Raw genomic sequence first — 144,179 nt, 5'->3', positions numbered from 1 at the left:
ATTTCGTCAGGGCCCATAAAGTTTTGGCTTTGAGGTTTATAAGCATATTGGTAATACAGCACAAGAAATAAAACTGGCATCAAATGCACGTTTATCGGAAAACCGAGTAATAACATTTGATAGTGAAAGGGCGCTTTGGAAATTATAAAGGGGTGCTCTATGCCTTGGTCATCAGTCATCGGCGGGCCATCCGCTGTTAATTGCGAAATCGGGTTCTTTTTCTCCTTCAAATGCTTCTGGAATTTAACAGGCAAGCACAAATACTGCTCCCGGAATAGAGGAAAAATGAGTAGCCTGTATTTACATTTTACGTCACCATCTGTATTTACCGATTTTAAGCGATAGCTTATAAAGCTAGTTCGGTCCAAAAACCATCGGCGTCGTAGCAGAAATGTCGGCATCTCATGTAGTAGATAAACGGGGGCTGCGTAAAAACACTGAATAATAATGATTTGTGGTTCTACTGGTTGATGGTTGACTCGTGTGCTTGGGCTATTACGAGCTAAGGTCATTTTAACTGAGTATTGAATAATTGAAATGACAATGAAAAAATTGAAAACGAGGTTCAAGTATCTAAAAATGATCACAATGAAAAACCATTGCCCGATAATGGTAATTCAAACGTAGGGAGAACAACTATTTACCTGTGAAGATAGTTAGAAATTGGTAAAAGAGGTTCGAAGGTGTTAAAATACTCAAAATTGAAACCCTATGCTTGATGATGCTAATTCAGAAGATTTAGAGTGGGTATATGATAAATAATTACTTGAAACATTAGAAAAATTAAACTTGGACAAAAAGGGATGTCAAAATGATCAGAATTCAAAGCCAATGCTTCTTGATGGAACTTAGAGTGTGCAATTGACTAATGTTTTGGAGCAATATAAATATCAAACATTGCAAAAAGAAGGGTGCATAGCTGTACAAATGCTAAGAATGGATATCCAATCTTTGCTGAAGCTATGTATTGGTATATATAAAAAGAATAAAAAAATAAAAATAAACTTTATACGGCAAAAATCATCGTCCATGTATATTAAACGCTATGTCGTTTATTCGAACGCGGACACCACGTTCAGCTGAACGTATACTGACACGCATCAGGTTTCAACCACCGATTTCCGAGCTTAGCGTTGACATAAGATAAAATATGTCAAAACTTAAGCACTGAAAAAGTGAAAAAACATCCGTGTTTATGTTTAACCCTATCGCGTCAAGCGCTTAACGTGGCACTATTGTGTCCCATCATTTTTTAAATGAACTGCCTACTCCTGTCATATTCTAAAGTCCTCATCATCCGTCGCCCTATCATAACCACGGCGGTGGAAAATTCATCTGTATAACCAGCCACAATTCCGCTCTAAAGCCAACATAGTAAAACCTTTTTACATGACATCAGCGTGGATAACCTTAACGGAAAGCTTATTGCTTGAATTACTGCCGAAGCAAATTCATCTAATCGTCAGTACTCAGGAGTGGTGCAGAAATAACAATATCTGATGCACGCAACAGAGCAAGCAAATAAAATGAAATAATATAAAGAATGAGTAGTATTCCGTACACACTTAACTCATGAAAACATTAAAAGTTCAAAATGGCTACAAGTAAGACACGATGCACTCGCCACACTATCGAAAAACAACAAGGCGAAATTATGCACCCTAAATAAACAGCTCAAACACGCCCAAAACATGTGGGTGAAGGTTCATAAACTGGCCGAAAAGTACTCCAACTTCGCAATTCCGTGTTGACAGCACCTGGTACCAACCGAGTATAGGGGAAGAATCGGACATATTTATTTAATCAAACACCCTGAAGGCCCTCCTAGGAGGGTATTACATAGGGGGGGACAACGAAGCACTGTAATGATACTTGGTTCAAAATCACAGGTGCACGAAAGAAAATAACAGAAATACAAACACCATTTTTCAGGTCTGTAAGAACAAAACAGAAGAAAAGGAACAACAACGCTAGACAGCAAATAGAAAAGCATAAAAATTCAAACAACTGAGATTAAGAATACAAAAACATTGAAGGTAGTGGTATTTGAGGGAACACAAACTGATCATCATCATCATTATTATCTTGACTATACCCACTGGAGGGCGAAGGTGTCTCCCATATTCCTTCAATTAAACAGGTTCTGTACTAGCTGCATCCACTTGACCCCTGAGGACTTTTTAACCTCATCAGCCCACCTAACTTTCTGCCGGCCCCTGCTACGCTTTCCTTCCCTCGGAATACAGTTTGTTACCCTAAGCGACCATCGCTTATCCTTCGTTCGCGCAGCATGTCCTGCCCATGCCCATTTCTTCTTCTTGATTTCCACTATAATGTAACTGATTTGAGCGATTTATCTGACCCACTCTGCATGTTTCCTATGTCTTAATGATACCCCTATCATTTTTTCCATAGCTCTCTGCGTAGTCCTCAACTGAAGTAGAACCATCATTATTAATCTCCTCGTTTCTGCCCCATTTATGTAAGAACCATAAGATGCAACTTGTAAACTTTCCTCTTGAGCGATACAGGTAAGCTATTAGTCATAATCGGCGAGTGCTTGCCAAAGCGCTCCATTTCAATCTTATTCTCCTTGTTATTTCCTTTTCCTGGTCTGGATCTGCGGTTACTACCTGTCCTAAGTAGACATATTCCCCTACCAATTCTAGTGCTTCGCTACCTACCGTAAACTGCTGTTGCTTCCCTAAGCTGTTGAACATCACTTTAGTCTTCTGTATTTTAATTTTCAAGCCATTCTTTCTACTTTTCCTGTCTAGGTCATCAATAATTCTTTGCTGTTCATCCTCTGAGTTACTTAAGGCAATGTCTTCAGCAAATTGCAGATTACTGAGGAATTCTCTATCTATCCTTATCCCTAACTGCTCTGATTCCAAGTCTGTATAATTCTTCTAAGCATGCTGTGAATAGTTCCGGGGAGATTGTGTCTCCTTGCCGAACAGTTTCTTTATAGGAATTTTGTTACTTTGTTTATGAAGAGCTATGGTTGCTGTGCAGCCCCTAAAAATGTCTATTAAGTCTTATAAAATACAGTGGTGTACAGGGACGTCACATTCTCATGTAAGTATTCAGCATTTTGTGAAATTTGTCTAGGATAATCTTGGTAGCAATATCTGAGGGTAGTTTATTCCAGTCACTTATGGCTCTAGGTGCGATAGACTTTGTAGGGATGATCACGGCGAGGAAACATGAGGCAAGGTGGATGAAAGAATTCGTCATGCAAAACGTCGTTTTGATAGAGCTTGTGAAACAGAGTTACGCGAGTGTGTTTTCGTCGTAGTGATAGTGGATCTAACTCGGTACAATTTTTAAAGATGCAACACTGGTGTACTGGTATAAAAATGAAGCGAATGGCATGGCTTTGCAGGGATTCTATGTTATGTATGATGTAATCCTTGCTCGAGTCTCCGATTGCACATGCATACTCAACTTTAGGTCTGATTAGTGTGGTGTACGCGAGCTTTATTTAAGAGTGAGAGTGCTTACCTTAGCCTGTGTTTCATGATTCCGAGTGAGCAATTAGCAGTTGTAAGAGTAATGTTGATGTGATGATGCTATGTTAGATCAGCTTGAACATTTACTCCTAGGTATTTGTATGAGGTAGTAAGCTCGACAATATTGTTATCTATAAAGATTTGAGGTTGAAATGCGGGAAGAAGAATGCATAAATTACAAGTAGTTAGTTTTGGTATATTTTAGGGTCATTTGCCAGTCAAAACACCACATAATAATCGCGTTTAGGTATGATTGCAACGCCTGTTGGTCAGCTTCAGTAGTAATTTTACAGTAAATAACACAGTAATCGGCAAACTGCCCGACATGGGATGAGATGCAGTTAGGCAAATCATTGATATATACTATAAAAAGCAATGTACCAAGCACACATATTTGTGGGACGTCGGGCGTTACTAAAATAAAAGAGTAATTACAGTGGTTTATAGTTGTGAATTGGGTTCGAAAGGACAAACAATTCTTTTACATAAAATAAGATGTAGTTTCGCTAGTAGCCTGAGGTGAGGAACGCGATAAAAAGCTTTAGAAAAATCCAGGAATATGGAATTCACCTGGTTGCCGACTTCAATACAGATAGCAAGTCATTAGTCAATCCTGTTAACTGCCCATCGCAAGATATCCCTTCAGAAAGACGCGCTTGCATTTCAGGATTATATTAGGTTCTTCCAGGTATAATATGAATTGCGATTGTATGATGTGCTCCAGTAGTTTGCAGACGGTACTAGTTAATTAAATGGGTCGATAGTTCAGAGGAGATGTGTGATCGTCAGGTTTAAAAATTGGTAACCTTGGCTGTGCGCCAATTATTAGAAATCCGACTGGATGACAATGGCTATGAAAAAAGTGCGCGTAAGATTCCATCAATGCTTTCTGATGTACTTTATTATAACTTGTTGTTGAAGCCAACGTCGTCAGATGCAGACATTTTGGGATTTTTAAGTAGTAACATTATACCGAGCTTGCTGATGTGATCTGTTGCATAATCATTTCTGAAAGCCTACCTATGTTTGGGCATGAAGAGACGTCCTCGCTGGTGAATACAGACGAACAAGATTTTTTTAGTATCTGTGCGCACTCTGACTTGGAAACAGTGTCTTTTGTGTGGTCTTTAAACGCAACTTTAGGATTACTGTTGGGGTTTATTACTTGACAAAATTTTCGAGGGTTGTTAGTCGGCACTGATGTAGGTCATGGTTAAAATGGTTCGACGAGACGATTTAAGTTTTGCCTGGTATTCTTTATCGCACTGCTTGCATTTAAGCCACTATGATGTGTGATTTCTCTGGACGGCTTGCCTGTATAATTGCTTTTTTGTTGTTTAAGCGAAAAGTTGATTGTTAAATCATCGTGCAGAACTGCTACTTCTAATTATTACGGTAGGTATATACTTATCAACAAGGGCGGAGAGCACACTTTTGAACGCAGTCCAGTTTGCTCAACTATGCGGGACGAGAAGCTAGTGAGAAACACGTCAGCAAAGTTATAGTTTAGTACTGTTTCCGTCAAAGTCAGTTTTGATATAGAATTTAATTTTCTTATTAATCACCTTTGTACCTCTCTCTGAAAAAACAATGTTTCCAATAATGATGTTAGGATCGGAGAATCCATCAAGATAGCTGATGTTGGTGCAAATGTCACGAATATTAGTAAGTATTAGATCGAGTATGCTGGAGCATGTGGCAGTGCGTCGCGTGGGTTGCATGATGAGTGGAGATAATGAAAAATCCAAACTTGACTGAAGAAATGCGTTAGATTCTCTTTCACGTGCCGGAGGAAACAGTGTTGCCCAACGAATATGGAGAACAATTAGGTGAACATTTCACTCAAGTTTCAAGTTACGTACATATACGTACAAGTTTTGTACACATACCTTTTTAAAGTACAAAAGAACAACTAAAAACCAAGCCTACCGACAGCTGGTAGTGCCAAAGAACATTTTAATTGTTCGATTAAGCTTGAAGCAAACAAACAGAGTACTTTTAACCGTGAAACGCACCGCATACCTGCCTCATGACATCCAGTACACAATGTTGGCACATTTGTCTGAATGTTCTGTGAAAGCACCATTGAAACTCATTATTAAATATATATATCAGGTAAAAGGTTAAGAAGGTTAAGAAATTCGCAGGGGTCAAGTGGATGCAGCTAGCACACAACCGGGTTAAGTGGAGAAATATGAGAGGCCTTCGCCCTACAGTGGGTATAGTAAGGCTGGTGATGATGACGATGATCAGGTAAAATTCCAGAAGCCAGGAAAAAAGGCTGTTATTGTGCCGTATTAAAGACTGGCAAGTCGCCAAACTCATTAGAGGGGCCCGAAACAGCCTTAGCGATACAGTTTCCCTATGTCTAGTATGTGAAAGAATGTCGATGTAAGATAACCTTCCCGCAAAAATTTTTTAAATTCGGCATTTGGAAGCAGAGTTATTTGCAATCAAATTTTGAATATCTGCGCCTTTGCGGCTTCCCTCCTCTTTTCAACTTTTTAGCGCGCTCAAAGTCTGGCCCTCCTCCAAGGCCTCGCCCACTGACACGTCACAACTGACGCATCTGCGCTTTTACTTTTTTTGCTTAGCGTCGCACGCCGCAACTTCCGTTTTGTCGTGCTTGCTTGCCGACGCGCCGCCGGGGGCCTCTTGTCGTCTGCTTCACCGTCATCGCCCTTCGGCCCAACTCGCAAGTTTTGTTGCCACGCTATACATCCCTGGCGTTGACCTCACCTTTGATTTTGTGATACGTCGTGTGCGCGACGGGTGCAGAACAGTTCTGGGCTAGACTGGTCACTCTCTTGAGTTCGCGAAGGCAGTTACCGAAGCACTGAATTGTTGTTGACGGGACATGAGCGGGACGCTGTTACAGTGTGCAGTCCCTGGCTGCGAAGGTATTGCTAATGACGGCAGGAAAAACATTCTGCATCAAGTGCTTCAAAATGCCAACCTCCGGAAACAGTGGCTACAGATCATCGGATAGCCATCATCGGTGAAGACAGCGTTTATCTACGTTTGCTTTACCCGGATATGTGGTTCGCGATTTGGGGATCCCAACAAAACTGAGTCTGCGTGAAGGAGCGATACCAACGCTGTTTCTTCCAACCCTGTCGGTAAGTGTAAAATGACAAGATTGTGATAATATTAGCTTTAGACGCGTTATCACAGTACAGAGTGGATGTTTTTTTTAACTCAGGCGATCTTGCTCGGCGCTGTGGCATGCATATAGCAATATTTTTCATGATCACTGTGAACTACATTGCTCAAAATTAACCAGTGGCGAGTTTACGATGGGATTTTATTATTTTTTAATGTTATGCTAGTCGACCCCACGCACCAATGCACCCATATAAGCCGTATACTATCATCGTCGGGGTTCAGCAGCGGATTCTTCAACGACGTGTACTTGTGGGGGTCGAGTCCCATCTCGGTACTCATTCGCCGAAGTCGCTTTTCGAGCTCGGGGTTCACAATATCCGTACCGCAGCAAGGGCATGAGATGTTAGCGAAAGACTAGAAATTCACAATCGAGATCGCAGAGAGCGGTCTTCCGGGCATTGCGGAGGGAAACTCTCTCGTGCACCTTGCCCATACCTTGAAACCTCCGTGTTTAGGCTCCTCTTGCTTTTGACTATATGATGCACCTTCGTGGAAGTTAACGATCAATTGTAAAGAAAAAAAAAGGAAGGGGATTAGGAGAAGGGGACTTCGTAGTTGTGCGCTGTGGTGTAGTTTGTCAGCCGCGGTTTGGCGTCAGCTGACTGCAACGGCGAACGCGCGCGCCGACAGGAAGTAAACAAACACTGTTCGGTGCCCAATTATTATCGCAGCATGACTCCCGCCCTGTAGCCTTTTTTTTTCTTTTTTTTAAGCTGTTTGTACAGAGCGCACCCTGAAATGTCGCGCGGATGGAGCGGCGTCCAAGGTCACCAACCGAGGCGGCCAGGAATTAGAAACACGTGAAAACCGAGATGGGCGTTGATAAGAAGAAAAAGAAGAAAGTCGGGAATGAAGAGATGGAAACAGAAAAAAAAAACGTGCCAAGAGGCTTTACCCTTCAGCAGGAAGGGGGGGGGGGGGTCGCGAATGAAACGTTAGTTATCGCGTGAACTGACTTAGTCGCTCAAAGTTGTGCCTTTTTATTCCTAAGCGATCAGCTGCCGATCGGAAGTGTAAGAGTTGGTTTTGACAGGAGCATAGACAGGAGTTATACACAACTAGATTTTTCCCGCGGAAAGGGGGGGGGAGATAAACCGCAACAAGGGAAGAGGACGTCTCCAAATGGCTCACCGACAGCAATAAGAGCAGGAGCCTTCTCCGGTTCCTAACGGAAAATAATTTGCACGGTTTCTTATAATATGCCTTATGGCAAGCTTGCGTAATAAAAAGGAAAAAACAGCGCGCGCATGCAGTAGTGCAACAATCGAGTGACACAGTTCGGCACAATGTTACAAGTGGCTCACAAATGCACATTTATTTTTGTCCCAGCTTTTCCAGGAACAGCGGGTGCAGATCATCAGTCAGCTGGATGGAATGGAAGTGAACCCCGCAGGAGATAGGCGTTGCGACTCCCCGGGCTACAGCGCCAAGTACTGCACGTACAAAGTTGTTATCATTCAGACTGACCATATTCTACTACGGGAACAGGTAAGAATAGGAGAGGTAAGGCAATGCTGTGATATGAAAATTGGCAAGCTGTAATTCATATTAACTTTGTGAAGTCAGCTGCAGTGCCCAATAGTGCGAGCATGGGGCCTGGCCTCAACTTAACGAGTCTCAGTGCAGTCTTTAACAAAAGGCGACAATTTCTGCATATTATTAGGAGAAATTATTTTCAGCCTCACCAAGAGTGCCCTTGGCAAGTGCTGCTTGCATGTCTATACATACAAAGAATCAAATTAATCATTATATAATACAAACAATTGAATTACAAATTGTTTTATCGTTGCAAACCATTGGGAAGAGGTACATTTGCATACATATATTATTATGTAATGAGTTTTTAATTTCATCTATCTACAGACCGCCACCCAGCTATCTGGACATATTGCAAGAGCAGCAAATCGCCCATACAGCACTACTTTGATGCTTGGCGCATTACTAAAGATGCATGCAGTTGCTTGCTTTAATAATTAGGGCGAATACATGGCAATAACATTATTCTATACTGCATTTCAGAAGTTGGAAGCTGTGAGCAGGTCAAAAGGCTGTGAAGCAATAGAACCATGGATCCAGACAATCACAAGTCTATGTTGCTGCCCTGGGCCAGGTTAATGGTGACCTGATCATCAGCATGTGATGCAGCGTGTTGTACCACATATGCGATAAGCGTGATGACCATGATAGACCATACAGCAAATGCCTGCATTAGCTGCTTGCAAACAGGCAATGAATGAGCAGAGGTAATCTGTTTTGTATAGGTTGTTTTTCTAAAGTTTTCACTTTGATGTTGTTTGGAAGGTGCACGGCTCACACTTGTGGCATTTGTCAACCAATGATAAATTTAAGAGATAGGTAATGCAAATAGAACTTCAGGGAAAAGCTTTGTGCACATCCGCACATAACAGCAAGTTCACATATGACATAGCCGAGAAAGAAACCCCTAATGAAGTGAAGAAACAAAATATTGTAAATGTGAGTGCTGAGACTGCAAAATATTTTAATACTGAGGAAGCTTGGTTATACATGCCAGTATGAAACACAAATACAATGGTATTTTCCCCACTGTCCTGTACTGACAATTTTAAAGAAGACAAAGTGTAACATGTTTGCTCGACAACATCTCTTAAATTTCTTTTCACCGTAATATAGTAGTACAAGACCTGGGGTCTTTTTAGGAATACGATGGTAAAACAGTTTTCAGCTCCAATGCACCAGCTGTAAGCAGATTCAGCATCTACGATTGACTAGGACACACACCAATACTGCAACTCATCAGCCAAATATTTATATATATATATATTTTATGTATATATTTTTAACAGATTTATGTGCTTTCAAGAAGCTGAATTCCATTCTGAAGAACTCCTGGTTTTTGATTGACACTCGACAACTGTCTCCCAAACCCAAACATCTTCCCTTGAATCTTTTCACAACTTTGTCATCAAGTTTGCTCCCAAATTAATTGCATACTCGCATGGTGGTATGCAAGTAACGTTTGTTGAATGAAAGAGAAGACTAAGACATTATTTTTCACTCCAGTGTGACTATGCAGTCCAACTTTTCTGCATGGCATGTGCAAACAATAAGTCCTTGCATGAAGCTTTTAGTATATGTACATAATATTCTCATTATAAAAAGAACAGAGACCATAGGAAATAGAACACAGTGCGAAAAAGGAAAACAGAAGTTCATATCATTTGCTCCATTTCCTTTTGCTTCTTTTGATTCTTCAACTTGCTAAGCAGCCCATTGGAACTTGAAACTTAGCAGATCGATTTTAGTTCATGCTATGGAATAGCCCTAGAGGGCCGCAAAATTGCTTTGTGACCAATTTCAAGCACCTCAAAACAGTCTTTCTCATGGTCTAGTGGTGAGGTTTCGAGAAAAAGAGTTCAAAGGTTTTTTTTTTTTAATGTGAGAAGGGGGAAGCTGCTGTGTTACTGGACGCATTTGGCGAGTTCTTTTATGGAAGGTGGGCTTGACTTCAGTCTCCTTAGTGCAGTGCTTGATCTAGAGCTCTCATGTTATCAGGCCAGGTAAAATGAGACCCTACAATTGCGATTCAGAGGAGTCGACCCTGACATCTGCCAAAAAAAAGTGCCCACCATGTAACTCAATCCCAACTTCTGCATAAAGTAGGCACTCAGTGCACCTTATGAGCCAGCTGCCACATTCCTTCCATCCTGATAGTAAATACACTGCTGTAAAATTAGCTGAACTTATCTTGTGTCTTTCTTTTCGAAACTTGAAACACTTCCATGTCAAAGGTAGTTATCATACATTTGGAGGAGACTGCAGTGCACACTTCTGACATTCAAGGATGCTTCATACAATACGGTAAAAATATATTTGGTACAATGGTAGCACTAGCCATTCTGTAATCCCCTTCCATGGAAAAAGTGAGACAGGCGGCTATAGACGTACTGCACAGGCCACCAATGGTCCTAATTGAAAGTCATTGCTGTTATATTAGAATAGGCAGATGGGATGAGATAAAGAACAGTGCACCAGGAATACATACAGACAGAAATGACATGAGCTGAGACACTGCGATGACACAAAGTTGAGGGCAAGCATGGAGGGCTGGCTGGAAAAACACTTGTTTCTCTTTTGTGCTCCTCATCTTAGTGCAGTCCCAAGACAAAGGTAGTTTTTAAAGAACTGGAAGTTATCAGCGCAAGTTTCCGACCAATCTAGAACCATCTCGAATGTCCCGAAGCTAATCTATTGAAACTGAAAGAATGCTCAAGGTTCACTTGATCACTTGGACTAATGATGATCGCTAAAATACAACAGCAGGGAGAACACGGGTGATACATTCATTTTGCTGCCTGAAGATCATTGCATCACATTCCTAATTTGATATAAAGGCGCTGGATATGAAGCTAAAACAAAAGCAATCTCTGCTGCAGTGATGTGAATATAATGCATAATGGTTTCTTATAGTAGCCTCTACATGGCATAATTTTGCTAGTAGCCAACAAGAAACACATTTTTTTCCAAAGTGTAAGGAATTCATTCATATTTACTTTCTTTTTAGGTCACATCTGGCTGTTATTCACTTCAATGAAAATTCTTCTAAGCTCCAGGCACAGAAAAAGAAAAGAGAGGATGGCTGGAAAGTGAAAATGGCAAAATCAAGAAAAGGACATTTCAGTGCCGCTTCAGTGAAAATGGAGCATACTTTTTGTAAGTTAAAACTTTGTTTTACTTATATTATTACACAATAAAAATGAGTGAACTGTTGTAATCACGATGACTATTTCGCGCAGCGTACGTCCAGAGGCTCCTCCAGGATACGGAGAAACGGTCTCAGCGATCTTCACACAGAGACACAGCTGCAAGCATAGCTTCAGAGCGCCACCTTATGACTGATGCCTATGAAAGACCTTCAAAAGAAGAACTAATTGCTGCACACAGGCACAGATTTGTGCTTCATTATGACTATTCAATTGCACAGCGCAACTGTCAGTATACTTAATCCAAATACTCAACAGACTAGCATCAGCGAGCCACAGCATTGGCCGCTGGAGCCAAAAGAATTGTTTCAATATGTTTGCTGCGACTAACAATAGCTGGAGCGCAGTTTCATATGACCTTTTTTGTCGTAGGGAGTGTAGTCTTGTACCCTTGTCTCTGTGTTTCTTCGCTTCTGGCTGCGGCCAAGCAAACGTGCACACAAAACATGTTGCTGTTTGCTTATCGCGGCAACTCCACATGGTGTGCGACCGCTCGCAGGCCCTTCAAGTATTGCATCAAAGCTGCCGCTTGAAACAAAAAGTAAGAAAGACAAAGCAACTGTGGGTTGAGGGTGTGTGTAAAGCTAGATAGCGAATAATTATGCTGATCAGAGTTGTTCAGTTTCTTGAGGTCAAGCTGGAAGTAAATGGAAGTAATTAAAGTAAGCCGACTTCACAAGTGACCATGTCACATCTTTCTTTTCACAGACTCGCTGTTCCGCATCGGTCCACAGTTTACAAGACAACAGTGTAACTGCGCTTAATATTATTATGTGCGAGATATAATACTCTTTTCTTAGCGATAATTTATACTGCTGAGCGACTAAGAAAGCACAACGCTTCGCTGCGGAGAGTTTTTTTTTTTTAATAGCGTCAATTGTTTACCCTCAGGACATAATGGAATATGCTCTAGGACTTATCTAGAGAAATGCTGTAGGCCTTCTCTCGAAATAAAGTTGTTTTCTTTGTTTCTTCGGTGCCTCCTCATCACTGCACGTCATGTGAAACCTTGCAAGGGGCAGATACAGCAGGCTAATGCTAATACGTGTTTACCGGGGCGTCTTGTATCTCTCCGGCCTAACCGCTCAGTAGTATGTGGTGAAACTGCCCCAGGTACCACAAAGTGGGCTATGAAGGGTGGGCCCCGGTGGGCTCGATGTAGGTAATGCAGGACAGCCCTGGTAGGCTCAATATGGGTGCTGCAAGAGGGGCCGACGTAGGCCCGAAGCGGGCTGACGACAAAGCCCCAATGGGGATTGGGGCCCACATTTTTCCGGCATTGTTAAAAGGGCACATCCCGCCAACGCCCTGCGATGGTCCTACTTTGGACCGATTTGGGCAGCCGCTTTGGAGGAACATTTTTTTTTTTTATTTCAGTTAGCCCCTCAGAAAATGACATAGGACCAATGCGGGTTCTATAGCGCTAGCCGCACTTGGGCTTGCCCACATTATTCTCATAGGGGTCCGACGCAGGAAATTGATGGAAAGCCCGAGTCCAAGTTTTCCCAATCAATATTTATGCACACAATTAAGTAATTATGTATACATGTCTGCACTTTCTAAACAGCCGAAATATTAAATTTTACAGTAATTCAGAACATTCATCTAGCCGAAATGACTTCATGTATATCTTGTTCAGGCTACGGAGATGTGTGTTCTGAACAGCAATATTGTGCTGGGAGTTGCAGGCTGACCAAAGCAACCACATAAGAGGCAACAGTTAGCAATCAGTTTGTTTTAGTATTTGTAGCGCAATTTGCATGAGCGCGAGAACTAAAGCCATGTAAATTTCTAATCGACTAAACATGGCAACAACTGTTATACAAATAATCTATAATAGTAATTTAGGGCAACACCTAATGCAAATAAAGGTTGGAAACAATGATTACGCAATGACACGCACACCTTCTAGCCCCATTACGGCCAATGTGGGACCTACAGCGGTTTTGAGTGGGCAGCCCCAATTGGGCTAGGTGTTGGTTTTGAACCTAAAGCCCACTTGCTGTTGCACATGCCAATTCAAATTCTCCACAAGGGACCAATTTTAGTATCATGCGGGCCCTCCCGCATTCCAGCCCCATTACGGCCCATGTAGGATATAAAGCAGTTTTATGTGGGCAGCATCAATTGGGCTGGACGTTGTTTTTAAACCTAGAGCCCACCTGCTGTTGCACGGGCCATCAAAGTCCCCAAAAAGGACCGATTTTGGTACCATGCGGGCACACCCGCCTTCCAGCCCCATTACAGCCTATGTGGGACCTAAAGCGGTTTAGCTAAGGCTGCCTCATTTGGGACTCACGAGGGCTTGCCCAAATTGAGCCCTTATTCATATTTAACCTGCCCTCAAGTAACCTACAAGGGGCCGATTGGGGCAGCATGTGGGTATGTCCGTTTTCTTGCCCCACTACGGCCGATGTTGGTCCCACGAAGATTTAATGGGGGCGGCCTCAATTCGGATCTATGAGGGCTTTCCCATAAAAAGCCCGCATTTAGGTTGGAGTGCCCTCAAATATCCGGCAAGGGACCCTTGTGGTCTGGATGCAGGAATGTGCTCTGCATTAGCCCAAGAAACATCGCTATGGGGCCCATGCAGGAGGAGCAGGGGCAAGCCCGAATGGGGTTGCCTACTTTTGCCCCATTGGGGACCGATGCAGGTTTTATGATGGTTGCCCCAGCCCCACTTGCCTACATCGGAGCTACTGGGGCCCCACATTCTGTGCAACCAGGGGCACACGGAGCTTTGATATTGAGGTAACTTTTGTTTGCTCGCAGTAAGTTAGGTAAGGGGGCTCAATTCGTTGCTGCTGCGTACAATGCGAACCCGCAATCTGCGCCAGCATCGGGGGCCGAAAGCTGCCAACGCCGGCACATGATACCACGGGTTCGCGCATCGCGCACGGCCGAGCCAGGTAGGTACAGTTCTCATAGCTAATTTACTCTAAGACAAAAGTTCATACGCTACAAACTTACTACGTGACAAAAAAGTTTCATGCAATCAAGGCAGCAGTTGAAGCGGTAGGATTTTAAAAGCCGCCATAGTATGGATACATCACAACAATGACTAACTCATTGCACCCGTGAAACCGTCGTTTATCTGTGCGCTATATTCAGGATAGTAAACAGATTACTTACCAGCGTATGTTGCCGCCTTGACTCAATGCGAGGTGCTTATTTTGGTTTGGTGGACACGGGAACGGAGCGATTGCCTCCGAAATTTTGCTGCACTACGTACGGCGCGGTGCACTGGGGCACGGCATTTGAGGCACCGACCTAATGCTGGAGACCGGTAAGCCGATTTCGAAGTCCATTTCGCATGGAGGACACAAGAAACGAGAGCATACACAGGCAGAAAGCGCCCCGCAGGGAACTGAAACGAGGTCAGTCGCCGCGCGCGACCGCGCCGTGGTTACCGTGGTTACCGCGGTGTCCGCGTGACACCGGAAGTGCAAGGAAAAAAGCTTTCAAAAAATGTTTCTGTCTACAAAACATTCTAATTTTCCTTCCTGATAAGTAAAAGTTAAGCAGATTCCAATTATTTTGGCATGAGTGGTAGTTTTATGAATGCGTGACGTCGCAAAGAAGCAGACCAATAGTCATTCGAAAACACGTGTACGTAGACGCATTGCACGGAGGAGGCGAGGGACCGCAAAAGTGGAAGGAAAGAGAGCGCCAACTTTCGAATAGGATTACGGGACCTGTGCTGCGCGTAGACGTGTTTTATTACGTTCAGATGTGTATCGCAGCATAACCTAGCGACAGAGATAGTTTGCGAGCAATGCTCGGGAGGTGTTTGTGGGCCCCTTTAAGCAATTAGAGAAAATTAGCCCTGACGGGCCAACTTGCAACGCTTATCTAAGCATTCTGGATACTAGATTTATGTTTGTTCTCCAGTCCCGCAAAACCTCTTGACGTCCACTAGTGTGGGCTTTATCAAACATATTCAGCAATTGATCATATTTTCCGCTTGGAAAATATGAATAGATATACCATCATACACAAAACACTGTCCCTTCGACTGTTTTGATCTCGAAAAAGCTTATGATAATAAATGCAGGTTTGGGATCTTGCATGACTCGGAAGGACTTGACATTCGTGGCAGGATGCTAAAATAGCCTGCTGAATTTCTATCAAACCGATCGGTTTAAGTACGCCTTGGTTCCAGTTTTTCTAAAAACGTTGACTGGTGGTTTAGCTCTTGATAACGATAGTTGAATTGCGGTAGCAAAGGCTGCAAGACTACACTTGTGGTTGTAGGTTGTGGTTAGGCGTTCGGTTTAGCTCTATTGTATAGATAAGACAAACTTTTCAGGTAATGACTGGGGTTTTATTCTTTATGCCAATGATGATGCTGCTGAATGAAGAGTCGGATGCATAAGTTCACTCGCCGGTGTTAGATCATTTTATGGAACAGCCGGTTGCACGCAGAACACAAACGTGCTAAAATGTTGTTCGTGAAGCGGCGGTGAAATTCGCGTGGCCGACTCGTGCTCACTCACTCTGTGTAAAATCGGCTCGTCGACCACCTTCGACGTCTCCAGGCTCAATGACAAAACCGGCCAAAGCCCTCTTGCTTCTTTTCTCAACGTGCAGCGCGCTCTTCATCCGTTTATTATGCGCGCCGTCTCCTGAGGGTTTCGTTGCTCCTCGCAAGTTTGGCTTCTCGTAAAGATGCTGCTTCTTCTGTTGCCGCAGAGTGTAAGCGAGCTCGTTTAGCTCAATCGGCAAGCCGCCTTGTCTTGAGTCTTCTGCACGTCTTCTTCTGGTTTCCTCGGCACGTCGTGCATGCAGCATCTCCTTCTGACGCTCTCGAGTTTCTTCTGCAGTTCTTGTCGTCGCATCTTTGTTACAACGCTTCTCGAGTCGTGCGGCGCGTCCTTGTGCTGCCTCGTGAGCGCGTTGTCCCTTCCCCGCTTTCTTCTGTTCTTGCCGCCTTTCCTTTGCGATTTCCATAAGGGTTAGATTCCACCGAGCCGAAAGGCGTATATATTACGCACCTCCACCAGTGTCACGTAGCTGTTTGGACTTGTAACTAGATGGTTGGTTTTAATGGGAAGTTGACCCAGAAGCATCAGAGACAGCACGTCCAGAGCACCGAGAGACGGTCGGCGTCCAACTTCAGATTCTTCGCACCGAATGACATAAGAAAACTTCCGCTTTTCCACGTCGGTACACGAGACTCGCGCTGTCGGAACCAATCTTTTAACCAAGCCGTATTAACGTGCCTTAGTCGCCGATGGGGATAACTTGAATACAAGGGTCCCGGCAGGCTATTTCTTACATAACCTTCACATGTGAAACGAGAGACCCAATTTTGCAGTTCCTGTCGTTCGCGCCTACGGCATACGAGCATACTCGACGAGCCGAGCTGGCCGGCGTAGTGTTGCTTTCGCAACAACAGTTGAAGGCCCCGCTTTCAACAAAAAGGGCCCGCGATTCATGGTCTCGGCCGACGAGTGACAAAGTCATTCTCCTTTAGGAGCACGGGTTTATTCCAGATAAACGAAAGAGCATTTAGAAAATGGGACACTAAGGATAAAACTGAACGAGTGTTAGAGCTTTATTCAGTTCAGTTCAGTCGTGTCCGACTCTTCGTGACCCTATAGACCATGTCACGCCACGCTTTCCGGTCTTTCGCTATATTCCCAACATCACATAACCTCGTCTGCAGTGCCTCGAGGATGCCATCTAACCATGGCGTTCGCTGCCTACCCCTTCTCCGGCGACCCTCAACCTCTCCCAACATCAAATCTTTCTCCAGCGACTCCTCTCTTCTCATCAGATGACCAAAGTAACTGAGCTTTAACTTTAGAATTTGACCCTCAAATGAGCAGTCAGGGTTTATGGTCGACAATATCGACTATTTGACCTTCTGGCAGTCCAAGGACCTCTCAAGAGTCTTCGCCAGCACCACAATTCAAGCGCGTCAATTTTTCGACGGTCAGCATTTTTCACAGTCCAACTCTCGCATCCATACATCACAACTGGAAAAACCATAGCACGAGTTATACGGATCTTGGTTGGCAGACTAATGTCTCTGATCTTTACTAGGCGGTCAAGGCTAACCATTGCTCTCTTTCCCAGAAGCAGGCGTCTCCTAATTTCATGGCTGCAGTCTCCTTCCGAGGTAATCTTGGAGCCCAAGAAAAGAAAATCTGTCACAGCTTCCACTTCTTGTCCATTGATGCTCCAGGACTTGATAGGGCAAGACGCCATGATCTTTGTCTTTTTAATGTTCAATTTAAGCCCAAACTTCTCACTCTCTTCTCGTACGCGCATCAGAAGTCTCTTGAGTTCCACTTCACTTTCTGCCATTAAAGTGGTATCATCCGCATATCTAAGGTTGTTGATACGTTTTCCAGCAATCTCCACTCCAGCTGAAGACTCGTCCAGACCGGCCTTCCTCATGATGCACTGTGCATATAGGTTAAATAGGCAGGGCGACAGTATGCAGCCTTGCCTCACTCCTTTGTCGATCGGAAACCAATCAGTAAGACCATGCCCAGTTCTGACTGTGGCCTTTTGCCCTTCATACAGGTTCCTGAGGAGACAGATGAGGTGAATTGGAACTCCAATCTCTTGGAGAGCTTGCCACAATCTGCTGTGGTCTACGCAGTCCAACGCTTTCGCATTATCGATAAAGCAGAAGTAGATGGGCTTTATTACGGCAAGTCAAAACACACTGCAAAGCGAATAGCGCGAGCGATAGAGCTAAAGCATTAACAGCTAAGAACATTCCTTCTCTCGTAGCAGCAAATGATACAAATACGCCTAAGCCAACCCTGCAGGCACCACTTCTATCTTTTTCCAGGCAGGTCTCCAATCCCCTGTCCGTGCACCTCCCGCTGGCCCGTGACGCTCGCCGTCCGCGCAACTGTCTCTCGCCGGCGCCGGGCAAGAGCCACGAGCCGTCCTTCTAACGCCATTATCTACCCTCGTTTCCGCGCCGTTAACATGCTGCCCCAATGATTGGAAGCTCGCTCATGCGCACTCGCGCTGCTCGGACAAACACCAATACAAATAAGAAAAAGCGAGCGCGGTTTGAAACGCTGAAATGGGCCACAGGACCCCACAAGTTTGCGCAAGAAAATGGGTTCGTTTTCTGTACTACTCTTGCAATAATAAAAATGAACTCCACAGCAAAAATAATCCTGAAGCCCAATAGGTATTCCGTTCACGTAGACGACCTGCGGATTGCATGCACATTATTTAGTGGATCAACGTGTAAAAGCAGACAGCAAACAGTAAATAAGCTCGCAACATAGACAGATATAAATAGCTTCAGATTATCTACATACAATTGGCGGCTGTCCTCTTCTATCTTAAACCAGGACTGGACAATGATCATCCTCAATATCTACCTGAATTAAATCACACCACCAGTAAAACACGAACACACATTTCTAGGTTTAAATTTTGGCATGACGCTCTCATTCGTTCCCGATGCATCCACAAAAAGAAGCCCAAATCTCTCAATATACAATGTACTCAGTATCATTTTACGTAAATACTGCTGGTCTGATGGGACATATCGTTTCATACCTATCGATGTGTCGTGCGCTCTTCTATAGATCATGGCTGCATAGTGGATGGGTCAGTACGACGTTCATATATGAAACGTTATATCTATGCCATCAACCAGGTGATAGAAAAATGCTCGGAATATACCCAGCCCTTATACATAGCGTTCATTGATTTTGAAAAAGCATTTGACTCAGTAGAAACCTCGGCGGTGATGCAGGCACTGCAAAATCAGTGGGTAGACGAGCCGTACTTCGATGTGCTGGAAGATATATATAGTGGCTGCCCAGCAACCATACTTCTGCATAAAGAAAGCAACAAAATTTCCATAAATAACAGCAGTTTACGTTAGGTAGCAAAGCACTGGAATTAGTAAGCGAATATGTCTACTTAGGACAGGTAGTAACCGCAAATCCGGACCATGAAAATGAAATAACAGAAAGAATAAGATTGAGATTTAGCGCATTTGACAAACACTCGCAGATTATGACTAGCAGATTACCGGTATCGCTCAAGAGGAAAGTATACAACAGTTTCATCTTACCTCTACTCACCTATGGGGCTGAAACATGGAGGCTAACCAAGAGGGTTCTACCTTAGTTGAGGACAATGCAGAGGGCTATGGAACGAAAAATGGTAGGGGTAACATTAAGAGAGAGGAAGAGTGCAGAGTGGGTGAGAGAAATACCTCCTTACTGACATTCTAGTGGAAATCAAGAAGAAATGGGTATGGGCAGTACATTTATTGCAAAGAGAGGATACCCGATGGTCGCTTAGGTTAACAAACTGGATTCCAAGGGAAGGAAAGCGTAGCAGGGGACGGCAGAAAGTTAGGTGGGCGGATGAGGTTAAGAAGTTTGCAGGGTCAAGTGGATGCAGCTAGCACAGAACCAAGTTAATTGGTGAAATGAGGGAGAGTTCTTCGCCCTGCAGTAGGTATATTTAGGTTGTTGTTGTTGTTGATGATGATGATGATCTGAAACATTTGGAAGCGTTACATAATTCAGGATTGCATGTTCCAACCGATGCATACAGAAGGACTGTGTTCTCAAATTTCTTCCTTCAAAGTATCGTTCGCTGACAAATCATCTCTGCCGGCGCATAGTTACATTTGCACATTTAGAACACTAATAACTAACCGCAAGTGTACAGAACATTCCTCCTCCATTATGAAGAGAAATGACAAGAAAATAAGCATACTGGAAGCATTTCCTGAACATGCTCCCTCCCCCTTATTTTTAGTGATTATTTTTAGAAACTATCAGTAAGAAACTCCAAGGCATTCACACTACTTATTTACACCTATTTACAGCCTATGTGCACAATGTCAGTCCCAGCTAATAGGTCTGATAGTCTTGGAGCCAGGCCGGTAGCCGGCGCTCTCGCGTCGGCAGCTTTAAACGCCGCACTGTCGACGATGGCAACGGGCTTATAGGCTGCTACTGGGGCAGTATGCCAGGAGGCCGAGCCTGCGTCCTGGGAGAAGACGACTGCAGCACGGCAGGAGACCGAGGCTGCGGCACATCAGCAGACCAAGGTTGTGGCGTGGCAGGCTACAGCACATCAGTAACCATCAGTAGCACATCAGTTCTCATTTGCTGCAGCACATCAGAAGACCAAGGCTGCGGCGTGGCAGACTGCAGCACATCAGGAGACCGAGTCTGTGGCGTCAAAGGCTGCAGCACCTCAGGCGACAAAGGCGGTGGTTGCCACTAAATTGGCATGGTTCACTGATGCCCCTCTCTGAAACCCTGCAAAGCTTGGAGGTATTCCACGTACAGCCGTCTCTAAGTCAGAAAGAGGCTGCTCCCCTCCTCTCGATCACTTTAGTTGGTAAAGAAAAGGCGCAGCCTCCCTTGAAATGAACGGGCGGTTTCTTGATATGGACAAAATCGCCTGCGGCTATCTTCGTCTTCTTTGCAGCTCTCCTTTTGTACTTGCAGTGCTTGCTGTTCTGCTGTTGACGCCGGACCCTTCGACGGAGTCGCGCTGGTACTGAGAAATCCACGACATCCGGCCTGGCCCGGGGCATTCTACCTTGCAGCATAACTGCTGGGGCACCCCCAGGGGTGTTCTGCGGAGTACATCGGCAAATGACAAGGTATTCTGTGACTGCTTGCCGGACTGGACGTCTTCCGAGGAGTGTGACTTGAGTGAAGTATTTTAATGTGCGATTGACCAGCTCTATTTGCCCATTCACTTGGGGATAGTACATCGATGAATGGCAGTGCCGGGTCTCTGCTTTGCAGTAAGGTGATGCATTCGCGCGAAGTGAACTGTGGTCGATTGTCACATACGATCTCTTCTGGATAGCCTTCACGGGCAAAAACACTTGTTAAGTTTTTTGTGGTGCTCGTGGACATTTCGCGGCAAAAATGTACCTCCGGCCATTTATAATTGTAGTCTAAAAGCGATACATTAAATCTGCTGTTGTAAGCTGCATGCGCCAAAGGACCAACAGCGTCTCGGCTAAGCTTCTGCACAGGTCGCTCAGGCCATTCAACAGGTTGCAACGGTTATGTTCATGCGTTAGTCGACGCACCTTCATCCAGGCAGATGTGGCAGTTTTTATTGCTATTTGCAATTGCTTACCCATTCGTGGCCCCCAGAACCACTCTCGCAGTCGCCTTCGATCGCGCGTTATACTCTGATGTGGCTCTTGCACGGTGCCGATGATCTTAGCCGTGAGGGAATACGGAACAATGAGCCGCTCTGTACGCAGTAGTTGAAGTTGAAGTTGAAAGTTTATTTTTGAATAAAAAAACAACGTACAAGAATATACAGCGAGAAGTCTCATGGTACAAGATCATAGGTGGGACCTCCCATGGTAATAGATTTCGATAGGAAACATAAAGAATAATATTACTGTAAGAAAATTTATGAAGCAACACTGAAAATAAATAACGAAATGCATAGTAATGAGTGCATTGCCGAAAGATTTAGAGACAAAAACAGAATACAGAAAGACGTACAAAACACTTACGAATTCCGTGACACAAAAGATAAATAAAGAAATCACAAATTTAAAAAGAAATTTTTAATTTTCAACCTAAACAAAGAAAGTGTATTAGTTTGCTTAAGGCCGAAATTCAAAGAATTGCAAGATGGTATGGACGAAAATTGAAGGCCTTGTTTCCCATAGTTGATACTGACCTCAGGTAGTAGAAAATTATTACGTAGAGCGAACCGTGTAACGCTGTTGTTTTTGATCATGCCGGGAAGAAAAATGCTAAATGGCAGCTGATGATGAAGTACCCTAAAGAATAGAATACCGACGTTATAAAGATAAAGAGCAGAGAGGAGTAGATCCATTAAATTCATGAACAAATTGTGCGACGGTGACATTCAAAGGGAGGAGGTTATGATGTGCATGGCTAGCGTTCGCAGTTTTATTATTGGCCAAAGATGAACATAATAGGCGCTACCGCAGGATGAAATGCCGTAGTTTAAGTGGTTGTGGACCAAAGCGTAGTAAAGCGATAGTAACGTGTGGATTGGGAGAAAGGATCGGGCATTGATTAGTGCGCGTAACCGAAATGAAAGTTTCTTTCAAGGTTTCCGCTATATGATAATAGAATTTTAGGTGAGGGTCAATAACAACACCTAGAAACGAAATTCGGTCTTGCGATGTGATAGCAGTGGAATTGAAGTATAGCAGCGGTGAGACGGGCAAATGGGTATGGAAAATCTGAGGGGTATGGAAAATCTGAAAGCAAGTCTTAGTAACGTTCACAGTAAGGCAGTTAATATGGCACCAATGCCCAAGAGAATTAATGTCATTTTGAAGGTTAGCTATGAGCTGGTAAATGTCATGATGCGATGTTATTATAGTAGAGTCATCTGCGTATACTATACTATTACAATGCCTAAAACCGAATGGTAAATAGTTAATTTAGAGTAGAAGCAATACAGGGCCGAGAATAGAACCCTGTGGGACCCCAATATTAGGAAGAGCTTTATTAGATGTATGGCTATAATATAGACTATGTGCTCTCGGTCACGAAGAAAGCTCTTCAAAAGCATTAGTGGAGGTCCTGATATTCCGTACGACTCAAGTTTCTGAAACAAGATGGAGTGATCGATAGAATCAAATTCTTTTGCTGAAATCAATAAAAACTGCACCTGAAAACTTTCCTTTGTCGATAGCAAGCCTGATATAATCTATGAAAGAAGCTATAGCAGTATCTGTAGATAGTGCGCGTCGAAAACCGTGTTGAGTATCAGTCAATATGTTGTATTTTTCAATATATCCTGACAGCCTTATTTCAAATAATTCAAAGCAGGTTATCAACAACACAATTCATCCCGAATAGAGTAGAATGGTATCTCTTCTTCTGGTATGGGCTTCTTTGGCGGTCTGGAACTCAGCACGAATGAGTTGAGGGTTTCCAGGCAACCGTCGTAGAGGGTGGCCTGCCTGAACTTCTTTATCACGTAGGCTGGCTCAATGAACGGGACAATTTATTCCTCCTTAGCAGTCTCTGCCTCCGAAGTGAGTGCTGGCAGCAGAGAACCTGCATCTGCTACAGTGTTTGTGAACCCCTTCCGGTATTCAACAGTGACATTGTAGCAAAGCAGTAGTGCTCTCTAGCGTGCTGTTCAGTGCAGGCGTCTTCCATGTCCTTGTGATAACAGCAAGGACACCAGTGCTAGGTGGTCGGTCCAAATTGTTAAATGGCAACCCCAAAAATACGTGTGCCATCGCTCACATGCGCAAATACATGCAAATGATTCCCATTTACCGACTGAATATTTCCTCTCCGAAGCCGACAGTGTACGGGATGCGAAAGCGACTGTGCGGAGCTGGTTGCCGCTTTGTTGCTGCAGGACTGCTCCTAATCCACACTCGGACGCGTCGGTTAGCACAATGACTGGAAGTGACGAAACGAACATCTGGAGGCCTGCACTGGACGATAGCATTTTCGTAGCCCTCCTCACACTGCTGTCCGCTTCAGCTGGTCAGATAAATGGCTCATTGTCGCAAAGAAAAACTCTAATAGGCTCGACCACTTGTGCCAAGTGTGAAACAAGCTTGGAGTAGTGTTCTACGAAAACCAAGAACGAACGGAGGGTAGCAACATCAGTTGGCACTGATGTGTTACCTATGGAATCTACTTTTTCTGGAAATGGCGAGATACCACTCCCTAGAACAGCGAGTTCTGGAACGTCGAAGGGGCACTTGTCCAGTGTCAGGCCTGTGTTCTTGATTGTTTGCAGCACAGTCTTCAAGTTTGAAATCTACTCTTCTGGATCTTGCCGAATTGATCATATTGTTATGGCGGTACACTTAATGTAACGAGCGCTGCGATGGGCTGAACTCGACGCGAAGACTTCAATAGCCGTGCAGCATCCACTCTGTCAACGTCGTCGTCTTTATGAACGCGTCATCGTGCACGCGTTCCTCAGTCGTCCTCTGTCTGTGAGCACATCACTTTGGTCACGCGTTTACTGGTAACACTATCCCCCCGGCAAAAGGCAACGTCCAGGTGCGAATTTTGCATGCGGTGTGGAGGGCGAGTAATATGGCTTGAGGCGGGCGACGTGTACGGTTTTGGAAGTGGGTGTAGCAGTCGATGACTTTGGGCGGAGCGGTGCAATCTCATAGGTCACGTCGGTCACTGGGCATAGTACACGGTTAGGACCTGTGTAGTGGGGAAGACGTTTTTCATACAACCCCACACGACGGCACGGAAGCCAGAGCAACACCAGAGATCTGGGAGGATAGTGACCATCGCGGTGGTGAGGTTCGTAGCGGCGTTTTTGAGCTTCTTGAGAGATGATGAGATTGTGACGAGCAATCTGGCGAGCAGCGTCGGCTCGGGCGAGGGTATCACGGGCATAGGTTGGGATGGGGCGAGCTGTCGGAAGCAAAGTGTCGAAGGGCAGTAAGGGGTCTCTTCCAAGAAAAGATAGAATGGAGAGTACCCAGAAGTGTCATGACGCGAAGAGTTATATGCAAAGGTGACAAATGGCAAACTAATGTTCTAGTCGCGATTACTGTCGGATACATACATCAAACCGATACATAAATACAACTCGAGAAAGGAAACAGCGGCCACGGTCGGTAAGTAATCGACGGGGAGCACCAAGGTGAAGTATGACGTCGTACAAAAGGAAGTCAGCAACGTCTGTGACACAGCTAGTTGGAATGGAGCGAAATATCACGTACCGCGTGGCATAATTGGTGGCCACAACGATCCATTTGTTTCTGACACGGACTCGGGAAAAAGCCCTAGGAGGTCAATGCCAAGGATCACATTGTGAGGGCATTGGTTGAGGACGGTGATCAAAACAGGGATGTGATGACCGGCAAGCTTGACTCGGACAATGCACAGGTCAGTGACGGCAGCAGTACTGTCATCGGCAACACGAACGGTGGGCGAAGCGGCGGGAAGAGAGCGACTGGACAAAGGAGGAGAAGGAGTGGTATCGGCGCGGCGCTGCTCATAACGAGGCGAGAAACAGCGGTGACCATAATCGGAGTAGCGGTCAATGTAAGTGAAACGTCGAGGTGGTGAAGACCAGCAGCTGCGGCAGTGGCGAGAGATAGGGCCAATACGCTAGCACGCGAAACAGATCGGCCTATCGTCAGGGGTGCGCCACTCATCAGGATCGCGGTATCGGTAGCGTGGCGTGTGGGCGTTGCGGGGCGTAGCAGGGGCGACCATGGGAGGGACGGGGCTCGAAATCTTGTGTTCCACGGTGTGGCTACAGGGGACGCCCAAGTTGGCAACCTCTTAACGAACGACGGCTTGAATTATAGATATCGTCGCTAGGTTGCTGTCCGAGGAGGGCGGGTTGAATGCAGCAGGAGTCTGCGCTTCTAGTTCACGATGCGCGATGCGGGTCACGTTTTCTGTATCGGAAGATCCTCGCACGTGGAGCTAGGGGCGCTGTTGGGGAGGCGGTCAAAGCGATGTACTATGCGTCTGTGTTTCACCTGCTCGAAACGTCGACAAACCTGCAGAACGAAAACAACCGTAGAACAGTCCCGACAGAGTAGAAGATTAAAGGCATCGTCGGCTATGCCTTTGAGGATGTGCTCCACCTTATCAGGTTCTGTCATGTCGTTATCAACTTTTCGAACCTACTTTATCAACTTTTGCAGCCTGTAGCTTCCAAGCTTCACCGTCTGCCGTATTCTCTCCGGTCGCAAGTATAAAATGAGCTTCAGAGGTTACTAAGCTTTGGCATCATCAAGCGCACCGATGCTTCTGGAAGAGTGTCCCCCATTGCTGTTGTTGAGAAGAGGTGGTAGCATCAGGATATGTGTAGACCTTCTAGAGCCGACCAAAGTTATTGTTCCAGACAGTTTCTCATTGCCCTATACAGAGGAGCTGTTTCACGCTTTGGTAGGCGCTGCACACTTCACAACGCTTGATCTAGCTTTCGCTTACCATCAGGACTTCAAGCACCTTGACAGCAGCGATGTAACAGCTTTCATCACTCATGATGGGCTTTTCCGTTTTTAGAAGAGCTTACTTTGGGTTGGTTTCTACCCCAGCGGCATTTCAGAAGATGATGACGAAAATCCTCGACTGTTGGGCTGGCCTGTTGTTCTACATTGATCATAATGTTACCGGGAAACCCGTGATCAAAGTGATGTGCTCACAGACAAAGAAGACGACCGAGGAACACTTCGTCGTGCACGCGTATTTCGAACGACCACTGGTTATTCTATATTTGCATTATATGTGCTGATAGTCTCCATTTAGTCTCCATGATTTTAATAGAGCATCACTAACACGCATTTATTTCGCTGATTAAATAAGTTCTCTCCTGTCTCTTAGCAGCGCCCCCATGAGAAATTGCGTAGCTCCCTACGTTACAGTGAGTTAAAGCCTAACTTTTATATTAGCATTTTTTTTCGGCGACATAAGTTAATGCCGGTCTGATGCAGCTTTAATCTTTCCTCTTGAGCGGCGCCGAAACATTTCTTCATAATTTGAGATTGCCAACGTAATGCAAACCACCATTTTGTATTATTCTGGTTATTTCAGATCTCTGGTGCTGATCTAGGGCCCCTACAGGGTTTATTTCACTGTGTGTTCTTGGAAGGCACACTGCTTTTCTGCTTACCAAAATAATTTCCACTATCGAGACAGTTGAATAATAACTTATTGTGAGATTGTTCTTTTGACGTCCCATTGACTGTCCTCTCCCCAAATTATGGAGCCTACTTTTAACTTCATCTCTTGAGATACTAGCAAGGCAATGTAGAATGCATTTCAAGGTTTCCTGAACGCCTCTCTAGCGATCTTCATTAAATATTTTTCTGAATAACTACTGTAAATATCAGTGCGTAAGACAGGACGAATAGTGTCTGTGTATATAAAAGTATTCCCTATCGGGACTTGTTCAGTAGAGGCATATAGAAGCCCTTGCGTCAGTAGATAATTACTTTACTTTTGTGCAAGCCTCGGCTACACCCAGGTGTAGCAATACGTTCATGACTTTCAAAGTATGGCTTGAGTAAAATGCGTTTTCATCATATAATTAGCGCTATCTATATATATATATATATATAACATTAGATATATTATCCGTATTTCTAGTCATGAGTCTGACAGTGTTAATATGGTCTGTTGACGAATATAATTTACAAAGGTTAGTCTTTGGCTGATTACAGCATTAGGTGACCAAGGCTGCATTGGTGATTTTCCTTATTAGTTATCCTGCGGGTAACTATAGTCAGCTGATAGGTTTAGAATTTATGTAGTCTTTCACTCCCTTTTTCTTACGAACTATAATATTCCTAATATTGTTAACACTTGGTGAATTTTGCTCTGCAATCGAGGTGTTAAGACACCGTGTACACACAATTCACAGAGTTTCTAGAAATGCCTCTCGACCACCTCTCGACAAATATCTAATAATTTGATCTACAGAAACTTCATTCCCTTCTGCTTTCTTTTAATTCTTTCTTAATTTCCTCTCTCTATGCCGGCAGGGTATCTGATCTCTGCTAACGGCTCACTGCGTTATGTTTTGAAACATTTGGCTGCAACAAGGCCCTCAGCTATTTAGCTATGTTTTTGATATGTGCGATTACGCTGCCGTGTCTGCCGCATATTAAGCATTTATAATTTTCGCCTGGGCCTGCTTTCCTATTAGTTGGGCTGAGGCCGCCGCCGTTATTTGAAGCATGGTGGAGTTTCTGGATAATATATTTGACCATGTCGGTCACCTTATACCCAGTGACAGAATTAAAACGTTCTCCAAGCTTTTCTGTGTGTGCAGTTGTAGGCTTGAACTTTGTTGCGAGTCCTGATCGAAAAAAAAAACATAAAAGGATCCTACTTAGCAACCCGTCTTCTTACCTATTTTCTGTGCGCAGTACTTGTTATTGAGAACTATGAGACATCATTTTTAGCTTTAAACTAAGCTAATCTGACTTGGTTAAAGCAGAATACCTGTAATGCACCGCCATCTTTCTACGTTCGCTATAAAGAATGAGTAGTGGCTGCCGCAAAGTAGTAAAGAATTACTATTTGGCTCCGATTCTTGACTAACATTAGGCTAATTCTAGGCTTGTTGATTTTATGGTCAATATGCCTTACCCCTTCCGGGCACCGCCACATGCTACACGATGAAAGGGTAAGCGTCCATTGTTAAGTATAGTTGATATTCAATGTTGCCATCTCGCCTGCACGACGTCCTATTCCAGTGCTGGCGTTTGCGGGAAGCATAGCGTACATATGAGTATGTGAACTGTTTTCAATTTGGAGTTATTAATAACAAAAACGTCATCTGAAATCAGCAAGTGGGTGGTAACGGCCGGTCCGCAACCTAGACCAAGAGGAGGACTGAACAAAGAATTACTTCCAGTCGTGAGTTCCTGGCCCTCTGCTTAGTTAGGCGCTAGATATAGGAACGAAAGTTTATAGCAAATACAGTAGGCTCCCATGGACATAACTAAAACATTGAATATAAAATCTTGTGCTCTATCAAAGGCACAGTCTACCGAAATGAAAATAATAATAATAATGCGCCGTTCTCACCAGCGCACAAACGGAATTCGGGCTCCCTTAGTCGCTTCGTTCAGTGGTTCCTACCAATAACTGTGTTCCGAAACTCTCCCTCCTCGCCTATAACGCATGCACCTTCCATAAATCCAGCATTCAGGCCTAGGGGTCAATAAGAATGTTTAATTGGGTGTAAAATGATGAATCTCCTTATTCTTCAGCTCTAAAGTTAAACATTGTCTAATGTATATGAATGCTAATGATTTGCCTTACTCCTCTGTGAGTACTGTTTATTTATTTGCCGAACTCTCATCCTGTGGATGGCCGGGACTTCACCAGGAGTATCACCAATCAAGAATGAGTTGCGCGTGCTTGCGACAAAAATATGTACACATCATCCAACAAAATAAGAAAGCATGATAAAATCTAGCGTCCCGAGCAGCAGGTCATGAAGCAAGCTAATTGCATTTAAAAGATTCGCAGACACACCGCCCGTTACCGGCATATAGCCTCGAATGACCCTAGGTCCTTGAAATAAAAAGAACGCTATCAAGAACGTCTATTTGTTTCAATGTCTTCTCGGAAAAATATTTTTCTACACTTATCGCTAGGCCACAGCGCTATGGATTTCATGTCTTTTATTTTAGTTTTCCGGTAGGTGTCTTTTTGTTTTGTACTTCATAAAAGCTCGCGTGCGCTCTCACGCAATTATACGTTGGTTTCGGCGGATGAGGGCGTCACCCGAAACCAGCCTCAAGCGCAGATAGCGTGGGTGACCTTCAAGGCGCACGTACAACTCGAGGACTTCGGGTACACGTTGTGACGATCTCAACACTCGCTTCATAGTCTCTGCTGCAGCTGGACCACTGTGCACGCGTCTCGCTGAGCAAAGCAATATGTCCATCAAGGGGTCCATCGGCTTCAGGATGGCTGCGTTCACCGCTGCAGTGATGCTGAGCTTCTGTGCCGCCAGCGCTTTTCAAGAAGAAGAAGGTAAGTACTTTCAAGGAACCGGGGTATGAGAGAGCTACGCACTGCACTTATATTCATGACAAAATGTAGCAATGCAACGACATAAAACACTGATGGGACCAGGAGACTTGCGTCATCAAGAATAGACAAAACATTCTAACGATGGCAACACAAACTTTGAAAAGGACAGTAGAACGTCAAAACAGATTCTGCAATTTATTATGTCATTCACGTGCTACAAACTGCCTATATACACGCAAAGACAGGCAAATGAACAAACACGCCTTAAACGCGCTCATATCTAGTTACATCACGAAGCTATTTAGCTTAGAAGCATTGTCCAAAAGATAAACGTTGATGTTCCGCTGATCTCCGAAACAAAATTTGCTTGAATATTTATAGTTGCCGTATTATGTTGGACAATATAAGGATGGTGATTCCCAAAACGGACGCGTAACACGTTTTGTGTTGAGCAAGCAGTCATTAATAGAATCTAGCCCACGAGTACACTGACGGCAATGGTATGACTTGATGTCTTTTACGCCATTCAGCCTAACGGGAAAAGAAATTTGTCAACCCTGCCTGAGAAACACTTCCCATTTTAGCCCTGGGGAACTCCACAGAGAAATTGGAGACTTGTAAAATGTGAAGAAAAGTAAGAACAGAATCCACCAAAGTGGGCCTGCCCTATATGCTGACTTTTTATTTAATTTTCTAAACCACTATTTCAGTACGATAAAGTTCGCGAACTAATCTCGAGCCCTGGCAAAAACAACAGTGAGTTTAGCAACTCTTTACTGCAAATAAGAAAGTAGAATAAGTGTGCTAATATGTGTGTAACGTTTATGTTTTATGATATATCAACTGACCCGTGTATGCGTTACTGCAAAAAAGAGCTGGTGAGCGTCCAGACGATTATCCTTCAAGCAGTCTAAGAAAGCGGGGATACGAACGGTGTCCAAGTTTGAAAACCCCGCACCGTTTTTCTCACCTCGTATTGCATAGCATTCTGTATAATTAAAAAATTACATCAGTGGCTGCAGAAGCTCTTCTATAAAGCAAACCTTTTTCAACCTTGAGAACACATCGCGAATCTCAACAAATGTAATCTCTGAAGTAGACTTTAACAGTGTGAATGTGCCGCTGTTGCTCACAATATTTATTGGCCAATGATTAAATAATTAGGCCTGATCGGCTGATAAAGTATACATAGTTTCTCCACGTGACTTCGCACTACAACTAAATTGCTGCTGGGAAAGGAATCTAGTAAATATTCTGAAACTCTTACAATAAGCTTGTTTAAATTGCATTGAAACTTTTAAAGCATTGCAATACCTTTTAAAAAGTAATGAATGCATATTTTATTATTGCAGATAGGATAGTTAAATTTGGTTCGTTTATTGAATGCGAAAGGCAGCCGCACAATAATGGCCGCTTAAATCAGAACTATCATTTCGAATGTTACTGCGAATCTACTATACGGTGGTGTCAGCCGAGCAGTAAAATAGGAACTTGTGTCGCAATTAGCGTGAAGAATACGTCCTTATGCTCAGCGATGCCGTGGCAGCAGTGGTGATACCATATTGCCATCGCAACAGTGCCTACGCTATCGTGCTTTAGTATGTAAGCTTCGGGTTTAAGCTTGTATGACCTAGGCTAGGTATTTTTCGACTTGGCGAATGAAGAAACACAAGGAACGTTGACGATTTTTTCTATACAAAGTGTTGAAAAATATAAATTGACAGCTGATTTTGCTCTTGAATGGCGCTGGATGGATGAGAAAGCGCGCTCTAAAAGACAACTTTGTCTTTTCTCTCAAAACGGTGTTAGGTATTGAAGTGTATTATTTCTTAGGTACTGCGTATTGGATGAAAAATTCAAAGTTAATAAATAAGCCGCACACTATCTGTGTTATGAACGATTGCGAATCTGTTTTACGTGGCGAAAAATCTAGGATCGCCACGGCATTACTTGCTCTGCTTTATAAAGAAAAAGTTTCTTCGTAAGACTCTGTTAGATATTTTCAGTCGGGTGAGCAGTTACCTCTCGTTGCGCATCATTAAGATGAGCCCACTCCTGAAAGCACCAAACATATATCTTTTCTTTCTATTCACACACACTAATGTCCATTTACGGGCAATACATAGGGGTCACAAGCTTCACAAAATCTTTGGCGGAAGAATTGCCACTTTATAGTTCCTTGCTGCTTCCCGAAGCCGAGCTGGTTCCCATTTTCACCAATTCTCGTAACAGCATAAGGCGTGCTTCGCGCAATTGAAATCTAACCAGTAAGCACCACCGCAGGACCCGATGGCATCAACGCGAAACTTTTAAAAATAACCTGCCATCACTCGGTTTTACGTCTCTGATTTTACAGCAATCCCTCGTTAAGATATGTGTGCCAGAAGATCGGCGACATGCCTACGTAATCATGCCTTTTTTTTTTAATCTGGAGACCGATCCGTTCCAAATAACTACAGGCCTATTTCACTGACTTCGAACACACTATCTAGACTCACAATATGGCTCATCTTTACCAAAACAACTTGCTTCATATCAACGAGCATGGTTTTCGGAAACAATTATCGTGTCAGAGACAATTATTTGGGTTGGTAACAGACCTTCATCAGACATTCGATTCGTCCCTGTGTATTGACTTCGTATTTATCGATTTCGCGAACGGTTTTGATCGTGTCGCCCATAATCAATAAATGATAAAAATACGTAATCTGCAACTTGACCAAAATGCTACACAGCGAAGTGACGCGTTTCTAGCCGGTTTCGACCGGTGAAACTGCAAAATTGCTTTTTAAATCGCTCAAGAGCAGCTTCCTGTGTACCTCAGTGTTCTGTGCTGGGCCCGCTGCTCTTTTTAATTTTTATTAATGGCATTATGTCTGACAAATATCTACAATACGAATATTTGCAGATCACCGAGTAATATACAGAGAAATATATAACGCTGCTGACACCATTGGTCTACAGATTGACCTTGATGAGCTGGTCTTTTGGTGCGGCAGGTGCCAAATGGCAATTAACATGAATAAAACAAAATATTTTTAATTTACTTCCGCTGCTTGCTCCAATGCTTAGACAATAACCCCCTCAATAAAACTGCGACATCGGTGAAATACCTAGGCGTGCACTTTAAAACGAATTTATGCTGGAACACACATAAATTTCATCACTTTCAAATGTTTTTAAAAACTTGGTCTTCTTAAGCGCCAACGGCATCTTGCCGACAAGAACGCACGACTAAGGCTTTCAACTCGCTAGTCGGAACCACATTAGAACACGCGTCAATCATTTGGAATCCTTGCCAATCCTATCTAATTAGCATGCTAGAATAAGTCCAAACAAAGAAGTGCGATTCATTCTTTCACAGTACTCTCGGCATCAAAGCGTTAAAGCGAAGAAAATATCACTCAAGAACTCTTGGCCCTAGTCATGCTACGAAAAATTTATCGCTTATCTCTTTTTCATGCCATGTAAAACTGCGGCAACCCATTTGCAGGCCCACACATCTTTTCTGCGCCACACATCTCGGCTCATGTAGATCATAACAACAAAATTAAACCTATTTAAGCGCGGACAGAAAGATTCAAGTACTCACCTTTGGTCCCATCTATTAATGAGTGGAACCCCCTTCTAGTATCGCCGTTTTTCCTGAAGAATCATCTTCTCAAGCACCTATTTTATCACACTTGAATTCACGAACCTAATCTGATGTGCAATTTATCTTTTTTTTTATCTTTTCAATTTATTGTCTGTGTGCTTGTGCTCACCATTACGTGCTCTGAAACGTTGCCCTGTACCATGTTCAATAATGTTCGACTGCAGAATATTCATCTTTCTTGAAGTACTGTATTTCCCAGTTTTGTTGGATGTGCCTTTTTCTTAATCTCCAAAAACCTGCTTCTGTCGCATGTATCAATGTATAGCTTTATTGATTGTATTTTAAATAATTTGTGCTTATTTGATGAATCCTATTTAATGCGCGCAGGGCCATTAGGGCGTTCGAAATAAATAAGTCAATAAAGAAATAATTAAATAAATGCGCATGAAGTAAGCGCTTCAGTTTGGCAAGAAATGCTTCGTAATTTTTTTCACAAACAATTTCGGCTGGTAGTTTTTTCCAGTTGTAAATTTCCAAGAGCATAGGTGAATGCCACATACATTTGGCGTGGGCAAACATGCGTGTCTAATTGATGCGTAGATCAATAAAGACTGTTTTTTGCTATTTCCCCAGGCGGCACTACGGAGCTGACCGAATGCACGCAACAAGAAATTGCCCGCTGCTACACACAGTACGTCCGTAATTTTTACAGCTACTCGCCCCCTTACGGCAGCGATACCGCACTTAGCGAGGACACTTACAACCAGATCTGCAGGTGAGATTTCTCTTCTTTTTGGCCTCCAGCGCTGACATGTAGCAAAAACTGTTTTACAAAGAGAACTTGTCGTCAGTGCTTCGTAACAATGGCCTAATGAAGTAATCAAAACATATACACAAAACTCACTAAGTGTGGGGAATTTCATATAATCTGGTAGGTGTCTCAGCGAAGGTTTTATAGTCAGCAAAATGTAAAGTGAAAAAGTATGTTTAACGAAAACCAATGTTTTTGTTTATTTTTTAACGTTACCTGTAGTAGACATGAGAAAGCAGGCGAGGATTTTATGCTTCAAAAGCCCTTAATAATTCCACCCCCCCCCCCCCCCTGAATTTTAACATCTGTAAAATTTGCAACTGTTAAATCATCCAGCAAAGTGAAAGAGCATATGAGTGATATTTCTAAGAAGTGAAATATGTTCTTAAAGTTCTCATCAGCGGCGATACATTATTTTGTGCGTTTCGCCACCAAGGAAAGATGGCTGCTCTCTACAAATCAAAGCCTGCTTTCATTTCTTCACTCTTCACCATCTGCTATTATATCAACCCTTGGCCTTGATACCACCAAATACTTTTAAGTAAAGCAAAGATTAACTGAAGTATTTTGTATATGCCAACCTCAAAAAAGCCACTTCAGTTTCCAAGCCCTAAACACGAACGGTATATTTTATCGAGACATGGGCAACAGGGAAGCGAATTTTTGTGAAGACATGCATTTTTCAAAACTTTCGTAAAACATGACATCAGGAAAGGGAAAATGAACCTTCCTACGTAAAAGGATGGAGAACTTACTAAAAAGCGCATTGTTCTTGCAGTTATTATGCCCAATATTGTTGTTATTCCTCACCTGTTATATATATATGCAAAGCCTGGCAGTACCAGTTACTAATATTTTATGTCCCTAACATTAACACCGCAACTTTTCTCATAATGATTAAACAAAACAGATTCAACCAAGTATTTTATATTAGCATTCTTGCAATCATTGCTCGTTCTGGTATTATCTTGCGCAGTCAGCACGCGAATGGAAGATTTTGCTACCGCGAATTACCGCTCAGTTGGCATTTGAAACATTTATTGTGCTCGCTGAAAAGGCAGTTCGTTCTTATGTACATTGTTGACTTTTTCTTTTTGCGTGGATATTTTTTCTCCTGTTGTTTTAACTTGTGAACAACTCCTGTATAACCCCTTCGAGCTTGGCAGTATTTGAAATATATAAAGTGAATAATTACTCGTGTTTTGGTTGATGGCGATATATTACCTTCAACATGAAAAAACTCTTTAGATGCCATCTGCGCCGTTGCATAAATAGCGAGCTTGCTCTTGCTGCAGAGAATGTCCACCCTATTGTGCGACATGAAGGATGCTATATTGCTTGTAAAAACGTCTTAGCTGATTGTAGTACACTATGCGTAAACATTTAGTTCGCTATGCGCTAACATGAGCATTATGAGAAGGAACAAAGTCATCGCAAGTATTCCTTGATCGCAGCAAAATCACTTTCCCGTATCGCGTATACTATTATGATGTTGTTCTCACATTTCTCATAGAAATGAGAATTTCAGTTTTGTGCTTAGATTGATCGTTGTCATATTGCTTTTGACTTCACACAAGGTCTTTCATGGGTTTGAAAAACATCTTCAGATCACCAGGTCTACCCCTTGCGTCCGCTATGAGACGATGGTTGCTATAATAACTGGTGCGAAGACTTCTCACCATTCAACAAATTTCAGCTGCGGTGGTAGAGGGGCCGCAACGTCTTCCCTACAACACATAAAAAGCACACCATGATGCCTTCGAAAATTTGACCACAACTTTACAAGGTATCAAGGCCCGCACTGTCAGTTTGCGTCGTTTTTAGCCGTGTTGTCTTCACAATAACTTGAACCACACGATTGGTGCACACACAGAAAGCGAATGTGAACTTGGCTACCGCCACTAACAGTTCCGATGTTTTCATCAATCTGATGACTCCAGCTGAGACCGGAAATCACACTTCTGTGCAACATGTGCACCAAGTAGAACTTAAAGGGGCCCCTGAAATGCCACTTGCAGCAATAGTATAATAGAATAAATCCATAGAGGGGATCAGCATGAGCATTCTGGTCAAATTTGAAAGCTTTAAGAGGAGCATAAAAATTAACAATAAATTTTTAAAAAGTTTTCCTGGCGACTGTTCGCGAGCGAATGGGGTGACACAACCCTGCGAGCACCTCTCGCGAACCTCCCATGTGATGTCATTCGGGCTTATTGGACGCGCCCGCTCATTGGACGTCCCCAAGTTACGCGGGCGGGACGATCGCCCATATCTTCGGGACTGATAAAGCTAGCTTAAAACTTGTTGCGTTGCGGTGACGCTCGATGGGCTGCCTATTGCTTGTGCCTATTTTAAAATCTCAGTAAATAGCTCTATATGGGCCCTTTATTATGACACGAAGAGCATTTCGTCTCTTCGCAGAGGATACATAATCGCAATTGTACCATCAGTTCAGTCGTTCAGTCGTATCCGACTCTTCGTGACCCTATGGACCATGTCACGCCACGCTTTCCGGTCTCTCACTATCTTCCTAACATCACATAACTTCATCTGCAGTGCCTTGAGGATGCCATCTAACCATCGCGTTCGCTGCCTACCCCTTCTCCGGCGACCCTCAACCTTTCCCAACATCAAATCTTTCTCCAGCCACTCCTCTCTTCTCATCAGATGACCAAAGTAGCTGAGCTTTAACTTTAGAATTTGACCCTCCAGTGAGCAGTCAGGGTTTATGGTCGACAATATCGACTGATTTGATCTTCTGGCAGTCCAAGGAACTCTCAATAGTCTTCGCCAGCACCACAATTCAAACACCATTCTTAGGCGGTCAGCCTTTTTCACAGTCCAACTCTCGCATCCACACATCACAACTGGAAAGACCGTAGCACGAGTTATACGGATCTTGGTTGGCAGGCTAATGTCTGTGCTCTTTACTGGGCGGTCGAGGCTAACCACAGCTCTCTTTCCCAGAAGCAGGCGTCTCCTAATTTCATGGCTGCAGTCTCCTTCCAAGGTAATCTTGGAGCCCAAGAAGGGAAAATCTGTCACAGCTTCCACTTCTTGTCCATTGATGCTCCAGGACTTGATAGGGCAAGACGCCATGATCTTTGTCTTTGTAATGTTCTGTTTAAGCCCGAACTTCTCACTCTCTTCTTGTACGCGCATCAGAAGTCTCTTGAGTTCCACTTCACTTTCTGCCGTTAAAGTGGTATCATCCGCATATCTAAGGTTGTTGATACGTTTTTCCAGCAATCTTCACTCCAGCTGAAGACTCTTCCAGACCGGCCTTCCTCATGATGCACTCTGCATATAGGTTAAATAGGCAGGGCGACAGTATTCAGCCTTGCCTCCCTCCTTTCTCAATCGGAAACCAATCAGTAAGACCATGCCTAGTTCTGGCTGGGGCCTCTTGCCCTTCATACATGTTCCTGAGGAGACAGATGAGGTGAATTGGACTCCCATCTCTTGGAGAGCTTGCCACAATCTGCTGTGATCTACGCAGTCAAACGCTTTCCCATAATCAATAAAGCAGAAGTAGATGGGTTTCTGGAACTCTCTTGCTTTTTTTGCTTTGAAGGCATTCTTACTTGAAGGCATTCTTGCTTTGAAGGCATTCTGATCTATTGTACCATATCGAGGCTCAAATATAGACTAGGTAAAAACTACAGGAATGATTCCCCTCCAGTGCTACATGTTATAGGCACGACGGTGTAGGCCTTCGTGCATTGCCGCTTTCCACCACCTTGTCAGGATGATTGTTCGTATTCTCCCCACCCCACCCCTTCCCTTAAGCTTTGTTTTCGCAAATCGAAATATTCAGCCATATCGCTGGTGTCGTTCTACGCCTGTCGGCTTCTTGGAAGCAAGGGCGAACACCTGCTGCGCAATTCCTAAATCTCTGAGAGCATGGATGGAGACGCTTAGGTTTCACGTGTTCAATAAAGTGGCATTCCTGAAGTGCAATGTGCACAGGCTCGGCTCGTGCTATCACCCAGAAGCAGCGTGCCACGTCCATGAAGAAGTAGCTTAAATAATCACTGAACTTGTCAGCGCTTTTGACATAGGTGATGAATAGTTTGTTCAAAGTTCAGGAATTTTACAGTTAAAGACAATAACTTGTCAGCGCTTTTGACATATGTAATGAATAGTTTGTTCAGAGTTCAGGAAATCTACACTTAAAGAGAATAAAAAACAGTGTCATGACTGTCGGATAATGTGAGCGTCCAGAGGCGACACGAGGTTTAGAAAGAAATTCCAGAGAAATTGAAACGGAGGTGTATGCACTCTTCATGTAGCATTCGGCAGCAGGCATCCCCGTTTATTTATAAGAAGGTTTCCGAGGGATTCTTATTTCTATATGAATTAGTAGATCAGAGATAACTCTACAAGATAACTCTTATCGCTGATATGAGATAGAAGATGACGGCAGTGATTTTGGTAACTTCGAGGTGCTCTATTAGTTCGTGGACGTTAAGCAATGATTTGTATTTTTTGCAGAGGCTTTAACGAAACATCGTCATGCTACGCGGGATTCGACCGCTGTCCCGACCCTATGAAAGCCAACTTCACTCGAAGAGAGGAGGGCTACCGAGCACTTCGCGCTTTGGCCTGTGATAGAGAAGCATACCAAGGTAAGACTTAAGACGCACTTGGAAAGTTTCTTAACCAAGGTAGAAGCTCGGGAACGCTTATTATTCACTGCTGATGGAACAGCACCAAATATCGATAGAACAATTCACCACGTTTGACTTTTTTCCTGTATTTTTGCGCCGTCTGCTACAAAAGATTTCTCAGCTCGTTTTGTATAAGCACCATCAGTGTGCTCAGTGGACAACGGCCATATTCAGTGACTTTGCTTATCGCTTGAATGGAAATGTTCGTGTATTTCAGCATTTTTCATGGCGTGTTCCGATGAGCGCAGTAAATATAGTTTGGTCTGGTTTGTGAGGTTTAACGTCCCAAAGCGACTCAGGCTATGAGAGACGCCGTAGTGGAGTACTCGAGAAATTTGTACCACTCGGAGTTTTTGAATGTGCACTGACATCGCATAGCACAGTGGCGCCTTGATTTTCGCCTCCATCGAAAAGCGGCAGACAAGGCCGGGATTCGACAGTAAATATAACTAGAGACATTGTGCGTTGTATAAACAGAAATAAACAGGAATACACAATATGCCACACAAAGGTGCACTGAAATGCTCTTTTTAAAACATCGTTTTCGCTTTTAATTGGTTTATTGAGCTCTCTTGAAAAAATACATGCTTTATTCCCAGATATTATAGCAGCAAATTACGCCCACACAGAGAAAAATACACAAGGGCTGTTTGCTTACTCTGCGAATACCTGCGAAGACACCAAAAGTAATATATGTGAATGTATGTAGACACGGCGTAAATAAGAACATTATAGAAGGATACATATATGTGGTTCATTGAATCTACCACTCTAAAAAGAAGCTCAAAAGAGGCGCACTAAGTATTATGCTCGCTTGCTACCATAGTAGGTGGTGCGCCCGATACATTGCGGTAAGGATCTTTACCGGCAGCCTGGTCTTCATGCAGGAATTCTACCAGGTTTGCAACTTCATCCCTTCATCTAACCTGGGTTTCTGTTTGCTCGATGTGAACGGCATTGTGAAGAGTGCTGGACCCGGGTGGGGCGGACGCGATTGTTTCCGCGGTGCTCCAATTCGCATTGGTTACTTACCGGAGACAAATGTGCCTCTTAACGTCTACGATTCGTTCAGAATCAGTTGTCCGTGTTTTGATGTTTCCACAGGAACATTCACGTTGCTTTTTTTCTTGCAGATTGCTTTCCTGCTCCGCTGACCTAGCGGAGCAGGAAAGCGTCTGCCGGTATCGCATGCTCACGGCATAAAAGTGCATTCTGCCTGGAACGCCGGCGAAGTTTGATGCCTTCAACGGAAGTATAGTGTTCTAGAATTGACACAAGGTTGGTTGTGTTCGATGCAAGGCTCGATAACCTGCAAGCAAAGCTTTCGCTCCCCATTCGGTTGAGCAGCGTTGAACCCCTCTAATTGTTTAGCTTTCACAGACTGGCGTCGGCACGGCGGCCTGCACTCCAGTTTTAGTAATTTTGCTTAACTTAACTGCCGCAAGCAGCATGCGTAAAGAGGTTTGCATCATACTGTGTACAATAAACGCATTGACAAAAAAGTTTTTCTTTGGAATCAAATAGGATAGGTTACATAAAAACAAACTGCGCCGGTGTCCATATCTCCTCTTCTGGTCCATTCATGCAGATCCAAACGAACCAACAATCCTGGAAAACCTTGTTCAGTGAGAAGACTAGAACCGGTAGTGTTATAATTTGAATGAAGGCACGCGGTCGTTGAGGGAGGCTGTTGCAGATAAACTTTTATTAATCGTGTCTGGTTCCTGGTAGTGCAGGGTGCTTAGGTGCGCCCGCTACAATGTATCCGAGTCCAAACAAAGCTTATGAAGGTCCTGCGGCCCAGACTTGACTGTTACTTCTTCACGGTGACCGGGTATTTTCGGTAGCAAATCAGCTCATCGGCGGTTGGAATCGCAGCGCAGTCGCCGCACCAGCACGTTCCAGATGATTTATGTAGGCGGTACACTTTCTGTACTCATGTTGAATGTGGCACAACATGTTGCGTAAGCATTTTAGCCTCATTGCAAAACTGGTCGCATCTCTCTCGGTGGCATGGGCAAGCACAGAATTCACAATTGGAGCAATTGGTTCAGTTAAGGTCATGGAATTTTTTATACAAAAATACTGTGACTGTGACTTGTTCAATTTGTAATTCAAGTCCCATAATATGCCTTGTACTAGCATGAAACTTACTGTACCCGATATATTTTACCTTCACGTGGTGCCTGCAAAGGTCGTCGCAGTCGAAACCTCATAGACAGGCGCAACGTAGCAAGCGTGTGTACAAGCATCGTATTGGCGCAGAATCGCTGATGTCCGCGTCTTCGTTTCAGCGCAACAAAAAAAGGAATTAGCCAATCCACCCAGCAATCAATCAAGCTGAAGCTACAGGGAGAGGTCGTTTCTTACTAACCGTTACTGGCACTGGCGAGGAATTCTGATTTGGCCATGAGAAGCACCCTCAACCAGTTACATAGAAGTGTGCGACGGACGTTTTGATCCTCCTTATTGTGATTTATACGCACACGCTCATTAAGGGGCTATCATCCGATCCGCAGCTCTGCCCTCGACGCCTTCACCGTTTCGCGCCAATTCGGGCCTGAATTTATTGGCACGCCACAAGCTACAAATAATATCTGCTACACGTTACGTGGTATGGGGATTAAGGCTGGTTACAACGGCTCCTTACACGAGTGGCTCAATGTGGCGTGCCTAAATAGGAGGGCAGGAACATTAAATTTTAGAAAGTCTGGAGAAGGTGGCTCTGGCCGCATGTCTCGACTACGGGCTGAGTTGTCGTTGTATGCTGTCAAGGCATAAGTGGAAGACGGTTCTCAAAGTGCATGGTGGCTTAAAAAAACCGAGAGGGATAAAGATACAGCACTAATTCCAAGCGAGAAATCCCAAAGGAAAGCTACAACTACCGCTTTATTGACAGGGTTGATTTCGAGACAGTATTTTAGGGTAAATGCAGCTGAAGATAAACTTGCATAAAAACATTTCTCACGTGGTAACCCCTGCCAAGTCATTTTCGAAAAGATCTGGCAGACGCGTCGGTGCATATTAGTGCGACCTACAAATTTTCACTCGCTATTGTACTTTGTGCTCCTAGCCTAGTCATACCGACCAGCAGCAGCGGGTATTTCCACGTGAAGAAATCTTGCAAGTGAATGATGATATAATATTGCGCATTTAACCTCGCCGCGGTGGTGCAGTGGTTGGGGTGCTCGACATCGGGGCCCATAGATCGGGATTGAATCTGTGATGCGGTGGCCGAAAAGAGAAGCGCCCGTGTGCTTTGCCATGTCAGTGTACGTTAGAGGACCGCAAGAAGGCGAAATGTTTGGATCCCTTCACTACAGCTACTCCATATTCTGAGTCGCTTTGAGACGTTAAACAAACACAAAGTAAAGCAAATACAGCGTCTTTAAAAATAATTGCTTCACCTGCACTTTTCGAGCATATTTGCCTGCGAAACAAAGTCGGCACACATGCTTCGCGAGCAACAGATCGCATTAAAATAAATGTGCAAATTCAGGATGGGCATTTCTTACTATTGAGTAGGTTTCTGATTTTATGACTTCTTCAGAAAGGCTAACAATTTGTGTTTTACAGCGTTGCGACATAAACCGAGGATGTTTATCACTGTAATCTACTACGGCGGCAAAAATGGAGGAAGAAATCCATACGCGTGGTATTCCTTTTTTCCTGAAACAAAATAAATTGTTCATACGCAGCCAAAAATAGTCCCACGCTCAAAAAGCTTTTCATTGAAGTTGCAACGTAATGAAACCATATACTTTGCAAGAGTTCAAACAGGAAAGGAAATTGACGCGCAGGGTGTCTTGATCAAAATATCAAAATGAAGCAATATGCGCGGTTTTATAACAGGGGTGATTGTCTTCTAGAATCCAGCAATATGCATGAGAAGGTTCACGTCATTACATGTCTCGCATTTATTTCAAAAGAGTGCTCCTGGATAAGTGACTTGAGCTTTCAACATGTCTTGCACGTTGTACTGCACGTTGTACCACCTACTACGGCACGTGCATTATGGATATTTGTTTAGCGTAATAGATGACTACATAACTTGTGACATGTTTCTCGGCCATACCCTAATATACGCAGTACGTGTTAATAATTACCTTGTGCTCATGTGCGTGATCATTCTGCGTGCACTTTGTGCGTATCTGCATATTGTGCCGAAAATGCAAAGCATGTGTGCCACACGCGCCGCAATCGCCATAGCGAAACGGTGTAACCTCTTTGACGATGCATGATCGGCGCCTGTACGCACATTTTGCTGTATTATCATTACAGAATAAGTACTTCTCACACGTCCTTGGATAGCGCATGTATGTAAGCAAGCAAAGACTGATTTTCGCATTCCTTGAAGAAGGCCGGGCCCCGGCTAAACCGTCCGAAATAAACCATTGTTTTCGTTCGTGTGCACCTACCTCTTCTGTAACATATATATAGAAACATAGCGCAAATGAACTGGTTCAAATGAGAAGCTCAAACAATCTTTATAAACAAGTTATCAACAAACGTCAGGAGCACAATTACAAATCCAAAGCAAGGGTGATACATTGAATTACAAGAATAACAAGACGGCAGACAAAAACCAAAGAATCAGAATTCATATGTGCCTCAAAATTTGACAAATGCAAACACAAGGTAGCTATGTAGTAAGGAAATATATTCTGACGTCGATTGGGCTCAAATTAGATTGACATTTGTATTTGGTTTGAGCTAATGGCCAGTTGCTTTTAAGTGCTTGTAGTTTGCATTTAGTTCTAAAATGTAAATAAAACAAAAATACGCGCTTCGGGTGCAGATTGAGCCCTCATCCTACAGGGTGGTCTTTTGAAAAATCAACAGATTCACAATGTTGGTCCATCGTGCGATATTTTGAAGCAGACCCCTTTACGTACTAAACAGCAAGCTTTTTATGCTGTGCTTGTATTGCCATGGTCTTCATATTCTTCATTTTCAGTGACATTTCCATTAAGAAAATTAAATAGACAGTCTACTTCAGGAGCCGAGTATAAAATAATTGGCATATTCTGGCAAATCTGTCCACTCATTGGGAGTATTGATAGAAGAACGCGCAGTTTAACCAATAATTTTTATTTAATATGGATCAAGAAAGTCAGGTTTTAGTAGATGGTAGCGCGATAGTAAGCGTTTCAGCTGCTACTAACACGTCATCTCTTTGCAATGTGTCAGAAGACAAGTATTTGTGTTTATATTAACTAAAGGCAGTTTATGTTTACAATTTCAATAAATTAGAGCTATTGTTATCATTTAATCATTCTAGATTGTCTCTTAAAATGTATTCAAAAACAGAAAACTGCTCAACCAAAGACTCCGCAATACTTATAGCGGCACTGCCATCAGCAGCCCTCCTATAAGCACTATCAGTGTTTGGTATCTGCGGTAGATCTCCCCAGGTTTATTTATTCATTTCATTCTATTTCAATCTATTTTGGTAGTCTCAGTGAGAGTTAAAAAAATTACATTTTAGTTAATGACATGTTCTGCACGCGACGTAAAGTTGTGTAGAGCTGCATAGAGTTACTACACTGTGTGTAGTCTCCACAAAGTCAGTGCTTGCAGACGCGGTTTACAGCTGAGAAACCGAGACAAACATGTGGAAATTTACGTTTTAAAATTTTCTGCAGTGTTTTTGAGCTCTAAAGACGCGTATTCTTTAATTTGGCGATGGAGCTTTCGAATGAAGAAAGAAAACGAGCGCTGAAAAAGACTGCCCTTTTAATTAGGCCCCCTTCGTACATATTAAAACCCTAAACTACACTTTAAATACATGGCTAAGCATGGCAACACATCCCAAAGAAAAGCGTAAAAAAAGTAAACGGTACTAAACAAGCGTCATATTTCGCTTGTGCATAGATATATATTGCTTTCCCCTTATGTTGGCTCCCCTTGTGTAATGCTCTCGGGCTTTTAAGGGAGAAATGAATGAAATTAAACACCTGTTTAGGTTAGGTAAACCACCACCTATTTGTTATAGCCCTATACCCTAATGTTATGCCAAGTACGCCCCTTAGGTTTAAGCAAACAACGATGATAGGTAATGCTTTGAAGTTACTAAATGACATTATTAACTGTAAGCGCCTCTGTTACGTAAAAGGCAGAAGGCTCACAGAAATGATTTTAGGTGGAAAAAACTTATGCTAAACTGCGGAACTCCAACTGTAATACATTACGTACAAAATGCTCACTAATGCACTATTGCATTGGAACCGATGGTACAAACGCGCTAAGAATAGCTTAACAAAGCACATTTTTGATGTGGAAAATTACCAGCCAATGTGCAGCGCTGCCATCGATGGCTATGGTGGACACTTGCACCACCCCGTTTCAAAGGGGACGTCCTTAAGGTCTACCTATCTTCTAATCAAGACTTCTCGAGTTGCCCTGATTAAAAGAATCCGCCTGCTGGTACAAACCATGCGCTGGGTTTTAAACAAAGACACGAGGATAAGTTGTAATCGCGACCTTGCCGCAGTTAGCTTGCCTTTGTAGCCTCGCTCTAGTCGATACGCCTGCAGCGTTCATGCGCTTCTCTTTTCACCCAGGTCTTTGTGAAGCATTTTTTTTCCTCTCTGGAAAGGGCGCCACATCTCATGAGAAACGCATACCATGCGCATACTCATTGCATAGCAGGCCCATATGTAAAACATTTCAAGAGAAAACTTGTATGCAAATATGCGCAGCGAAATTTAAAGTTAAATGTTATAATGCAAGCGTCAGCGTGAGTAATTCTACTGCTTTATCCTCTGCTACTCTCAGATAACGAAGCCTAGTACACTGGGATGATGCAGAGTACTTTTAAACGACGGGCTTTAACTTTATCCAGTACTCTCCCTGAGCTCATATATGGTACCCATCTTTTAAATAAGCAAAGAATGGCGTTTTTTTATATTCTTGTTTTCAGATGCTCTCAAATTGAGATATTGCGTGGACCCTCGTAAAATGAGCGAATGCATAGAGGAAGAACACGGTGAATATGAGTATGACAGGAACTTCGAGAAATTCTTCTGTGCGTAAGTACCGTTCCAGTTTTCGTAAATGCTGTTTTAAAATACGCAGTTTCCTGATTTAATTAATTTTGATCCCAGCTTAGCAGTTTGCAAACTAGTCTTAAGAGCAACTGGATGCCGTTGATACAATAAGCTCGTCTCCAACCGCAAACAAAGGGAGCCCATGTTGTTTACGTAGATATCTGCGGTAATTGTGATAGGTCCGTGATGTCACGTGGGCGGCACTCAGCTACTGGTAGCATCATCGTCCACAAAGTTTCACAAACTCAAACACAAGCGACGACTTTAGCGCTTGCTGCATGGGCATATGCATCTCATAAGCGAGCATTAAGCATTCAGAGGGCTGGCTCAAAAGCAAGCTACTTAAGCTTATTTCATAAAACTAAACATCGTAACCTCATAATACAGAAAATGACATAGAGAGGGGTGCGGATAAGCAGTGGTATTGATGGGTTGAAAAACCCCGCAGACTATGATAACGGTTGTAATGGTTTCAGTTTATCAGTTTTTGTAGCGCTGCTGGGACTATTGTTGTGTTAATGTTTTCTTTGCTCTGCAAGCCGCTGGGTGATCAGGTTCTTATTGCGTCTGTTATAAAGGTAACGCATACTAAGTATTTTAACAAGTTGGAATAACACGGCCAGCACTAGCTAGTTCAAGGTTGAGAGGCCCGAAATCGGTTCTTTTATGTTTTTGCCGCACCAGAAGTGGTGGAATAGTAGTGGCATTCGGGAGCATACGGTTGGTGCGGTATTATGGTAGTCCTTTGTAACAACTTATCTATTTTATTTATTTTATTCATTTTCCATACCCTCAATCACCGAAGTATTATAGAGGGGAATGACCTGATATACATAACAATATGTAAACTGTAGCGACTAAACAAAATGCTAACAAAGTGTGGTTCTATGTTTCCGTGCAGTGTAATATAAACATTAACGAAAGGAAAATCATATCATCGCTGCAGCAAACTACCCGCGAGTGAATGTTTCGGTCGAAACAAGTAGAGAATTTGCTTTAGATGTTCCGCTGGGCTTGTTCACGAAGCATTCATGAGCCCCAAAAGTCTCGTTATCACAAAATTGACCTGAATTGCTCCTTTACAAATTAAGAGCGGAAGAGCGGTACACTAACTTGCACTCTCTTTCGGGCAACGCAGTGCTCTAAATAAAGCTCATCATGCACTAAGTGCAACGCTGCAGAGCTCATAACCCCAGTAAATTGAAGCAAAGACTACAAGCTTAAAACGCTGGGCTAGTTGGTTTCGAATACAATTGTGATTTGTGATTCCAGCGCACAAAAACACACGGGGACGAAGATACAGAAGAAACCACGAACCGTGGATTTCAGTTGAGGTTTATTTCAAAAGATGTTTATGTGCAAAGGGGACGCAAGGGCATAACAATATTCCACGATGTCAAACATCAACCCCTTATAGTGGGCACGAGTACCACATCACACACTTTTATCACATCGACGCACCTTCTCATCTCCTACCTGGCTGATCGAACGCGTTTCCCTTATTGTATTACTTTTTGCTTTCCTCGGTAGCGCCGCAGACGGGCCGCTAATATAGTTCGTTTTCATCAAAAGAACTGAATTTTTTTTTACTCTTAAATTTTCGTAGCACCTGGGACATTTACAAAAACGCCGTACATGCTGGCTTGTGCGAGCAACGGCAAATCTGGTCGACTATAGGTGACCACTGCCAGTTACAGAATGAGCGTCCAGCTATGCTCGAACAAACGTTCAGCGTCCCGTCTGTCCGATGTACCGTTTGCCACATGCGAGAGGGATGTTGTACACCACGCCAACCTCACATTTAACGAGGGGTTGCAACAATATTGGTGCGTCAGATTCGATGTATATATTATTGCGGCGCCCAGATTTCGACGACGACGAGAAAGGGACCATCGTGAAAAAGGGAAGAGGACGAACGGTCGGGTCATGCTGGGGGTTCTAGCAAGCGGACTCAAGCTACCGACGCTTCTCGTACGGGCAATAAAACCTCGCTCCTAACACTTTGGTGAGAGATGCGGCGTACACGTTCCCCAGATACCCCGAAGGCAGAAGAAAGTTTATGTGATAGTTGATGGTGTGCCAGTTATGGCTTTGGCTGATACTGGCGCCACCGCATCTGTTAAGAGTGCTGATTGTATCACCTTGGACGGAAAGTTTTCTCAGTGGGACAAAAGAGTGCAGTTTTATGGTGTTAGTGGCGAGTCGTTGCCTGCTATTGGAGTTCGCAGCATTGACGTCTCTTTGGGTCATGAAGTGTCCAGTGCGGAAATGGCGGTGCTTGCACAATCAACGCAATACGTTACCCTTGGGCTCGACTTTTTGAAGATGTGTTGTGCCAACGTCGACTGTCATACTGATGAGATTAGCTTCGACCAATGTCTTAACTCAGCTCTTTTGGAAGGCTAGTGTAGCGGTGTCACTGTGTTTTATGTTTCCGAAGATATTATTGGGTCTCCTTCGTCGGCTGTGTGCGTACCGGTTTCCTGCCGCGACACCACAGACGACAGGTTCGATGCAAGTGTAAAACCAATGCACGACACTTGCCTAAAGAAAAATGTATTGATTTCACAGGCTTTGTGCGAAAGGTGGCACTTCGCGGTGGATTCTGAATTCCGACACCGAGCCTGTTGTTCTGCCCAAAGACTTGAATCTTGATGGCATCACTGCACCAGTGATTTCTGTCCGGAAGAAGGACGACACACGGCGCTTTGCATTAATTATCATCGTCTGAATGAAGTCACTATGAAAAACGTATATCCTCTGCCTCGTATAGACGATGCCATCGACTGTCTTTGTTCAGCGTCCTACATTTCTGCCGTACATATGATCTGGTTATTGGAAAATTCCCGACCCAACATACCCGGCAACCCAACATAAGACGGTTGCGATTACTGATCTCGAACAGGGCATCCTGAATAGTGTAGTTGAACGGGCCTTAGCCAGCCTTGCTAAGAACAAAGCTAGCGAAATTGATGGCATTTCAGCTGAGTTGCTTCAAAACCTCAACCATGGCGCTGTTAACATTCTGTATACATTATGTCAGCAAATTTCGACAATCCTGCAGTGGCCGCAGGTTTGGAGGAGGTCAGTTTTCATCCCCATCTCAAAGAAAGGCAGTGCCAAAGATTGTTCCAACTACCGCACGACCGCGCTTATTTCGCATGCTAGCAAGGTGATGTTGAAAATCCTCCAAGGTAGGCTGCAGCAGTATGTGGATCGGGAGCTTCCGGACGTGCAAGCGGGGTTTCGCAAGGGCAGAGGAACTAGAGACCAGATTTCCAACCTTCGCTGGATCATGGAAAAAGCAAGAGAGTTCCAGAAACCCATCCATTTCTGCTTTATTGATTATTCCAAAGCGTTTGACTGCGTAGATCACAGCAGATTGTGGCAAGCTCTCCAAGAGATGGGAGTTCCAATTCACCTCATCTGTCTCCTCACGAACCTGTATGAAGGGCAAGGGGCCAAAGTCAGAACTGGACACGGTCTTACTGATTGGTTTCCGATTGAGAAAGGAGTGAGGCAAGGCTGCATACTATCGCCCTGCCTATTTACCCTTATGCGGAGTCCATCATGAGGAAGGCCGGTCTGGACGAGTCTTCAGCTGGAGTGAAGATTGTTGGAAAACGTATCAACAACCTTAGATGTGCAGATGATACCACTTTAATGGCAGAACGTGAAGAGGAACTGAAGACACCTATGATGAGCATACAAGAAGAGAGTGAGAAGTTTGGGCCTAAACTGAACATTAAAAAAACAAGGCCATGGCGTCTTGCCCTATGAAGTCCTGCAGCATCAAGGGACAAGAAGTAGAAGCTGTGACAAATTTTTTTCTTCTTGGGCTCCAAGATTACCCCGGAAGGAGACTGCAGCCATGAAATTAGGAGACGCCTGCTTCTGGGAAAGAGAGCCATGGCTAGCCTTGTCAGTCAGTCAGTCAGTTCAGTCGTTCAGTCGTGATCCTATGGAGAATATCACGCCACTCTTTCCGCCTAGTAAAGAGCAGAGACATTGCACTGGCAACCAAGATCCGTATCACTCATGCTATGGTATTTCCAGTTGTGATGTATGGATGCGAGAGTTGGACTGCAGAAGGCTGGTCGCCGAAGAATTGACGCGTTTGAGTTTTGGTGCGGGCGGATACTCTTGAGAGTTCCTTGGACGGCCAGAAGATCAAATCAGTCGATATTGTCGACCATAAACCCTGACTGCTCATTGGAGGGTCAAATTCTAAAGTTAAAGCTCAGCTACTTTGGTCATCTGATGAAAAGAGATATGTCGCTGGAGAAAGATTTGATGTTGGGAAAGGTTGAGGGTCACCAGAGAAGGGGTAGGCAGCAAACGCGATGGTTAGATGGCATCCTCGAGGCGCTGCAGATGAAGTTATGTGATGTTGGGAAGATAGTGAGAGGCCGGAAAGCGTGGCGTGATATGGTCCATAGGGTCACAAAGAGTCGGACACGACTGAACGACTGAACTGAACTGATTGGCAAATTCCAGTGCATTCATCCGCCATAGAGAAAACTGCATTTATTATGCCCGATGGCCTTTACGAATTTAAGGAGATGCCACTCGGCCAGTGTAATGTGGCAGCCACCTTCGAGAGATTCGTGAATTATATACTTCACGGATTAAAATGGAAGGTCTGCATGTGCTACCTGGACGATGCGGTAATTTTCGGCAAGACGATCAGCGAACAGAACTACCGATTAGATCTTGTGCTGGACAATGCGTAAAGCAGACCTTGTGATGAAATTGAAGAAATGCCATTTTGGTGCTCCCCAAGCGCTTATTTTCAGGCACCTCGTGAATCAAGATGGTGCAAGACCTGATCCCGCCAAGACTGAAGCGGTCGGGACCTGCTAGCCCCCCGAGTCACTCAATCAGCTGCGTAGCTTTCTGGGCTTATGCTCAAACGTTCACCGTTTTATTCATCGCTTTACGGACATCGCACACCCCCGGACAAACCTCCTTCACAAAGATGGGCCTTTCATGTGGACATCTGAGTGCAACTGTGTCGTCCGCCAACTAAAGTTCCTTGTCACGTCTCATCCCGTGCTCCGACACTTTGATTCAAAAGCGACCAGAGAGGTTCAGATATGAGTGGTGTTGGAATTGGTGCAACTCTTATGCAGCTCTGCGAAGGCAAGGAGCTCATTGTTGCCTACGCCAGTCGATCACTTAGTAGGCCGGAACGGAATTACACCGTCACAGAGCACGAATGCTTAGCCGTTGTGTTTTGCTACACAGCGTTTTCGATCCTGTCTTTATGGACACCAATTCAATGTCTTCACCGCCAACCATGCGCTCTGTTGGTTAATTAACCTCTGGGACCCGTGCGGCCGCATTGCGCGGTGCGCCCTGCGGCTACAAGAGTATGATTTCACAATCGTGTACAAAATAGGTCGTTGGCACGCTGACGCAGATTGTCTTTCGCGCCTTGCTCGACGGACGAAGCCTGATGCCGATAATTTCGACAGTTGCGTCGCGTCGGTGTCACCAGCTATTCTCAACATGACGACTTTCAAAAACGTCCAACGCAAAGATCTAACCCTACAGTCTGCTTTGGCAGAAGCTCAAGACCCACCAGTTGGACATAACTTGCGTCCGTGATGGCCTGCTTTAGAAGAAAAACTATTCTTCTACGGGGCTCCGCTTCCTCCTAGTTGTTTCAAAGAGCCATGTATACTTCTGTTTTGCAGGCCATGCACGATGACTCTAGCTCGATCCATCTTGAAACTGTGCGCCTAAAAACGGTTCTATTGGCTGAAAATGCGACCGATGAACGAGAGGTACGTCACCAGCTGAACTCAATGTCAGCGCTATATATAAACGTCCCACAAGCGATGCAGCGGGGCACCTTCACCCCATGACTCCACCTGGTGTACCATTTCATCAAGTGGGCGTCGATCTCCTAGGTCCCCTTTCGCTATCAGATAATGTAAGCCGTTAGATTGTTTATGTTGTCTACCTCACTCGGTATTGCACCAATGTGTCCTGATTTCGGCTTCGGCCAAAAGTCCTCCGACACGAACATTCGCGAGTTATTTATTAGCGACCATTGTTGCTAGCTCACCGCCGACGTCGTGGAGCAAAGCAGTTGCTGTGTTCGTGTGCCTGGCATTTTCACCATTTATCGCCTTGCCACCCTCAGACGACGAACGGCCTGACTGAACGTACAAACCTTGCAATCATGAACATGCTGTCCATGTACATTGATGTCAAGCACAGGAACTTAGACAGCAACCTACCATTTATCTCTTGCGCTTTTAATACCTCCCGCCATCAGACTACTGGCTTCAGCCTATTTTTTTTTGCTTTACACTCGTTACCCACGATACGCCCTGCGCACCATCCTCCCTCTTCCTGCCGGTCCTGATGAAGATTCCTCTGTCTTGGAGACACTCTGCCTCGCCGAGGAAGCTCGCCGCCTTGCTCGCCTTCGTATTCTTGCATCTCAGTATCGCTCAAAAGCATGCTACGACGCTCACCACCGTCACGTCACTTATCAACCTGGGGAGTTGGTCTTGCTGTGGTGGCCTGTCAGGAAGCGGGGCTTGTCCCAAAAGCTGCTGTGCGACTATGATGGACCCTTTGTCGCCCTTGCCCAACTCATCGAGCACAATTACCGCATCGCCCACCTCACGACCAGCGGCCGTTGTTCCGCGAAAAGCGAAGACGTACACGTTGCTCGCCTGAAGCCTTTCTCATCACGCGACGTCGTTTTACTCGCCCTGCGGGCTTCAGCTGCGTAGTGGGAAGTGTGACGTCCAGATCGAGACGATGAGGAGAAAGGGACGATCGTGAAAAAAGCAAAAGGCCGAACGGTCGACTTGTGCTGGAGGCTCTAGGAAGCGGTCTCAAGCTTCGGACGCTTCTCTTACGGACTATAAACCTCGCTCGTAACAATATTTTCAGCACATTGTCGTTGTCTTGTGACACGACTGATTATATAAACACAGGTAAACGGCAAAGAAAATAAGCGGTTACTTCCTTACTTTCCTCATCCAAATAACAATTTCAAAGAAATTCGTCCTCACACACAAAAAAAGAAACAATGAGTAAGAGAACGCAGAACTTCTTTATGACCTTCTTTGGACAAGGCTAGCGTCTGTCGTTTTCATATGTGTTATTTCCGTCCATTATGTCTTAATAGGCGCATGAAAATATGATTTTGGGGATAATTTTGGCGAAATGTAACACTTTTGGATAGGCGCTTGCTTAGGCTCTTTAAATATAACGTTTCGAGCACTCTGTTTAACTGTCGGTTGATTATTTCTTCTTTTTGTTTAGTTTCATACCTTACTCTATCTAGAAGCAAGCGCAAAAACTAGCACGAGCTCATCTTACGAGCTAGAATGCTGCGCTCCTTGCTTTTCAGGTAACAAACGCTCCGCAAAATTTTGCATATTACCATCCTTTCGCAATGTTTAAGAAGTACATACACCTCGAATGGGTCTTTGCCAAATAGTAGGCTCAAGTTCGCCACAGCGCATCAAATTTGCTAGTAAGGTTGGCAACACAACGCAAGGACAATTAATCAAGAATATTAGAGATTACCATACCAAGAGCTCTGTTTGCAGCTTCAAGTGAAGCTATCATGCTTGATATCTTTTCAGGTACAGTCCGACCCAGAAGGCCTGCTACGACAGGGCATGGAATGCTTCTTGTACACTCCCTCTGGAGACGAGAAAAACAGCAGTTACCCGAATTATGACCACTGGAGAGTTGATACACGACTGCGAAAGGTACTCACTGACCCATGGTTGTCCAGGAAGTGAAGGGGCCCATCTTCTTATGTCTGGCAAGATTAGCATATATATTTCGGCACATATTAGCGATATATTTTACCTATAGTGTCGCTGATTGTTTTATTAAGGAAACAAATTCTAGCAGCCCGATTTAGGTAGTTCACTGCATTAAGTATTCCTTAAGCCTGTATTTTTATACAACCCTGAGAGCTAGATGCCCACTGTTTATGAGGCTCGCTTCGTGGCAAGAATAAGTAATTTATAGGGAAAGTCAGCGTTGCAGTGAAACCAAGAGGTTGTTAAGATTTAAGCGCGGTTGTTAGGTTTGAGCATTACTCGGTGACCTCGCACACACGTTGGGGCTGACTGCGAAGTTCAAACTATTTGCGAAGGGTCATATGGAATTGCGGCACCGAATGTAATCAGGATGTCATGTCACCGCTCTGAACTCTTACATAACTACGTATGTTATAACGCGACTGCTTTTTGGGCTCCGTTCCGCGGAAAACGCGATGTCGGCATTTGGTTGGAACGCGAAAATCAGAAGTAATCAAACAGTTAAAATTTTTCGGGAGCTTCCAGAGTCGAAAGCGGCTCGTAAGCAGTTCGAGGCGAACACACAATCACTCCGCCAGAGTACGGAATTGGTTCTTTGCGAATAAAGGTGGGCCCAATCTTTGCATTGCCTTATGAATTTCAGCTAATGTTTAGGTGCGTCATTAGAAATAAAATAATTACGGAAGTAATAATTAAGCTAGTAGCAAACAACATTTCCGCTTTGTTCACCTCTTTGTTTGCCTCTGTAACGGCACACTGAAAAATTGTTTCGATTACACGGCACTGCTGCCAAAGATGGCGCGAGCCGCAATCTGATTCAAAGCATTATAAATCAGTCCATCTTCTTCAAGGTGTGGGGTGTAAACGCTATTGCGTTTAACTTTTAAAAGCGAAGCTTACGGGTCCTCAGATTTTGTTCTACAGCATTTAGGTGTCCAGTGAACGCAACCGTATTTCAATAAAATGCCCACACGATACCGCGTAGAAGTATATCAAAACGTCGTGATTTCGGGCAGTTCATATGATTGTTTCATTCAATATCCGGATTCGTGGCTTCTTGTGGTCAATCCAGAATATTTTTTGCATGATGCTGTCGCTTATTCCGTAGTTCCTCGCGAGTTTTAGGCAGGGAAAAGCCTGTTGGGAGGAATAACCGGTTTGCCATGGCATATAAACAAATATGAGATAATTTGGATCTCTACTTCGCACTTTACCTCACGGGTAGTGCTCTCCACAGCCTTTTTAGATTGATTAACGGCAAGAGAACATCCACGTGCAACTATCTGGAATGGTAAGCCTGGCGAGGGTTGCGTGTTCGTGTCTTTTGGTTCCTTCGTGTCCTTGGGGTCGTTCTCTAATCTTGTCTCTGGTCGCTTCGTCTGTGCTCCTTGTCTTGAGATCCGGGCTAGGGGCGGGGCGGCGGTAGTCGCGGCTGGCCGGATATGGCCAGGAAGGGCTGGGGCGAAGCTGCGTGATTAAATTCCAGGGATTTTGGTAAACGGTCCCGGCGTGCCAATGGCGCCGATGATCCAATGGAAAGATAGGGATGACGTACTTGCACCTCCAACCAAAATGTTACCTGGTGACAAGCAAGCAGACGGCACAACATGGCGATAGGGTGAACGATAATTTTAACAGCGCACGAGGGCTCCTATCGCGCCAGTGCCGATTTTATTAGCAACAATACAGCACAATTTAAATTCTCTACTTCGATGATTTCTCCGTTCCGCATGAAAGAAATTGCAGGATGATTAGAAAAATCGTCAACAAGTTGCACGCTTGTTTGGATGGAATTTCGACTAGAAGGTAACAAAACGGGTGACCGTTTGGTACCCAGCTTCTGCCTATTGCATTTAGGTTCATGATTTAAAGCCAAAGGTCAAGAACATGAGTACGTTTTAGCACTAATACTGAACTTTGCCTGTTTTTGCGCAGATGTCTGTGTTTCTGGAGGCTGAATAGTGAATCTTACACAAGCAGTCCAGGCAGAAGAATATCGGCATTTCTGAGAGTTAATAAGTCAAACTGTGTCTTTACATCCTCGAAAAGGAATACTCCTTATTTAGGCTTAATCAAGAGGTGTCAAAAAACTATTATTTTGCCTAAATGTAGCCTGTTCACCTAGTTTTAAATATTGTTTCTAATGAATTAGCAACCTGCTTGGAAATTAAGTGTTTTAAAAAAGAATAACAATTCTAAGAAATTAAGTGTCTTCAAAACATGTTCTGGTTTGGAATACCTAATTGAAGATACCGTCTTTCGGCAAATATTTTCGTTGTCATGTGCCTCGATGTATTATGCAAGCCCTTGACAGGTTGCAGAGGAGAGTCGTTTTTAAGCGCCTAATTAATATCTGAATTAATCTGATTATCTAAACTTCCAGTCGCATCGTCTTCCCTGTCCTCTACAAATAAGGGTGCAATGTTCAAATAGAAAGGTATCTAAACTTAAGAGCAACATAAAACTGTAATGAGGGTTTTTAACTTCCATGCGTCTTTTTCCAGGATGTATCAACGAGCACCCAAGCCTCGTAGTACCAACACCACCGCAAACGATCCTGAGGCGCCTGGTAACTGTTCGGCTGAGATATCCGAGTTAAAAAATCTCCAGGCGAAGGCGTTGCAGACCCTCTACTCACTCCTCGAGAAGGTCGAAGCGATGGAAGAGGCTGACAAAAAAGAGCGCATAGAAAACGCCAAGATCGCCCATCAGCAGACGAAGTCAATCGAAGCTCTTGAATTAGTTGTGCAGGGGCTACAGAGAGACATCGCTCAGCGGCGGCTGTCTGAATCGCAAACTCCCAGTGAGAGGAGCCGCCGTGGTCTCTTCTGAAACGTCATTCTAAAAATAACTGGCAGATGCACACTGGTCGGGCATCTGTAACTTCTGTGCTAGCTCTATAGTGCAAGTATTCTTTAAAATGGAGTTATTATCAAGCTTCACCTTGAGAAATAAACCGCACAGCAACAACGCCTACCACGTGAAGTAAAGGCACTGTACCTGTCACACTTCTGGGTGGGCGCCTGAACGGCGCTGTAAAGGAACGAAGAAGGCAGGAGGTTAAGGAGAGAAACAGGCGCCGCAAGGGAGGCTTATGGAGCGATTACGACCACCTGGAAAATTTTAACGTCCCAAACGGGATGGCTGGTAATGAAGTCCAGCTACTGAACCCAGGTACCGGGGTTCGAGCCCGACCACCGGCGTCCTCATTTTAATAGAGGCAGAACGAAGAGGCCTCTGGGTGGTGATGGTGATAAATATTAATGTTCCGAAAGAGAGGTTGCGATTGTGAAGACCCCGCTACACGGTTACTATTCTTAATCCGCGACATCGCACAACGAGGCCCCGTCTCGTGCCCGCTTTAGTAGAGCCTTGGGCCTCCATGTGGGGAGCTGCTGAGGATGACAGTCTCTCATGCCTCTCGGTAGGGGCAGAGGAAGGGGGAAGGGGAGGATTCTGAGCACATTCCCACACCATGCGATAGATACTGCACATCTCTGGACAGTGCGGGCAGCGCCCAACGATGTTGTGATCAAAGTTTAATTCGGGCAGGGCAGAGAAAAGTTCCTGTCTGCAGGCGTCGCGGAGTTCACTCCTTCGCCTTATTCAGCCCCTTGGGCAGGGCCTGCTGGAAGCAATGGCTGCCTCAGTAATTTTCTACGATTTCTATGAGCCGCAGAAACTGTTGATGAGCCTCTGAGCCAGGAGAGAAAGGATGAGAAGCCCGGTTCCTAAGCGCTCGAGAGCCTCTGAGTTGCCTCAGGAGCCTAGTAGGCAGGAATTGAGGTGATGCCTAAGCGGTGCGTTGTCAATGCCCGTTGCAGATCCCTAGGTAGTCGAAATGACTCCTGAGCCCTCCAGAATGGCACATCTTTTCAGTTCCAGCTCCGCCTTTCTCCATTACCTTACGGAGCGGTCAGGTATCCACAGAGAACTCTAGATATACTTCGTTTTTCCTTTCCTCTAAAGCAATTTCAAATTTAAATAACTTAACGTGGACTGGCATCGCGCTGCACAAGGAAAGGTTTGAGCTTCATATCGGGATGTGGAATCAGCGGTCGGGTTCTAGGGTGGGTGCTGATGGTGTCATAACAACACACTGTAATATCAGTATGGGTTAAATATCATCAGGTTGTTGAAAATATTCCGTACCCATCCACTATGGCCCTTTTTCCACTCCCTCTTTCCTCCCTTTCCTTACGGCGTGGTGAAGTGTCCGCCTTGAAGTGGGACATATACTGCGTCTTTCCTTTTGCCTACCCCAAATCACAATTTTATCAATAAACACAGAACCCGGGCCTGTTTCGTACACAAGTCTGTGTTCCTATTTGTTACAGCAAGAAATGAAGCATTGCAATAAACATGGAAACTCTCATTGTGTTCTATATCAATAGGGCTATTGCCCGACACAAGGTTCAGCAGCACTGAACCACATTTCACTTTTTTAGTGCATATTTTACGCCAACAGCATACAGCTTGTTCGCCAAAGGAGCCATATTCGTCGCAAACTGAGGAAAGCGTCTAAAAAAATACGCACTTGATTCCGGATTAAAAGCTTAATGAAACCGTACTTTCTGAAGCGTTGAGCTTCCCATGCAACATTCATCATCTTGTTGGAATCTTTTTGTAGCGGTAAAAACACGGACACAAAGAATACGAAACACAAGGGACACCCGCTAGCGGGTGTCCCTTGTGTTTCGTGTTCTTTGTGTTCGTGTTTTTACCGCTACAAAATGATTCCAACAAGAAATTACCAACTAGCCCAACTTGACGTTTTAACGAAGATTCATCATCTGTTTAAGATGGAGGCTAGTTCATGACAGGCAGTCAAACAGATGACATATTCGCCTCTGACAAGTGTAAATATCTGCATAAAAGTGCCAGCAGAGAAGTATGATACATCGCCTTCTTTACCCCCAAAACGAACTGAAAGAAACAAAAAGCACATTTGTATTTAGATGAAAGTTATATAGGCGCTTCAAGCCTCATCTCAAGGCGAAGCAGGAGCAGCGTGGCTTTTTGGGCTTGTTGGTACATAGTTATAATACACTATAGCGCAGCAAAAGGCGAGGACACAAGAGATGAGAGACGAACACCACGAGCGCTCGTGGTGTTCGTCTCTCATCTCTTGTGTCCTCGCCTTTTGCTGCGCTATAATGTAATTGAAGCATGAGCTTCGCCCAGACGTTTTGAGTAACAAAATGTGCGTTGTATAAATCTGGTTTCTGTACCCACAGTTTTCTAATAAGCGATTTATTGTCGTGAAGAGGATAATCAGCGTAATAGCAGGAAGAAGTAAGAGTCCTTAGCAGTCATAGAGGGCAAAGTCGGTTGTCCTTGTATGAGAGGCGTTTTTTACTTCGGGCTCAGTATGCAGGAGGTGGGCGGTAAACTCAAGGCAAGAATGGGACATTATATTATCTGGCTTCTTTTTTCCAGGGTGTAACAATATTGTCACGTGCTTCTGGGCGTCAGGAAAGGAAGAAGAGGCTAGAGAGAAGACGAAGAAACGGAAGACACAGTGGTGTGTGCTGGTGTTCCTTGCGTGACTCGCAGTGTTTTAGACTACCAATAAACACCCCCGTTACGTACTGAGTACGTAACAGTTGTGGTGGAGGTGCGGGGTGGATCAACACGGATCCCCGTTGTCTTCGACGAAGCCGCCGGCTCGCTGGTTTGCCACCCCTACCACCTAACATGGCTCAAGACGGCGAAGCTGACCGAACAACACCTGCGGTGAGCAACTGGCAGCACTACCGCGAGCCGCGCACATTTGGTGGAAAACCTGACGAGGACGTCGACCAGTCCAACTACGAGCGGGTGAGCCGGTACAATCGTTGGGACGCGACCGTTAAACTAGCGAACGTAGTGTTCTTCTTGGAAGGCACTGCCCTAGTTTGGTTTGATAACCATGAAGACTAACTTACCAGCTGGGATTGTTTCACAGAAGAGATAAAGGACTGCTTTGGCGACGGATCCGCGAAGAAGAAACGCGCAGAACAAACTTTGATGCAGCGGGCCCAGGTACCTGGCGAGACATACACCGCATATATCGAGGATATTGTGAAATTGTGCAAGGTGGTAAACTCTCGGATATCCGAGAAAGATAAAGTGGGGCACTTGCTTAAAGGTATCGCTGTAGATGTCTATAATTTTCTTATCAGCAAAGAAAATTTGAACTCTACAGCTGACTTCATCAGGCACTGCCGCATATCCACTTCCACGTATTGACGATGCAATCGACTGTCTTCATTCGGCGTCATACTTCTCCTCGGTAGACTTGAGATCGGGGTACTGGCAGATACCGATGAACCCAAGTGACAAAGAAAAGACGGCATTTGTGACCCCCAATGGTCTCTATGAGTTCAACGTAATGCCCTTTGGATTGTGCAATCCGCCTGCCACGTTCGAACGATTCATGGACACCATTCTGCGTGGACTCAAGTGGAAAATTTGTTTGTGCTATTTGGACGACATTGTGATCTTCGGCAAGACCTTTCAGGAACACAATAGCCGCCTCGCCATCGTTCTCGATTGCATTGAGAGAGCAGGCCTCGTCCTCAACTCTAAGAAGTGCCACTTTGGCGAACGCCAAACAATTGTTCTTGGTTACTTGGTCGATAAGGATGGTGTTCGGCCGGATCCTCAGAAGATTGCGGCTGTAACCAGCTTTACAGCACCGAAATCAGTGAAGCAGCTTCGGAGCGTTTTAGGACTATGCTCCTATTTTCGTCGTTTTGTGCCCAGATTCGCTGACATCGCAAACCCGCTCACGTGCCTTGTGCACAAAGATGCACCGTTCAATTGGACTACTGACTGCGACTCTACCTTCCGCCACCTCAAATTCCTTCTGACATCAGGACCTATCCTACGTCACTTCTGTCCTTCTGCCCCCATCGAGGTTCACACCGACGCTAGTGGCGTAGGCGTTGGTGCTGTGCTCATCCAGCGTCATGGCACCGATCAGCACGTGATAGCTTATGCTAGTCGTTCGCTGAGCAAGGCGGAGCGCAACTACATCGTTACTGAACAAGAGTGCCTCGCAGTGGTTTTTGCGGTGCAACGATTCCGTTCCTACCTATTGGAAATGTTTTTACCATCGTCACTGACCACCATTCGCTCTGTTGGCTCGTAAATCTTCGTGACCCTTGCTGCCGGCTCGCTCGATGGGCATTGCGGTTGCAAGAATTTAACTTCACTGTGGCATACAAAAGCGGCCGCCAACATGCTGACGCTGACTGTCTGTCACGCTTGCCGCTTTCATCAACTGGTAGTGATGATGACAACTTTGATGACTACCTGGCGCCTATCTCGGCAACGTTTCCTGACCCTCAACTGTTCCAGACAGAACAACGCAACGATCAGACTTTGGCGCCGCTCTTCTCTGCCGCTCATGATTCAAGAGATGCGCGTTTCTGCGTTCGTGCCGGCCTACTTTACAAGAAGAATTTCCACCCTGGAGGTGCACGTTTTCTCCTCGTCGTGCCGGAAAACCTCCGCATTCCCGTTCTTGAAATGATGCACGACGATACCACGTCGGGCCACTTGGGTGTCGCCCGGACCCTTCATCGCACACAGGAACGCTTTTACTGGCCGAAAATGCGTCAAGTCCTTCAGCGCTATGTAGCCAGTTGTGTCAAGTGCCAGCAGTACAAGCTCCCTACTTCCCGTCCACCTGGACCGCTGCACCCTATTGCGCCTCCGACCACACCCTTTGAGCAGGTGGGCATCGACCTCTTGGGTCCTTTTCCGCGATCTTCTAACGGTAACCGGTAAATAGTGGTTTGTGTTGACCATCTCACTCGATATTCAGAAGCAGCCGCAATACCCTCAGCCACTGCTTACGAAGTATCCCTATTTCTTCTGCGATTTCTCGTCCTGCGCCATGGCCCTCCTCGAGTTCTGATCAGTGACCGTGGGCGCCAATTTACTGCTGAAGTTATTGAAGAACTGCTTCGTCTATGCACCTGCGATTACCGTCATACAACACCGTATCACCCGCAATCGAATGGACTTGTTGAACGGACCAACCGGACTCTGACCACTATGTTGGCGATGTACGTGGACTCTGATCACAAGAACTGGGATGAAATCCTCCCTTTTATTACATTCGCTTATAACACTGCACAGCATGAGACGACTGGCTACAGTCCGTTTTACCTCCTGTATGCTCGAGTTCCCCGCAGCAGTCTTGATACCATCCTTCCTTTCTCCCTCCACAACGAGCCTTCTATTGCCACTACTTTATGTCGAGCCGAAGAAGCTCGCCGCATTGCCCGCCTCCGCATCCTAGACTCACAGGAACGTTCGAAGGAGCGTTATGACAACCGACGCCCACATGTCTCTTATGTGCCCGGTGATTTAGTGTTGCTGTGGACGCCGCTGCGCAAGCGTGGTTTAGCCCAAAAGCTGCTGTTTCGTTATAGCGGCCCTTTTGTTATTTTGGAGCGCCTGAGTGACGTGAACTACGTAATTTCACGCCGCACCGAAAGTGGCCGATGCTCACGCCGGACCCAGGTGGTGCATGTCGATCGACTAAAAAGGTTCCATCCCCGGCACCTTTCTTAAACTGCTTGTCCTGGGGCTTCGTCTGCGAGGGGGGAAGTGTCACGTGCTTCTGGGCGTCAGGAAAGGAAGAAGAGGCTAGAGAGAAGACGAAGAAACGGAAGACACAGTGGTGTGTGTTGGTGTTCCTTGCGTGACTCGCAGCGTTTTAGACTACCAATAAACACCCCCGTTACGTACTGAGTACGTAACAATATATTAGCAGAAGCTCAACATTCTATTTTGAATATGGTGCCCAATCATTATGATTAGTGGATATTGAATATTATCAAATGGCAAAATACTGCAACATTTTTTTATGATGTTTACATAAAACACAGGAGAGATAAGAGTCGTACAGAAAGAACCAGGCGTTTGTGCACTAGCGGAACATGCAGTATTGTGACCTATGTTTTTGTGTCTCACGTTTCTTTGGGCAATGGCCAGTACTATTCGGCACATAATTTTTAAGAATCCATAAGGCAGGCCATTCAACACAAATTGACAAAAATTGTCGACAGGCGTAGAAATGAGAAATGCTCAATACGATATAGCTGAAGGAAGGTTGAGCTAATGTTTGGCAAAAATGAAAGCGAAGCGTAAAAGCCAAACATCAGGGAACTGCTTTGCAAGCATGGGTACAAACTAGGACGATTGCAAGCATCTGTGAAGTTCTGTCCGTATACCCCGTTTTATGTACCTTTAAGCAACATGTTTCGAATAAATTCTTCTTCATCTTCTCTAAGATAACATATATAGCAAAACATCGACAGAGATAGCTGTAGTTCACAGAAAGCCGCCAGTACAATAAGTAGAGAACATAGTACTATTAGCAGTATAAATTGCCCCATATCAAATAGCTTTTTCCGTGCACAATGGCGGTGTGACTCCTGGTGGAGTAAGCAGCAGCGGCAGTATTCGTGTTATATTTCTGTAGCTAACAATCCCATGATTAGCTGGACTCAGCACACAACGACGAAGCACAAGAACAAGAAGGGCGACAGGAAGAAGTTCTGATGGGATCAAACCAAGCGTGGAATATAACCAACTAACGCAATAAAAGATATTGTACAATCGCGGCAACTTTTGACATTTGAGCTCTAAAGCAGGGATGCTACTTTTACAAAGAGGTCAAATATTTAAATACCAAAATTAAATGTTTAAAGAAGCACAGCCTGTTTGGCTGCAGCGGAGGTAATATAAAGTCTCGTTTTTCATTTTCTCATTAGCCTGTATTTTTACCCTATGCGAATAAACTATATTATTGCACTGCAATGCCGTGTCAAGAAAAACAGGAATAAATGATTAGTGCCGGTCTATTAGAAAGTTATCTCGGCTGCCAAGAGGCACAACATAAGTAGGCTTCCCATCACGGAAATCGGAGCTTCTTCCTTTAATGTTGATTTCTTTTAATAAATTGCCGGCCCGCTATGTTATTCGCTTCAGAAGAACGATTAGCCTCTAAATCCTTATTCACACTTGGCTAACAGTTAGACTACGTAATTACGCTGCAGACAAATGTTTTGCCCGGATATTTTGCGACAAAAGATAGCCTACATTGTAGTGCGAAGGAACCGGCGTGTAAAGTGTACGCTATAATATTGATCCATTTCCGAATTATTAACGGCGCCCGCGCAAACTGAACAGGCGATTTTCAGGATGCCTTAAGCACGGCCTGCAACCAAGTTTTTTTTGGGATTTTCGACGTCGTCGACGATGGTAGAGCATTTTTTTCCTCCGCCAGAGAGGGCGTTTTCGGGAAAACCCCGTGTTCTTGTGGAGCAGAAAAAAAAAAGCCGACGCTGCGCAGGTGCTGGAAAATGGCAGAGACGGAAGACCAATGAGAACCGGAGCGGTCGTCAACTGTTTTTGGGCGGACCCACGCCGTTCGAGGGAGTCGCGCCAGCCGTTCGCTTCCCCTTGTGATACATTAAACATTTAAACATTGTCTACCATCGCGCGCCTCGTGCATGGCGAGGGAAAGCAACCCGCTTGGAGCTACTGACCACTACACCGGCACTGAAGTAGTCGCGCTCCCACCGTGTATCATCGGCGAGGGCTCCTCTACCCTGTTTTCTTGCTAAATGCCTCTCGAATGCAGCTGATGAATACTATAGTAAATTAGCTCTAGAATAAAAAGCACTAAATGGTAATTGCAGATAGGAGCACCCCTATGAAAGGCACCCGCCCCGAAGAACAGTGCATGTCAGTTGCGAGCTCTGATCGCTGTCGACGGGGACAACTTATTGCATTTTCAAATCACAGTCGTACCAAGCTTGTGGCAGCAGAAAGAACTTGCTTATGGAGGGCATGGACATCCAGGAAAAAGGAAAATACTGATGCTTCACGTCGGGCCACAGGAGTAATTATAACTCACCTAAACAATCAGAGTTTCCGCGGAAGATGTACGCACAAAAAGTATATATTTTAAAAGCAGATCTTCAGGAACTATAAGGTTTGTTGTGCTGGCAAGGTTTAGGTTAAAAATTGTTCTGCGGCGAGACCCTTGTACTTTCTCAGCTATCGCTAATTTTAAGCGTTTTTTTTTCTTCGCTACTTGATTCCGTTTCTTCTTTATGATTCGGCTAATACCGGGCCGGAGAATTCTATATTCACAATACCTCACATCTCCGAGCACTTCGACATGTTGCACGGTGCCACCATAATTGTCCAGCATGAAGTCCAGCTCGCAATCAGTCTTGCCATCTGAGCTCTACCACATGCTCTAGCATGCATGCAGTGCTGCGCTATCCTTTATGGATGAATATATCGTATGTATGTGGTATTTGGACCGTTGTTTTCTATACGCCAGCCGATAATGTCATTACAATAATCTGAAATTAACGTGTGGATGACAACGGCCGGTCAGGAACTGAGGCTAAAACAGGACGACTGAAAAGAATTACATCTGGTCGTGCGCTCCTGGAGCCATCCGTAGCTGGGCCATAAATATAACACCGAACTCTAATCGCCAATGCAATACTTCAGCATGAATATATTCTCCTAAAGTGGACTAAAACTTTGTTGCACCTAATGGAGGACCACATTCTGCCTAAATGAAGAAAAAAAACTTCAGGCGATTGTGTAACCCTGCTAAACCTGAGTAACCAAAATGAAAGCGGCGGCACGTTTCGCTCGACCCGCTTTTCTTCTTTTCTTTGCGGAGGCCTCTCTGCCAGCTCAGTGGATGATCGGATTTGGCCTGTCATCTTCTCAACCCCTGAGACGCAGGCTGTTTACGTGCTGTGTCACCGGTATCATGCATGTCGACTGCTGCCGTTAAATGGTTGAGAGCTGTGGCGATCCTTTGGCACCGGCTAAGAGGCAGCATTGACTATCAGACAGAGCGAGCGCCACGGATCTAGTGTAGCTGCAATTAAGAGACGTCACGGTACGTTACTAGGCAGAGCCTAGCGAACGGCTATTATGGATTTGGCAGCGGCGCGCGGCGGCTGAGTGACAACATAGCTCACACCTGGTTTCTCCTAATTTGAAGTTGAAACACAGCCCCAAGGCGCCCACGCGGAAGGAGCCACGGAGGGGAGTAATAAATTAATAGAATTAGAATTCTGTACTTACCTACAAACACATTGAATTCGAAGTTTTTTTAATTACTTCGCTTACTGATGTCTACGAATAGGCGTACTTTGAAACTCTCCGCGCTTATCTCGGAGGACCTATGCATCTGTGACATATCGAAGACCCGGGTCAAAGAGGCAAGAAGGACGTTTGAGTGGGTGTAGGATGATAAATGACCTTTTTCTGCACCTCTGCTGTTAGAAATTGTTTCATGTGTAGTATATGCTCAGGGTTTGCTTTACTGGTCTTTGACTGTCGTTGCATAGCTCCTACTTGCTTGTCTCTCATCTTGATGATAATCCTGAAAGCATCAAGAGTATTGGAAATCCCTTAATTTAAGAGCTATGCTTTTGTGTGACTGTTACAGAAGGTTGATTTGACGGCTCACTAGATGGAGCGATAATGCCAAATAAATTTTGTCCTTGCCGTAAAGTACTAGGTAATATTAATTCATAGAAAGCATTCGAATGCATTACGCAATTCCAGTAAAGGTTGGTGTATGCATGGTTGTGGCAAAAGTATCTACACAGGAGCCCGGAAATTAGGAGACTGACACAAAATTTAGCATGCCTGATGCGGAGCCATAACGCGAGCTAATTGCATTTTAAAGGTTTGTTTTCATATGTCCTTTAACTACATAAAGTTGTGAAGGACCCTTACGCATGCTGAAAGTGGAATTGTGATTTGTAAATTTTACGTTTTGAAGCTATGCCCATGCTTTCGTAGATATTAAGAATGTTAATTTGTTGCAATGCCTTACCGGGAACGTATTTCTCTATCCATATCACCAAGTCACAGCGCAGTGGAGTCTGTTTTTGCACTATAGTTTCCCAGATGGTCTGTTATGTTTTGTGCTTTATAAAACCGCTCGTGGGCTGATATCTCAGGTGGTCTAGGCGGATGAGGGCGGTATCCGAAACAAGTCTGGAGCACTGATAACGGCGGTACAATTCGTGTGTCACGAACTGCTATAGGACTGCGTGTACAATTTTTGGCAATCCCAAAGCTCGCTTCATAGTTTTTGCTGCTGAGGGGCGACCGAACAGGCATTCTGACGTAGCAAGGAAACATGTCCATCAAAGGATTTGTCGGCTTTAATCGGACGGCGTTGGTCGCTGCAATGGTGCTGAGTATTTATGCCGTCAGCGCATTTCAAGAAGGTGAGTGCTTGCAAGAGACAGCTGAAAGATGGCTATTTATTGCAGTTGTGTTCATGATAGAGCTTAGGGCTTGAACGGCACAAAACATTCGCAAGGGTTTGAGAATTGGGTCGTCAAAAACAGCGAAAAATACTGACGATGGCAACACTAAGCAAAAGAGAATATCGCATCAAAAGCATATTCAGAAAGTTGATTTCGTCTTGGCATGTTCCGAACAGCCTATATACACGCAAACACAGGAAGCCAGAAACACAAACACATGCCTAAACATGCACACACGGCTAGATAAAACACGAAAATGAGTACCAAGATACTTCGTTGGTCGAGTTGGTAAACATCCACTGGTAATAAAAACAGCGCCAACAGGAAGAACGAAAATGTAGTGCTTCAAGCTATTGTCCAAAAGGCAAACGTTAATACTTCTGTTCCCAATCAAAGTTTTCTTTATTATGTCTAGTTGTAGTTTCATGTTGGACAATAAGGATGAAGGCTTTCCGTGGCGGAGGAATAATACATTTGTGTGTGTGTGTGTGTGTGTGTGTGTGTGTGTGTGTGTGTGTGTGTGTGTGTGTGTGTGTGTGTGTGTGTGTGTGTGTGTGTGTGTGTGTGTGTGTGTGTGTGTGTGTGTGTGTGTGTGTGTGTGTGTGTGTGTGTGTGTGTGTGTGTGTGTGTGTGTGTGTGTGTGTGTGTGTGTGTGTGTGTGTGTGTGTGTGTGTGTGTGTGTGTGTGTGTGTGTGTGTCCAGTAATATGTGACTATATATAGTCTAGTCCATAACCCCACTTAGCGGAATGGCATGATTGGACCTCTTGACACTTTCTTCGGGGTAGAAGAAAAAAATCTTAATCAGCACTGCCTGAGAACCGCTTCTCAGCTTATCTTCAAGAATTCAAAAAAGAAATTGGACATCTGCGAAATATGAAGAGATAAAGAGCCACGCGATCTCTCTGGTGCTTAATGCGCGAATTTGTGTCCGTGATGAGAAACCAGTTGGCGGCAACGTTAGCAAGAGATGTTTATGCCAACGGGAAAAGAGCGCCCGCCGTTCTTGGCTGCGCTGAGAAAAGCCGTATAAAAGAAATACTCACAAGCATCTCGGAATTCCAGACTCTTCCGCGCAAGGTGCACTGATAATGATGTCCTCAATGCGTCTCGGGAAAGAGCCAAGGGATGGCTTAGTCCTATCGGCTTTCAACTAAAAGACGTCAGAACATTTTGCCTCAGCAATATGTGTTAGGTAGTTATGAGGTAATTTGTCAGTGGTGTCTCTTCCTGGATGGGCAGATTTGTGACCTTGAAGGGAGCTAATCTTTTGTTTCTTGGTGTATATTACAGAAAACGCTCCATAAGGAAGGGAAAATTATCAAGAAGGATTCGCGCAGCGCAAGGCGTGTGCAGTTATGTCCAGAATATAAAAAATAGGCGCAGAAGAAAGACATATACAAAAAAGAACGGTAAACAGTTATTTGTGACATATTATGAAAGCGCAGATAACGTTTGCCAGGATACCTGACCGTGCACAGACTAATCGTCGGATTGTGTGTTATCGCGAGACCTTACGGCATAGCGGCGTTGGTAGGAATTGCCAACTCGGGCTACAGCTTTCAGGTTGAATAGTTTCATTGTAATCCACCCTCTCAAGTCCCTAGATACCGAGTTAAACAAACGCAAAATAGGCCGTTTCTGCGGCTTCGCTTAAGAGGGTATTTATTTCTACTTCTGACTGTCACTGAAAAACTGAATTATAGCACTACTGTATGCTCATGAGTACGCCTATTTGGGGGATAATATTCCTAACATTATTACTCATTACGCGAATAGCAGCGAGAATAAACGCAAACGAATATCCGCACGGCAGCTGGAAACGGGAGCCATTAACGCTGTCTTTAAATTCGGGGATTGGGTCAGCCCACTTGATTTCGTCACGTTTATAAGCTTCCCGAATAATGTTTATCATTCACTTAATTGGCCGTACTATGTGCGTTGATTATTTAAAATTGTCAAAGCGATTTCTTCAATTATAATGAAGTTCCGAAGATAGCTTCGGATCCTGTCAAAAGCAGCAAACGTTAAGCAGCTGTCTTAAATTGATAATCATTTATATCAACAATTTTAGAAAATAGGACCGGTATACTAATATTATTTTATATGTTTATTTTTTAACACATCATGTCACTTGTTTTAGCAGTGCTCCACAGATGATGCACTGAGTGTCCAAACACTTTTTTCTGTAAAGGGAGATTTCAATTATTGCGCTTATATAGGAGCGGGGTATAAGTTAAAAGAAGCCCCATTCTTTGTATAAAATCGTATCGGGTAGCGTTCTGGATGAATTAAACGTTCAAATCATTGACTGCTCATGTGTGTCTATAAAATAATTCTTTATTCGTCCTGGAAAATACATCGAGGATCACCAGAAGTGTATTCACTGGAGGAGACTCTAACCGTGCGAACGTGCCGTTGCTCTAGCTCACAACGGTGAGCGACTTATGACGAATTAATCATGGCGGTTGCAAAGATGGTGTATATATACTGCTTACTCGTGACTTCGAAAAAAAGAAACTAAATTGCTATAGAGAAAAAATCAATTAAATATTGTGAAGCTTCAATAAAACGGAAGGGAATAACAGAGTGCCAGTGTTGGCTTCCTTTTTTGTCCCTCGTTTTTGCGCTGTTATTCTTTTCATTTTGAAGCATGTTTAAATTCCTTGAAAAATTTGTAAGCGTTATAATGGCTTTTAAATGAAAGTGATTAAGTATTTCGTCAAAACAGAGATGCCTATGTTTGGACTGCTCAAAGAAATTTGAACCGTTATCTCGATTGATCGTGGGAAGGTATTCATAGGTAGTCTGAGCTGAGCAGTACGATTGGATTTTGTATCGCCTAGATCCCACAGTAACCGCGTCGCTATGACAGCCGTCGTGTGCCATATTGCCATGGCATCAGTGCTGACATAATAATACTTTCGAATATATGCATGGACTTGAGAATTTATAATCACGGCTTAGTTTACACGGCTTCGTGAAAGAGGAAGCTTAAGAAATGTTGCCGCTTATTCACCTGCAACGACTCTTAAATGAATGTGTATGGACAGCTGGTTGTGTTGTTTAGTGCCGCTGACCCAAAGAGGGAACGTGCCCTCAAACATCGCTTTCCCTTTTGTCGGCAAAAAGTGGTAGGCATTGACGAATAGCATCGCTTATGTATTACTTTGTTAGTTCATACCAAAAAAAATCACATATTTCTAGCAAGCAGCGGCGCTATTAAAGGTACGAAAAAATCGGAAGCTACGTTACCTGACGAAAACCCTTTCACCTTGCCTGCGTAAATCCCCTCCAAACGAAAATTTGTTTTGGTAAGCCGCTGTTAGACATTCTTATCGGGAAAATCAAATACCTTCCTCTGCGTACCTTTCGCATGCTCTTAATCCTTAAAAACAGCAATCATGTTTGGAAACATTCAGAGCTTATTGACGCGTAGATCACAAAGTATTGCTTCTTGCTTTTACCGAAGGCACTACCGAGCTGACCGAATGCACGCCACAAGAAATTGCCCGCTGCTACTCACAGTACGTCACTAATTTCTACAGCTACTCGCCCCCTTACGACAGCAGTGATAAAACATTCAGCGAAGACACCTACAACCAGGTCTGCAGGTAAGTTTCCTTTCACTTTGGCCTCAGGCACAGCCTTGGCACAAAAACTGTTTGGAAAAGAAACACTTTCGCCTCTTTCCTGTAAAACCGCGTAGCTCAAAGAATAGGAACGATGACGCAAAGCGTATTGCATATTGCGTCTATTCACCTAATCTTTCACAATGAGTAATAAAAAATTATAACACAAACCCCAAACTTTTTTTTGCTTTAAAGGTCACCAATGATAGGCTTCAGAAAGCAGGTAAGGGTTTTATTACATGAAGGCTGTTAGAAATCTTTTGCCTGAATTATGCCTTGTATAGAAGGCGAATCAGCTAAATAATTTATTAAAACCAAAGTGCTCGCGGGTGATTAATTACAGAAGTAAAATTTGTTCCAGATGTTCCCGCCAGCAGCGATGCATTATTATTCCGCATCGTTACAGAGCATTGACGGCAGTTTTGGACGAAACAAAGCCCGCTTTCATTTCTTAGATCTTTACCCCTTGCTCTTATATGAGCGCTTTATCTTGGTATCACTAAGTATTTTAATTAAAACAAAGAAAGCCACTTTAATATTTTTCAGACTGAACCGAATGGCTTGTTGTGTGGAGCCATAGGGGACCGCAGAACGAAATTCTCCTTCGAAGATGCACATTATTCCAGGAGTTGATAATAACTGACATTGCGAGTGGGGACTATTAAGATTCCGGCATGAAATAGATGATGGTGTACTAAAATGTACATAGTTTTTACAATTATTACCGCCAGGCTGCCTAATATTATTATTTATATTACATGTTATGTGGTTACTTACTTCCTTGCTATACCAATCAGTGATCTTCAGTGAAATAAACATTAACGCGCGGACTGGCCTCATGATAACCAACATCTTATCCTAAAGGGATAGATTGCTTTTTCACAGTGAAGGAACTCCTCAGACGCCATCTGCACTGTTGTATAAATAGCGAACTGGCTCCTGCTGAAGAAGAGATACACTTTATTCAGCAATATGAAAGATGCTAATTTCACCTGAAAAAAACAATACAAAACAAAATGTCCCAACCTGCGATAAATATGGGAGTTCTCTACGGGCTACCATGAGCACTATATGAGACGGAACAAAGCCGTGGTATTCATGTATTGATTGCGCCATTATATTTCCCTACCAGGATATAATATCCAAGCATGATTCTCAAATTTATGTTAGAAATGAGCACAACGTTCTCAATTTTGTGCTAAATATTGTTCCCTATATGACAGCACATAATCGATTACAGGGCTGGTGAAACATGTTCAGACCCCAGAGTCTGCTTTCGACTGTTGTGACCTCGCATTTGTGGCGCCTCTCAGGGAATGGTAGGTATAATAAACAGTGGGGAGCCTTTTCACCATCTAGAGACATTGACCGTCGGTGCGAGGGGGGCAACAGCTTCTGCACTGCCATACTTAAAAGCCGACCATGCAGGCAGAGCATTCTGAACACTCTTGAACAAGACCTGAGAATTGATATTCATTAATTTTTTTTAAACGCTATTAGTGTCCGAAGGCATTAAAGGGGGGCGTGGGAAGAAATTCATTGCATAACACAGCCGAGCAAGAGAAAACGAAAAAAAGTAACATGTATTTAGAGAGAGATGTATAGCAGCCTTAGGAATTGAAGTCTGTAAAAACCACATAGAGCATTTCATCACTTCCCGTAATATCCATAACTTTAATACTTCCAAATCGAGGTTGAAATGTGCGTGATGTCAAAGTGACTCTCCTCCCGTACGACAGGTTATAAGCCCGGTGAGCGAGGCCCACATGCGTTAGCGCTTTCCATAGTATTATGGAGATCACTGTTCGTGTTCCCCCAAAATGGGGCTCCCCTAGGGAAAATTTAACGCGCCATATCGGGTGAGCATCCACGACATTGGCTACTGGAAGGCTAAAATGAACGCGTGCACAATTCATGAAACAGAGAGAAAGGGGGAACAGGCGCTTGCGCGTTATTTGTTCGATTATGTGGCGCTCCGAAAGGGCGTTGTACCACGAGCGCTCAATGAAAATCCACTTGCCCTATTGAGTAGCCGTCGGTGCCCAGAAGCCCCACTTAAGCTCTCGCCCAGCTCTATTATGTCACAGCCATCTAAAGGTAGGCTCAAAAAACCAGGAGCTTGCTAGACTCTCTCACTCTGTGATGAATAGTTTGTTTGGAGTTCAGGACATTTAACTTAAATATAAGCCGCATGAATGTCGTAATATTCGAGCATGCAGGGACAACACAAGTTTTTTGCGAAGAACATGAAACAGAATCATGCACTCTCCGGGTTTAGCTTAATAAGGAGGTTTGCGGTAGATTGTTGTTTGCCCCAAACTGGGACTATCAGAGTTAAATCTAGGTCAGGGTGAATGCTCAAATGATTTGGTTTATCATGATGGAAATGCAGCGCTTTGAAGACGAGAACAAAACAACGGGCGGACAACACGGTCGTTAAATTTCAACCAATTTTATCCACTGCAAGTGCAGGTTTTTATGGATCATAGATGAATATACTTCCAGCATGCTATCGGTTAGCATGTCACCACATATCGCAAAACATAGCCTCTGATGTTATTAAGTCCATCTCCTTCTTTGTAAGAAATATCAATGCCTCGCTTACGTATTGATATTTAAGTCTTTTATTTTGCCATCTTCTACGATATAGCGTGTTAACTCTTCTTTATTTGTGCTGGTTATTTTGCAGTCACTGCAAATGCGATGACATCCATATGGGTTGCATTTAGACAGTGCTCCGCAATATTGCCCTTCTTGTTCTCAACGTTTTTTATGTGTTATTAGATTCTTTCATTTAGCACCTTCCAGTCTGTCTTGTGTACACCTTACCACAATGCTTAGAATACACAGCGATTTCCGCACATTGAAAAGGTTTCTTCTTGTGGTAATTTTATGCATACCTGTTTCTTCAGACCAAACGGATTAGTCAGGCGCTGAAAACACTACTTATGTCTCAGTTCGCTGTCCCATTTTTTCAGATTATGTGAAAGCCTGTGAAGGTAGAGTGGTGCTGCTACCTTTTTGTACTTGTCTGCCAGGCTTTGAAGTGGAGACTACCTTTTGCCGAGCAGAGTTTCTGGCACTGAGACTGAGAAGTTCATTGAGTAGAAGGCTTTCCGAAGTCGCTACACTTGAGTCCAGAAACTACTATTTGCTTTATGCTCAAAAACCCTGTTTGATAAATTTTTAACCATATTTTAACGATGGTTCGCTGAAATATGCGAAATCAGCGGTTTGTTTTCTCGAGGGGCATATAGCCTCATCATGGGCTTCCTTCTTAATATAATATCAAGGAAGCGAATTTTTATGTTTGTTTGTATTTCATATATCACCTGCAGCGCATATAGACATTCTTCAAAACTGGCTGTTTTACCAAACTATGCTTGCTTCATGTTGTTTTCGGGGGTACCGACAATGATCAGACAACCAACCACGTGTCTAAAAACTTCTTCTAGATATGAACATAGTAGGCACCCTTTGAGCTTCTGATCATTTTGGAAGAGGTACACACTGATTTGTACAGGTGTCACCCGTTAATATTTAGGGGTATTATTAACGATGGGCCCTTAACGGTGCGCACATTCCCAGACACCCTTAGAGTGAGTGGGGGTAGCTGTTCCGGTCGCAAAGGAGATGCCCTCGACCTGCGTGGCAAGCTCAGCCGGAATTCAGCTACCTTGTAGTGACAGAAGGGGGTGGCCGTTTGGTGCCCAGCTGTCGCCGGCTCAAGCCAGAGTTAGGTTCGGGGTCAAAAGTAACAAACAAAACACACTTTATACACAGCAAGAGACGATACAGAGGAATACACAAACACTTGAAATGCACAGACGAGAGGTTCACAGAGTACAAACACTAAACATGCAACTACAGAGGTGTTCTGTAACACAGAGGCTATACAACACAGATGTAACACGAGAGAGTCACAAAAACAGACACCAAATTGTTCACCGGGCAATGTTGCAGTCCGACGCCTCGAGAGTCACGATGTGGCCGCCATGCAAGACGAGCGCCGCTTCCTCGCAGGTCCGTGGGCCTGCCAGCAGCGGGTGATCCCCGGGAGTCCAGTCGAAGCACTTGCGAGCACGTTGCACTGACTGACTGACTGACTGACTGACTGACTGACTGACTGACTGACTGACTGACTGACTGACTGACTGACTGACTGACTGACGGACCGACCGACCGACCGACCGACCGACTGACTGACTGACTGACTGACTGACTGACTGACTGACTGACTGACTGACTGACTGACTGACTGACTGACTGACTGACTGACGGACCGACCGACCGACCGACCGACCGACCGACCGACAGAATGACTGACTGACTGACTGACTGACTGACTGACTGACTGACTGACTGACTGACTGACTGACTGACTGACTGACTGACGGACCGACCGACCGACCGACCGACCGACCGACCGACCGACCGACCGACCGACCGACCGACAGACTGACTGACTGACTGACTGACTGACTGACTGACTGACTGACTGACTGACTGACTGACTGACTGACTGACTGACTGACTGACGGACCGACCGACCGACCGACCGACCGACCGACCGACCGACCGACCGACCGACCGACCGACCGACCGACAGACTGACTGACTGACTGACTGACAGACTGACTGACTGACTGACTGACTGACTGACTGACTGACTGACTGACTGACTGACTGACTGACTGACTGACTGACTGACTGACTGCATAAGCTGCGCGGCCTCAATAAATAGTGCGCGCCGCGTCAGTCTATTAACGTGCGCTAACGCTAGCGCGCACGCACACTTAGCCTCGCTGGTTAGAGTGCTCCCTTCTCCTCCCGTCGAGCCGCGCGTCGTCATTGGCTAGGTCCCATAGAATGTTCTGGAGTTTTCTGGCATATTCCAGACTGATGAGGCCGCGTCATCGCCGGGTGATGAAAAAGAGGGCGACGGCGACGCGTACAAAGCTACGCGCTCTCTCGCGCGTGGAAGGAGGATTTTCTCTAATTTTCCATGGCCCCGCGTGGGCCTCGCGCGGCGCCGGCTTAATAAAAATTGCGCCGATTTTGTGACAACAGGTGCCTCAAAAACTTTAGAGTGCAATGTTTTGTCAGTCGCATCACGAGGAACGTGATGGTAGTGATGGCGATCTTGGGGTACCATGTATACCGGTACATCAAATACGAAAAACGAGTAGTGTACCGTATTCCGCTAGCTTGTGGGCGGACTTATATCGATCTAACTGGCCGCTGCCTGAATGTTCGGTTACAGGAGCACGACATGTCTTTGGGAAAACCGGCTTCTTCGAATTTTGCCAAGCTCTGCATGGAATGCACGGAATGTAAGCCTCTGCTTGATAAAAATACTAGTTTGCATAGGCTTAGTGAGGTGTCAGAGGACTACCATATCTGTAAAAATCAGGCTACATGTGTCAGTGACCCATCTGTTGTCCTGCATGAACGGGAGTTTTCATATCTACACGTGCCTATGTGATTCTATTGGTTTTTTATGTACATTTGTTTGCTTTTGAGTATATATGTTCAGCCTTTCGTGATTAAAAACTTAATGGTGAGTAAGAGCTTTTTGTGTATCTTTTTTTGTTCCTTTGTTGTGTCCGCTGTTAATTTCCCAAGATGCTTTACCAACTAGCCCGAGTGTCAGTTTTCCTACGATCTTGCAAAAAAAAGGCAAGCAGGCTGTGCTATGAATTTCCTTTTTGCAGTGCCTTTAATGAGACGTCTTCATGCTATGCGGGATTCGAACGCTGTCCCCACTCCATGAAAGTCAACTTCACTCGAAGAGAGGAGGGTTACAGAGCGTTTCGTGCTTTGGCCTGCGATAGAGGAGCGTACCAAGGTAAGGCTCCATACGCAATAGACAAATTTCTAAAAGATGCTTGAAGCTTAGGAGTGTAGGTTATTCACTTGTCACCAAACAGTGCGGAAGTATTGGACAGAACAAGAGACAGCGAATATATACATTTTGCTCTGTCCAGCAGTTTTACACTCTTCCGTAAGAAAAACAAAAAAAAATTTCGTAACATGTACTGTCCAAGCACCGTCATTGCGCCGGGATGACAATACAGACGGTGATTATACTTGGTACCTAATCTTTTATGTACTCTAGGGTTCTTCTGGTGTTCCAATTAGAAGATCACTAATAGAAATGTGCGAATATCACGCTTTAGAGACCGAAACAAATAGAAATGTGCTTGATTTTCTATCAAACTAAGCACAGAACATTGACAATTAAGCAAGAACGTAACGGGTATGAAGCGAGCATTTGCAGCGGTATATGGTACTGGGTTTAAAACAGGTAAAATTCAAGTATTCATGGCAGGGCTAAAGTCATGGAGGCGAAACTGTTACTGACGAAATGCGCAAAGCAATGGTGAGGTCAGGGAACAAATAGAACCTCATTTCTGCTTCTGAAAGGGAATGGTGGTTTAGCAATAACCTTGAATATCGGCCATGCACTCGGTTTTGCCAAGCCTACATTAAATATGCCCCGTCGTCTAATCCTGAAAACAATATATACCTATAATCAGCATCAATTCTGCCACTCGAATGAATTAGGTCATGTTGCTGAACCCTCCTTTGCGCATTTAATGATCACAGCAGCATGTTGTGCTATTTCGCGGTGGGCCTTGTTTATGGAATGGTCGTCGGAAAATGCTTTTAGTGTGGCGATTCAAGTTTTGTGCGAAATTCCTAGAAACTTGAAAATGATTATATTCCCTGTCAATAATGCTAATATAGACTAGCAACCACAGTAGGACAATACGATTCATTCTCAAAAATTTTCATTAAGTGCACTTCTCTAAATATTACCGAAATTAGCTTAAACAAAACGTGCGTATAAAATTTTTCAGAATTCCGAGTTTTCTTGTTATCTTTCTCTAATGCCCAGCCAACGCCAGTCCACTTTTGAGAAACAAGCTTTTTCCGCGTTGTTAATGCATTGTTGTTTATTGCCATATCAGGAGTCGCCAGTTGTGTGCACTCGCTCAGAGAGTCGTTTTGCAATTATCAGCTCTGCCCTCATTTCCTTGAAGGTTCGCGCCAATTCTCCTCCGAAGTTAATGGCACGCCACTCACTACCAATAATATTTTCGGCATGTTGCATGTTACGGCGGTTCAGGCAAGTGCCAGGGGCACCTTATGGTTCGGTTTCACGGTTTGACTCATCGGTTTATTGGCCGAAATCGACTCGGGCTGTAACAGACGCCGCAGCGAGGGCGCTGTAAAATTTAACCCCCTCGGGTTCTTTGGCATGGCCTGAGATGACATAAAACACATACGCCTTTTTTTCGCCTCCAACGAAAAGCGGCCACCATGGTCGGAATTTGATCCCACGTTCTCGGGGTCAGTAGTGGAGTGCTCTAACCACTGAGCGAAGGGGCGGGGCATACCTTATGCCTGTTCACCTATTCAGCTTTCCAAAAATAGGAAAGCAGGACCATTGATCCCTGTGCGGAAGTGTGCAGAAGGGAGCTCTAAATCGTGTGTCTGAAATACGCAGCTAGCTGTTGCTGCATGCTGTCGAGACTCGAGTGCAAACGATCCTCAGATTGGCGGCTTAAAACTGCAAGCAAGTGATCACAACGAATACTCAGTAGCTATCGTTTTGATGGCGGTATGGATCCATTCCAAGACAGTTTTTAGGGATAATGTTCTTGAATATGCACATGGGTAAAGAATGGTGTCCCCTGGTATGCCCCGCCAGGCCAGTTTCGAAAGGGGTATCTGTCGGGTGCGCTAGCGCGCATTCGTGCACCTTAGAGTATTGCTCGTGACTGCACACTGTGCTCGTAGACCAGCCTTTCTACTATCTACAATAAGCGGTAATTTGCGCTCGTAGTAACGCAACTGCTGAAAAGTTATACAATATATCTTCTTTAAGAAGCATTTTTTTCCCCTTCTCTTTGAGAGCATGCTTGCCAGCGCAACGAAATCTGCAGTTATGCTTCTCAACCCGAAGGTTGCATTGGCATAAGCGTGCACAAAATTCAATACGGCCACTTTGTACGGTACGGTAAAGGTGCAATACATTTGTGTTTCATTAGGTACTGCCAAATGCAGGTGTTTTTCACCATAACCTGCTTATATGGCGCAAATTCCGGGTGTGGTTTGTTTTATATGTACTTTACTACGGTTGCGTTTTAATCCTGTTTATCTTCAAAATAAATTCGTACCTTTTATGCTGCAGCAAAGTATTCTGCTCAAAAGAACCTATTTTCTTCGATGTTCCAGGAACTTCCAAAAGTTATTTTCAGCAATGTGTGTAGCAACCGTCCATTTGGAGGCAGACAACCATCCTTCATGCAAAAGCTGTAAGCGCAGTAAATCATATTAGTCAAATGTGATGCTTGGGTCTCTACAGCGAGCCCTTAAGGAGCAGACATGTGCCATACAGCGAGTATCTCCAGTGCGATCAGCAGGAAGACCCATTATATGAGCCACAGCGAGTCGTAATGGCTCTATAAAACCCACCGCAGTGGCTCAGTGGCTTAGTGACTTTGGGTTCTTGGCTGCCAATGTCACAGTCAGGGCATTTAAACCCGCCTAGGGCGACCACAACTCAATAAACATGAACTGTAAAAAAAAACGTGTCCTGTGCGAAAAGCACTAGGCTTAATACCAGGTGCTCGACTACAGTGCTGACCATAGTTCACGCATCCTTTCGGACGTTAAACCATACAGGCTGGCATGCTCGCATAACTTATTTTTCATTTTACGTTTAATGTGAAGATTGTGCTTGCATAACTTATGCGGTCAGGAGGCTTCGGGCCGCTGGTGTACAAGCCAAAATGACATTTCTGCGAAGAGCTGACGTTGAACCAGCGCGCGCTTCCTACGGTTTCCTCCCCTGAGCTGAAAAGGATAGCGGTTTTTCGGGCATGCAAAACGCACACATTAGGAGAAATGTTCAGGAGGATTATGGACTCTCTCAGGAAGTCGGTCTAGAGTAATGGGTTGGCCGCTAGACGGGGGGCATGCAAATATGGTGGTTCGAGTTCTGACGTGGACGCGATTCACTTATTATAATTTTATATCTCACTTTTTAAGGACACATCCTCTGCATAGCTCGTGTTGACACATCCTGTGCACGCCACTAGTAAAACAAGTAGGTAATGCTAAGTATTGGAAAGCAGGCCTGGGCGAAACGATCTGCTTTGGTAACAGCTGCATTAAATAATTGCGCCATATATTCAGCTTTGTATTTATTACACTTAAGAAATACTTTACTCCATGAAATATGCGCAAAAATATTAGGAAACAGCCTTACAATAACACTATGCGCAATAAGGCACATTCTAAAGAATGCAAGACAGGACTCAGATGGGAGCGTGATGGTCACTAAGGGTTGCTTGCACTCATGTTAGAACTTGGCCTGCGCATGCAATTCTTTTAAATAAACAATCATCTTACAGAAGTGGCGTTTTTCAGCAAAAATAGGTTCGCAGTGCAGGTCCATCATACGCTATCTCTATGGTCGGTTTCTTTATGTGCTTAATCTGACAGTCTTTTGTGCTATGCTTTCGGAAGTCATGGTCTTCATTTCAATTTCCGGTGAAAAACTTAAGCTAAAAATACTAACCATGCCTCTTTAGCCTACATAAAAAGAAGCCTAAAGCGGCCGTTAAATTCGAAGTTCAGCATAGCAAAACGTGCTGGAGCAAGCTCAAAATTGCGGCACGTTTCTAAACGAGAGTTACATGTCGCAACTGCATGTATATGCTTGCTTAGGCAAGTTAAATCGCCGATTAACATTTCTAGCTTTGTGCCCTAAATAGATCAATATTAGGGCACGTACGTGTAAGTAAAGTAAACAACAGCAGGTGTTTGCGCTATCAGGTTTCTAAGTGCCATAAGAAGGTTTGGTTTTAAGCGCCCCTGTTCATTAACAAACCGCAGAAAGGTCCCAGAAAATCATTTTATGTTAAAACAAAATCATGCTTGATTGCTGATCTCACAACGTAGTCCACCGCGTAAGACATGTGTTATAATTCTATATTTTTATGGATCCGATGTTGGAACGCAGGGGCGAATATGTTAACCAAATCACTGTGCTGTTATGGCGTTGACCACCCACTGGGTGTCGTTATCGTTGGCTATTCCAGTTGCCTTTCGCAGTATACCTACTGAGCAGCCTTTATTTAAAACCTACCGGCATGAAAAACTAATCTTCAGTTTGTTTTAGAGAAAGATAAAGGCCGATGCTATGATCAGAGAGTACCACTACCAACTTGTATAGTCGGAACCTCTCCACATTGTTCATACGAATGTGTTTTTTCTGGAAAGGACGCCGCGTTTCTGAGAAATGTCTACAGTGATCAATAATCAATATTACAGTACAACGTTAGCTAGTTGGTATATTTAGCTGCGTGTTTCATCCTGAGCAATTATCATTTTGCATTCTGACCTACCAAGCGCATTACGTGAAAACCTTTACGGAAGTCTGTGAATAAACATTTAAACTGAAATTTTATAATGCAATGCATTGAAGGAATCATGCATAGTGCTTTTTCATCTGCTGCGTTCGCATTGCCAAGGCTGGTGCAGTGGCCTCTTTGGCTTAAAGAGTCTAAGAAGGTTTTCTCTAACATTACCAAGTAGGCTTCGTTCGCCAATATATGATGCACGTCATTAGAAATGGCTCAGCTGGGCTGTGTTCTTATATTCTCGCTTTCAGCTGTGCTTACAATGAGACAATGCGTGGACCCACAAAGAATGGCCAAATGCATAGACGATGAACACGGAGGGTACAAGTTCGACGGAAACTACAAGAAATTCTTCTGCACGTAAGTACGATACAGTTTTCATAAACGCTTTTTTTTTTTCATAATACAGTATGGCTTAAAAACGCTTTATTTATTTATTCCTACCTTTACAGTCTACAAACTAGTCCTGAATGGGACCATATGCAGCTTACATAACTCGATGATCAACCGTAAAAAGAAAGCAAATTGTGTTGTTTACTAAGATATTTGCGATAATAAGCATACGTCTATGCTATCGGGCGTTACTAGACTGCTGGTACATCCATCGTGAAGATAAAAAAAAAACATTTTACAAAGTATCACGCAAGCGACGTCTTTAGCGCTTCCTGCAGGAGTATACATCTCTGAACGGAACATTAAACCTTCTGAGGGCTGCCTGCAGGACAACGTACTTTACGCAGTCTAATAATTGTAACACGTTGAGGTACATTGTCACCAGTAACGCCCTAGAAAGGGTGGCGTATAACAAGTAGTATTAATGGATCTAAAGTGGAATCAAAGAATTCGAAAACATTCGAGAAGTCTAAGAACAACCGTCAAGTATTTGAACGCTTGTAATCTTTTCAGATTACCAGTGTTTGTAGTGACGGTGGGACCTTTATGGTTTTAATCTTTTCATTGCTCACTCATATAGCTTGAAACTGACGCGCCCATTGTGTCTGTTATAAGCTTTACATATATTACTTTTAATCAGCAGCTGTAACAACATGGCCAGTACTATCTATGTCTTGTTTGAAAGACCTAAAATTGGTTCTATCAAGCATTTGGTGCACAGCAATCGTGTAAATGGCAGTGACATGCGGCAAAATGATTAGTCCAGTAATAAGGTAGCTATCTGTATGAACTGATTGTTTTTCTATATATCCTCGAGTGTCAAAGCATCGAGAGGAGAATGGGTTCAAATTATTCGTAACAAAAACAGAAATCCTACCAAATAAGCGAAATGCAATAAAGAAAGTAATAATGCGAACATCAGTGCATTAAATTCGTCCCGTTGTCCCTGCACGATACCAGGCACGGGTGCGTGGCTTTTCTGTAGACCATAAGTGAAACGTTTACACTGAAGAGTCAGTTGGCCAGGTGCACGAACCACCCTTCAGCCCCAAGAGCTGCCCTGACAGAACCGCGAGCAGGATCACTCTTTTACTGCGGGCTAAAACCATTTAAGAACGCAACAGTAAACGACGACTGAAACAAATCAAGGGCGAACGCGAAAACGCTACATTCTAAGAAAAAAAGGACTAACAGGGGTGGCGAGGTTAGTATATTTGGGGACCATCTGGGTTGCCACAACCATTAATCTTTTTGGGGACAAAGTTCAAGGGGATAAATACCTAATGTCCAAAGGAATAACTGCAAAACGAGCCACAGTTACTTAATGTTTACTCTTTATTATGACAACATGCTTCTTGATAAAGGAAGAGGGGGGGGGGGGGAGAGAACAGTCTCCTGAGCATGCGCCTAAAGCGAGTGTATAAATTTTGTTACGTGTGCATTAAACGCCAGTTCAAGTCTAGCATGCTGTCCCGTCGGTACCTTCTGTCGCTGTCCTTTGTGTTTTTCCACGCTAGTTGCCATGTCGCAGTCATTAACGATTTAAAGATCAAAGTGGAAGTTACTACCCCCTTCAGCCGTTATTTTTTCTTAGAGTGTATCTGTATCATGCGCTTACGTAAGTGCAATGCCATGCTCTCATTACACCAGTTATGCAAAAATTTCAGCGCTAAATCCGGCATTGTCGAAGTAAACTGAAGATTCCTCTGCTAAGTTAGGATCGAAGTGTCATAAATGAGAGCATTCTGTATTAAGGAGCGGGTCGCGTAAGGTACCGCGTTGTCCTTGAAGTTAGCCCTCGTTGGTCTTTCGCCGGACATTCGACAAGGAATAGATATATTGGATACTTGAGACGACTTTCGATTCGTCTATTTATAGATGGCTCCACTGGAGCTATCAATGCCTCCCTTGGCCGCCCATATCTAATAATTAAAATTTTAATAAAATTATGCATTGAGCCGTTGTCACCCGTTAATAATTAGGGGGTATTATTACGAGGCGCCCTTAACGGTGCGCACACTCCCAGACACCCTTTCAGTGAGTGGGGGTAGCTGTTCCGGTCGCAAAGGAGATGCCCTCGACCCGCGTGGCAAGCTCAGCCGGAACTCAACTACCTTGTAGTGACAGAAGGGGGTGGTCGTTTGGTGCCCAGCTGTCGCCGGCTCAAACCAGAGTAAGGATCGGAGTCAGAAGTAACAAACAAAACACAATTTATGTACAGCAAGAGACGATACAAAGGAATACACAAGAGCACTTGAAATACACAGACGAGAGGTTCACAGAATACAAACGCTAAGCATGCAACTACAGAATGATTCAATAACACAGAGGCTTTCCAACAGATCAAACACGAGAGAGTTACATAAACAAACACCAAATTGTTCACCGGGCACTGTTGCAGTCCGACGCCTCAAGAGTCACGATGTGGCCGCCATACAAGACGAGCGCCGCTCCCTTGCAGGTCCGTGGGCTTGCCAGCAGCGGGTGATCCCCGGGATTCCAGCCGAAGCACAGGCGAGCACGTCGCAAAATACTGACTGACTGACTTACTGACTGACTAACAAGCGGCGCGGTCTCTTTAAATAGGGCGCGCCGTGTCTGTGTGTTAAAACGCGCCAAAGCTAGCGCGCACATACACTTAGCTTCGCTGGTTGTAGCGCTCCCTTCTCCTCCCGTCGAGCCGGGCGTCGTCATTGGCTAGATCCCATAGAAGATTCTGGAATTTTCTGGCGTATTCCAGGCCGACGAACCACCATCCTCCCCGGGCAATGGGAAAGAAGGTGACGGCAACGCGTACAAAGCTACGCGCTCTCTCGCGCGGGGAAGGAGGCTTTTCTCTCCATGCTTTCTACGCAACGCCGCGCGGGCCTCGCGCCGTATCGGCTTGATGAAAATGTGCGCCGATTTCGTGACAGCCGTATACTTATATTTGTCTGTGGGGTGCTGTTGGTCTCTCCGTGCACAATATGACGCTTTCACATATGGTATCCGGGACATTCTCTAAATATTACGTAACAATTAAGCCCCTGAAATTGTACTTGAGGGATATATTCTATTGCAATAATTCGAAAGATGTGGTCATTGTAAGCATTCCCGTGAAATTTAAAGTTTTTCTTGGAGCCTATAATTTACAAATATTATTTAAATCCTGTTTTCGACGACTGCTCGCAATCTATTTGGCCGACACAGTCTTCGCCACCAATCTCCCCAGATTACATCTGGGCTTGCTAGCCTCGCCAATTTATTGGACGCTCCCAAGTGACGCGGGTGGGGCGGGGCGGGGTAGAGCGCTGTCGCGAATTGTTCTCTTCATTCTGTGAGCCGGCGTAAACTGAGTTGAGGGGACAGTGAAGGAGAGAAGGCGCATCATTTTTGATTATCGATATTATCGCTGCTAATCAAGTTAACTTAAACTTTTTGTTATTTCCATTAAGTAGTGATGGAACACCTATTCATTGTGCGCGGTTTCAAACTTGTGGGCGATTTCTCTGCCCGAGGGATGCGCACGACAAACACACAGTGGGCCGTATGACAAACATATTTAATCTCACAGGGATCGTCGATGTCGGTGCTAGGTCGTCGTCCTGGCGGCTGCAGGTCGTTTCCGTGGAGAGCGCCAGGAGCGAAGCAGGAACGAGGAGGCAGGGACCAAGAGAGGGCGAGACGGCGGCGCGTGCCTTCTTTTATAGCCCCCTCGCGCGGGACCGGTTATCCCCGAACGAGCGGGGAGAGGGAAACAGGCCGCGCGCCGGAAGCATTGGGTTAGTGGCGCGGCTTTCGAATGCGCGGCGCGCACGGGCCTTACGGATACGTGGTGCAGGGCCCCACAAACTTCAATAAGTAATTTTTCTTGGCACTTTTAAAAAGAGGCTGACATTTTTGCTTCTGAACATATTTTATCAGAAAATTCAACAAAATGCACGACTAAATTTCGCCATAATATGACTGCTATTAGAGTTTATCTGCTAAATAGAGGCTGTTACATCAGAATTTCTGACTGCCTTCTAAAGTAGAAGTGTCGTACTTGTTATCATTTCAGGTACAGTCTGACCCACAAGATGTGCTTCAAGAGGGCATGGAACTCTTCTTGCGGACTGTCTTTAGAGTCAAGACAAATAACTATTACCAGAGTTATGGACGCTGAAGAGTTGATACACGACTGCGAGAGGTATGCAGTGTTTTTCTGTTTTTCTAGTGACTGAAAATACTTTTTTGCCACATCGTTGATCATGGGGAACAAAAACCAATGCGAAAACGAAACGAAGGGATTTATGTACTAGAGTACAATTCTTCAGTGCAGAGTCTCTTGTGTAGGAGAGGGCAAATCTTCAGTCAGAGTCACTTAGTGGCAAGAAAAACTACCAAATTTTGAAAGCCAGGCTTACCGTTTAACCATAACACGAATATTATTGAAGCAGCTTGTGGATTTAGTAGCATTACTCTCCGACCTCAGACACATGGTGGGATGGGGTCGAATGTGAAGTTCTATTTCATCGCCAAGCGTCATCTGATATTGTAGAACATGGGGCTACCAGGATCTCGTATTCCGCCGCAGGTATGAACGCGTGACTAGCAGTCGTGGATCGAGTGATTGAAATCAACTCCATGTATATTTGGCCCCGTCGCAGCGGCAGGCCGATGTGTTTGCGACGGTTTCTTCGCTCGCGTCCGCCAGCCGGCGTACGTGACGGTGCAAGTAGCACCGAGCTCGGCACCGATCATCAGCAACATGTCAGCCTGCCGCTGCAACGGGACTGTCGAGTTAGAGCAGCAGCTGATCTCGCTGGCACAAATCACGACTGGGAGCAACACAATCGTGATGCGCAAGATGCGCTAGTCACGTGATTTCATTTGTATTTCTCAGGCTTTCTTTCGGGCCTGAAGAAAAAGGTACACGGGAGACTTTCTTCATCTCAATAAATGAAACAGGGGTTTCGCGAAGGTTCCCTCTAACTTCCAACTTTCTAGTTAGAATGCATGGTGTAAAATTAATGTTTAGCAAATAAGAATGACTAAAATATTTAGCTAATAATATATATATATATATATATATATATATATATATATATATATATATATATATATATATATATATATATATATATATATATATATATATATATATATACATGCAGCCACCATATAGAAAACTCTGTCAAGCGTCAAGCAGATGTCAACGCGCAAACGTGTAAAAGCTTCGCAAGCTGACTCTTCGTTCAAGACTTCGGAGCAATTCTTTGATGTAGTAATCTAAACTGATGCCCGCGTTTATGCTTGTGGCTTCTGACAGACTTGTTGTATCCAGAAATGTCTCTTTAGCAATCGCTCGCTAATTTCATAGTTACTTGCGCGAGTCACGCAGTGAGAAGCGTGTCCCTAGGAAGATCCATATGTAGCCCCGCGGACAAAAGTGGTATATTCTACGCGCTGCGAGAAAACTCCCCGCCAGTTGTTTTTCCGACAGAGAACCAGTTATTGCTGAGGTATGCCGAACGTACCCTCCTTGATATACTTTTTTTACGCAAGCTTGCCATAAGCCATATTATAGAAACTCATGTAAATGGTTTTCTGTGAGGAACCGGAGCAGGCTCCCGCTCTTAGCGTTGTCGGTGAGCCACTTAGAAAAAAGTCCTGTTCCTTTGTTGCGGTTAGTCCCACTTCGGGCAGAATCTGTGTCCTTGATTCCCTTTGTCCCTGCACAAGTCCATAGCAGGTGGCGAACATCCACTTCTGCAGCTGGTGTGGAACACTTCGGGCATGTGGTTGGTCCGATGTCTGCTTGAGATTCCCATCGGCATGTTACCGACGGGGTAAGGGCCACCCCAGCTCTTATGCTTCTAAGGGAAACCTCCTCCAATCTTGTTAAGGCACGAGGGAGGGGGAATGTACACGGGGGAATGAGGGCACGTGTATCTTTCCTTAAATAGGATGCTAAGATGGGAACAGCAGAGCGGGCATCAAAAGGGAGCCTGGTGGGGGGCGCATTAGTGTTTGGAACTTCGTGTGAGAGGTGGTCAACATTTCTCCCCTCAGCGTTCTGAGCATCGTCTTGTATCCAATCTATATGAATGCGTATCTTTGTTTTTCTTTTTTTTATTGAGTGCGTGAATTTTCTGGGTAACACAGAGCGTCTTCGTCACTTTCTTCAGTTGTTTTATGGGGCTAAGGAGTCTGTATAGATGTGGGCTTCTGTTGTGGAATCTATTTATGGCCTCCATAGCATCGTGAATTGCATAGAGTTCCATCACAAGCGGGTCCAAGTATCCTGAAACATATTCTTTATGTATTTTTAGTTCGCTGTGTGTTGGTCTAGTAGATGCTGTTCTACCGCCATTTTCTATAATTGATGCGTTCGTATATGCAATGCAGGTACCTGGAAGAGCATCAACCATGGGTCGAGATGCCAGCTTTTCTTTGCGACGAAGCCTAGTGGTCTTGTCTGTCGCAGTAGTCGTGAATTCACACGGAGGGGGGTCAGCATTTGGTGATGCTTGAACTGCCACTTCATTGTACAAGGATGCTATGGGCGTAACGTATCTTCATATCCCTTGTTGCCACTCGTTGTTCAATTAATTCTGTCAATGTATTTATCAGTGCAAACTCTTGGAGAATAGGGATAGGGGTAAGTTTTGGTAGGGCCGTGATAGTTCGCATTGCGTTTCTATTTATTGTTTCCAAATTCGCCCACTGCCGCCTTGTGAGTCTTTGGAATTGGGCCTGGTATAGTATCCTCGGCTGTAACATCGAGTGTACAAGACGTCTTGCCATGTCTGCTCGAGCTCCTTCTCCCCTAGACGAAATGCGTTTTATCAAGTTTAAGGAAGTCGCCGCTACTTTTTTTACCTTATGAAGCCATTGTGTTCCTTTGCCGGATTTGTGAATTTCTAGGCCAAGAACTCTCAACTCGACCACCTCTTCCAATGCCTGATTTGCAATCTTTAGAGTGACTCTTTGCGTTGCCAATTGTTTTCTTCCATTCTTGTTGGCAACATTAATGTAACTGGACTTTTGAGGTGACAATTCTAGACCTGCATCTTAGACGTACTCATTTATGGTATTTAAAGCCTCTTGCAGATACTGATTCTGTCTCTCAAGTTGTTTATGAACCAACCAAATCGTGACATCATCTGCGTATATCGTGAACCACACTTCTGGTATTTCAGCTATTTTCGACGCCAATGGGATCAGTGCGATTATTAATAGTAAAGGTGCTAACACTGACCCTTTTGGCACGCCTCTGTTGGAGGTGTAATTGCCAGTTTGTTTTCCGTTTATCCGGATAGAAAACGTCCTGTCCTTAAGCAGATGATGTACTGCTTTTATGACCTGCAATGGAATGTCCATACATTCCATGTTGCTAAGAATCTTGACATGTAACACGTTGTCGTATGCCTTCGCCACGTCGGTCGCCACTGCAGTGCGCACTAGGTGGCTATAAGGCGACACGTGTATGACCTCTTCAGCGAGCGTAGCCAGTCCATTTTCTGTGCTAAGGGTTTGTTCGGAACCCAGTAAGTCTTCTCCTTGCCATACCTAATTTACCACATCCGACAAGCTGTCAACTGCGACTCCTTCTAAATTCTTGAAGACTTCCTAAGGAATATTGTTATGTCCAGGCGCAGTTTTACCATTCGCTCCTTCTATAGCAGCCAATAACTGCAATTTGGTAAATTGTGATGTTATTCCTGATTTATCAACCGTATGCACTGTCAGTGAAGGCGCAGGATAAGTGCGCGGTTCGGGAAGAATAGGGCAGCAGCCTGATCTGCAAACTCCTCTGGTGTAAGCTGTAATGCGAGTCTAATACTTTCTGCATGATCTTTAACCTGCCGCCTCTTTTCTATGCCATGGAAAGTCCTCCAGAGGGCCTTGTTAGTCGTTCCTGAGCCCAAACGACTGCACCACTCATCTCATCTCCTGTGAGCCAGCTGTTTTTCATATCAGCGTGCCTGTGCCGTCGCTCGGTCTACCTCAATTTTTCTTTGCACGTCTTCAGGATGGCGACCAGCCTGTATCTCGGCCCGTTTTCGGCGTGCCCAAAGTTTTAGTAGGTGCAGGTCGGGAGTTGGCTGATCTTCGTTCACTGTAGTTGTAATGGTGTGATCCTTGAGTACCATTTGAAGGGTGGTAACAAGTGTATGCGGGCTAACTGAATGCGTTCGAGTATGCTGCCGTACACCATCCCAATGTGTAACAGAAGCTTTCTTTTGAATTTTCTTCACATGTCCCAAATTAAGACCAATACTAATGGGGACATGATCACTACCCCACGCATCTAATTCCGCCTGCCATTGTAGTGCACCAGGGCCCTTCCACCAAGTCAAGTCTGGTGAGCGTGTTTGTGTTGCAGGTAGTGTTGCGACTCCTGGATGATTGAGCAATGTAAATTGCATTTCTGTGGAGACAGTATGAACTTGATCACCCCTTTTAGAATAATAATCATATCCCCATACGGTGGGCGGAGCGTTGAAATCTCCACCGATTAGTATCGCAATTAAAGTGTATGAATGGCGAATATGCTTAACCCACCCAAGATTAAGTACTGTTTTTCTTGGCCGAGCGTACACGGACACTAATATAAGGGGCGTTTTGTTTGGACGCGTGAGTACAGCATCTACTTCCTGCTGAGTGCTGCACCACTTGCTCAAGTCAAGTGGCGTTTGGGGAATGTTGGCCCTAATATAGACGGCAGCTTTTCCTGCTGTTTCGGCCTCTGCTTTTGCTCGTTATCAGGGACAGAAGGACACTGGTACCCTATATACCCTGTTATCGAATATAACCTATTGTGCTCCTGTATCAAGAACGCCCATGAATGCATCTTTCCGTACAATAATTTTGTTTCATTTCCCCAACTTTATTATAAAGCCCTCTGCAGTTCCATTGTGTAATCTGTTGCCACTTGTTTCGGCTACTTCCATCCATGATGTAAGCTGCTCTGAATGAGGTGTGTTAGTTGCGTAAGTATGTCCAGTACCGCCTTCCAAATAAGTGTGTTATCGGCAGGTTTACAATTCGGAGCATCCACTAACCTTGCTGTTGTACTGCCTGCAAGCGTTTCGTTCTGTTTTTCTGAGCTCTCCTTTCGCCGTTGGGTTATACGTGCTTTCTTTTGTCGCAGCTGCGCAATTTGTGCTGAAAGCGCCGCAATTTCTTTTTCTATTGCATCTTGCTGGCTTGTGCACTCTTTAAGGTCCGGAAAATAATCAGCAGTGAATGCCACTGTGCTCCATTCTGTGCGTCGTCCATTCTTCGGCGTAGAAGTAAAAGATGCACTGTTCTGTGCAACCACCGCAACAGGCTCTTCTTCTTCAGGCGGGTCATCAAACAACTCTTCGTCCAGAGCTGCAAATCTGTTTTTAACCATTAACGGTGCACATCGTTTCCGTCGTCCAGCCCTTGCTAACTCTAGCTTTCGCTTATATCGTGACCATCAGATTTGCATAGGCCGCATTTGAATTTCGCTTCTCCAGATTCAGTGATGTATTCGGGGTTAACTCCATATGGAAAATATTTCTGCATATGGACTTCTCTGTAGCACCTGTAACAGAGCACCGGTCTAGGTTTGTACGTTTTGGGTCGCACTATGCGGCCGTTGTAGTAAAATCTATCCGGAAGAGCATCTGGTCCCTGTTATATGATCAGAAAAGTGCCTCTGTTCCCCATACGACGAGCGGCTAACACAGTATGTATTCCTGATATGAGGTATCTGGCCACCGTCTCCGGGGAATCTTGTAGGTCTAGGCCATAGACGACACGTCGCTGAGTGTTTGGACCAGACGGAAAATACGTCTGGACAGAAAGATACTCTTCTGCCGTGATTGGAATCTGTGTTACTGTGCTCATTTTGCGTGCATCCTCAATGGTGGCTAAATGTACTGTGACAGTACTAGAGGCTCTGTGGCTACAAACCCCTGGTAACCTGTGGTACCAAGCGCTGCGTCTATTACTGTCTGTATAGCTCTGGTGGGTATCTTCGTGATATCAAACTGCACTGTTGGTCTGATATGCACTCTGAAGGATTGCTACAAGGCTGGTGTTGAATAAGCAGAAGCTAGCTTTTCAGGGGTGGTCCTTACCTTTTTTGCCGGTGGTGCGTTGACTGGCGGCGCAGGTAGTTTGACCAGCCGGGATGTCCGTTGAGAAGCGTTAGTGACGACTACCTGTTGCACAACCATAGCCTGATATGTATCGTTTAGCTGGGGTAGCGGCCCGAGCGTTGTCCTCGTATTCGAAGTAATGTCTACGTTGCTCTGTGGCCAAGTGCTAGCTCCAGGTAAAGGTTCGTTACCGCAGCCTGCCGTTGTGCTTGCAGAAGTCACAGCGACTACCGGAGGATCCATTGGCGTCCCCATGCTTGGCATCGTATCAGAGCTGAGGCTGCGCGGAGCCCCAAAAGGCCTAGCAGCAAGGCCGCGTCAGCACTCTGCAGCTCCTACCAGGAGGAGGGCTGTGCCCCTTTGACGATCTTCTTGCCACGCACGGGTTGTTTAGCCTTTATGTTCTTCTTCAAGAGCTTGATGGCCGCTGTGTGGACGCGGACTAGAGAAGTAGTTCGAAATCTTGCTGGACACGATGTAGCCACGGTGCTCAGCGACACGTCTTCTTCCACTGTCTTCCTTGATATACTTTCCATCTAATCCAAGCAATTTTGTGTGGCACATTTTTTTATATTGAAAAAATGCAATCGTTCCGATTCGCGTGGAGTATACCACTTTTGTCCGCGACTGTACATGTGGACAGTAAACAAAAATAAAAAGATGGGGCGATCGCAATCGCCAGTTGTGCGTTAAGTCTCGGGTCGGGATCAACCTTTGTATTTTTTCACTGAAAACAGTAAATTGACGCGCAAGCATTTGCAATGATAAACACCATTGCAGCAAGCAACATTGTGTGAATTAATGTTGAATCTACAAACAACAACAAACATCCTAAATTCCCTCCCCCCTCCCCGTTAAAATCGTGCAGCCGCTTGCTCTGCATGCGTCCTCTGGAAGTAATCTTCATCGCCCTGTGCGACCGTCAGTTACCTTGCGTTCGTCTTACATGCTCTACCCATACCCATTTCTTGATTTAAAATAGGATGAAATCTGGCGTCGAATATTGAATTGAAATATTCTTCAACATTGAATGTTTAAGGAAAGAATCAATAAAAGCTAATAAAATGAGGCATTTATTGCACCGCCACCCCCCCCCCCCCCAAAAAAAAAATAATAATTCAGCATATTAGGCGTCTAGAACCACGGCGGCTATATGAACGCAACCAAAAATAAATTTATGCGTGGGAACTGCGCGCGCACACACGTCGTACAGTAAGCCGGTAGACGTCTGAGCTAGTACATCTCTACGTTGCTAAATGCCTCTTTTGTGTTCTTACTAGCAAGTAGTGAGTGGCGGTATTAGATTCGTTGCTTTCTTACTAGCACGAAGATAGATTGCATGTAGCGCTTAGCCTTTCTATTCAAGGTTTTTGCTCTGTATTCAGTGCTTCTTCTTGTATTCGAAAAAGTGCCTCTTACTTCCTGAAAGGGTATATGATTACGAATATAAAATCGTAATATTTTATCCCTTATCTACAAAAAAATCCGTCTCAAATATTAATTCACCATGGTGCCAAAAGAACCTGTTATCAAAATTGTTATTATTATTACCAATTTTTCCCATATTAACAGCGATGGTTGCTGTAATTGCGGACGGCTGAATGTTACGCTTTTATAATTTTCTCTATGTCCGTCGGTTCGGTGCGGCTTTAATGAATAGAATTTAATTCTCAAGCTAGGGTATCACGGCAAGTCACATCCATCTAATTATTTCTATGTTACTTACTGGCGTCCGCCTCAACACGAGCTGGTTTTCTTACATCTCTCTCTCGGGCTCTTGATACCGTATTACTTTTTCGTGTCTATTCATTTGCGAGACAGGAAAAAAAACAATTTTGTCATTCTCTACAAATCATCATCATCATCATCATCATCAGCATGATTATACCCACTGCAGGGCGAAGGCCTCTCCCATATCTCTCCACTTAACCCGGTTCTGTGCAAGCTGCATCCACTTGACCCCTGCGAACTTCTTAATCTCATCCGCCCACCTAACTTTCTGCCGCCCCCTGCTACGCTTTCCTTCCCTTGGAATCCAGTTTGTTACCCTCAGCGACCATCGGTTATCCTCTCTTCGTACTACATGTCCTGCCCATGTCCATTTCTTCTTCTTAATTTCCACTAGAATGTCGTTAACTTGAGTTATTTCTCTGACCCACTCTGCACGCTTTCTATCTCTTAATGTTACCCCTACCATTTTTCGTTCCATAGCCCTCTGGGTTGTCCTCAACTTAAGTAGAACTCTCTTGGTTAGCCTCCACGTTTCAGCCCCATAGGTGAGTACAGGCAAGATGCAACTGTTGTATACTTTCCTCTTGAGCGATACCGGTAAGCTGCTAGTCATAATCTGCGAGTGCTTGCCAAATGCGCTCCATCCCAATCTTATTCTTCTTGTTATTTCCTTTTCATGGTCCGGATCTGCGGTTACTACCTGTCCTAAGTAGATATATTCGCCTACTACTTCCAGTATTTCGCTACCTAATGTAAACTCCTGTTCCTTCCCGAGGCTGTTGAACATTACCTTAGTCTTCTGCATATTGATTTTCAAGCCTACCTTTCTACTTTTCCTGTCTAGGTCATCAATCATTATTTGCAGTTCATCTCCCGAGTTGCTTAGCAAGGCAATGTCATCAGCAAATCGCAGATTACTGAGGTATTCTCCATCTAGCCTTATCCCTAACTGCTCCCATTCCAAGTCTCTGAATACTTCCTCTAAACAAGCTGTGAATAGTACTGGGGAGATTGTGTCTCCTTGCCTAACACCTTTCTTTATGGGAATTTTGTTACTTTCTTTATGCAGAACTATGGTTGCTGTGCAGCCATTATATATATCTTCCAGCACTTTCACGTACGGCTCGTCTACCCCCTGATTTCGCAATGCCTGCATCACCGCCGAGGTTTCAACTGAGTCAAATGCTTTTTCGTAATCAATGAATGCTATGTATAAGGGCTGGTTATATTCCGCGCATTTTTCTATCACCTGATTGATGGTATGGATATGATCGATAGTAGAGTACCGTTTCCGAAACCCTGCTTGATCCTTTGCTTGATTGCAGTCTAAGGTTGTCCTGATTCTATTAGCGATTACCTTAGTAAATACCTTATACGTAACAGACAGTAAGCTGATTGGTCTGTAATTTTTAAGGTCCTTAGAGTCCCCTTTCTTGTGAATGAGGATAATGTTTGCATTCTTCCATGCTTCCGGTACCGTCGATGACACCAGGCACTGCGTATACAGGGTGGCCAGTTTTTCTAGCACGATATCCCCCCCGTCCTTCAGCAAATCTGTAGTTATCTGATCCTCTCCAGCTGATTTCCCCCTTTTCATAGTTTCTAGTGCTTTCTTGACCTCGTCCTTCGTCACTGGTGGAACGTCTGACTGTTTTTCCCTACCGGCAATCTCATTACGGTCCTGACTACTTTGGCTACTGTAGAGATCTGTATAGAACTCCTCGGCTACTTTGACTATCTTGTCCATATTAGTGATGACGTTGCCCGCCTTGTCCCTTATCGCATACATCTGGTTTTTGCCTATGCCCAATTTCTTCTTTACCGCTTTAAGGCTTCCCCCGTTCTTTACAGCATGCTCAATTTTCTCCATGTTATACTTCCTTATATCGGCCACCTTGCGCTTATTGATTAGCTTTGATATCTCGGCGAATTCGATCTGGTCTGTTGGATTGGAAGCTTTCATACTCTGCCGTTTCTTAATCAAATCTTTCGTCTCCTTAGACAGCTTACCGGTATCCTCTCTAACTATCCTACCGCCTACTTCTACCGCGCACTCAGTAATGATATCTCTGAAATTATTGTTCCTTGCCTCTAGGGTAATGTCGCCATACTCAGTTAGAGCTGAATACCTATTCTGTAGCGAGATCCTGAACTCTTCTGCCCTCCCCCTCACCGCTAATTCGTTGATGGGTTTCTTTCTTACTAATCTATTGCGTTCCTTCTTCAGATTTAGGCTAATTCGGGACCTCACCATCCTGTGGTCACTACATCGAACTTTCCCGATTACCTCTACATCCTGCACAATGGCGGGGGTTGAACACATTATGAAGTCGATTTCATTTTTAGTCTCTCCGTTAGGACTTTTCCATGTCCATTTTCGGTTCTTCCGTTTGCTGAAGAAGGTATTCATGATTCGTAAGTTATTGCGCTCTGCAAACTCAACTAATAACTCCCCCCTGCTATTCCTAGAACCAATGCCATAGTCACCTACTGCCTTGCCTCCTGCCTGTTTTTTCCCTACCTTGGCATTGAAGTCGCCCATTAGTACAGTATACTGCGTCTTTACTTTTCGCATTGCCGATTCTACATCTTCATAGAAGCTTTCAACTGCCTGTTCATCATAACTACATGTAGGCGCATAGGCCTGTACAACCTTCAGTTTATACCGCTTATTAAGCCTAATTACGATGCCTGCAACCCTCTCATTAATACTATAGAATTCATCTATATTACCCGCTATATACTTATTGACAAGGAAACCTACTCCTAGTTGTCGCCTCTCTGGTAAACCTCGATAACACAGTACATGCCCATCCTTCAGTACAGTATATGCCTCATTCGGCCTCCTAACCTCACTAAGCCCTATGACATCCCATTTCATGCCCTCTAGTTCCTCTAACAGCACTGCTAAACTAGCTTCACTAGCTAGGGTTCTAGCATTAAACGTTGCCAGGGTCAGTTTCCAATGGCGGCCTGTCCAGCGGAGCCAGGCTTTCTTAGCACCCCCTGCTGCGTCACAGGTCTGACCGCCGCCGTGGTCAGTTGTTCCGCAGCCGCTGGTGACTGAGGGCCGAGGTTTTATGGAGCTTATCATAGGAGGTTGTGGCCAATTACTGCACCAGGGTGGCCAACTCCTGTTCTGGTGAGGGAGTGCGTTGCCGGAGGTGTTCACCGGCATCAGGTCGCACCCCAAACCTGTATATGCAATTCCATCGACACGCGGATTTTTTTTTTTTTTTTTTTTTGTCATCCGGTGGAGAATTGCGCGGCACCGGGATTTGAACCCCGGTCCTCTTGCATGCGAGGCGGATGTTCTACCGCTACGCCACCGCTGCACCGCTTACGCCACCGCTGCACCGCAAATACAGGAGTACTAATAGGAGCTTTCTACGCTAATCCTGCTGTGACATGGTCTTAGGTGGTGTGCGCATCTAAGTATCCGTAATAAATTCGTTGGGCCTTCAAACGTGTCTTCAAGAGACGCCCACGACAAAGGTTCACATGCACAGCTGGAGTCCGACTACACTTTAACGGAAAGTGCGGACCGTTTCGTGCTCAGATTTCGCCGATCGCGTTTAACATAATGAGTGAACGTCAAAGGCTAAGAAAACAAACAAGCCTTGGTACCGCTTAATGAATGCTTTCGATTTGAGTGGACGTTTTTGCATTTGTGAAAGCTACTTCAAGTGATCTGCAGCTGTCGACGTAAAGTTATATCAAGAATAGTGATAGTAATTAACTTAAAAATTGCGTCGTTGCGACGTTGGTAAGATTACCCATTCTTAAGATTCGTAGCCAGGTGTCAAAATTTATTCACTTATTTTCACCAAAGCTTAAAGACTCTTCGCGCTAAGGTCATGATATTGTTGAAACTTGTGTCGTGCTTTAAATAATAGTTAAAATTTTAGGCAAAGCAATCTCTAAAGATGTTTTGTTCCAGCGCAAGAAAATGAGTACACCGCTCTTTCGACAAATAATTCCCTCTTGAGGTTTCTCAATACATTTGCGAACCATCGATAATGTACTGCGGAGAGGGTTGTTTCAGGCGCATTACTGTTTCAGCAGGTCATTCGGTTTAACGAATTGCAGTCGCACCCTTCTCCCTGTCCTTTTCAAACAGCTGTATAATGTTGAAAAGAAAAGGCACGGCAACAAAAGTGCCTACGAGAGTTTTCACTTTCACACGTCTTTTTTCAGGATGTATCAACGAGCATCCACGCCTCATAGTACCAACATCGCCGCAAGCGATACTGAGGCCCTTAGCAAACTTCTGGTCGAGGTGGCGGAGTTAAAAAGGCTCCAGAGGAAGGCGTTGCAGACCCTCTACTCACTCCTTGAGAAGGTCGAAGCGATGGAGGAGGCGGACAAACAAAAGCGCAGAGCAAATTCCAACATCGCCGATCAGCAATAGAAGTCAATCGAAGCTATTCAAATCGAAGATTAATGACCCTGACAAAAAAGTGTAATAAGTTCCTGTTTTAAAGTCAATGATTGTAGACATCACATTCATCAGGTGTTTTTCGTTACTTTTAACTATTGTTTCGGATGCATTGGTGACGAAAATTGGCCACCTCCTTCCTGATAAAGATTTGAAAAGTATTCGATGTTTGACATTCTTATTATTTGTGACATATCAAATAGTATTAGGGTGCATTCCTGCGTGAATTACAACAGGTTTTAACTAGTGCTTTGGTAAAAATGAAAAATGTATCGAATACATGTTGTGTAGTTTTTGAAACAGTACACATTTGCTGCATTAATGCTCTTTTCAACGCAGCGTAAACACGCATATTTTTTTGCTTTCTCTCAATGTTGGAACGAATCAGTAAACAGTTTAATTTAACCCTGTGAAAGCAGCAAGGAAAAAGAACGTCAATAATTGAGTAATACAGTTGAAATACATGCTACCCCGATGCACTTCCTGGTTCCGACTATCTTCGTAGCCCGCATTTTTGGTTATATATCCCGAATAGGAAACACTAACGACATTATAATTTACACAGATTGTCAGAGGTGGGCCACAGTAAGGTTGTGCTCTAACTGAAACCACCAGAAGCAGGTAAAAAGTATGTTCATGAGCACCATGAAAAATGAAATTTAGCATCTTTCCACTTGCACTTGGCAATATGAAATTTTTAAATGCAGTGCGGCACATTTTGTTTTCCTTTCAAAGCTACATGTTACTTTCTGCTATTCGTTATTTAAACAGAAGTGTATCACACAGGCTCTCAATGCTCTTACTTTGCTCTCAATGCTCTAAATGCGTTTTATTTAGAGCTATGCGCAACTTACTGATATTAGTCATATCTTGCCCTACAGCCAGGTAAATACTATATGTCTTTCCTATGTGTCTATATACCCATAGAAGAGCGTGTTCTTTAGGTGACCTGCCAGTTTGCTGTAGTGACTGTAGGGTTGAGAGGCACGCTAGCCCTTCAACGTTTTTTATGTCACTTTTGCAATGAAGAAAAAAAAAGTGCGAAACACCTTTTGGCATGGCAGCATGTGACCACTATGAAGCAACGTGCACCACAGCATTACGGGCCAAAAGCATGCCCTGATGTAAAAAATCTAAATAATCACTCTCTTTATGTCAAAGTGTTTTACTTGTGATGTCATAACAAACGGTCTGCCTATTATTACCAAAATTGATGAACATTTACCATTTTAGATGCCCCTTACAAGGTAGCGATAATTGATGCACGACTGCTTGAAATGAAGCCACCTCATTGCGTGACCAGGCTGCCGCTATAAGTGAAAAGAAGAGGCCACTGGAAGGCATCGGAATGGAAACAGTGGCTGTTGGTTTATACTGTTTCTTGCCTGAACGGCATCTCGCATCCTGAATGCTGGAGACACCTTTCAAAGTTGTCAGAGGCAGTTTTTCTACTCATGTAGGAGGAGCTCAGGCTACTGACATCAGCAGAGCAGGTACATGTTAAGGTATATTTTAGCCAGGATAGAATACTTACCCGAATTGTTTAAATTCTATTTAAATTCTAGGGAGCTCACTGACATAGACGTGTGCAGGTTTTTGCATTAGAGATAGTGACGTTACACTGCAGCCCCCTGCGATTCATTCTTACCACTAAAGTCCCTATGGCCAGTCTGAAGTGTAGAGAGGAGTATTGTTATCAAACATTTAGTCAAACATAATTGAAACATAACAATAATGGGCACTTAAAGTTGAAACAAGTTTTAGGATTGATACAGAACTGATCAGAATACGTGACGACACGCTGTCACAGTTCCTCGAGTCGTCGGCTTTCCGGAGGTAAAGGTGGAAGGTTAGTAGTTCTAAAAATGTCATAAGAAACCTGGATGGCCATAAGCTTACATGTTTAAAACTGTCGGCGCAGGTCCGGCAAGGTAGAGGTATGAGGCAGACTTCGTGCCCTCTGAGAGGATTGGGAAAGGCGACAGCCCCCCCCCCCCCCCCCTGCCCCCTTGTGCGCACGCCTATTGTCATTGATGTGAGACACAGGTTTTACACACGTTTAAAGCTGAATATTTTTGTTCTTGTGTGGCCTAAAACGTTTTTGAGGCATTCTGCTTCTGCAGCAAAATAACTGAAAAATGCAAATCATGGCTTTACCGCTCCTTTTTATTAAGGGAGTAATTACTCATTGTCATTTACCCGATAATGTTTTTCTTTAACTGTGAAGTTTCTGCGAAATCTGTTTAGCTTTTCTTTGTGGTTGTAATGCTGCGCTTCAGTGGATGACAATGAGTAATTACTTGTCTATTACAAATCTACTCCACCTTGGGGTATTCCCCTAAATATCCTATCATTAGCAGCTCTTTATAGCCTTGAATCATGACATTTGCTATTTTCTGTATTATGCTTGGGTAGACTAGTCATTTTCCCCTTGCCAGTCCTGCAGCATAACTAAGATTCTTTTGAACAGTATGCTATTTTCCTTGTTACTTACTGTAATCAAGAAAATGAGGTGCTTTCTGGAAGTGCTTTTCGTTATTTACTGCTAGTATTGTATATCTCTAGCTGAGCTTGTTTTGAGCAGATGGTATGAACTTTATTGAATTTTCTTGTCTCTCGAAAGTCCTTATTCATAGTATCTCATTAACTAATGAGGACTAAGAAGAGCCACAATAGAATAAATTAGAAGTCATGCCATCTGATTATATATGCTTTTGATTGGTCTCATTCTCAAGTAATAGAAGTTATTTTTACTTTCAGAGCGGCTCTTAGAGAGTTTTGTTGTGCAGTGCAGGAGCCTTTATGGTGTTGCAATAATGACATTTATTGTCCACGTCCTTCTCCACCTGGCAAACAGTGCTCGTTCTCTGAAACCTCTCTGGCCACATTTTGCCTTTGTCTTGGTAGGAGGAAATTGAAAGATTGTTCAACTGGTTTTAGCTGCTAATGGGATTCCTCAATACATTGTCGACAGTGCAATAATGCATCACAAACTACAAAAGTTGATTGAAAGCAATAGGTTGCACATGCACGAAACACAACTGTGCAGACTGTGCCTCCTAGGCAAAGAAAAAACACTGCTTTGAGTGTCAAGTGTCAAAATGCAGTGTATCAGGGCTGTGGGGTTACGTCACCATTAACACTTAAATATGAGCGTTTCATTCGATCAAGACAGATGTTTCACAGCCCAGCCTGCAAGAAGTCATCAGAGTCGGACACTATCTTTGTGAAGACATGCTGTGAATCTTATAAGCATATGGACAAAATAATATTGTTCAAGGTATCCAATATGTGTGTCCAGGCCAATAATCATTGGTTATGTTACTGATGTGCCCCCACACATAAAAGAGTGCTTTCTCTCTTTTGACAGAGACGTTGAAATTGTACTACCAGTTGCTGTTGCTGATTACTGCCTCTTCATGAATTCCTACAAAGAACAAAAACCTTTCTCTGTGACCTGCCCAACATAATTGAGCGGGAATAAACCTGGTTGCAAGGCCAGTGCAACAAGCTATGGAAAAATTATAAAGAGAGGAAAAGAGTATAGCAGATCTAGGAATGAAATCAAGTTAACTACCTCCCAGTAAAAATCAGAAAGATATGGAGCTTGGTGTGCCATGCAATGTGAAGGTGAGATAATTGCTCATTCAGAGTAATGGACTAGAGGTATAAGAGAAACGTCGGAGAAGGTTAGGAATCATCTTAAAGCAGCGCGAAAACAGTGGACTAAAAGGAACAGGAGACGACACAAACGCTTTCTAAGAAGCGCTTGTTAGAAAGCGCTTCTGTCGTCTCCTGTTCCTTTTAGTCCTGTGTTTTCGCGCTGCTTTAAGATGAATCCAATCCAACTCGCCCAATTTGCTTTACTTGTGAAGGTTAGGAAGTTAGCAGGGATAATGGGGCTGCAGCTATGACTCGATTAATTATAAGCATGCAAGAGGCCTTTTCTCTGAAGGGGTCCTAGTCAGTTGATGATGATACGAGGTCTTGGTAAAAGGAGGGGCAATGGTACAGATCTCAGGTGTTATATAAAATTGGACGTAGGTAGTTGATCAAGTGTCTATTGTTAAATATAAATCTGCTCCACAAACATGTGCAATAACACTTAGTAGTTTCCTTGTAGATTTAAACAGGTGTGATACGAGTTGAATTAAATCACACTCAAGTGCTGTGTGAGATCTCTGGCTACAAACTGGCATTTAAAGAATAGCCCAAATTAAAAATATACTGAAACATTCTGGCGCTGCATAGTCACTCACGAACACACACAAGTGTCGTTACAGCAAGTGTACAGATTGAGAGGTTGAATAGAAGTGAATATCCGAAGAACCTTTTAATATCTGCATCTAAAGCTGTTTAGAGAACATGCAACTAAGAGCAAGAGAGAGTAAAGAAAATGAGAAGAGGAGGCAGGTTGCAGTATTGCCCTACGTACAATGCATCTCACATCGTCTTAGGAAACTCGCAAGCCGATTTGATACCAGGGTTGTACTATCTGCATCGAGCAAGTTAAAGAGTATGTGCAGGAAGGTGAACAGAGCGAGTGAGCCCAAGTAAGAAAGCGACATGCTGCATAAGGAATGCTTTGCCAACTGCCGCGGAGGTGTTGTGCGCACGATTCCTTGGACATGTGGGAAGGTGCATGTGGGGCAGGCAGGCCGATGCTTGAATGAGAGGTTAAGGGAGCACAGAAATGCATGTGCAGCATTATCGGCTTCAGAAAACGTGGCGACACATTGTTCTGTTGTAGAAATGATGCCACTCAACAGCACACAAACGATGAAAATTTTGTAGCCTGGTTCACGGAGATCAAGGTGCTGGTTCGGGCAAGAGAGTCATTGAAAAGAGATTATTGAAGCATTTAAGACGATTTCGGGTCAAGAAGGGAATTGTGTGAGTGTTCCGTCTGTGGCGCTCAGCAAGAAGGGATTGCCACTGCTTCGTTTGGACAATAGGACAAGAAGATAGGCGCAATTTGCCATTATTGTCGTTTTATATGTTCCTTCATAATTTTTTCTTTCCATTTTTTCTCAATTTTCTCAGCTTTCGTGCTTTTATTGTACCCTTATATCTTTTTTACCTTGTTTCCTTCTTCTTCTTCCTACCACAAATAATGGCCAGTTGGTAGTGTGCGTTTGACCATTGTCACCACCTTGCTGTATTCTCTTGTGTGTGTTTGTGAGTGACTATGCAGCCCCAGAATTCATCAGGTTCATCCTAACCAACTAGCCCGCACGCAAGTACTACTGAACATTCAGTGGTTTGATATATATTAGGAGTTTACAAGACATTTTAGTGTTTCACGTGCTAAAGGGAGCCTTGGCTGGCAATTGTTATAGTAGTATCGGAAGATGCTAAGAATGAAATTGTTTGATAACATTCGTCATTCCCGAACATATGTATGAAGTGATAACTATTTCCTTCTTAATTAGGTTTATTTGCAATGAGTCCATATGAACGCAATTAAAGAAATAAGTTGCAAAACTCAGATGTATAGTATGTCATTCTTTCCCAAACGATTACGGATTAGAATCGGTTACTTCAAGACATGGCCATCATTGCTGCAAATAACTTTTTCTCCTTGCTGCAGTAGTATTTTCTTTGTTTGGGGGAATGTGTTTGCAATGTGATTGTTGCTATATGTTCCTGGTTTTTGTTGTTAGCTGTCTTTTTTGTATTATCAAATATTGAGTTTATTTGACAAATCACTTCTATCTTCTTATTTTGTCCCTTGTCATTCAATCCCTTTCCCCACTGTGATCTCATCTGATGTGTTTTAGTTAATGTGATAAAATAAGCATGAAGCTAAGGGCATTTCAAACAAATAAATGTAGCAAAGGTGTTTATATGTATAGCAGGCAACTGCAATGTATAGCAATGGCCTTTGCAATAAAATCTAAGCATTTGCCAGGTAAGAGGTGCTATTTTGTCTATTTATAGGAAGCCTGTCTACTTCATTTCTTTTTGCTTACAAATTGAAGAAAACTGTTTAAAATGTTAGTTTTAATAACATTTGCTTCTCTTAAGAAACCAAACCCCAAGATTATTTTCTTTGAGGCGGAAGCTAGCAGGGAAAAGAATGCTGCAATTATTATCATGGTAGATTTAACAAAACACCGTTTAGCCCAACATCACGTCTTACATGGCAGTTGGTTTCTACCAGTTTGTGTGTGACAATAAAGGCTGGTACACTAGGGCTGCATATTTGCAGACTGAATGTGCAAGTCTTTTTGTTTCACGAATATATATTTTGCACTGCTTACAACCTCATAGCACCTGTATAGCCTTTTCCTTGTTCACATCATTGAATTTAGCATGCATCATTTCAATAAAGTGTGTTTGGCCACAGCATGAATGCGTTCTTCCAAAATCAGCACCACTGTGTGTAGGCGACTTCATTATCCCACGTAACCTGCTGTTTACCTGGCTCTCTGTGTACCAACATTATGTGGGTCCTGTACACGTTTTCCTTTTTTATTCATGTTTCTGTTGTAAGCTCCATGCCACAGCTGTCCCATTACCTTAAATTCTATCAAGACCTTGAGCGAGCAGCATGTTGTGTTTCATCATCAGCCTGATTATGCAACGGCAGGGCGAAGGCGTTGTCCATGTTTCTCCAATTAAGCCGGTTATGTACTAGCTGCATCCACTTGACACCTGCGAATGACCTAACCTCATCCGCCCACCTAACTTTCTGCCGCCCCCTGCTGCGCTTTCCTTCCCTTGGAATCCTGTTTGTTACCCTAAGCGACCATCGACTGTCCTCTCTTCGCACTACATGTCCTGCCCATGCCCATTTCTTCTTGATTTCCACTAGAATGTCAGTACCTTGAGTTATTTATCTGACCCACTCTGCACGCATCCTATCTCTTGATGTTACTCCTACCATTTTTCGTTTCATGACCCTCTGCGTTGTCCTACACTTAAGTAGAACGCTTTTGGTTAGCCTCCACGTTTCAGCTGCATAGGTGAGTACAGGCAGGAGGCAACTGTTGTGTACTTTCCTCTTGAGCAATACCGGTAAGCTGCTAGTAATAATCTGCTAGTCCTTGCCAGATGCGCTTCCTCCCAATATTATTCTTCTTGTTATTTCCTTTTCATGGTCCGGATCTGCGGTTACTACCTGTCCTAAGCAGACATATTCGCCCACTACTTTCAGTGCTTCGCTACCTAACCTAGGCTGTTCAACATTACCTTAGTCTTCTGCATATTGACTTTTAAGCCTACCTTTCTACTCTTCCTGTCTAGGTCATCAATCATTATTTGCAGTTCATCCCCCGAGTAACTTACCAAGGCAATGTCATCAGCAAATCGCAGACTACTGAGGTATTCTCCATCTACCCTTATCCCTAACTGATACCTATTCAAGTCTCTGAATACTTTTTTTAATGAAGCTGTGAATAGTACTGGGGAGACCGTGTCTCCTTGCATAACACTTTTTTTTACGAGAATTTTGTTGCTTTCCTTATGCAGAACTATCATGTTTGTGCAGCCACTATATATATGTATTGTAAGAGTACGTTGAAGCGCTTGTCGGTGTTCCTGTCGCCCGTTTAACTAGCGCGTCAGTCTATTGCGTCTTCTTCTTTGCCGTCTTCTGCGTAGCACGCGCTTTCGAAGTACGCTCGTCATCGTTGTCACCGTCGACAGTCACCGAGCGTTGGTGTGACACTACAATTACCCCTGGGAGAGAAAGGAGGCATCCTGCCGACTCATGGTGTGGACACAACAAGTGGATCGTAACAGGGCTTGAGGTGGTCAACGTGCATTGTTTCACGCCCGCGGTGACGCATATCCGATGTCGGTACAAGCGATTCTATAACGTAGTTCACCGGAGAGGTCTGGCAAATAACCCGATATGGACCATGGTATTTGGGAGCAAGTTTGGTAGAGAGGCCGGAGGGTGTGGCAGGAGCCCAAAGCCACACCAGGGAGTCTGTGCTGTATGAAGGAGCTGGACAAGACGGTGCGCGAAAGAACTGCTGGTGACCTTGGTTCTGGGTTGTAAATGATCGGGCCAACTGACGACATTCTTCTGCATATGCTGCTGCTTGAGAGACGGTGGTCGCTTCGGAGGTGTCAGGGCGATAAGGAAGTATCGTGTCCATAGTTGAGGTGGGTTCACGGCCGTACAGAAGGAAAAAGGGGGAGAAGCCGGTCGTGCTTCGTATGGCAGTATTATAAGCGTACGTGACTAATGGGAGAAGCCGGTCCCAGTTGGAGTGGTCGGAGGCGACATACATGGCCAGCATGTCACTTGAGGTGCGGTAAAACGTTCCGTCATGCCATTTGTCTGCGGATGATAGGCCGAGGTAGAACGGTGGACAATGCGGCACTGCTGAAGAAGGGCTTCAATGGTCTTGAAAAAGAAAAACACGGCAACGGTCATTGAGCAATTATTTAGGTGAACCGTGGCGCAGAACGAGATGGAGCAGGACGAAAGACGCAACGTCTGGAGCCGACGCAGGAGGTAAAGAATATGTTGTTGTTTTTTTTTGTAGCGGGTAAGGTGGTCAACAGCCACGATGACCCAACGGTTACCAGCCGGAGTGACTGGTAGTGGCCGGTAAAGATCAATACAAACACGATCGAATGGTCGGCTGGCGCAGGGCAAGGGCTGCATCGGAACGATGGAGTGGTGTGGATGGCTTTTGCGGCGTTGGCATTCCTGGCATGCGCGAACGTAATGACGCACGAAGAGGTACATACCCTGCCAGTAATAGCGGAGGCGAAGACGAGTGTAAATTTTCAACACTTCGGCGTGGACACACCTAGGATCGGCGTGAAAAGCGACTCATATTTCCGAACGCAGGTGCCGAGAAATGACAAGGAGCCACTTGCGTCCGTCGCAAAGGTAATTTCGGCGGTAAAGAATGCCGTCGTGGATGGAAAAATGACGAGCTTAGCACCGAAGCGTTCGTGAAGCTGGGCGCAGAGAAAGTGTAGAAAGAAGCGTGAAATAAGAAGCGATCGAAGGGTCTTGCTTTTGTTCATTGGGCATGTCGGCAATTTCTAGCGAAGATGAGTCACACATGGTGATAAGCTGTCGAGTCAGAGCCGCATTGAAGAGGTGACCTAGACAAGGCGTCAGCATCAGAATGCTTACGGCCAGACCGGCAGGTGACCTGAATGTCATACTCTTGTAAGCTGAGGGCCCAACGAGCAAGACGGCCGGATGGGTCTTTAAGGGTGGACAACCAGCAGAGTGCGTGATGGGCCGTAACAACAGAAAAGGGACGGCTGTAGAGATATGAGCGGAACTTCCCAATGGCCCACATGATGGCCAAGCACTCCTTTTCGGTTACAGAATAATTTTAACGCAATAGCGTTAAAGAGCTCGTGTCGCAGAAAAGCCGGTGTCGTCGGCGTCGGCGGCGTTGGCCGTGAGGGATAAATCCCGGCATGCACTTCATAAATAAAAAGTTACTTCCAAGATGGGCTGGGTGGGAATCGAACCAGGGTTTCCGGGGTGTGAGACGGAGACGCTACCACTCAGCCACGAGTTTTTTTTTCTTTATTGCCGGTCATCACCAACACAAACCAAAACCAACAAAAACGCGCTACAAACAGAATGCTCACAGCAGAGCGGTTACCACAAGCATGACACTTAATACAGAAGCCGGCAGGCTCATACGAGTTGCCTTTGTCAAGTTAAAATTCCTTCAGCACGCATAGTGGTTCGACTCTTGAAATCCAGTCTGGCACAGTGGTCTTCAATTTGTGCATTTCAACCAATGCGTGTATACTCTCGCGAAAGTAGAGTCTTGCAGGGCGGGCGTCAGGGTAACAGTGAAAACCCGCCATTCTGGACCGCCATAGACTGTGCAGGCCTATTAGCATAACCGTATCAAGTGGAATCCCATCATTATTTTCAGTTGGCAGGAATCTAATCCCGTATGAGTCTAATGGTAAATCTTTTTTAACAGTTCGTTGCAGCACATCCCAAAAATAGACGCCCTCCCAACAGTGCAGAAATACGTGGTCTATTGTCTCTAGCTGTTTACATATTAAGCAAAGCGAACCCCATGGCAGATAAAAGCCCTTGCTTTCAAGAAACGTTTGTACCGATAATGTTCCTGTATGTAACTTAAAGAAAAACGTCTTTACCCCAGGAGAAACTGGCATTCTTTTTACACGCTTCAGTACGTTTTGACCTAGACGGCCGCTATACATGGCTCTGTACACAGGAACAGAGAAGATGTCACAAACAGCTTTATACAGGTTCTTCTTTTTCACTGAACTTAGGTATTCTGTCGAGAAGCGAGCTGACAGAATTCGAACACTGCTGACAACCTCTTTGAAAAAACTAGAAAGACGCCCTGGCATGCTTTCCGTAGCACCAACGAAATTGGCCAACGCCCGCGCGAGCCTCACTTGGCACAGAGTGCGCAAAAAGGGGTCGGTAACGTCGCGAAAGAAAATAAATCTGTTTACAAGCTGGCGCACAAATAAGTGAGCAAGTCCAAGACCTCCGTCTTTAATTGGCCGGAACAGGTTATCCCGACTACATCTTTCCCAGCTTGATGCCCATACAAACACAGCAAAGATGCGGTGTAGCCTTTGAACACTCAACCTAGAACAATGAAGTGCTTGCATGACGTACCACACCTTGGCAACGAAAAATAGATTACACACAGTGGCTCGTGCAAATACAGACAGCGGCACTCCTTTCCACTTGTCAGCCTTCTCCCGTATTTCCTGAACTTGGGGGCGTCAAAATGGCTTGCTGTTTTCATAGAATTCTAAAGGTACTCCCAAATACTTCACGGGTGTTGTAACCCATGTAACGTTGGCAAAAAAGTCAGGCGTTGATATCCACGCCCCGTGCCAGAAGCCAAGACACTTTCCCCAGTTTACTGGACTTCCTGTGGTCGCACTAAAATCTTTCACAACTTCAACTGCGGCGCAAATACTTTCTTTGTTCACACAAAACACTGCCACATCATCACCGTACGCCAAAAGTTTGACCTCAGACATGTACAGTTGTAAGCCCTGATAGACAGGCATAAAGTTTCGATATAAATGCAGAATAGAAGAGGGCTGAGGGGACAACCCTGACGTACCGAACGCCGCACATTTATGGGTTCCCCTAATACTTTATTAACAATCAATCGCGTTGTGCAGTTTCGGTACGCCAGGGCTACGCCCTCTATGATAATAGAACCTACATTGATATGATCAATATTGCAAACAATGCATCATGTGGAACACAGTCAAACGCCTTTTCTAGGTCGAGCTGAAGAAGCGCGACCCTCGCGCAAGCAACGTCACAACTTTCCAGCACGCACCTCGCCTTATGAATATTTGTTGTAATGGACCGGCCCTTTATACCACACGTCTGGTGGGAGCCAACGATATGTTTTATCACTGTCTGTCGCCTGGCTGCCAGAACTTTCATCAGCATTTTGTAATCCACATTTGTTAAATGGGCCTGTATGATGTCACACATTTTATTTTCTCTGTTTGGTTTGACTTAGGAATTAGAACGAAGGAGGGAGTGCACCAAGTTCATAGGCATCGTTAAATACTGCAGCTAACAATGGGGACAGATCTAGCTTGAATGCTTTATAAAAGGCTGCGCTCAAACCATCCGGCCCAGGCGACTTTCCTGGGTTCAGATTATCAATGGCGCGTTCAACCTCTTCCTCGGAAATCGGCTGCTCTAACTTTTCTCTTGTGGTGGCATCCAGTCGTGGCAAGGAGGAAAGAAACACCTGCTTAAACGTCTCCACCTTTATGTCCCGAAAAGCAAACAGCTCCTGATAAAAGTCGAAGAACGCACTTGCAATGTCGTTCTTATCTGTCACGAGGCTTCCGTTCCATTCTACTTCAGTTATGTCATTTCGATGAGCTGTGCTTTTTCAAGACCAGAGCGCGCTTAGTGGGCGTCTCGCCAGCGACCCATCTTTCGGTCCTGGCGCGAACGAGGGCTCCACGATATCAATCCTCGTGTAATAATTCTATTTTCTTTTTTTATCTTTCTGATGTCCTCTTTGTAAACCCCCGGCTCCTTACTCTCCTGCGCTAATAACTTCTTTAATGTTGATCTTAGGCCTGCTTCTTCTCGCTTTTCGTTATGGCGAATACAGCTGGCTCTTTCTATCGCTTTCATTTTAATTTCTTGCTTGCACAGTTCCCATTGCTCCCCAATGCTGCTGTTAGGTCGTTTATTTATTTAATTTACCTTCTGTACAGTAATTTCGATTAAGTTATCGTCTTCTAAAAGTTTGGAATTAAGCTTCCAAAGGTCCCACACACAACTTTTGCTTGGGCTTCTAGCTCCTATAGTGCATTTTACCAGACTGTGATCGGAGAAGGACATTGGGATAACAGAATAATTTTTACGCTTCGATATCACATCCAACGATAAATAAATTCGGTCAAGTCGAGCATGACTAGAACTCTGAAAATGCGTGTATTACACGCTGCGTGCTCTCTCCAAGCACTCAGCAACATCCTCTAATGAAAACTTTGCAATCATCTGCAACAAACAATCGGTGCTTGCATCTTTAAAGGGGCGGTTAGAGGTTTTGTCTCGGGCGCTTAAAACAGTTGAAGCCACCCATATTTATCAGCTGCCTTGTTGAATCTAAGTATCGTTCGATGTTTTTAAAGAAAATGAGCCTGTCTTCAGCTGCATTTGGTGCATAAACGCAGAGAATGCGCCATTCACTGTTATGCAAAACCAGGTCACAAACAATCAACCTTTCGCACGTAGACGAAATCACGGCCTGCACTCCGCCGAAGTGCCCTTTGCGTGACTAACAGCCACTTCCTACCATGACGTGAAACGCTGCGCCATGCTCCCTGTCTCCTCCTCTCCCTCCACTTTAGTTTCCTGTACTGCTAGCACGTCTATGTTTTGCTCTGTTAAAAGGCGAAGTACTGGGCTTTGCTTCCTTCTACCAGCCAACCCTCGGACGTTGAGAGTTGCAACGTTCAGACACTGATCCATCGCCATAATCATGCATTAGAAGGAGGCCGGGAGCATGACGCGGCGGACAGGAGGGCCGAGGAAAAGCCACCCTGGCAGCAAGTCGAGCCCGTAAAAGATGATGGAGGTGGGCATTATGAAAACGTCTAGCGCCATGCTAGACGTGAAAGGTAGGCGTCATGCTCAGCCACGAGTTCGACGCTTGAAAGCGGTACAAAAGCGCTTCTAGTGAATGCAGTGTTGCCTTAGAAACGTGCCGTATAACGTTATACTGCGGTGTACATCGGCAATTATGAGCATGTTACTTACAGAAGTCGCAGTTACACGAGTAGCGAAGTACGTTTCCGCTAAATTTCTTCTGCGCTCTGCGCACATGCAAAGCCATCTTGCGGCAAACACAGAAGAACCCCTCCTCGCAATGTGCGGCGCTGCCCCGACACGTGGCGCGCCACTCGCCCCTGACGTTTCGCCGTGCACCCTCACGGGTTGTAGAATCAAGCGTCTTTCCTTTCTTTAGATCACTATCTTCGCTCACCCGCTTCTCCCCTTTGGGCCGCGCGGGTACCGGTGCGAGGATGCCCAATACCCTTGCGTTTAATAAGTTTTCTCGCTCTCTCCCCTTCCAACATCCAGCGTGCGTCACTCGAACAGTGGTGTTAATGAGTGGGCAGTGCGAACAAGGTGCAATAACGCTATCGCGTTCCACTCTTGAAGGCGAAGCTTAAGCGTCCTTCAAATTTTTTTTCGGCCTCTGTTAAGGTGCGGCTGGCATAACAAACAACGTACTCTGGGTTGCCGGGCTTTCGTTGTGCAAGGACAGCGCCGAGACCTACACCGCTGGCATCAGTGTATACTTCGGTAGGCGCCGCAGGGTGAAAATGGCGGAGAATCGGAGGCGACACTAGAAGGCGCCGAAACGTCGAAAAGGCCTAATCACAGTCGGATGTCCAAGACGAAAGAATGACGTCACCGGCAAGGAGATCAGTCAGCGGCGAGATGATCGAAGCGAAATTGCGGACGAAGCGACGAAAATACGAGCACAGCCCGATAAATCTACGCAGCTCCTTTAGAGAAGTTGGGTGTGGAAACTCAGCTACTGCACGGAGTTTCGCAGGATCTGGACAACGTTTTTCGAAACAACGTGTCCCAATATAGGCAGCTGGCGAGCACGGAAGCAGCATTTTTTCAAATTTAGTTGCAGGCCGGCATCAGTCAAACACTTTAGCACACGCTCGAGAAGGTCAAAACGTGGCGTAAAATCTTTTGAAAACACGACAACATCGTCCAGGTAACAAAGACACTCATGCCACTTGAGTCAGCACAGACTTGTGTCCATCATGCGCTCGAAGGTGGCCGGCGCGTTGCACAATCCAAACGGCATGACGTTAAATTCATAGAGACCATCAGTGTTACAAAAGCGGTTTTTGGTCGATCGTCAGCTGCTAAGGGTATCTGCTAGTAGCCCGAGCGACGATTCAGAGATGAAAAGAACTCGGCACCTTGAAGGCAGTCGAGAGCGTCACAATACGGGGAAGGGGGTATACGTCTTTTCGCGTTATCTTGCTCAAACGCCTGTAATCAACACAGAACCGTATAGAGCCATCCTTTTTCCTCACGAGAACAACTGGAGAAGCCCAAGGGGCTGTGCGAAGGCTGGATGACGCCATGCTGAAGCATGCCATTAACGCGCTCGGTGATAACTTGACGTTCTGCAGCCGATACCGGGGCGTACGTACCGGTGTCGATGCAGTGAGTGACTACGGATGCGCTTCCCAAAGATGTCCGAGGAAGGTCGAATGAGGAACGGAAGCACCGCAGCAAGCTGACGAGCTGGTCGCGTTGATCTGCTGAAAGGCTGGCATCCAGACAGCCAGAAAAAGCTGCAGTGGAGTCGTCGTCCTGTTCAGAAGCAGGCAAGTCAATAGCATCGAGCAGAAGTGGGGTTGGGTCTTCTGAGACGGCAGATGTCATAGCGTCAAGGACTCGACATGACCAAGACGTTCTCCACGAAGAAGCGTTGACGGACAAGGCGACGGGTTAGAGACGTATATGGCGCTGTAGCCACCACAGAAAGACAGAAGGGCGAAAGGCAGGACTAAGCAATGGCGACGATTAGCTGCATGAGTCGGAGTGAAAAGAACTGTCGAATCAGAAAAGCAGGCGCAGCAAACGGGCACGAGGACGGTAGAGCAGACGGGGATGTCAGTATCTTCGGCCACGGTTATTTTATCGACGTGGAGCGGTGTGCCAGACGAGGCGGCCGGTGAAAGCCAAGACAATTCGATTATGGCTCGGGCACGATCAATAATCGCATGATGACTGGTGAGAAAGTCGCAACCCAGAATCAGTTCATGAGAGCAGTGAGGCAGCACAAAAAATTCGGCGACGTAAAAAAACCCTGAATGACAATTCGAGCTGTGCACGCCGCAAGCGGTTGAATGCGATGTCAGCTGGCAGTTCGGAGAAAAAATTTCGAAACAGGCGTCGTAACGTTACGAAGTCGGCGGCAGAGGTTAGCACTTATACCATACACAGCGGCGCCAGTGTCCATAAGCGCGAGAACTGCGACGCCATCAACAAACACTTCGATAACGTTGGCCGGAGAAGACAGAGAACTTGCACAAGTAGAAGAAAACGCAGTTCTTGCCTCCGGAACTGCGGCTGTTAGTTTTCCTCCGGGCCAGCAGGAGAGCGACGGCGCAGCGGCGAGAGGGAACGACGGCGGGGAGATGGTGATCGGCGGGAGGAGTGGTAGGAGCGGTCAGGATAAAATGAGTCCGTAGAAGTGCCAGCAGGGAGAGGGGGAGGGGAAGGTTCATAGTTTGAGCTGTAGTTGTAACTGTACAGGCGGGGGGCATTGCGGTATGACTGCGCGCGCTGGCGACAAACGCCGGGCGACGTGGCCAGGAACGCCACATGAATAAGATTGGGCGGTTGTCGGAGGTCCGCCATGGATTGTTGACCGGACGTCGATGAGGCAGATAAGGGGGGGAGGGGCGGAGGTGGTGGCGGTGGTAACAGCGCAGCATACGCGACAGAGCAGGGTGGTGGTCTGGCGGCGACAGCGGCGTACGTTAACGGGGCTGTCACAGGCTTAATTTGAGAGCTTGGCGGTAAACTTCTGCAACTTGCTCCTGGATGGTGCGTCGAAGTGCCGATTTTATCGATGGGGTGGTTGCGGCAGAAGCAGGGAGGAGCGATAGTTGGCGAGCCACTTCCTCCCGCATAAAGGCCTTGATCTCTGGAAGGAGGGAAGGTGGTTGAAAAGTGAAACCGCATACTGTCGGCGGCACGAATAACGGATCGCTCACGAGAGAACGCCGGGTAGAAGCTCGTTGCCTCTTGAGGACGTCGTAACTCTGACTGAGCTGAACCACTTCGACGACGGTTTTCGGGTTTCTGGCCGTCAACATGTGAAATGCATCGTCGGAGATTCCCTTCACGATTTTGGTGATTTTGTCAGCTTCGGACATAGAAGGATCAACACATCTACAAAGATCCACAATGTTCTCTATGTATAGCTGGTGAACCTCTCATCGGGATTCTGAGCCCCAGCTTCGAGGCGTTGTTCGGCGCGCAGTTGGCGCACAGCCGGGAAGCCGAACACCTCGGAAAAGCTCGTTCTGAAGGCCGACCAGGTGGGTAGGTCGGGTTCGTAGTTGCGGAACCATAAATTTGCTACATCGGTCAGGTAAAAGAGGACGTTGGCTAACTTGGTGGTGTCGTCCCACTTGCAGGTGCTTACGCGCTCGTAGGAGGATAGCCAATCATCTACTACTTGGTCGTCGGCGCCACTGAAAAAGCTGGGGTCACGCTGGCGAAGCCCACCAGAGCACAGGATGGTAGGGGAAGCGGTGGGATCAGTCGAACGTGGAGTGGCGGTCTGGCGAAGCTCCACCGTGAGAGGAGGGAACGAAGAGCAGCCTCCACGAAATGTAAGAGTAAGTTGAAGCTCAGGTCGGTGTTTCGGTCGACCGTTTAACTAGCGCGTCAGTCTCTTGCGTCTTCTTCTTTGTCTGCAGTCTGCTTCGTAGCACGTGCCCTTCAACATACGCTTGTCGTCTTTGTCACCGCCGACAGTCACCGGGCATTGGTGTGGCACTACAGTATATATATATATATATATATATATATATATATATATATATATATATATATATATATATATGTATCTTCCAGCACTTTCAGATACGACTCGTCTACCCCATGATTTCGCAATTCCTGCACCACCGCCGAGGTTTCTACTGAGCCAAATGCTTTTTCGTAATCAATGAATGCTATGGATAAGGGCTGGTTATATTGCGAACAATTCTATCACCTGGCCGATGGTATGGATATGATCGATAGTAGAGTACCGTTTGCGAAAACCTGCTTGATAATTTGCTTGATTGCAGTCTTAGGTTGTCCTGATACTATTAGCGATTACCCTAGTAAATACCTTACACGTAACAGACTGCAAGCTAATTGGTGTGTAATATTTAAGGTACTTAGTGTCCCCCTTCTTATGAATGAGAATAATGTTTGCAGTCTTCCATAGTTCCGGTACCGTCGATGATACCAGGACCAGCGTATACGGGGTGGCCAGTTTTTCTAGTACAATACGCCCCCCCCCCCCCATCCTTCAACAACTCTAGTTTTCAGATCCTTTCCAGCTGACGTCCCCTTTCTCATAGTTTCTAATGATTTCTTGACCTCATCCTTCGTCACTGGTTGAACGTCTGACTGTTTTTCCCTGCCGCCAATCTCATTACGGTACTGACTACTTTGGCTACTGTAGAGATCTGTATAGAACTCCTCGGCTACTTTGACTATTTTTTCCATATTAGTTATGGCGTTGCCCGCCGTGTCCCTTATCGCATACATCTGGTTTTTGCCTATGCCCAGTTTCTTCTTTACCGCTTTAAGGCTTCCGCCGTTCTTTACAGCTTGCTCAATTTTCTCCATGGTATACCTCCTTATAGCGGCCACCTTGCGCTTATTGATTAGCTTTAATATCTCGGCCAATTCGATCTGGTCCGTTGGATTGGAAGCTTTCATGCTTTGGCGTTTCTTATTCAAATCTTTCGTCTCCTTAGACAACTTACCGGTATCCTCTCTATCCTACCACCTACTTCTACAGCGCACTCAGTGTTGATATTTTTGAAATTTCTGTTCATTGCTTCTAGGGTAATGTCGCCAACCTCGGTTAGAGCTGAATATCTATTTTGTAGCGAGATCCTGAACTCTCCTTCCCTCACCCTCACCGCTAATTCATTGATGGGTTTCTTCCTTACTAACTTAAGGATCGCAACAGATTAGTAATCTGTTGCGATCCTTCTTGAGATTTAGGCTAATTCGAACTTCACCATCCTGTGGTGACTGCATCGTACTTTCCCAATTACCTCTACACCTTGCATAATGGCGGGGGTGAACACAGTATGCAGTGAAAGTCATTTTTAGTCTCCTCGTTAGTACTTCCCCATGTCCATTTCCGGTTCTTCCGCTTGCTAAAAAAGGTATTCATGATTCTTAACTTATTACGCTCTGCAAACTCAACTAGTAATTCCGCCCTGCTATTCCTAGAACCAATGCCATAGTCACCTACTGCGTGGTCTCCTGCTTGCTTTTTCCCTATCTTGGTGTTGAAGTCGCCCATTATTGCAGTATATAGCGTCTTAACTTTTCGCATTGCCGATTCTACATCTTTGTAGAAGCTTTCAACTGCCTGGTCATCATAATTGCATGTACGTGCATAGGCCTGTGCAACCTTCAGTTTATACCGCTCATTAAGCCTAATTGCAATGCCTGCCACCCTCTGATTATTACTACAGATTTCGTCTATATTACCCGCTATATACTTATTAAAATTATCAACAAAGAAACCTACTCCTAGTTCTCGCCTCTCCGGTAAACCTCGATAACACAGTACATGCCCATCCTTCAGTACAGAATATGCCTCATTCGGCCTGCTAACCTCACTAAGCCCTATGACATCTCATTTCCTACCCTCGAGAGTGTATGAAGAGGGTATGAAATGTGTGTTTGCATCAGGATTATTTGCCTGCGAACTGTGCGTCAAGGCATGGAGTTCATTAGGCTTGTAGTACTGTGAGGATACTTACGGAGAACTTCATCATTCGCTTATCAGATAACATCAATAGTGGTATAGCAGTATTTGCTGGTCGAGCTGCGGAGGACGATGAAGTGCGACAGACTGCGAAAAGGCGGCGGCGCTGAGGGCAGACAGATTTGAGCTGTCATCAACGCTAGTGGTACAGACTGCTACTGTTTGTGGATGTTCAGCATAAGATCTCTTAGTGGACATGCGGGGAATGATGCCCGTACCTCTTGCAACTGATGCTTTTTGCACCACTCGCACAGGCAGCATAGCATTCATCTATAAAATAGTGTGTGGGGCAGTTCTCTGGTTCCTTGAATTCTCTTATACCATGGTGTTTATAAACTTCCCTTGTAGTTCGAAGCCTGTGGGTGAGGTTTCTAAGGAACTTGTGATTGTCGCGTAAACGAGGCCCTTCGCAGTTGCGTCGGTGCAGACTCAGAGTTCAGAAACAGCGTTAGAGCTCAAGTCTTGGAGCTAGCACACTTCTTCGTTCCCTCACACCTCTGCGCGTCTTCCTCGTCAGCGCATGTTACATTAGACCCCCCCCCGTTCAAGAAGCATCGGCCCGATGCTAAATTGAAGTGGGAGCAGAATAGTACAGTCACTGTTGTCTGGCATAAAAAGGCTTCAGCCGGACCACGTGGACCACTTCAGAACGCTTGGGACGTCGGGGTTCTGGTTCCTCATGAGGAACGACTTCATAGTCCAGATCACCAACGCGTCGAAGAACTTGGTAGGGACCGAAATAAAGGCACAAGTGATTTTCACTGAGTCCGCGTCGTCAAATAGGGTACCAAACCCAGACAAGGTCACCTGGAAGATAATCTTCAGTGCGCTGCCGCAGGTTGCAGCGTTCTGCGTGTCGGCCTTGCTGCTGCTGAATTCGAACTCGGGCAAGTTGGCGGGCCTCTTCGGCACGCTGTAGAAAAGAAACGAAATCGTCATTTGGAATTTCGGCTATATGAGGCAGCATGGCGTCGAGCGCGGTCGTCACTTCTTGTCCGTAAATTAGTCTGAATGGTCATGTTGGTGGTTTCTTGAACGGCGGTATTATATGAAAATGTTACGTAAGATAATACTTCGTCCCACGTCTTGTAATGGACGTCCACATACATCGACAACATGTCGGCAATGGTCTTCTCAGACGTTCCGTCAGGACGTTTGTTTGGGGATGGTATACAGTTGTCCTACGATGGTTGGTGCCACTAAGAATAAGGATATGCTGAATGAGCTGTGCTGAAAATGCTGCTCCTGTGTCTGTAATCATGACCTCTGGTGCTCCATGTCCGGGGAGAATTTGAAAAACCAATTTCGTAACTTCAAAGGCGGTAGCGCAAGGAATAGCAGCGCTTTCCGCGTAGCGGGTCAGGTAGTCAGTTGCTACTATAATGGCACCTGTTCCCACAGGTGGAAGTAGGGAACGGTCCAAGCAAGTCCATCCCTATTAGGTGGAATGCTCTGAACAGTGGGGTAATGGGCTTAAAAGACCGGCTGGCTTCAGAGGAGGAACCTTTCGACGTTGGCAGTCACAATTTCGAACATACTGTGTGACATCGCTTGGCAAACGAGGCCGCTAATACCGAGCTTCAATTCTGGGTAGCGTCCGGGTGACTCCAAGGTGGCCGGATGTTGGTTCATCGTTACAGGCTTGAAAAATGTCGTCCCGTAAGCTTGCTGGTACAAGTCGGTATTAGCGACTGTTGGCGGTAAAAATTTTCTTCACGAGAACGCCGTCCCGTAACCACAGAGAGGGCATAGTGCGACCAAAGATTTAGGGATCATGTTACCGGCACCTTGAAGAAAGTCAATTAACTGGTGAAGCTCGGGATCGTTCCGTTGACTATCGGCAAAGTTAGCTGTACTGATTGCATTCAAAAATGCGTCGTCATCACCACTTGCGTCTGAAGCTGGTTGCACAGGAGCGCAAGACAGGCAATCCGGGTCTAAATGCTTACGACCTGACTTGTAGGTTATGATGATGTCATACTCTTGAAGCTGTAGGCTCCATCTTGCGAGACGTGCAGAAGGGTCTTAGAGGGTTGTCAGCCAAAAAAGCGCGTGATGTTCGGTCAGGTTAAAGGGTCTGCCGTATATGTAATGTCGGAACTTCGAAATAGACCACACGATGGCGAGGCATTCCTTCTCAGTGGCAGAGTAGCTTGCCTCGGCCTTAGACAAAGCCCGACTAGCATAGCGCTGATTGTGCTGTATCTGTCCTAGGACAGCGTCCAAACCGAAACTGCTTGCATCAGTGTGCAGTTCGGTGTCTGCCGTTTCATCGAAATGTGCTAGAACTGGAGGTGGCTGCAGACGACGTTGAAGCTTGCATTTGCTGTTCTCCCCACGTGAACGGTATATCAGCCCTAGTAAGAAGAGTAAGGGGAGCGGCTATTTTGGAGACGTTTTTCACGAAACACCGGTAATATGCACATAATCCAAGATAGCGTCGAACTTCTTTCTGGTCCCGCGGTGTCGGAAAATTGACTATCGCAACAGTTTCTTCGGGATCCGGCAGAACTCTCGCCTGGTTCACGACGTGGGCTAAAAACGTGAGCTCTTCGTGACCGAAATGACATTTTTCGGCTTTCAGAGTGAGGCCCGACAATTGGATGGCTTCTAGTACAGCGCCTAGGCGACGAAGGCACTCCTCAAAATTCGGGGCAAAAAAAATTACGTCGTCCAAGTATACAAGACAAGTCGTCCACATCAGATCTGCAAAAACGCTGTCCATAAGTCGCTGAAAGGTTGCGGGCGCGGAGAAAAGTACGAAGGGCATAACTCGGAATTCGTATAGACCGTCAGGTGTAATGAAAGCCGTCTCTTCGCAGTCCCTCTCATTGACCTCTATCTGCCAGAATCCAGACTTGAGATCCATGGAGGAGAAGTACTTTGTGTTGCATAGATGATCAAAGGCGTCATCTATTCTGGGCAAGAGATAAACATCTTTTTTTTGCAACGTTGTTCAATCTACGATAGTCTACGCAGAAATGGTGTGTGCCGTCTTTTTTCTTTAGAAGTGCCACAGGTGCAGCCCAAGAGCTGCGGGAAGGTCGAATGACATCATTATCGAGCATTTCTTTGACTTGGACTCTGATGGCAGGACGTTCTTTTGCGGAAACCGTTCTTTTGCGGAATTTTCTAGGCATGTTCTCGCAGAATCTTCCAGAGCAAAGTAGACATGACGCAGCTTGGAGTCAGCCTTCCAGGCGTTGAAGACAGCCACTCGGTCAAACTGCTCCAGCCAGTCTGCGGTGTCCTCATGGGCTAGGCCGTGAAAACGTGGTGAATCTCGCTGCTGGTGGAGCAAGGCCGGAGTTGTCGATACCGACGGATTCATCGCGCTTACACCAGTGTTCCTTGTTAGTTTTTGATCAGAGACAGGACCACACTCGGGGGGAAGACCTTGCAGTCGGCGACTGCTCTGATGTACTGGGGTTTCTACCTGAGACGTGTGTCCTGGGATTGGGTCCCGGCTTGTAGCGGGTGTCTGGCGAATGAAAGCCGCACACAGCACCTCCACCAAATCTCGCGTAAACGAAGCCCCTCACAGTTGCGCCGCGGCAGGCTCAGAGGTCAGAAACGGCGTTAGAGCTCAAGTCTTGGAGCTAGCATACTTCTTGGTTCTCTCACATCTCTGCGCATCTTCGTCGTCCGCGCATGCTACAATATCTAAGCAGTGGTTGTCATAACTACGTTTTGCAGGCGTCTGTTAATGGCAAAAAAAAAACAAATGCGAAAAAAGGTTGTCTTTTTGCGTATGACTGGGCAAAAACATTTTATTCTTTTATGGCATATTTTAGTGAATATCAGTTTCTTGTCTGTCACACTGCATCCTGTTTTCAAGCCTTTATTGCAAGATGTAAATAGTGGTGCGCCCCCAAACCGAGAAGTTCTCTTCTTCAGTTTTGTAGTAAATATAGTGCAAGTTCTGCTCTTTGTGAATAGACTGTAAAATAGATTGAAAGAGTTCATCTGTATGCGCTTTAACATATGTGGCGATACGCCAAGAAAAGAAATGCCTCACTCGAATTTAAAAAGGGCACAATTTATAATTTTTAGATAAATTCAATGGCTCAAAAGCTGCTAAATAGATTGGAACTTCAGAAATCGTAGGGCTATAAGTGCTGTGCTTCCTCCCCCGGAAGTATACAGCTGCAAGCCACGTATTGCGTGCATTACATATACTGTTTTTGAGTTCTGTTTTAGATTTCTGCAGTCCAGCGATGCCATTTTCATCACCATGACAGCTTGCCGACCCAAGAACCATCCGCAAGCTTGTTCTTGTCGCTTATCACTTGAACGCCACTTTAAGGCGCAGTTTCGCAAGGAAGTAAAAACACGCGATATTTGCCGCCACGGCACGAAGACATTTCGAGTGGCCGCTCCATTTTGATGACTAGAGCGGTTCTGACAGTTAAAAATACCCCGCTGCGTCACTGCCGCTTATCGTATAATTTGCGCAACCGAAGCAACGAAATGGTTCTAGCTTTTTGGAAACCTGTCTGTTCAAATGTTCCTGATGCTGTCGAAACAGCTCGGCAAAATTTCCACCAAAATATTTCGTTTCCACTACGGTCTGAGAACAGAGTGAGCGTCATGTACCACAACCTTCCACCACTGCTGAGGCCGCGAGTATTTCAATCTATATGATGAGCCAGCATGATCCACCATGTCCAAAAAGAGCACATTATATTCCACTATCATGTAGGCTATTTCACCTGAGTCTCGAATCTTGCAACATGGCGACCGTCTTCTCCATTACGATCGCCGCCATTATTTAGAGAGAGAGACACTTTAATGAAAAAAACAGAGAATTTTGCCGGCGTTTACATTTTGCTGGCATGCTACTCTGTGTGGGTAGGGGAATTCGGGAGGGAATGATTGAAAAAAGAATGGTGAAGGAAGTAATAGAATTGAAGGGGGAGATAAAACACGGCCATTAAATACGTGTTGAGGTGCTTCGTGGAGTAATGATATAAAATCAAATAATGAAATGCATGATCCGCCAAATGTGCTTATAGAGTTCACAGCTTGCAAAATGCCTGAGGGAAACATGCGAGGTGAATTTAGAGTTTGTCAAGGAGTCCAATGTCTTTCAAATATGTAAATAAAAAGTTCATTGCGAGTCTCTTGTCTAGGGCAGGCTAAAGGACCTAAAACAATGTTCATTGTTCATTCATTATTTAGTGGAAGCCGCCATATAGTATGCACCCTCTACAATCGCCACGATGTGCCACGCTATTACCTACTATCATCTACCGTCACCTTTTCCGTTAATGCCGTCATTCTCACCTCTATTTCCATCAGCTTCTTCAGCAATATTCGTGACAATATTTCCGATAGGGAGAGAGTAACATGACGTTTATTTTTTTATTTTCAACGGTACAGGCCAGATTGAAAGAATAAGTTGTCGACGAAGGCAGTATTCGCGTGAGCTGAAAGAGCACATCATTTTTTTTTGTATCGACATTTACAAAGTTATTTTCTTGGAGTCGTAACCTGCAGTGACTGCATGAACTCTGTATGACACGTCAAAATGGATGGATGGATAAATAGAATATAGGAGCGGCCCCTTTGAAACGAGGTGCTAGCTGTAGCTATCATGCTCATTTTCCTCTGTATATCTTAGTAGTTGTTTTAGATTGGCTAACTATACAATCATTTTATTTATTAAATTTTTGTTTCTACATTACTAACATTATGTCACTACTCTGCTTTTAAGCCACCAATCTTCGAGTCGTTTTTTTGCTAGCTTCCACCACCGGTTTCTTCACCCGGCCACTGGTATCTCTAAACCCCAGAGATTCAGGAACAGTGACTGCGCCTGCATCAACTTCCGGATGGATGCCATTACATTCGAGTGTAATATGGTCCATTGTTCCACTGGAGTTACCACATACAGCACATGCGTCATCTTCATTGTTAAATTTCTTTTTGCAGCTGCGTGTTTTAAGGCACCCTGATCTAGCTTCAAAAAGTAGGGCACTGCCTCTTGAGTTATCAAAGAAAGCTTCCTTCCTGATCTGCCTTTCCCACTTTCGGTATAATTCCACATTCTGTTTCTTTTACATCGAATTTATCCAATTTTTACCTTCTGTGTTTTTCTCCTTTTGCTTAACGCTCTTTATTTCTCCGTCCTTGTGACCAGCATACTTGCTAGTTAGTTTCGTAGTTCTTTTCCTCCATTGTGAGTCAACGCTTTTTAAGTATAGGTATTTAAATACTTTAGCTTCCCATTTGTTACTGTCCAGTTCCTCAGGCGTTCCTCATATAATATTTTGCTCTAAGCTTCCAGTACTTCGAACGATGCCCAGCCCATATCTCCCTGTACCGCCTCATTTGTGGTTTTTCCGTGAGCACCTAGTGCTAATCGTCCAACAGCTTTTTGATTTATTTCTCTTTGTGTCTTTTATTGCCATTTCTCTGAGCGACAGCTTGCGATGAGAACTCATTATTGCCCATGCATGCATATATGCAAAAAGAAGTTTTTGACTTAATTTGCTCTTGGAACCCTTTGTGCCTGAATAAGGTAGTAAAGGTGGCTGTTTATAGTGTAAAAACTGGCACACTATGTTCTCATTGGCCTTATGCTCAATGTTTTAGGGGAGTAAAAGAAAATGAAGTAAAAAATCTAAAATATTACATGTTATTTCTAAGCGCTGTAACTCATTTGCCTTGGCAGTACAGTTAAAAGATAATTAATAAAACAAGAAGCAGAGTGGTGGACGGTAACGAGGGCCTGTAATTATCTCAAAGGAACACATCAAGCAGGCAGCTTTATAAATGAATCGATTTTGATTTGGTAATATATGCTCATATATGCTTTTTTCAATAGGACCGCACCGCTTTGTAATACAGCCATCTCTGTATATCGTGTATGAGTGCACCCCGAAAAACGTAAACATCACTCACGGTAGTATTCAACATTTTCTCGTCCACATTTTTTTTTTCGAAACACTGCAGAAATTTGCCGCCTAAATATTGCCACTGACTAATGATTTACTGAAATACCTTGAAAGAACCGACGTTCTTCTTTGCAAGTGTGAATATATAGAAGAGCTGTGCATCTATATATCACAGTTCATTATGTGGAAGTTCAGGTCGCCAATATAACCACTGCGTCTCACACTGCGTGCCCTTAATCTCCTTTTGGTTGCATATCTTAAGCCTATATGAACTCAACTATTTCTACTATGAGTCTTCAGAATTTACAAACTGCAAAGGAAAGACACAAAAACGACTAGCGAACATGTTCAAATATATTCTGCGAATGCCAATCAAAGAATAACCATAAAAAATAAGCTAAAAAAATAGTTAAAGTAAGAAAGCCGAAAACCCTAGCATTTGGGCCGAAAACCAGGCCGCTAGGACAAAGAGCTAAAATATAATATACCGCCGGCACCTAACCTAAGTGAAAACTGAAAAAAACAAAATTAGTAAAAGAAACAACTCAACTATTTGACGCTTTTGGAAGCTCCCGCAGTCGCCAGTCTGCCTGTTTTGCGGACCCCGCGTGCAATCCGATGAGCGATGAAACGCGCGCCCGCACCACACGGCTTTCAACTGTCAACTTATCTCAGGGGAGCGCACACCCCTTTCGGACAAACCAATAACGAAAATTTTAATGTAAAAGCCCTAAAACTCGAGAGTGTAGCTGATGAGTGGACAAGATATTTGCGCCTGCGGAGGGTGTCTCACTATCGTTTTTGAAATATGAATTTATTAATGAGTACAGAATAGTCGTATGAGCTGGAGGGTGAAAATATGCGTGTGCAAAATTTTGTTTCCTTAGAATAATTATTTAAGGAGAGGTGAATTGTCAATTCGACTTTAAAATAGCACAAGACGTCAATATTGTCATAGAAGCCAGCACCCAGGTAGCACAGACTTTGGGGCCCCAGTAGGTCCGATGTAGGCAAGTGGGTCTGGGGCAACCATCATAAAACCTGCACCAGCTTTAGGTTAAAAAACAACACCCAGCCCATTTGGGGCTGCCCACACAAAACCGCTGTAGGTCCCACATCGGCCGTAACGGGGATAGAAGGCGTGCGTGAAATTGTGCAATCATTCTTTCCAACCTTTATTTGCATTAGTTGTTGCCTTAAATTACTATTATAGGTTATTTGTATAACCGTTGTTGCCATGTTTAGTCGGTTAGAAATAATACATGGCTTTAGTTCTCGCGCTCATGCAAATTGCACTAAAATACGAAAACATACTTATTGATACCTGTTGCTCCTTACGAGGTGGCTGTGGACAGCCTGCAACTCTCAGCCTAATATTATTGTTGAGAACACATATCTCCATAGCCTGAACAAGATGTACATGAAGTCATTTAGGCTAGAATAATGTTATGAAATATTGTAAAATTTAATATCGTGGCTTTATAGAAAGTGCAGACATGTATAAAATGATCACTTAATTATGTGCATAAATATTGATTGGGAAAACTTGGACTAGGGCTTCCCATCAATTTCCTGCGTAGGACCCCTATGAGAATAATGTGGGCAAGCCCAAGTGCGGCTTCCGCTATAGAACCCGCATCGGTCCCATGTCATTATCTGAGGGGCTAATGGACGCGGGATCGAGTCCTGGCCTCGGCGGCCGGTTTTTGATGGAGGCGAAAAGCAAGGTGCCCGTGTGCTGTGCGATATCAGTGCACGTTAAAGAACCCCAAGTGGTTGAAATTTCCGGAGTCCTCCACTGCGGCGTCTCTCGTAGCCTGAGTCGCTTTGAGATTTTAAACCCTATAAACCAACCATCTGAGGGGCTAACCGAAATAAAAAAAAAATGTTCATCCCAAGCGGCTGCCCGAATCTGTCCAAAGTAGGACCATCTGAGGGAGCTGGCGGGATGTGCCCTTTTGGCAATTAGGAAAAAATGTGGGCAACCCCGCAAGGGCTGCCTGAATTGGTCCGTAGTGGGGCCCATCGGGGCTTTGTCGACACCCCCTTCAAGCCTACGTCGGCCCCTCATTGCAGCATTCACATTGAGCCCACTGGGGCTGTGCAGCATTGCCTGCATCGGACCCACCGTAGCCCACCCTTTAAAGCCCACATTGTGCTACCTGGGTAGAACTGGGTAGGTAGGTCTACTTACACGTACGCAAAAGCCCCGCAAAAGAAGTCACGGCTTCCTAACCAAATGGCGAGCGAGCACCGCGAGTCTCGCCATATGGCGGCGCCAGTAATAACATTGCGGCATTGCGCCTGCCGGTGGTAAAGGCATCGTCCCGATGCTGAGTGGCGAGGTAGAGATATCCGTAGTCGGCGAGGATGTGGCGTAACACATAAAGCAGTCACAGGAAGCAAAAAAAAAGACACATTTAGCTTGACCTAGGGGCAGCAGAAGGGCTTCATCCTGGTGAAGTGTACGACTTTTGATTGTACTTGCTGTCGGGAGGAGCGAGCAGTTTCTTGCGAGATCACATCGCAGGCGCCGTCGCTGAATTTTCGCATTATTTCTTACGGGCCGAAGTAGCAGTGCAGAAGCTTCTCCGAGCGATCCGGCTGGCGAACAGATGTCCACACCGAAACTTGATCACCAGGGATATAATTACCTCCCTGTGACGAAGGTTATAACGCTAAGCATCATTAGGTTGCTGTGTCCGGACTCTCAGTCTAGCCAGCTGGCGACCGGTCTCAGCATGTTGCACGAATTGAACATCGTGGGCTACCGATGGATGGGTAACATTTGGCAGTATCTAGCATTGCGTCCAGCATGATGACAGCTTCGCGACCGTACACCAAACGAAACGTTGTGAAGCGGGTCATTTTCTGGAATGTGGTGTTATACGCAAATGTTTCATACGGTAGTATCTGGTCCCAGTTCTTATAGCCTACATCGATGTACACAGAAAGCATATCGTTAGATTGTTCGTCCTGCGCCACGCGTGTGCTTTACCAACGGGTGGTCGAGCGTCAGGCACACCAGTCGAGTCTGGGGTGCAGGATGAGCGGGATCAGCACGGTTGCGGGTTGCCGATGGTTCTGGCGCAGGGGTACGCAACACGTCGCTGTACTTCATGATGTACGGCGCAGGCAACTGGGGCGATGGCACTGGGGCACTGCTTGGCGGCGCTCTTCGTGCGCAACATCCGAGATGCCCCCAACACGCGGGTGTTGCTCGAGAGAGGGCAGCTTTTGCAGCTCTTTACGTACGATGCCTCAGATAAGTTCACGAAGGGCTTCACTGTCTTTTCCTCCCACCGTGATGCGGAAGTCCACGGCAGTGGTGTTCGCAGAGTGGTCAAAATGCACAAATCACTGATTCAAGGCACGCTCTATGCTTGTCGCTGCCTTCGTAAAATCAGGCACAGTAAATGGGGGGTCACGTACAAGGGCGATGAGCAGCTACTCCTTCACGCCTCGCATAAGGTGGTGCACCTTCTTTGCCTCCGACATTAACGGATCCGCCTGGTTGAGAAGCCGAGTCATTTCTTCGACAAACATGGCGACGCTCACATTAGGCCGCTGTGCTCGGGACTGTAGAGCCAGTTCAGCCATCTCTTTTCTTGCACCATTGCCAAATGTTCCGAGCAGCTGCCGCCGTAAATTCTGCCAGGTGGTAATGGTAGCCTCGTGCGTCTCTAACCACATCTCGGCCGCACCTTCAAGTGCGAAATAAACACTCCGCAACTTCCGCTCCTTGTCCCACGCATTAAACACAGCGACCCGGTCGCAGCTGGTCAACCAGTCCTCAACGTCTTCAAACTTGTCGCCATGGAACAGCGTGGGCATGCGCCGATCATGGAAGAGTAACGGCTGGGCACTCAAGGGAAGCTTAATGGTCTGGCTTGCCGCTGTAGTCATAATGATTCGCGGTTGGGAAACAAGCGGACCGCACTCGGAAGCTAAGTCTCTCAAGCGGCGGCTCGCCTTGTGCAAAGGTGCCGTGTCCACGGTGTGTAGCCGGGCTTTCGAAGTACCCAGAGGCTCTTCGTAGTTGGGACGCACACAGCACCTCCACCAAAAATGCCTCAGAAGCCAGTAGGATTGGGTAGGCAGGTTTACTTACATCCACGCAAAAGCATGCACCGGCAAACGAAGGGACGGCTGGCTAACCGACTGGCGAGCGAGCACCGCGAGTGAAGACAAGCGCGTGCAAGTCTCCCGAGCTCTCCACAGGGCGACGCCAGCAATAACGTTGCTGCAATATAGTGAACGGACGTCAAAACAGCTACGGGCGTCGAAATTGTGCAAAAATGTTCCAGAACTTTAATGTCAGGCCTTATCACTGCGCTATAACTTTGAACACAGTCAGTGAAGAGTATAATGCGAAATAGTAGTAAGAGAAATATGAATACAAAATATAAAACAATCCAAGATAAAGTAGAAAGAAGAAAGAAAAAGAAGAAAAGGAGCAAGAAGAAAAAAAGAGAAAATGAAGGAACGGGCGTCGAAATTGTGCAAAAATGTTCCAAAACTTTAATGTCAGGCCTTATCATTGCGCTATAACTTTGAACACAGTTAGTGAAGAGTACATTGCGAAATAGTAGTAAGAGAAATACGAGTACAAAATATAAAACAAAGATGAAAAGTAGAAAGAAAAAAAGAGAGAAAAGGGAGCTAGAAGAAAAACAGAGAAAAGGAAGGAAACGAATGAAAAAGCAGCAAATAAGTGCAAGAAATTGCAGGAAAGGCTTTCGCCGTACCGCACGCAGGAGAGATCTAAGTCCCTCCAACTAAGTTTTCTCCAGCCTTGGCAGAAAATATTATGGATTCTATGTTTATCGCCTCATCTGAGCCATATGGATTGTGTTATTGTCGCCGGCGCATCCCCCCTCCGCTTTAGGAAGCTCTCATGTTTTGTTTGTTTCGTGGGGTTTAACGACCTAAAGCGAATCAGGCTATGAGAGACGCCATATTGGAGGACTTCGGAAATTTCGACCACCTCTGATTCTTTAACGTCCACTGACATCGCACAGCACGCGAGCGCCTTGCTTTTCGCCTGCAGCGAAAAGCGGACGCCGAGGCCGAGATTCGACTCCGTGCCCTTGGGAACAGTAGTCGAGTACCGTAATCATTGCGCCACACCGGCTGGACTCTCATGTTTTCATCTATAAATTATATGTGGGCTGAGTGCGCTTCCTTAGGCGGATAAGGGTGGCATCCGAATCAAGCCTGATTAGGTTCGGAAAGCGTGACTTACCTTCCAGCATGTGAACAGCGCGATGAAATTGTGTATACGCTTTTTTACTTGTCTCATTAAAACTTCTCCTGGGAGATTACAGCGCCGAATTCGGTGAGCGAAATCCACATTCATACAAAACGCTCGTAGATTTCAAGGCGGCAGCTGTAGCTTCCACAGTGCTGCTACGCTTTCATGTCGTCATGCTTCTTAATAAAGTGAGTGCTCTCAAAGGGGAGGTGCAATGCGTCTATATGTGCTCCAGTAATGTTCACAGTAAATTTTACCTTCTTCACAAGGTCGTTCACAAGGACAACGGCCTCAAGTGGTTTCGAGGGCACGGAAAAATAGGCCAGTAACTTCAAGAAGGCCAAGAATAACGGTACAGAAAGTTGACATTGAGCTTTGGCGATAGGTATTTGAGCCTAATAACGGGTATTAACAAATGAGTGAGTAATTAAATTTGTCCTCATCCCGCTTGAGACAACCATATGCAACATATCTGAGAGAAAGCAGGCTTATACATTTAAGCGGATATTTCTATGTCACAGCGGCGATATTCTGCATCGTTGCGTTACGTTTTTAGACAGTGGCAAAAACCGTTTTTCATGTTTATATTCATGTTTTCATGTATACATTTCTCTTCTTATTGCAAAACGTGATTTACTCCTAGCCAATAGTAATAATCGGATAAAATTTTACAGTTGCTAAAAAGCGATATCCTAGCCCGTTTATTCAAACACAATTTTCGAAATCAAGCAAAAATAAATACTCTTGTGCCAGCGAAGTTCGAAATTTAATGGTAAAAAGCATACAAATATTATACGTTATGAAACCTGCTTCATAAGAATAAACGTTTTCAAAGTGCTTCTGTTGTGTCTGGTAGAGGAAAAAAATGACTCTTTTGTTTCCCAAGCGGTAAGCGAGGATCATACGAAACAGCGTATCCCGGCTATATATGCTGTCAACTGTAGTAATTAATTTGCTCTGCGCTGGCTCTTTCTTCCTGAATGGAAATGCAACCCCAAAGCAAAATATTTAGTGTTTGGTTTCTCGTGCACAAGGAAGTTGTTTGAAATGCGTGTCAAGAATTCCCCAAATTCACAGGGTGATGTCAAAGATTCAAGCGGAATCAATTTTTGCCGCCTGAGCTGCATTTCTTACGGCATAAGGGGGCTCTCCTGATCCCTATATGACTTTACTAATGACAACTTTGGTTTTATCTGTGGCAGAGATTTCAATATCAATACGCTTATACCTACCACTACAGTAAATGAGAATGAAATGGCGAAGGTAATGCCAACCCACTCCAGTATTTCCTGCCAAGAAAAGCCTATGGCCAGTCACAATACCATTAAAGATATGGCGCCGGAAGATGAGCCCCCCAGGTTGGAAGGCGTCCCACATGTTACTGGGGATGAACAAAGGGCGATCCCTAGTAGCACCAGGACGAATGAAGCGGCTGGGCTAAAGCCAAAAGGACGCTAAGTTGTGGATGTGTCGGGAAGCGACCGGAAAGTCCGGTGTTGCAAGGAGATATATCACATAGCAACATGGAATATAAGATCTATGACGCAAGGTAAACTGGATGTCGTCAAGCGAGAAATGGATAGATTGAACATTGATATTTTGGGTATCAGCGAGCTCAAGTGGACCGGAATGGCAGAATTTAACTCCGGCGACCATGATGTTTTTTTATTGTGGGCACGAATCCAAGAGAAGGGATGGGGTCGCTCTCATAGTAAACAGAAGAATGGGCAAAGCAGTGCTAGGGTACGACCCCAAAAACGACCGAATGATTTCACTTCGGATCCAAGGTCACCCTTTCAACATAACAGTTATCCAAGTCTATGCACCGATCACTGCTGCTGAAGAAGCGGACGTTGAGAGATTTTATGCGGACCTACAATGCCTTTTAGACCGCACCCCATCATCAGACGTCGTTTTTCTCATAGGAGACTAGAATGCTAAGGTCGGGAGTGACGAAATATCCGGAATTATAGGCAAGTTCGGTCTTGGTGAGCCAAATGAAGCTGGGCAGAGGCTAGTAGAGTTTTGTCAAGAAAACAACCTGACCATAGCGAATACTCATTTTCAACAGCACAAGAGGCGCCTGTACACATGGACTTCACCGGACGGTCTGTACAGGAATCAGATCGATTATATTCTTTGCCGGCAGAGATGGAGAAGCGCTATACAAGCACTAAAAACAAGGCCTGGGGCCGATTGTGGCACCGATCATCAGCTTTTTGTTGCCAAAATTAAGCTTCGATAGAGGAAAACGCAAAAAACTAGAAGGCCTTTCAGGTATGACCTGGATCAAATTCCATTAGAATATGCTGTGGAAGTGAGGAATCGATTTCAAGAATTAGATCTAGAAGACAGAGAGCCCGAAGAGATGTGGAGTGATGTTCGTGATATAATACAAGAAGTTGCTACTAAGGTAGTTCCAAAGCAAAAGAAATGCAAGAAAGCAAACTGGTTATCTCAAGAGGCTTTGCAAATAGCTGAAGAAAGGAGGATGGCAAAAGTTATGGGGGAAAGAGAAAGATACAAGGTACTCAATGCGGATTTTCAGAAAATAGCAAGGAGAGATAAGAATGCCTTCCTGAACATACAGTGCCAAGCAGTTGAGGATAACAGCCAATTAAGGAACACAAGAGCTCTGTATAGGACAATCAAAGATTTTAATGGAAGCTTCTGTGCTAATCTGGGCGTGATAAAGGACAAACGAGGCAAGGACCTCACTGAAGCCTCAGAGATAAAGAAGAGGTGGCAGGAATACACAGAAGAACTGTACAAAAAGGACCCGAATGTGCAAACCCAACATAAGACGGTTGTGATTACTGATCTCGAGCCGGGCATCCTGAAGAGTGAAGTTGAATGGGCCTTAGTCAGCCTTGCTAAGAACAAAGCTAGCGAAATTGATGGCATTCCAGCTGAGTTGCTTCAAAACCTCAACCATGACGCTGTTAACATTCTGCATACATTATGTCAGAAGATTTGGACAACCCTGCAGTGGCCACAGGATTGGAGGAGGTCAGTTTACATCCCCATTCCAAAGAAAGGCAGTGCCAAAGATTGTTCCAACTACCGCTCGATCGCGCTTATTTTTCATGCTAGCAAGGTGATGTTGAAAATCCTCCAAGGTAGGCTGCAACAGTATGTGGATCGGGAGCTTCCCGACGTGCAAGCTGGGTTTCGCAAGGGCAGAGGAACTAGAGACCAAATTGCTAACCTTCGCTGGATCATGGAAAAAGCAAGAGAGTTCCAGAAACCTATCTACTTCTGCTTTATCGATTATGCGAAGGCGTTTGACTGCGTAGATCACAGCAGATTGTGGCAACCTCTCCAAGAGATGGGAGTTTCCATTCACCTCATCTGTCTCCTCAGGAACCTGTATGAAGGGCAAGAGGCCACAGTCAGAACTGGGCATGGTCTTACTGATTGGTTTCCGATCGAGAAAAAAGTGAGGCAAGGCTTCATACTGTCGCCCTGCCTACTTAACCTATATGCAGAGTGCATCATGAGGAAGGCCTGTCTAGACGAGTCTTCAGCAGGAGTGAAGATTGCTTGAAAACGTATCAACAACCTTAGATATACGGATGATACCACTTTAATGACAGAAAGTGAAGTGGAACTCAAGAGACTTCTAATGCGCGTACAAGAAGAGAGTGAGAAGTTTGGACTTAAACTGAACATTAAAAAGACAAAGATCATGGCGTCTTGCCCTATCATGTCCTGGCGCATCAATGGACAAGAAGTGGAAGCCGTGACAGATTTTCTGTTCTTGGGCTCCAAGATTACCTCGGAAGGAGACTGCAGCCATGAAATTAGGAGACGGCTGCTTCTGGGAAAGAGAGCAATGGTTAGCCTTGACCGCCTAGTCAAGAGCAGAGACATTAGTCTGCCAACCAAGATCCGTATAACCGGTGCTATGGTCTTTCCAGTTGTGATGTATGGATGCGAGATTTGGACTGTGAAAAAGGCTGACAGCCGAAGAATTGACGAGTTTGAATTGTGGTGCTGGCGAAGACTCTCGAGAGTTCCTTGGACTGCCAGATGATCAAATCAGTCGATACTGTCGACCATAAACCCTGACTGCTCATTGGAGGGTCAAATTCTAAAGTTAAAGCTCAGCTACTTTTGTCATCTGATGAGAAGAGAGGAGTCGCTGGAGAAAGATTTGAAGTTGGGAAAGGTTGAGTGTCGCCTGAGAAGGGGTAGGCAGCAAACGTGATGGTTAGATGGCATCCTCGAGGCACTGTTGATGAAGTTATGTGATGTTAGGAAGATAGTGAGAGACCGGAAAGCGTGGCGTGACATGGTCCATAGGGTCACGAAGAGTCGGACACGACTGAACGAATGAACTGAACTGACAGTAAATGAGTTTAATCGAATGCAAGATACATACTCTATGCACAATACTATTAGTTCGCCAACTCGGGTTACTCCAACATTTTCTACTTTGATTTTTATTTTTTTATTACCAACTATATTCCTAGTCAAGTTAAGGCTGGAGTCTTGTCGTATGGTCTCAGTGACCACCTATCCATATTTATCTGCGCCATGCTTCAAGGAGTACATAGCTGCCGCCCCGTGAAATCACACATCAACCAATTCTGCCCTCCCAGCTAAGAAGATTCTACAATGATATTGCAGTCGCCGACTGGTCCGACGTGTTCGCAACTTCCGATGCCTACGCTGCGTATCAGTTATTTCTGCAGAATTTCACCCAGTTGTACACGAAGCACTTCCTTTTCAAAAAATTTCGCCGTTCTAAAAATATTAGGAAGCCTTGGATAACCAAACAGCTGTTGGCGAAAATATAAAGTCAAGAACGACTTTTTTAGTAGGTTTTTAAAGACTCAGGATCCTGCATTGCTTCAAGAGTTCAAGAAATATCGAAACTGTCTAAACAAAGAAATTAGGAAAAGTAAGGCGTATTATCTAGAAAACAAGTTCAGTGCAGTTAAAGACGACAGAAGCTTACGTGGAGAAGGCTTAATGAAGTCCTTGGCCGGTCATCCACACCAGCTTCTATTGAACAGCTTACCATAAACGGTGAAATAGTACACGGTACTGCTTTAGCTGATTCCTTTAACGACCATTTCACAAATCTTCCAGTGCCTTCTCTGAGACATAGCAGTGACTATTCAATTAGCACGATGTCATCTAGTAGTTTATTTCTTTCTACTACTAACGCTAACGAAGTGTACGCGATATTTATGCACCTTAAAAATTCAAGTGCGTGTGACGCACAGGGAATTCAGATAAAGCCGGTAAGGTTTGTTCTGGACATTATCTCTCCTGTTTTGGGTTACATATTTAGCCTATGTATCAGCTCTGATACCTTTCCTAAAGATATGCAATTAGCAAAAGTTAAACCTATATACAAAAAAGGTAATCGAAATAGGCTAAATAATTATCGCCCGGTTTCGATCTTACCGGTATTTTCTAAGGGACTTGAAAAGCTAATTCTTGTGCGTTTTCAATCCTACTTTGAAAAACACGCCTTCATTACTGATGCTCAGTATGGATTCCGGAAATTTCGCTCCACACAACTTGCTCTCTTGGACCAGAAAGGATATATACTAAAAAATATGGAAATCAAGAAGTTTGTACCAGGTATCTTTATATATTTCACCAAGGCGTTTGACTATTTGAACCCAAATATACTTTTTGGAAAATTAGCATCTTATGGTGTTCGTGGTAAATCACTTGATCTTATTAAATCATATCTTTCAGAACGTTTTCAGTATGTTGAAGTCAACGGTTTTTGTTTTTCGTATAAAGCACAGGTACACCTTGGGGTTCCTCAAGGTAGCATTATGGGACCTTTCTTATTCAACGTATATTTGAATGACATTGTTAGCATCGATGATAGGGCTATGTTTGTAATCTGCGCCGACGATACAAGTATTTTTTGCACTGCTGATACTTTTGCCAAGAACTGTTTTCTTTAGGTAATTCGTTGTTATCTAAACTGGGTGCATGGGCTGATCAGAACTATTTATTAGTTAATCACCCCAAAACAAAAGCTATTATCTTTCGTTCCAAAGGAAAGCATGTCACACAAGAGCTGGCACTTACCCTAAACAACAACAACAACAGAGAAATCGTTACCGAATTTAAAACTCTGGGAGTTGAATTTTCAGAAAATATGTCTTGGGACAAGAACGCGGATTGTGTATCGTCGAAACTTGCGTCAGTGATAGGCGTTCTTTACAAACACAGAGATTTTCTCCCAAAACACATATTGCTCCTTCTGTACAATTCCCTTTTCTTATCCCACCTAAGCTACAGCGTTATGGTCTGGGGAACGACTACAAATAACAATATACAAAAGCTTGCCAGGCTACAACGTAAAATTATTAGTCAGGACATACTCGCCGCATGATTCCAACACTGATGATTTTTTTCTGAAGCTGGCATTAATATGAATAGAAGATATGTACAACTTTAATTTATGTGCAACACTGATAAAAAAACGCAAAGCCAACAGTAATATTCTAGCGAGCTTAGCAGAACTTTCCATCAAAGAAACCTCCCGTCATGACACGCGAAATCCGGAACACTAGAAGATCCATTCCTACCGCACAAATTTCGCTATGCAAACTGTACTTTATAATATCCCTCACTTATTAAACATGTACCTAAAAAATAACATTGACATCTTCGAGCTGAGCCCGAAACGCCTTAAATATACTTTTGTGAAGAGTGCTGAGTTCTAACTTAAAATGACTCTAGCGACACAAATGTCTGTTGTCAACTATTTCAATTCAATCTTAAGCATGCCTGACCCCCTGTTTGTTAAGCTATTTTTGTGTTTTTCCGGAAAACTACAATGCTCATTAAATTTTCCTTTTATATCATGTTTCTTAGTGTCATTAACTTATTTTCTTTACCATCACTTTGAGAGCGGTCATGTTATGTATAGATGAGTAGAATTTTCATTTTTTTTTAATTTCCTCTGTGCCTGTGCATCGTACTTCCTGCGCTATTTTTGGCATCATTAGAAAGTGTCTTTGATACGTTATGCCCACAAATTTTTGTGCTGTTTATTAGGTTGTGGCTGGGTATTTTGTACAGCGTGACACGCTGCTGTTTGTAGGGGACGAGGTCCAGTCAAGCTGCGAAAAGCGGCTTTTTACCTCGTCTCCACCATGTTCAATGGAAAATAAATATTTTATCTTAACTTATCTTACTTTCGCAGCAGCGTGGTCTTGCATACTGCAAATGTGCGATAGTACTGTGCGTGCTCAGTACAAATGACTGAGCACCGGTGAATGCCTTGTAAGAAGCATCGAGGTACCGAATCCACTCTGGCGTCGTCACAGTGTGACACCACGTACTATGAATAATTGGTGCATAATAACTGAAAGGTCACCGCAGAAACTGCGTTGGGAGTAGTTTTTCAGACAGAATGCGGATACATTAGCGCTGCCGCGAAGGTTTGCAGTTCTCATTGTCTTCTTTAAATTGTTATGGTAATTTACTTCTTATTGATTTTAATTGGCAATCTCGTTTCTTTTTATATTTTTATTGTTTTTATTTACCACTATTGTTATTTAATCACCATTATAAAATAAACCTATAATTTATAATATGGCTACGAGTATTACCATCCGCACTAATTATCGATATTTATTTCTTACATAGCCTACATTGGCATGGTAATTGGTGTTCAAGACAGGAAACACGCAGTTCCTGACCCATTTTCTCGTTGGGCACTTCAGCAACACCACACTTAAGGTTCGCATACACTTGTTGGCCTTACCAACATAGTCTAATAATTGTTTCGCAATCATACGTAAAACCAATAAATAACATACGGCCGTAACATGATTCGAGCCCCCGGCGAAGCGCGTAGGTCAGCTATCATGACCGATGCAGAAAGCCACGAAGCCCTAGCTACAACCTGATATTGCACATTTTAAACAGCCACTTTCTCGCGCTGCGCATGGTCATCATCATTCATGCCCACTCGACCGCAGATCATTCCGAAGTCAAGGCCACGCAGGCGCTTTCACGTGCAAGCTAAGAACTCGACTCGTGAACGCATGACAAAAGCAGGTGTAATGCCTCATGCAAATGTTTACCCAAATCACACAACGAATGTGCTATTTGTAGTAAACAAGTAATTATTCATTTCCATCTTCATTATGGCATTCATTCGGCTAAAGAGAGCTATGCAGCTTTCCCTACTACACAATTCCCGGTAAAGCTGCTTTTGCAAAATTCAAGCCATATGTCTGTACTCGGTTGGATGCTTGTTAGTAAATACTCCTTATTGCACTTGTGATGTAGATCTGAGAGGAAGAGACAGTTCATCGCTCTTTGTGGATTCTATTCTTCAAGGTCTTCGGCGATCCGCTTGGGGGGCCGTGGCATGCAGCAGGCGCTTCTACTATGAAGGCGCCTCTGCGTGGTCGCTGTGGTGAAAGAGCTGGTAGAGTGCGTTCCACATGTATGGATGTATTCCTCTGCTCTCTCCGGTGTTCGTGGTAAACTACGTGGCGCCATCATTCGTCAGATATAAATCAAAGCTTGCCAGCTGAGATCCCGGCCTATATCCTAAGCGTTCTATCAAACTATACCTTTCAGGTGCAAATGCCGCTCAGCTCACGCTCATTCATGCTCTAAGCCCCTACGAATAGCTCTACCACTTCTTTTTCGTCATAACTCACAATGTGAGATGCATTTAGTAACTGAAAAAGCAAACAAAGCAGGAGAATGTTATCTGAAAATGGATTATTGAAGCACTCACGTGACTCTTGAAAAAATGATTTTTTTTACGAAGCCTTTATATGTACACTTTGGAGAAACCTTTAGGCCTAAAGGTGGGGCTCGTCCATCGTTCAAAAGCAACCTGCGCTCTCCGAAGAAAGTAAATGTCACGACACGAATGGATACCCTACACAAAATGAACATGACGAAAGAAAGAACGCGGACAAGACGCCATTGTAAATGAAATTTATTGCACAATCTCCCCTCTTATAGCAAGATCTACGTTTTCCACCTATCAACTAGGCCAACAGTCGATTCTTGTAAGGATCACGAAACGGATGACCCTGTGGCTTTTCGTTCCATTCCGGTGCTACCCGCGTGGACTAAATCCTGCATTCGGCCTCCTTACACTTGCTTTTAAGGCAGCAATCCAAACGTTGTTATAATTCACTAAATTATTGCAAGGCGTATACTTTACACGTAGGCGCCACTTAGTCTCTTATTGAGCCCGAATCACGCATTTATTCAACTGGTACAACCTAGAATTGGAGAATCGTTTGTCAATGAAAGATTTTTATGTTGAAGGCGCAGTTGTTTAATTTCGTAGTTTGAAGGTCATGTTGCAGACTGACATCCTGAAGTAAGCGACCCATGGTTTCGTCTTAACAGCTTCTTCGCTCCTATGCTCAGCTTTCCTTACAGCCGCACGCTCTTTCCATCTTATATTTTATCACCCGAAGCCTTCCAAAACTTAGAAGTATGTATTATCAGCTTTTTTTTTTCCTTCATGCCACAACGTAACAAAATCTTTATTTTTGTGCCCAGAGTTTCCTTGACAGACCCCTTCGCTTTTCCCGTTCGCTGGTATATAATAACAGAGTTGTCTTGGCCGGATGGGGGAGGCAACAGGAATCGGCCAAAATGCGTAGGCCGATAGCTTGGTTGACCTTGTAGGATATGATGTGATGTTTACAAACGCCGTCTAATCTTGACACTGCGCTCACCTCTTACATAGCTGCTGCTGCTGAAGGATGAAGGCTTAGGTTTCTGCGCCATGCCGTCCCCATGTTTTGTCGCTGTGAAGGCGGTAGCGTACGCCGCTGCATTCCTGGTGGGATGTCATGCCATGATTGTTCCTGGGCAAGGTAAGCAGTTTAAAAAGTGATGTATAAAATAACTGAAGCAATTTTATCAACTAGAACACCACAGACTGCTTCCTGAGAGTGGTAGTTCATGTAGTGAAAAATATGCGCGAACACACGGCATTACGCAAGTGCGCATTCAGCGGCACGATTCAAGCCAGAAACATTGGCATAAAGTACCAAGTCCCCAAACAATTGAGACACTATTTAAACTATTTTATTAACTGCATACTCGTTCAGCTGGAACACTAGGAATCAATTGCTTGTTCCAGTGAAGCCACGTTTTCGAACAAAAATGTGTGACAGTAAATACTGATACACTAAGAAAACGCGGACTGTACAAAGCGTGAGTCCAGAGTCCCACAGAAGGTTTGTTGTTTTGGAGCAGAATGCTCAAGATACTGTGAATATACTGCGCCACTTTATTAGAAAGTGTTTACTCAGAGACACTCGAAATAGTTATTTTCTGAGTACCTAACACTAATATGGAAACTGTTAGCACTTCGGGTCTGCGCAAGTCAAGGAACAAAGAAAATCTAAACACAGGAGATATTTTCCAAAATAATGAATGCGAGTAAAAAAGCCGAAAGCACTGATGGGAATACTACGAGTAGCGACTTAATTCCTATCCCGGCCCGTTGTCAAGAACAGGAATCACAAGTTCATCATTCAAGAATAAGCGGCATAAAAGGCCCGTCTCTGCTTTGAACCCTCTACTGGCGGCTTTTGGTGGCGGAATGTGGCATCCTGGATGGGCGGGGGTTGTTCCAGAAGCGCGATAAAGCTTAGTTAGCACTGAGAGGTTTGAAGCGAGATAATTAGTTTCATGCAGAAACCGAAATCTGAACCATGACAAGGAAGCATGCAGATGCAGTAACAACAACAAGTCAGGGTAAGATGGCTCGATACGTTGCAGTAGACGGCGGTATTCAGTGATGTAGCAGCCGCCGGTGCTACGAAGCTATACGTCCCAGTCTAAAAATACAGTCCAAAACTTCTCCCACCTCCAGCAGAAATTCAACAGTTCTGTGATCATAACTCCCCAAAAAATGGCAGTAGCTGCTTGAAGACCAACCTTCAAGCACATACCCAGGCAATATTATTCCATTCGAAGGCTGCGGTGAAAATTCCTGGTTACGTTTTCACAAGTGCACGAGAGTTTTGTCCATAGATAAGTCAAGATATACTTGATGTCCTAGAGACAGAGTTAATGTTACAATAATTGCAAGAAAAACGAAGCAAATTAGTATTACCGGGTGCAGTATAAATCTCACTGGAATAAGTAGCCATAATCAGAAAATCATGAAAACTATTGCACTAAACTAGTTAGCCAAAACAAAGGGTACATGAAACACCTATGGGGCATAGTTACAAATGTAACTGTAATAAACAGAAAGAAGTTACCTCCAATTGCATTTCTTTGCAAGTTGCTAAGGGTTTGCACAATTACTTCAGTGACGTTTGTAGTAGCCTTACTAGCCAATCCTCACAATCGCCATCTAGTCCATACATTTTCATTTTGACGCCATTAGCACTGAATAAATAAAAGCTGTTGTAATTAAGATGGCAGTAAATAAGCAGCCGGTCTCGGCGGCATTCAGTGAAAGATGGTCAAAGATAACAATGATATTCTTTCCTTACCTTTGCCACTTGTGCAGTTGTTACCTAGAAAAACATTGCTACACAGGTACAGCCTTGTCCACTTCTAGCTATAACACGGTCACTGCTTTGAAAGCACCATTGCGTCCGACCCCACCATGCCGCAAAGCTAAGTGGCAGGCGATGTGAAGCAGTACGTCCGGCTCCCTATGGGCTTACATCGTTTTGCATTGATATACGCCTGCGGCTGGCTCAATGTTGCTTTCAAAGGAATGGCCACGTTATAGCTAGAAGTGGATGACCCTGTAAACTGAAAGTTGCCAAAATAGTTCTTGTATACCTATAAAGCAGGAGATCTAACCCGCCAGGTAGTTACAGGCTGATATCTGTACTACGTGGGACTAACCCACTTTTTCGAAAAGCTAATAGCGCTACAAGTAAAAAAATATTCCTGACAAGAGTAATAAGATTACAACTCAGCAACATGGATTTGTGGAAAATAGGCAAACTTTTACAGCAGTACTGTATTAACTTTATCGCAAGCTATTAACTCCGCCCTGCATCCGAACAAAATAGCTGCCATTTTTTTTTCGATACTCAAAAGGCATTTGACATGGTTTACCATCCCATATTGTTGCATAAATTGGAAAGTTACGGTTTTGTCGATAAACCGCTTACTTCTTCACAGCTATGTTTATAGCTGTTAGCAAAGAGTACTTAATATTGATTTGATATCACATGTCAAAGGTGTAACTTGTGATGTGCCACATGGTTCTGTTTTGGGTGCTATGCTACTCTCACTTTATCTAAATGATTTCCTGTAAGTGCTTCGTTTTGCTCAAGTACTATTGTACGCAGACGACTCCGCGCTTGTAGTCACAAAGGTATCTATTCCTGAAATTCAAACGATCATAATAAATGAACTGACAATGCTCTCTTCCTGGTTCCTCAACAATCGCTTAATGCTGAACGTTGCCAAAACATGGTACGTCATTTTTCACTCTAGGCACAAGACTATTACCAATACATTTACACTTATTCTAGGTAACTCGTTAATAGAACCAGTTTCTTCTTTTAAATACTTAGACCTTATATTTGATTGTCATTTACACTAGAAAGAGCAAATATCCTATACAAAAATTATCTTTTGGGTCTCATACTCATTAAGCCGAGATACTATTTTCCTTACGATATACTACGTTCCCCATTCACATGTCAGTTACTGCAGTGAATCTTGGGGTCAGACGTGCAAAACATACTTATTTCCTTTACATCGCTTAAAAAAATGGGCTTGGAATGCAATAACTACAGGTAATACTGTTCAATCCAGCAGCAACATTTTTGATGTCAAAAATGTATTATCGTGCGCAGCTCTAAAGTTTCGCTTGTTATCAACAATGTAATCAGCACTAATTACCCTCTTTTATGAGGCCCATTTGTTCAGCCTTCGCGTAATACTAGGCAAGCATGTCACTTTGATTTTAACCCCCCCCCCCCCCCCCCCCAATGTTGAAATAGATATGGTAAACGACTGATGGAGTTCAGTGGAGTTAAAGTATGGAATGAATTGCCGATCGAGCTACAAGCCGCCAGGCATTTTACATGTAAATTGTTTGCCAGTCTAACCAAACTCTACCTGCAGTTTTTGGTTCATGAGTTGCACTTTTGCTACCAAGTCCTTGAAACAAACCTTGTTTACGGTGCTATTACATGAGTGTAATGATTTTTGTAAGTTTCCTATACTTCACATGCCCTTTACTGTAATTTGTAACCACATCCTTCCTTAGTCTTGTTTTTTTCATGTTACTGATATAATATGCCTAACGATTTTGTTTGGTACATATAGTCATGTGGGTGTTCTATTTTACTTCGTCTTTGTTTTGTATGTTTTCAGACATAGGCAAATATAGCAGTAATGTTGTTCTTATATCATCATTGTTCCTTTCAACTCTTTCTCATCTGTGTCTGAACCATGCGAGTAATATTTGTATTTGCACTGGCCACTAGCATTTTCAGCTATCGGTCCAAACAGTTTTTGTACATAATATTTGGCTCTGTCTATAAAGTCTCTTGATAAAAGTTGGATTCTTCTTATCTGCAGAAAATATTTCGTTGTCGCTGTAGTCTGAGCGTTTTCACCTAAACCGACTGCATGACTCTGATAGTTGGTAACTGGATGGTAACAGAGCCCGACACACATTTTTTGGCTGGGTGCGTAACGTTGAAAGACAAAATGAGATGCCAAAATCCGCAATAGACGTTTCACCTTTGAGCCTTGCAGATGTCAGGGCGGGATCAGAATAGAATGCATTGATATTAGGACTTAATCTAAGGCACGCAACGCCTATGTCAAGCTGGCGCGGGCTTGATTAAACCGGAGCTTTATATCTAATCGGCTTCGGGTTTCACCTATTGTGGGAGCTTATAACATATGCGTATGACTGAAATAACAGGGGTACAAACGTGTTCATAAATATAACTGCAGAACTAGATCAGCATATGTGTAAGAGGTACGCACGAGGAAACGTGACCTATAGGAGTTTTTATAAGTTATAACCATTTCTAGCGTCTGCCGATCGCGTGTTACATGCCGTTAATAACATAAAATATCTTACGCTGTTTCTTCCAACCCTGCCGGTAAGTGTAAAATGAAAAGATTGTGATAATATTAGCTTTAGACGCGTTATCACAGTAGTGTGGGTTGTTTTTTTTTTAACTCAGGCGATCTTGCTCGGCGTTGTGGCATGCATATAGCAAGATTTGTCATGATCACTGGGAACTACACTGCTCAAAATAAACCAGTGGCGAACTTACGATGGGATTTTATTTTTTAACGTTACGCTAGCCGACCCCACGCACCAATGTATACTATCATCATCGGGGTTCAGCAGCGGATTCTTCAACGGCGTGTACTTATGGGTGTCGAGTCCCTTCTCGGTACTCATTCGCCGAAGTCGCTTTTCGAGCTCGGGGTCCATAATATCCGTATCGCAGCAAGAGCATGAGATGTTAGCGAAAGACTAGAAATTCAGAATCGAGATCGCAGAGAGCGGTCTTCCGGGCGTTGCGGAGGGAAACTGCTTCTCTATGTGCAGTTGTGGGTGAAAAGGTGTAGCTATTTAAAAGGTAAGCTTCTTTCGTTTCCCCTGCATCACAGATGAATGTTGTTTATTTGCGCCAGACACACGAGGACCTCCAAAGTTGGCTGACTGTACAGAAGGCGGAATTGCGGACTGCTATACGCGCTACGATGAGGTATATCAATGGCCCCAACTTCAGAGGAACTCCGAAGGCCAATTCAACGAGGAATCGTACAGAATGGCTTGCAGGTAAGATTCCTTAAAAAGGTTTGCAAACGAGGTCTATTTGTAATCTTGGTGATTACAGGCCATGAATTGCTGCGCAGCAAAGTACGACAAAAGTCAATATTGCACTCCTTTTGGGGAATATATGACCCTTCTCCTTGAAGGAGGGAGTTGAATTTATGCGAAGTAGGGGCCTAAAGATAAGGATGAAATATATACACACTCTGTGTGCATTGAAATGCTTTCTGGAGTCATAAACCACCTTATTTGGTCTTCACTCCTCTGCAAGGCCACTCGAAAGCTGCTCGAAGAAGCAGTGCAGTGGCTATGAAAAACAAAAATATTTATCGCACACATTGTATTT

At 44.5% G+C, this 144,179-nt stretch overlaps 2 protein-coding genes across 8 annotated transcripts; both read left to right on the top strand.

The window, feature by feature from the left end:
* Positions 1-29,657: 29,657 nt before the first annotated feature.
* Positions 29,658-56,960, top strand: LOC146170811 (uncharacterized). Its single transcript, XM_084586756.1, has 6 exons — positions 29,658-29,895; positions 34,124-34,265; positions 38,796-38,929; positions 45,894-46,002; positions 53,637-53,765; positions 56,330-56,960. The coding sequence occupies exons 1-6, from the start codon at positions 29,799-29,801 to the stop codon at positions 56,655-56,657; spliced, it is 939 nt and encodes a 312-aa protein (XP_084442882.1). The 5' UTR covers positions 29,658-29,798; the 3' UTR covers positions 56,658-56,960.
* Positions 56,961-66,906: 9,946 nt separating this feature from the next.
* LOC146170810 (uncharacterized) lies at positions 66,907-104,224 on the top strand. 7 transcript variants are annotated; one of them, XM_084586759.1, is made up of 10 exons: positions 66,907-67,108; positions 70,698-70,763; positions 76,045-76,114; positions 76,496-76,629; positions 81,469-81,577; positions 84,012-84,124; positions 85,164-85,371; positions 85,650-85,778; positions 91,923-92,092; positions 97,636-104,224. In XM_084586759.1, the coding sequence occupies exons 1-10, from the start codon at positions 67,018-67,020 to the stop codon at positions 97,728-97,730; spliced, it is 1,185 nt and encodes a 394-aa protein (XP_084442885.1). In that variant the 5' UTR covers positions 66,907-67,017; the 3' UTR covers positions 97,731-104,224. The 7 variants fall into 7 exon arrangements, with proteins under 7 accessions (XP_084442885.1, XP_084442884.1, XP_084442889.1 ...); XM_084586758.1 differs by lacking the exon at positions 76,045-76,114 and having other exon boundaries at positions 70,622-70,763; XM_084586761.1 differs by lacking the exons at positions 66,907-67,108; positions 70,698-70,763 and adding an exon at positions 71,562-72,100.
* Positions 104,225-144,179: the final 39,955 nt, after the last annotated feature.

The sequence above is a fragment of the Amblyomma maculatum genome, unplaced genomic scaffold (genome assembly GCF_055883805.1).
Source record: "Amblyomma maculatum isolate TAMU_Amacu unplaced genomic scaffold, ASM5588380v1 scaffold_40, whole genome shotgun sequence".
Lineage (NCBI taxonomy): Eukaryota > Metazoa > Arthropoda > Arachnida > Ixodida > Ixodidae > Amblyomma > Amblyomma maculatum.
Note: the sequence above shows the minus strand (reverse complement) of the source record. Positions and strands in the feature narration are given on the sequence as shown.

Coding starts and splice junctions, on each gene's coding strand:
- LOC146170811 (XM_084586756.1), top strand. CDS start 29,799: ATGTCCATCAAGGGGTCCATCGGCTTCAGGATGGCTGCGTTCACCGCT. Junction 38,930..45,893: donor TGATAGAGAAGCATACCAAG/GTAAGACTTAAG, acceptor TCTTGTTTTCAG/ATGCTCTCAAATTGAGATAT. Junction 53,766..56,329: donor TTGATACACGACTGCGAAAG/GTACTCACTGAC, acceptor GTCTTTTTCCAG/GATGTATCAACGAGCACCCA.
- LOC146170810 (XM_084586757.1), top strand. CDS start 75,876: ATGTTTTGTCAGTCGCATCACGAGGAACGTGATGGTAGTGATGGCGAT. Junction 84,125..85,163: donor GGATTCCAGCCGAAGCACAG/GCGAGCACGTCG, acceptor TTAATCTCACAG/GGATCGTCGATGTCGGTGCT. Junction 85,779..91,922: donor TTGATACACGACTGCGAGAG/GTATGCAGTGTT, acceptor TTGTGCTTGCAG/AAGTCACAGCGACTACCGGA.